The sequence below is a fragment of the Staurois parvus genome, unplaced genomic scaffold (assembly GCF_062004578.1).
Source record: "Staurois parvus isolate SC_StPar_1 unplaced genomic scaffold, SC_StPar_1.0 ptg000133l, whole genome shotgun sequence".
Classification (NCBI taxonomy): Eukaryota; Metazoa; Chordata; class Amphibia; order Anura; family Ranidae; genus Staurois; species Staurois parvus.
Genome location: NW_028317929.1, coordinates 7,739,511 through 7,883,689, shown reverse-complemented (window position 1 = coordinate 7,883,689; position 144,179 = coordinate 7,739,511). Strand labels below are relative to the sequence as shown.

The window sequence follows — 144,179 nt, the reverse complement described above, 5'->3', positions numbered from 1 at the left end:
CGTGGGGGTAAAACCAATGGTTCCCCTAGATTTGTACCTCAAACCCAGCAAGTGAAGGAGGTCCATAACTTTGCACCCCAAAACCAGTGGGTAAGAAAGGATCGACAAAAGCCAGGGAACTACGGTAGTGGAAGTGAGAAGAATAAAAAGTATGGTAAGGGTCAGTACAGTGATGAGAATCAAAGGAGGCAATGGTATCCTCAGAGGTTCTATTATCCTCGCCAAAACCAACATGGGAATTTTTATGGGAACCCCAATTTCAACAGGCCCCATAATTACAATAAGAATCCCAATTTTAATAAAAACTCCGACTTCCAAAGATTTTCTCCACGCCAAGAACACCCTCAGGCTCAAAGGGGGGATACAGTACCCCAGGCTCCCTTTAATAACAGGGAGACCCCAAAACCTCAGAGAGAACAATGGCGTCGGGACCAGAGCAGTAGTTCTGACTCTGAGTCTCATTACCAGTCTCGTCCAAAATACAAGCGCAAGTATAGGAAAAGGGAGAATCAACAGAATGACTCCTCTGAGCGTATTGGACAAATAGAGGCACAGGTCAGCAAAATGGCTGAACAAATGGACAGGCTTGTCACTCAATTTCCATCCAATCCTTTTTTAGGAGCAGCTCCTGTGACCAACCAAGGGTCACAGAATTAACAGGCAACCAAGCCTTAAACCAACAGGGGAGAACACTGAGTCAAATGACAGGAGATGTGTGTACCGTCCCTGACACGCCTACTAATAGAGAATCTAGTTCTCAGGCAAAGGGGGACCAGTTGTTGGGTATTAACGATTCTCCTGTTTTTCAGTGTCCATCTATTGCCCCTAATATAGTCGCGGCATCGGAAGTCGTCGGGATTGACAAGCCAGACGGAGCACCAACTTCTAGTTGTGCTTCTGTCTTGAGACAGTCCAAGAATCCCACCAGGGAGGATAAGGGTGATGTGTCCACCACATGCGGTGAGATAAGAGCTAGTCATATGTTATTGAAGGGCCCACAGATCTTCAACCACACTAATTTCATGTGTGAGCTGACTGAATCTGATGGGAGATATTATGCCACAGTACAGATGCAGGATGCCAGTGATCTTCCTATTGTCGGCCTAATAGACACTGGATCCCAAGCAACCATCATGTCACAGGAACATTTTGATAAAGTGGCGAATGTCATGCCCACCAAGCCGAGACTTAAAAGCTTTGACAGCTCATTGATTGGTGTAGGTGGAGACCCTTTACAAGTCATGGGTACCGCCTGGCTTAAATTGAAACTGGGTAATAAGGAACTGAAACACCCCATCATCATTGCTAGCATCTCCCGGCACCACATGATAATTGGGATGGACTTCCTAAAAAGGCTGAACACGATAGTTGACTGTGTGAACCAAGTACTGTGGTCACAGGTAAATACCCCAATTAAATATGGGAAACTTAAAACTCCCCATTCCCGACCACACTGCCACCTGGTGGAAGAAAGGCCTGGATCATTAGAAATCCATTTCAGGAACAGCCAACTTCCTGATGTAACGGTTATCAAACCTGATGACCATAACCCTATCAGAAGAGATGAGGAACACATTTTTAGAATTCCCCAAGATAAAATAAAAGATATTTCCCTCCAAGATGACATCCTTACGATATCTTTTCATCAGGAGGATAAACCAAGAAAAGGGGGAGATCATACCCAATTCTTGACAGGTATTGAAAGGGTTAACAGCGACTTGTTTATCCCCATCCGGATAAATGGTCTTAATAGGTCAAAATATGCCAAACTAGATTTGAGACAGGAACACAGCTTTGTAAGCCATGGGCTGATAAAACAACTGACCGAAATGGAAATGATCCGTTTCTCCACACCTCAGCGTCATTGGATTTCAGACTCCCTTGATGACTCTGATGATCACAGTTCAATGGCTAGGTGTCTCTTAAACGTCACTGTAGGAAACAAAACAGCCACCCATGTGTTCCTAGTCTTGGATAATCCCCAAACTAAAATTTATTTTGGCAACGATGTATTACATCGCTTTGCAATGCAAGTCGACCTAATTAATGACTGTTTATGGAGTCGACTAAAGGGGGACCCCGAAAAATACCAAAATCTGGACTTAGCTTTAAAATCCCAGCAACAGATGCCTTATGCTGTTGAAGTCCAGGTAGCTCAGAAGATTACAATTCCTAAGGGCATAAATAATTTCATACTCCCCATCCAAGTTAAAAAGGGACATAGACTGAAGGGGTCAGATGCATTAGTATGCCTCTCCCATAAAATGCAGGGGGAAGGACTGAACATTACACACACGCCCCTAGTCAACACACATCAATCCCCGATGTACATTTACATACATAATCTGTCCAATCAGGACATCGTCTTACCCAAAGAGACCCTTATTGGTCTAGCGGTAGAGACTGAATATTACACCTTTGGGGTCACTAACCAGGTGATTGGACTCATCCCCGATGAATATTTGTCGGAGGAACAATTAATTGAACAAACATTCCATTCATTACCAGAGGGTATTTTCACCATAGAGTCCATTTATCCATTCGATTCTAAAGATGGCACCTGTCGAATCGAAGAGACATCAATTGTCTTTGATCACCCAATCAAAGAACAAGAGTACCCCAAAGAACCTGGATGGCAGGAGAACACACACACACATCACATACCCAATGACCTCACCACGAAACTTGAGGAGGCATATGAGATAGGTCAGCCAGAAAGCTTTCCTGGATTCAAGGAGTTAGTGGAAGAGATGGTGGCCCTCGCCGATGCGTGTGCCAGTGATCTCGACCGACAATTGCTCCGAGAGCTTCTCCTTGAATTCCAAGAGATCTTTGCCAAGGATTCTTACGATTGTGGGACTACTGACCTACACATCGCTAGGATCCAAACAGATCCAGATGCCCCACCAGTATTCGTAAGACAGTATAGGTTACCATTAGCTTCCTATGAATCTCTAGCTGAGATTATCAGGAAGTTACATGAAAGGGGTATAATTAGGCCCATCCACAGCTCCTACAACCACCCGATCCTGGGTATTTTAAAACCCAATGGACAATGGCGTTTGTGCGCTGACCTCCGTCAGCTGAACAAACGTGTGTACATGTCAGGATGGCCTGTCCCATACATAGACCAATGTCTCGCCCAGCTCCAAGGATCCCAAGTTTTCACAGCCTTGGATTGTGCACAGGGGTATTGGACCATAAAGGTGAGTGAGGAAGACCAATACAAACTGGCCTTCAGTTTTGGGAATCGACAATATTGTTGGGTAAGAATGCCTTTCGGATTCATAAATTCCGGACATGAATTTGCTGTGTTCATGCACAAGGCCATGCCAGACGCCTTCGAAAGGGGGACGTTGGCATATGTGGACGATATCCTGATCAAAAGTACTGATATGGCCAAACACATTACAGAACTTCGGCATGTCCTGGGCCAATTAAAAGCAGCAGGAGTTAAACTGTCTTTACAAAAAGCCCAGTGGTGTCGCACGAAGGTAAACTTCCTAGGCCATGAAGTTACTGCTGAAGGTTTGAACCCACAAAAGAAGAAAGTTGAGGCGGTTATGAACTGTAAAGTCCCTACTAACCTTAAAGAATTGAGATCATTCCTAGGTATGGTAAACTACTCGCGTAAGTTTATTGATAATTACGCCAAGATAAGCAAGCCACTGCTTCACCTACTGAAGAAGGATGTCGAATGGTCGTGGGGTAAGAAACAGGAGGACGCCATGAAGGAATTAAAGGAACGTCTCACACAAGCCCCGTGTCTCGGATATCCCGAAGGGGGTAAAAATTTCTATCTAGAGACAGGGTTTACGCAGGTAAGTATGAGTTCTGTTCTTTACCAGAAACGTGATGATGTCAGTAAGGTGATTGCCTATGCCAGTAAAACTTTGTCCCCGGTTGAAGTAAAGTTCAGTGACTGTGAAAAAGCTCTATTGTCCACCGTGTGGGCATTACAGAATTTCTGCAGTTACATTCAGGGAGAGAGAATCATTGTTGAAACGGCACACCAGCCTTTACAGTATTTAAAGAGTGAACGTATCAAGGGAGGAAATGTGTCTAATAGCCGCATCACTGCTTGGACTTTGTCTTTGCAAGGGTGGCCTCTTGAAATTCGGTACAAACAGAACAAGGAAAGTCCAGTAGCCCAGGGCCTAGCCGAGCTCCATGATTGTTCCGCAACTACGCCTGCTATGGAGGGCCCGGACACTGACTTTCTGGAAGAACAACTGTTCTCTCCCTACAAGGTTTACGATGAAGAATACTGTAAACAGCTGCCGTGTGTATATGTGGATGGTTGTGCTTTTCATCACAAGGATGGGGAACAGCTCCAACTAGTGGCAGGTATTGGAATCGTTTGGACCCAAGGTGTCACCCCAATCTCTGTGGGATACAAACTTGGACCAAAAAGCAGTCAGGTTGCTGAACTTACTGCAATCCTTAGAGCAGTTGAGATGGCTATAGAGTTCAACATCAGAGAGTGTGCCATCATAACCGATTCCAATTATGTCAGGAATAGTTTTGTGGAGTATTTCCCTAGGTGGAAGCGAAACAACATGAACAAGAGTAATCACAAACCCGTGAAACATGGTAAGCTCTTTTGTCACATCGATGAACTGGTAAGGTCCAATGATCTCACCCTGCACTTCAAGAAGACCAAAGGCCACTCCAAGGTTCTAGGTGCCGAGAAAGAAGGGAACGATCTGGCCGATTCTCTAGCCAAGGAAGGGGCAATCACCGGTGAACTGTTAGACATTGACCAATTTTTAGGTACCGTACAGGTTGAAGCTGTCACCAGGCAACAGGCCAGAACAGCTGGTGATCCGAATGCATTACAGTGGAGTCACGATTCTCCTAGTGAGGATTTAATTACTGCCCAAAAAGAAGACCCAATAATTGGCTTGTTTTATAGTCATATAGAAGATCCCAACCAAAATCCCATAAATAAGGAAGTATGTAGTGGGAAGGAGGATTTACGTATCTTAATGAAATCCAAATCCCAATTCTCTTTATACCAGGGATTGTTGATACGAACCTCAAAGGGTGGCGTACAACAATGGGTCGTCCCACTTAAATTTAGAGGTTTGATGCTACAGCATGCCCATGATGCTCCCACTTCCGGTCATCGTGGAGAAAAGATCACGTATGAGATCCTGCGGGATTATGCCTACTGGCCTCACATGTTACGTGATGTGAAGGAGTACTGCCAAGGTTGCCTAATATGTCCCCAATTTCAACCTACCAAGCCAACTCACAGAGCACCTCTCCAGAAGAGGGGGATATGTATGCCTTGGTCAGACCTTCAAATGGATTTTATTGGGCCCGTAACAAAATCTTCACGAGGAAATCGGTATATGTTAACAGTTACATGTTTATTCACCAAGTATGTCGAATGTATACCAGCACCAAATAACAGCTCCGAGACATGTGCTGCATTGCTAATAAATCATATATTTTCACGTTTTGGTTTACCTCAGAGGATAGAGTCTGATAGAGGATCGCACTTCACTAGCGAAGTGATGGCCAAATTGTGGAAGATTTTGGGGGTTAAAAGGAAATTGCATATCGCCTATCGGCCAGCCTCTAGTGGTGGTGTAGAACGATACAATCAGACCATCGTTAATGTCCTTAAGAAATTTGTTAAGGAAACAGGCAAAGATTGGGATGTCAAACTTCCACTGGTCCTGATGGCGTTGAGGGCTACTCCGAATACAGTTACAAAAATGTCATCTTTTGAACTGATGACAGGTAGACGGATGGTACTGCCCCAGCACTTATTGTATCGCACTACAGATCAAAATTTGATCAATGCCACCACCACACACCAGTACATAGAGGATTTACGTAAACATCTGCAATATGCTTTTGCCTTTGCCCAGCGAAATTTGGAAAGAGCTGCAACTAGTGCTAAGACATACTATGACCTCAAAACCTCCAAGAAGGAATATGAGATTGGTGACAAGGTCTATTTATACAACTTTGCAAGAGACCAGATCAAGGAACGGAAATTCCTTCCATCTTGGAAAGGTCCGTTCTCTATCATTGATAAAATCTCTCCGGTCGCATATAAATTGCAGGTTACCCGGTATGGTGAAATCAGTGATAGATGGGTGCACATCAATCAATTACGTGCTTGCCATCCGAAGTCTCAATTGCAGTTGTTGGAAGACTAACCCACCAGTTCCTATCTGGAGATATTGAGATCATTATTAAATTTCCTTTGAACATATTACTCATCTTTTGCCTTACAGGATCCAGTAATATAATTTTATGTGTATCCAATACTTAAACTGTTCATTTTAATAATTTAGAAAGGAAGGCCCAGACTATGACCAGACCGGCGATCGGAGGTGTCAATGACCGGACCCTAGAAGGAAGCTATAATGTCCTGTGGGAAAGACCAGATGCCAGAGATCGATCCGGAGACGATAACCTGATGTCCCAGGCCACCAAGGGCCAGTCCAGAGGAAAAGACCCGCCTAGGAGACCGTCTAAGAGACCTGTCGTGCGGAGGACCCATGGACCCCAAGGTGGATGTGCCAGGCCGGCCTCATCACAAGACCAGGATCGTCATCAGAAGTGTCCATCTAAAGACGCCGAGTCAAGTTGAGGACCAACCAGCATCACTGCTGCCATTTTATAAAAAAAAAAAAAAAAAAAAAAAAAAAATTTTTTTATTTCATTCACTTCACCGGAAAAGACGAACAATCACTCTAGCCAAAAGCCCCACTCATGTTTTGCGACACAGACACCCCTATACACGTGCCTGTACCCCAAACAAAGGGGGATTTGTTGTGGGCTTTTGAATTATGTCTCAAAAACATGATTTATCAAGACATAATCCTATATAACATCAAGTCAGCATAGCCGGATGTTAAGGGGTTAATTTGTCTTGGTTGGAAAGTCAATGACCATCTAGCTAGAGAAATGTAATGGGTGAAGGGATTGTTTTTCTTTCCTCCTAGAGACAATACTATTTTGAAGTTCTACAGGTGATCAAACACCATTATTCAGACTTCAATAAGCAGGTAAACATATACAAGGTCTGGACATGACAATAGAGGAACCAAACTGATTGTCTGAGAGCTTACCCAAACCTTGTAGAGTGTGATGAACCAACAGACCTCTGAAACTATTACCATATACTATTGTTCACCAAGGGTGAAAGCATTAACAGTTGTTTACCATGAGTCCAATACAAGGGCCAGGCAAACAGAGAGTTTTTTTTCCTACACAGAGAAAATGTTGATTCTGAAACAAAAAGGTGAAATTCAGGACATTTAAGTCTAAAAGTTCACTGTATATAATTACAAAAATATACTACAAAAACAGATTATAAATAAGATGTTATAGATTTTAAACACCACTAAATACTCAGCAATGGGAACTATATATCACTAACTTGAGTATTGAGATGATGGGAAGTAAGATGTATTATAGAATAGCATTAGTTACATGTCTTATCAGGAAACAAACAGGATGGTACTTCAAGAAGGAATAACTAAATATACACCTATATTCCATGGTCCCTATTTAGAATATTATAGGTATGATCACTGCTATATCTGGAAAAAGCCGTATATTTAATTCCTGAAATTACCTTAAGATTCCACCCAAGGTATGAGTCATCTCAAATACTCACATTGTTCTGTGATACATGACCGCCACCTGGCGGGCAGGTGAGAAATAGCTTATGTACACACATTTCTCAACTAGCCAATCAGGAAGCCTGGTGGGAAGGTATCTTAGAACAATGGATTAGTGGATATAAAAGCCTTTGTACCTTTAACAAGAGAAGCTCATCAAGAAAAAAAAAACCCTCATAAAAACCTCATGGAAAGACCTGATCAAGAAGAAGATCTCTGCTGAACAACTACTCTTCCATCTTTTAAAACTTCCTAAAACTTTAACTAAATTCCTAAACCTCTAATCTTATAACTTCCTACATTCTCCCCTACTGAGAATCTTTCACTTGCCCTATATATCAGTCCAAAGGCGTTCCACTGCCAGCTAAATCCACGGGAGAGTTGCCTAGTCTGAATTCCGGGTGTGGTGAGATGTTTATTTGATTTTGTATTAACCTATTTTCTCTGTTGTGTGGAATCATAAAATTATCTTAGTGTATCACAACAATATTGGGTAGTTAGAGATATGTAGAGAAATCCTATTTTACTGTTAAAAATTGTTTATTGCCATATTAAATTTTTTCATATTTCATAATTTATTGAATATTAATAACCAGAGTATCATATATCAAGGGCTTGCTTCTTGCAATCCTATGGCCACGGCTTGCGAGAATATAACCTTTGAGATATTCGAAATTATTAATTATTAATAAATTTAATAAATAATCAGATCATTTAAAAATTGTGATTGATGTAATTAGTTAGAAACTTTATTATTGTGTCTTACATTGGTAGGATATATTCTTGATTGTGTGTACCAATATTCATTTATCACCAGTCTTTTGCGTTTTGTGTTAATATATATATAATTTTTGTACATAAATAAATTTTTATATTTATCTATTATAAGGCAAATTTTGTGTGTATGGTACGAAATCATATTGGCTAAAAGAATTCAAGGTATAATAATAAGTGGTGATCAAATTATCAAGGTGTCCAAATTATTGGTTTACTAAATATTTGCCGTATTTTAACGGCTGGAGGCACTGTAATATTTCATCTAAGGGAAAGGGACACGCCCTTTATAAATAATATATATCCTTACATAAACCACCACAGTACGTTCAAAGAGTTAGATCCATTTACACGCCGGGTGGCGGTAATATTTTTTGGGTGATTAGTGCATTCCAGTGACATAAACGTACAGTTTCCAGCCAACGGCAAGCTGCAATTGACCGATTGTGCTAAATAAACTGACTTTCTGCTTCACAACCACTATTATACGTTCAAAGAGTTAAATCAATTTAGACGCCGGCTGGCGGTAATATTTTTTGGGTGATTAGTGCATTCCAGTGACACAAACGTACAGTTTCCAGCCAACGGCAAGCTGCAATTGACCGATTGTGTACAATAAACTGACTTTCTGCTTCACAACCACTATTGTACGTTCAAAGAGATAGATCCATTTACACGCCGGGTGGCGGTAATATTTTTTGGGTGATTAGTGCATTCCAGTGACATAAACGTACAGTTTCCAGCCAACGGCAAGCTGCAATTGACCGATTGTGCAAAATAAACTGACTTTCTGCTTCACAACCACTATTGTACATTCAAAGAGTTAAATCAATTTAGACGCCGGCTGGCGGTAATATTTTTTGGGTGATTAGTGCATTCCAGTGACACAAACGTACAGTTTCCAGCCAACGGCAAGCTGCAATTGACCGATTGTGTACAATAAACTGACTTTCTGCTTCACAACCACTATTGTACGTTCAAAGAGATAGATCCATTTACACGCCGGGTGGCGGTAATATTTTTTGGGTGATTAGTGCATTCCAGTGACATAAACGTACAGTTTCCAGCCAACGGCAAGCTGCAATTGACCGATTGTGCAAAATAAACTGACTTTCTGCTTCACAACCACTATTGTACATTCAAAGAGTTAAATCCATTTACACGCCGGCTGGCGGTAATATTTTTTGGGTGATTAGTGCATTCCAGTGACACAAACGTACAGTTTCCAGCCAACGGCAAGCTGCAATTGACCGATTGTGCTAAATAAACTGACTTTCTGCTTCACAACCACTATTGTACGTTCAAAGAGTTAAATCCATTTAGACGCCGGCTGGCGGTAATATTTTTTGGGTGATTAGTGCATTCCAGTGACAGAAACGTACAGTTTCCAGCCAACGGCAAGCTGCAATTGACCGATTGTGTACAATAAACTGACTTTCTGCTTCACAACCACTATTGTACGTTCAAAGAGTTAAATCCATATACACGCCGGGTGGCGGTAATATTTTTTGGGTGATTAGTGCATTCCAGTGACATAAACGTACAGTTTCCAGCCAACGGCAAGCTGCAATTGACCGATTGTGCTAAATAAACTGACTTTCTGCTTCACAACCACTATTGTACGTTCAAAGAGTTAAATCCGGTTTTATTTTTGGGGTGCTTATTGAATTAAAGAGTATGTCAGACAACACGCAGAGGAGTGGCAGAGGAGGCAATGTTTCAGGAGCGAGCAGACGTGGCAGCAGAGGAAGGGGTCGAGGCAGCACTAGTCGCAGCCAGAGGCCAGTGCTCCCGGTGTCATCCAGCGGTCGTGTCTCCACCGACAACCCTGCCGTCATCGATTGGTTGACTCGGTCGTCTTCCTCTTCCCAGGTCACCTCTGACACCTACAGCCAACGGTCGGTGGGTACGTCAGACACAACCGTTAGTTGGCATGTGAAAAATAAACAGCGCAAAATAGATGATATTAAATAACAAGATATCAAAACCCCATATCACTTAGTACATATTTGTGTCAAAAAACTCATTAAAAGTCCCTTGTGGTGCAAAATAAAAACCTCCAAATCAAATTTTTAGCCTTCCACCTTCCACCCGTGCACATCAACATCAAATGCACTCACCAGAAAAAGGTGAATGTAGAGCCTTTGGGATTTTAATAGGGAATCCCACACCCTCTTTCCATCCACTCAAAGTTAGCCTCCCAAAGATAGGATCCTCTTTCAGGTCCTCACCGTGGTATCCTCGCTTCCTCCACCGTGTTCTCAGAGAAAAAGCTTACATAGTGTAATATTGCCAAGATCATTCTGATCCTATTTTAAACAAACTCCAGGCCACTCACATTTCAAATGAATAATAAAAGCACATTTATTGGGCCCAAGACAGCCAGATAATCACAGCCAGCAAATCCTCCAGGGTTCCCACATCAATGCAGCCAGATGAGGCAGAGACTTAACCAATACTCAACACGAATCCCACAAAATGGCCGCTGGAACGCACCGCTCGGCGTGCGCTCCACTCACCGGAAGTGACGTCAGACGTACAGCAAATGGACCGGAATGACGAATTTCCGGTCCATTTGCTGTACGTCTGACGTCACTTCCGGTGAGTGGAGCGCACGCCGAGCGGTGCGTTCCAGCGGCCATTTTGTGGGATTCGTGTTGAGTATTGGTTAAGTCTCTGCCTCATCTGGCTGCATTAATGTGGGAACCCTGGAGGATTTGCTGGCTGTGATTATCTGGCTGTCTTGGGCCCAATAAATGTGCTTTTATTATTCATTTGAAATGTGAGTGGCCTGGAGTTTGTTTAAAATAGGATCAGAATGATCTTGGCAATATTACACTATGTAAGTTTTTTTCTCTGAGAACACGGTGGAGGAAGCGAGGAGACCACGGTGAGGACCTGAAAGAGGATCCTATCTTTGGGAGGCTAACTTTGAGTGGATGGAAAGAGGGTGTGGGATTCCCTATTAAAATCCCAAAGGCTCTACATTCACCTTTTTCTGGTGAGTGCATTTGATGTTGGTGTGCACGGGTGGAAGGTGGAAGGCTAAGAATTTGATTTGGAGGTTTTTATTTTGCACCACAAGGGACTTTTAATGAGTTTTTTGACACAAATATGTACTAAGTGATATGGGGTTTTGATATCTTGTTATTTAATATCATCTATTTTGCGCTGTTTATTTTTCACATTTTACTTGTTTGTGTATTCACAATTTTTGTACAGCAGCAATTTAGAAGAGTGATTTATTTATTCATTTATTTGATCTTGATTGGCGCAGGGATAATTTTTTCTTTTAACGTTAGTTGGCATGGCCCGGGAGCAAGCCCACTGAAATCACGTGTCCTCGACCTGCCCCTGTCCTTTGGTGTTCCCTCACCAAGCGAAGTATCGCATGCTGTGGGCTCAGCCCCACTGTACAGTGAGGAAGAGCTAACAGAGGGCGGTCAGGAACGGGGGGAGACATCCGCCTCTTCAGCAGCCAGGCGAAGAAGTACTGGCGAGGAGAGTGGCTCGGTAGCCGGTCTAGAGACAGGTCTGTCTCCTGACCCACATGCAGCCGAGGGGGCTAGTAGTGACGCGGAGACCCTAATTGATGATGATGAGGCTGATCGCACTTGGCAGCCTCGTCGTCATCAGGCTATTGCTTCCGCATCATCAGGAGAAGAGTGTGCCAGCTTGCCAGCGAGCAAAACAGTCGGTGGGTTGCCCAGGAGGCAGCAGGGTTGCAGCAGTGTCAGTGGAGCCAAACGGCCACGGAGTAGAGCACCAGCTCCACTGCAGCCTACCACCATGGCCAGTAGTGGTGCCGGTGTGCACGGAGGAAGTAGCAGTCAGCCAGTGAGGAGTAGCGGGGGCAAAGTTTCCTACTCGGCGGTGTGGCAATTTTTCGTCAAGCCGCCCGAGGAAGTAAACGTAGCCGTATGTCGACTATGTGGCCAGAAAGTCAAGCGTGGCCAGGGGGCCCATGTTGGGACTACAGCGTTGCGTCAGCATATGCAGCGTCGCCATTCGGTGGCCTGGGAAAACCGTGATAAAGATACGGCGGTTCTGCCTGCCCCAGCCCCCGCTCCATCACCCGCTCCGTTACTTGCTCCGTCACCCGACGTCAATCGCCCTCTATCAGCCAGTCAAGGCTCCAACACCTCTGCTGAGGGGAGTTGTCGCTCGTTGGCATCTTCCGCTTGTTCAGATACTCCTTCTCCTGCTACTCCTCTTCACGGATTCCGTCAGCAGTCTTTCTTGGAATCCGTTTCCAAGAGACAACAGTTTGCGAGCACGCACCCGACGGTGCAAAAGCTGAACGTCCTCCTGTCCAAGTTGCTGGTGCTGCAGTCCCTCCCTTTCCAAGTGGTGGACTCAGCACCTTTCCGAGAAATGATGGCTTGTGCCGAGCCGCGGTGGAGAGTGCCAAGCCGGCATTTCTTCGCCAAAAAGGCAGTGCCAGCCCTGCATTCACATGTAGAGGAGATGGTGGGCCAGTCTTTGAGCATGTCGGTCTCTGCCAAAGTGCACGGCAGCGCCGACGTGTGGAGCTGTAACTACGGTCAGGGACAGTACATGTCATTTACGGCCCACTGGGTGAACGTGGTGCCGGCACAGCCGCACCAGCAACTTGGACAGGTCACGCCGCTTTTGCCTCCACGTTTGCACGTCCTTGGTCCAGCAAAGATGTCCGCCTCTACCACCTCTTCTTCCGCCGTGTCCTCAGCCGCCACCCCCGTGCCAAGTCCCATTACCCGACCGGCATATCACATGTGCAGGACGCAACGGTGTCACGCTGTGCTGCACCTGGTATGCCTTGGCGAACGTAGTCACACAGGGGAGGAACTTCTCAGTGTAATGAACAGAGAAATCGACAGATGGCTGTCTCCGCGCAAACTGAAAATCGGAACCATGTTGACCGACAACGGAAAGAACATGGTGTCTGCTCTGCGCCAAGGAAGGTTGTGCCATGCGCCATGCATGGCTCACGTGTTCAATCTGGTTGTCAAGCGGTTCCTAAAATCCACCATCCCACTGCAAGACATCCTTAAAATGTCACGTAAACTTTGCATGCATTTCAGCCATTCCTACACTGCAAAGCACACCCTCCTTGAGCTGCAGCGGCAGAACGGAATTCCACAGCATCGCCTGATCTGCGACGTTGCAACAAGGTGGAATTCAACCCTACATATGTTAGACCGCCTTTACGAACAGCGAAAGGCCATCACCGATTTCCTGATGTTACAAGCGGATAAAGGTACTCCCCTGTGTAACTTAGATGTCAGCCATTGGCAGCTCATGCGTGACACCTGCCGCTTGCTCAGGCCCTTTGAGGAGGCCACGCTATTCGTGAGTCGGCAGGACTATGGGATGAACGACGTCATTCCTCTGTTGCACGTCCTGGAACAAATGCTGTTAACAATGGCTGGTCAGGGTGCGGTAGACGTGGCGCACAGATCTCAACGCCACATGACCCCTGTGGGGGCAGGACATGAAGAAGACGAGGAGGTAGAGGAGGACATTGGTGCTCAGGAATTATTGAGTGAAATGGGTGGTTTTTCCACTCAGCGGACAGGAGTGGAGGAGCAGGAGCATCTGGTAGAGGAGGAGGAGGAGACAGAGGACCCAGACGCACCGTGGCAGTATGCTGTGGAGATGGAGGCAGGGAGTCCCTCGCATTCCTTGGCACAAATGGCCCATAGCATGCTCGCTTGCTTGCGTAGCGACAGCCGAATAATAACCATCAGACAGAGGGATGACTTTTGGCTGTCCACCTTGTTGGACCCTCGCTACCGTTCAAAAATGGTGGCCTTTTTCACACCTGCTGAGAGGGAGGCCAAAATAAAGTACTATAAAAACCACCTATGTAGTCAGTTGGTCTCTGCCTTTCTGCGCCAACGTCCATCCTCAGACACTGTGGGCCCTGTGCGCTCGCGTTCCGCTGCCATGGCAGCAGGGGAGGGGTGGGGTGGTAGGAGCAGTGGCAGCTCCACCAGCAGCGGCTGCCTCAGTCTGTAGTCGATGATGAGTAGCTTTCTTCACCAGCGCAGTGAGGAAACTACTAACCAGCCGCAGCAGCAGCAGCATCAGGTGGACCTGGAGCAGGACCTCAAACAACAGGCTTGGGCCTACTTGGACAGCACCCTGCCAACCGAGGTAGACAATCCCCTTGACTACTGGGCAACGAAACTTGACCTTTGGCCCCAACTAGCTGAATTTGCCCTTGAAAGGCTGTCATGCCCGGCCAGTAGCGTGGCATCGGAGCGCGTGTTTAGTGCGGCAGGAGGTATTGTAACTCTGCGGAGGACACGACTGTCCACCCAAAGTGTGGAGAGACTCACGTTTGTGAAAATGAATCAGGCGTGGATTAGTCTGGATTTAAAACCACCAGTTCCTGACACAACTGACTAAATCGGCCATGAATCATGCCCCAAACATGTTATTAGGGACAAATAGGCCGCTGTCTTTACAACTTTATAATTCCATGCAGTATATAGCCCTATCGGCCACTTTCTGGCATCCAGTTGCTGTAGCCCCCATCACCACACTGTGCCACGGGCCCCTGTACCGCCTTCTCATACTGCTGCCAGATCCATCCTCTGCCATGTGCGTCTTTGTCGTCTGCTCACGCTGCTGGGTTCCAGTTTTAAACCTAGGCCTGTGTATGGCTTCCGAATACTGCTGCATCCACCGCCACCCTGCGCCATGTGTCTCTGTCGTCTGCTCACGCTGCTGACGGCTTCCGCTTTTTAACCGAGGCCTGTGTTTGGCTTCCGAATACTGCTGCATCCACCGCCACCCTGCGCCATGTGTCTCTGTCGTCTGCTCACGCTGCTGACGGCTTCCGCTTTTTAACCGAGGCCTGTGTTTGGCTTCCGAATACTGCTGCATCCACCGCCACCCTGCGCCATGTGTCTCTGTCGTCTGCTCACGCTGCTGACGGCTTCCGCTTTTTAACCGAGGCCTGTGTTTGGCTTCCGAATACTGCTGCCTTCACCGCCACCCTGCGCCATGTGCCACTTTCAGGTCTCCTTATACTGTTGGTGGGTTCCATTTTATGATAGGGTGCTGTATGGCCTTCCATTGCTGCTGCCTCCACCGCCACCCTGCGCCATGTGCCTCTGTCGTCTGCTCACGCTGCTGACGGCTTCCGCTTTTTAACCGAGGCCTGTGTTTGGCTTCCGAATACTGCTGCATCCACCGCCACCCTGCGCCATGTGCCTCTGTCATCTGCTCACGCTGCTGACGGCTTCCGCTTTTTAACCGAGGCCTGTGTTTGGCTTCCGAATACTGCTGCATCCACCGCCACCCTGCACCATGTGTCTCTGTCGTCTGCTCACGCTGCTGACGGCTTCCGCTTTTTAACCGAGGCCTGTGTTTGCCTTCCGAATACTGCTGCCTCCACCGCCACCCTGCGCCATGTGCCACTTTCAGGTCTCCTTACACTGTTGGTGGGTTCCATTTTGTGATAGGGTGCTGTATGGCCTTCCATTGCTGCTGCCTCCACCGCCACCCTGCGCCATGTGCCTCTGTCGTCTGCTCACGCTGCTGACGGCTTCCGCTTTTTAACCGAGGCCTGTGTTTGGCTTCCGAATACTGCTGCATCCACCGCCACCCTGCGCCATGTGTCTCTGTCGTCTGCTCACGCTGCTGACAGCTTCCGCTTTTTAACCGAGGCCTGTGTTTGGCTTCCGAATACTGCTGCCTCCACCGCCACCCTGCGCCATGTGCCACTTTCAGGTCTCCTTACACTGTTGGTGGGTTCCATTTTGTGATAGGGTGCTGTATGGCCTTCCATTGCTGCTGCCTCCACCGCCACCCTGCGCCATGTGCCACTTTCAGGTCTCCTTACACTGTTGGTGGGTTCCATTTTGTGATAGGGTGCTGTATGGCCTTCCATTGCTGCTGCCTCCACCGCCACCCTGTGCCATGTGCCTCTGTCGTCTGCTCACGCTGCTGACGGCTTCCGCTTTTTAACCGAGGCCTGTGTTTGGCTTCCGAATACTGCTGCATCCACCGCCACCCTGCGCCATGTGTCTCTGTCGTCTGCTCACGCTGCTGACGGCTTCCGCTTTTTAACCGAGGCCTGTGTTTGGCTTTCGAATACTGCTGCATCCACCGCCACCCTGCGCCATGTGTCTCTGTCGTCTGCTCACGCTGCTGACGGCTTCCGCTTTTTAACCGAGGCCTGTGTTTGGCTTCCGAATACTGCTGCCTCCACCGCCACCCTGCGCCATGTGCCACTTTCAGGTCTCCTTACACTGTTGGTGGGTTCCATTTTGTGATAGGGTGCTGTATGGCCTTCCATTGCTGCTGCCTCCACTGCCACCCTGCGCCATGTGCCTCTGTCGTCTGCTCACGCTGCTGACGGCTTCCGCTTTTTAACCGAGGCCTGTGTTTGGCTTCCGAATACTGCTGCATCCACCGCCACCCTGCGCCATGTGTCTCTGTCGTCTGCTCATGCTGCTGACAGCTTCCGCTTTTTAACCGAGGCCTGTGTTTGGCTTCCGAATACTGCTGCCTCCACCGCCACCCTGCGCCATGTGCCACTTTCAGGTCTCCTTACACTGTTGGTGGGTTCCATTTTGTGATAGGGTGCTGTATGGCCTTCCATTGCTGGTGTTTGGCTTCCGAATACTGCTGCCTCCACCGCCACCCTGCGCCATGTGCCACTTTCAGGTCTCCTTACACTGTTGGTGGGTTCCATTTTGTGATAGGGTGCTGTATGGCCTTCCATTGCTGCTGCCTCCACCGCCACCCTGCGCCATGTGTCTCTGTCGTCTGCTCACGCTGCTGACAGCTTCCGCTTTTTAACCGAGGCTTGTGTTTGGCTTCGGAATACTGCTGCCTCCACCGCCACCCTGCGCCATATGTCTCTGTCGTCTGCTCACGCTGCTGACGGCTTCTGCTTTTTAACCGAGGCCTGTGTTTGGCTTCCGAATACTGCTGCATCCACCGCCACCCTGCGCCATGTGTCTCTGTCGTCTGCTCACGCTGCTGACAGCTTTCGCTTTTTAACCGAGGCCTGTGTTTGGCTTCCGAATACTGCTGCCTCCACCGCCACCCTGCGCCATGTGCCACTTTCAGGTCTCCTTACACTGTTGGTGGGTTCCATTTTGTGATAGGGTGCTGTATGGCCTTCCATTGCTGCTGCCTCCACCGCCACCCTGCGCCATGTGTCTCTGTCGTCTGCTCACGCTGTTGACAGCTTCCGCTTTTTAACCGAGGCCTGTGTTTGGCTTCGGAATACTGCTGCCTCCACCGCCACCCTGCGCCATGTGTCTCTGTCGTCTGCTCACGCTGCTGACGGCTTCCGCTTTTTAACCGAGGCCTGTGTTTGGCTTCCGAATACTGCTGCATCCACCGCCACCCTGCGCCATGTGTCTCTGTCGTCTGCTCACGCTGCTGACAGCTTCCGCTTTTTAACCTAGGCCTGTGTATGGCTTCCGAATACTGCTGCCTCCACCCCGCGCCATGTGCCTCTGTCGTCTGCTCACGCTGCTGACGGCTTCCGCTTTTTAAACTAGTCCTGTGTATGTCTTCCGAATACTGCTGCCTCCACCGCCACCCTGCGCCATGTGCCACTTTCAGGTCTCCTTACACTGTTGGTGGGTTCCATTTTGTGATAGGGTGCTGTATGGCCTTCCATTGCTGCTGCCTCCACCGCCACCCTGAGCCATGTGCCTCTGTCGTCTGCTCACGCTGCTGACGGCTTCCGCTTTTTAACCGAGGCCTGTGTTTGGCTTCCGAATACTGCTGCATCCACCGCCACCCTGCGCCATGTGTCTCTGTCGTCTGCTCACACTGCTGACAGGTTCCGCTTTTTAACCTAGGCCTGTGTATGGCCTTCAATTGAAGCTGCTTCTGCTCCACCACTCTGCCATTGGACTCTTGATAGTCGTCTCCCCACGCTGCTGCTGGGGGGACTTTTTAACATAGGCCTCTGTATGGCCTTCAATTTTAGCTGCTTACGCTCCGCCACTCTGCCATGGGCCCCTGTTCCGCCTCCTCATGCTGCTGCCAGGCCCGTAATCTGCCATGGGCCCCCGTACCGACTCCTCATGCTGCTGCCAGGCCCGTAATCTGTCATGGGCCCCTGTACCGCCTCCTCATGCTGCTGCCAGGTCCAGAGTGTGTCATGGGTCCCTGTACGGCCTCCCATTGCTGCTGTCTCCATCGCCACACTCTGCCATGTGCCACTTTCAGGTCTCCTCACACTGCTGGTGGGTTCCATTTTGTCATAGGGTGCTGTATGGCCTCCCATTGCTGCTGCCTCCACCGCCACACTGTGGCTCCACACTCTGGTTTTGGCCCCGTGACTGCCCAAATGAGTGAAGTGTGCGGTGATTCTAAGATCGACGGCACTCATCTGCATGTCATACTGACTGACAGTATTATTTCTCTTCCCCGGCAGACTCCAAGGGCATTTAAATTAAAGGTACAGTGTTCTGCACTAATATAAAGGCTCTCTGAAGCCTAGAAACACCCTTTTTATAAGTTAAATTCGCAGCGAATATATTCGCCTCGAATCGAATTTATTCCGCGAATTCGGCGAATCAGCCGAATCAAATTTTTGAATAATTCGCTCATCTCTAATTGCCACCATATGTGAAACACCGTGCCCTCTTCCCCACATCCTCTCCAACACATTTTTGAATTCTCCCCCCTCATCCTGTGCTCAGTGCTCGGTGTAATATGCCATCGTGTCAAACATTTATAGTTAATCTCAACGTCTCTCATACTAACACTCTCGTGAACTAATCTGAATATCTTATTCTGTTGATCCTCATCTATCACCACCTCCATATCTCTTTCCCAATTTGTTACAAAAATTAACTTTGTGTCTGAGTCTAATTCTGTGAGTATTCTATACATTTTTGTAACTCCATGTTTCCCATCTCTACGTGTTTCTAATAGCCTTTCAAACATATTCCACTCCTTTTTTAATCTCAAGGGTTTTGGGAGAGTTCCTATAAAACATTTTAATTGATGATATTTCCACTCGTCTATTTTAGTAAACATATCTCCTCCCATCTCTTTTAATTCTTTAAATGTTCTCAATTCCCCCTCTACCAATACGTCTTTCAATTGGATATCTTCCTTTTTAAACCATCTCCCTGATATCTCATCTTTTCCTGGAGGGAAAAATTCTGTGTTTGCAAGTGGCATTAATATAGAGTTAAAATCCCATTTCATGTGTTTGTGTAAATTATCCCATATCCTTAAGACAATTAAAGTGTAAGTGCTTGTGCTCTCTTTAATTCTTCTATAATGTTCTGGAACCCATATCATCTTACTCAAATTGATTCCACTCAGATCATTCTCTATTTTTACCCAACTTTTCCCCTTATGATTAAAAGTCCAGTCATAAATTCTTGCTAACATTACTGCTTTGTAATATCTCTTGACATCTGGTAGTCCCATCCCCCCTTTCTCTTTAGTCCTACTTAGTGTTTCATATGATACTCTTGGTTTTTTATTCCTCCATATATATCTTGTTAGCATTTTTCTCATTATCTTAAAAAACACATCTGGGAGTTTGATCGGGATCATTTGAAATCTATAGAGTATTTTAGGTATAATTACCATTTTAATTAGGTTCATACGTCCTAACCATGATGGGTTTCCTCCTTCTAATCTTTTTAGTTCTTCCTTAATCTCATTTATCAGACAGATATAGTTTAATCTATACAGTTGTTTATATGAGATAGCGAGTTTTATTCCTAGGTATTTTATATCTTTTTCTCTCTAAATAAAGGGGAATTCTTTTTGTAGCCTTTCTTTTTCGCTCTTTGGTATATTAATGTTCAAAATCTCAGTTTTTGTTGGGTTAATTTTTAGATTAGATAGTTCACCATATTCCTTCAGGATCTTCATTATATTTGGTAGTGTTATTCGGGGGTTGCCTACATAAAACAGTAGGTCGTCCGCAAAGGCCGCTACTTTATGTTCTATATTTTCTATCTGGATTCCCTTTACCGCTCCACTATTCCTTATTATTGATAGCAGGGGTTCCAATGTCAATACATACAGCAAGGGGGACAATGGGCATCCTTGCCTTGTTCCATTGGACATCTCAATGGATTCCGACCTCTCCCCATTTACCGTGATGATTGCTGTGGGTTCCTTATATAGTTTACCTATCCATTCACGCATTCTCTCTCCAATCCCCAACACTTCCAAGTTGTCCATCATAAAGCCCCAGTCCACTCTATCAAACGCCTTTTCAGCGTCAATTGACAAGAGCACCACCGGGGCTTTCCCTTTTCTACTTTTCTGGATAAGCATCAGAGTTCTCAAGCCATTATCTCTACCCTCTCTCCCCTGGACAAAACCCACCTGGTCTCCATGGATCCATTCGGTGCCCGAATGCAGAATTCCCCTTTAGATCAGGGTCTGCAAAGTTTTCACTTGCACTGTAAGATAAACCCTGCAAACTTTGATGTACTGTAAAGGGGAACTCTGATGTAAAGGGGGCTCTGGGAACTCTGGGAATTCTGATGTAAGGGGGATTCTAATGTAGGGGCAAGAAGAGGGCCCGCTGCCAGGCTCAGAGGAAAGGGCCCCGAGCTCGGTCAGGGGGCCCCTTCATTTTTTTTTGCACCAGGGCCCTAAAGGTTTTAGTTACGTTTCTGGTCCCACTCTATGCTGCATGCTGATGTCTTTGTAGACAAAGACCCTGAACAGCTACTCCTCCCAGCCTATAAAGGAAAAGAAGCACCACATGCCCTAAGGTGGGGATGCAACCATACAAACTCTTGCACACCTCACTAGCAAGGGAGCATTCAAGGCCAAAGAGAGTGATCCTAGAGGTAAGTGGAAGCCTCTCCATGGGATTCTGATGATGGCAATATGTCACCATGTTAGATGTTATGGATTATTGAATTTAGCTGCCTATAATGTGTCTTACGCAGTCTTTACTGAAACGTATATAATTAAGCCCTGTCTCCAGTTGTGATTGTGTTAAAATTCCACTATAAGTACATTTCAGTGCAATTATTTGTTTTATGGAATAATTTACTGTAGCACATGTAAAAGCATTTTTATCATTTGGCAGTAATTTGGATTATGTTTCCATGGCAACTTGAACTAGTGGGCGCCTGTCACTCAGAGCTAGTACAGTGCATGCAGGGTCATCATTGTGAATAAGGCTTTAGCCGAGCTTGTCCTGCCCTTTGTTTAATCAAATGGTATTCTTCACTACAGATAGTCTACAGATGTTTTCAGTAGCTTTCAATTGAAGCTGAGGAACACAAGAGCATGGCCTCAAAGTAGCAGGGGGATAGTTCAAAACTAGCCTTACAAAGTATAATTTTACAAAAAGAGTAGTTGATGCTTGGAACAAACTTCCAGCAAAGATAGAGAGTCAGTCAACAGTAAATTTAAACATGTTTTGAATAAATATAAGACTATTCTGTAGACAAAAAGGTAAAGAAAAATGTTTAAAAAAAATGTCAGACTCTATGTAAAACTTAATGGTGTATTTACAGTATAAAACATTCACAGAGCTATTTGTCCTGTGAAACTGTGTATACTGTACATTTATTTTGTGCACATTGGACAAAAGTGAATGTTATTAGGTTAGTTTTCTCGTCAGGTCAAATGTTATTCATTCATACAAAATATAGTGAATCAGAAAAATACCACATTATGGTCACTAGATTGAGCTGATGATCATAAGAATTAAATATTTTACTTACTACGATTGTCAGCTCCAGCTGGTGGCTATTATGCAGTATTTTCCTGATTCACTATATTCTGTATGAAAATTATGGTCTCATGCACACTGAGTGTTTTCTCAGCTTCTTTAAACACCCTTTCTTCTAGCAGAAGAAAATCTGTTGTAAAAAACGCGGTAAAAGCCATGTATTGCACACACATTAATGCATTCTTTTGGCCAGAATTCTAATTTATTCTGGTCAATAGAATGCATTAATGTACATACGCTCAAATGTACACAAACACGCTTAGCATTCAAGCATGTTAATTCTTGTTTATGTGCATTTGTGTGCGTTTTTGCTTTTGTTCTGCTCAAATACTTCTCGCCTAAATGATCTGGTAATGGTCTTCTCTTTAGCTGCTTGTACTTCTGTGAAAAAAGGAATCCTCAAAGTACAGAACACAGGCACCAAAATTTGGTTTTAGTCTATTTCTACAAATATCTGTTTCTTTTTTAGTTTTTATTTATGTGGGAAAAGGGAAAGTCAGATTCTCAAGAGGCAATAATAATTTCCATAATAACCCCCCATCCCCAGAAGGAGGGGAGGATACCATGGAAAAATGGGGACTTGTGTGGTTCACCCAGACACAAAAAGTAGAAATATAATATAAATACGTTTTATTCTAAAAATTAAAAGTATTTGTTTTGTTTGTATAAAAATATTCAACACCAGCTACAGTACAATCAGTAGATACATATGCTTGAAACTGAGAAAAACACGAAGAGCAGATGGATCAAAATGTTTCCCCCAGAGAGAGCTTTCTCAGGATCCACTTTGTTTCGTGCATTTTATAATAATGTAGCCAAAGTAGGGTTATGTGAAAGATAGCAAGAGTATGCAGCCAACCAATAAGTTATGTTGCCACCATGCAAATAATATCAAAGGTATCACGACCAGACAAATAATCAAAGGTATTATGACCAGAAGAATAATATTGAATGAATCAAAAACTGGATGACCTACAAAGGCACAGAGCCTCAGAAAAGAGCCAGCCAAGTGTCCAACCCATGAAAGCAAAAGAATCCATAAGCAGAACGACAGAGGAGAACCTCTCTTAAGTGTACCCAATGAGGTGTGAGATGAAAAGGGAACCATTCAACTGCTTGAAATGAGGGAATTCCCCGAAACAGTCTTTTAACATGTCTAGCAAGAACACACAAGATGGCTTCCATGGTCTCCTTCCCTCCTTCTGGGGGGGTGCTTATTATGGACATTATTATATAGTATTTCTGAGGATGGTGCCATTGTGTTATAAATTACAAGATCTCCCACCCACCTTTTGAGGGCTTGACAAAGGGAGTGGAGCCCCTGAAACATGTTGCCATGTGTTCACCACTGACACTGTTCAGGATCTGGCCTGTGTGGAGTGCATTGACAGCAGCTTGGACCCTACCAGTAATCAACCCTCTTGGCTGTTCCAGTGCTCTGTTTGGTGGCACGTAATGGAAGAATGAGATTTTGAGGTGGGCCAAAACATAAAATCAAATTTAGATGTGAAACTCATGCTGCTGCAGTTTGCATGGTGATATACAGTAAGTAGCCAGCAAGTAAACTCCACTTACAATCAAAATATCACTTTGGATTGGAATAATTCTTCCACTGTCTTCTTGTTCAATGAGTGTTTAACAAAAAGTATTCATATTCCCAGAATACATGTCAAGCAAGATGGCCAGTGTCTTTGATGACTGATGCAATGTAGTATATATAAATAAACCTAAACTGAATAGAAACAATCTGAAACAACATTATCAGTTTATTGTATGCTTGGTGTTGATCGAATCATTTTTTTACATTCACTTGCCAAGTACAATCTGTAGGAGGAAGGAAGAAGTATTTTCTTTTTAAATGGCTCTGAATATTCTACGAACTGACAAAAGCTGTATGCTGGGAAGTGGAACATCCTGACTTTCTGTCATTCCGATTATTTCACAGACAGTCACCTGTGGATGCCTCTCCATGGACTAAGTGCTTCAATGTTCAGAGATACAGTAATAACAAAAGACTGTGAGCATAAGAACAGAGAAATTGAACACCACACTTGTTTACACAAGAAGAAAACCCAGGCGTATTACTGCTTAAAATAGACCATTTACATTCCAAAAAATGAACGTAACAGATGCTGGGATTTCACATATCTAGTACATACTCCAGACAGCAGAGATAAGATTCCAGATTTTACAGAATGGTGGGTTTCCTTTGAGAAGGGGTCTCTATTATCATCACAGGGAATTTTTTAACGGTTTTGGGGTTTGTGGTGGAGTAATAAATCAATGAAGTAGAAGTGATTTTACATCGTAATGTGTGGGATCTATGACTTTTCCCTTGCTTACAAGTTTACAGTTGTATTGCTCTGAGCTGTATTAAGGTGACAAAGCTGTGTGTCCTACAGACCATGCTGTTCATCACACTCCAATGTGTGTCTGTTCTTTGATTTATGGTGACTGTGGCTGCTTCTGTCATTGGAAAATAAGTAAACAAGCATTACAAAAAAATTTCCCAGTTCTGGATGACTGGGAGATAAAGGGAGTTATCTATAGAAATATATCCATAGAAAAAAGGACATATCTATAGAAATATATCCATATAAAAGGGACATATCTATATAACTATATTTGTATAAAAGAGTCTGTGTATGTGTGAGCATATGCACTCACCGGACTCTTTATTAGGTACACCTGTTCAACAGCTTGGTAACACAAATTACTAATCAGCCAATCACGTGGCAGCAACTCAATGCATATAGGCATCTAGACGTGGTGAGGATGACTTGCTCACGTTCAAACCGCGCATCAGAAAGGGTAAGTAAGGGGATTTAAGTGACTTTGAACGTGGCATGGTGGTTGGTGCTGGGGGGGCTTGTCTGAATATTTCAAAAACTGCTGTTTTCAGAAAAAGAAATGCAGACTTTAAAAAAAAAAATACAGTCTCCACAGTCAAACATGTTGGGGATTCACTGTTGTTTTGGGATTGCTTTGCTGCTTCAGGCACTGGATGTCTTGACCGTATGTATGGCATTATGAAATCTGAAAACTACCAAAGAATGTTGGGGTGTAATGTAGGGCCCAGTGTCAGAATGTTGGGTCTCTGTCAGAGGTCATGGGTCTTACATCAGGACGATGACCCAAAGCACACATCAAAAAGCACCCAGAAATGGTTTAAGACAAAGTGCTGGATAGTACTGAACTGGCCAGCAATGAGCCCAGATCTCATTCACATAGAGCACCTGTGCAAAGATCTCATAACAGCAGTTGGGAAAAGGAAACCTTCCAATCTGAGAGACCTGGAGCAGTGGAGAAAAAAGAGTGGTCCAAAATTCCAGTAGAGAGGTGGAAGAAACTCATTGATGGTTACAGGAAGAGATTTATTTCAGTTATTTTTAAGGGGTGTGCTGCAAAATATTACTTTGAGGAGGCCGAGCATTTTGTCCAGTCCATTTTGGGGGTTTTGCATGTAATGTATCAGATTTGGCTTTTTGTTTCTCCACTTTTTTGTGTCATACCAATACAAACAAAAGAAATAAACATAAGAATGCGTAAACATTTGGAATTTTCTGGGTGAAGTGGTGCATTAGATGACAGAAATGCAGGGGTGCCAATATTTTTGGCCATGACTATACAATCATACGTACTATCAGGGGCGGACTGACAACTCATGGGGCCCCCGGGCAATAGGGGATCATGGGGCCCCTGTGTCCTTGCCCAAACTCAAAAAAGCCTCTGAAAAAGGTACCAGGGGCATCTCACGGGGCACCCTACTGACCCCAGGCCCTCGTTTTCAAATGGTCAGTCCTATACTATATATATATATATATATATATATATATATAGTATTTATTTATATATACATACATATACAGAGTAGCGGTACCACCACTTAATCCAAACGATATGGCTTGGTGCCCTGCACGAATATGTCATCACAAGACTTCATTATTATTATTTTAATTATTTTATTATATATTTGATATTTTAATTATTATTATTTTTTAATACATGACAAGAGAGAGAACACAGCAAAGCTGCTTGCTTTGACGGCAAACGTCTCTGATTGAAATTTAGGATTAAGCATCCAATTAGAAATGAGTCACTGCTGATAAGTCACAAAGCCATGTAAACAAAGCAGCACATTTAGAGCCTTTAAAATAATGCCTGATACACACTGTAAGCCTGTCTGAAAAAAAAAAAAAAAACTTGAGGCGCATGCAAGGAGCTCACTGTACTGACTATGCAATGTTAGTGTAGTGATCTCCCTTCTGAGCTATTGTGTTCTGATCGAGATACTGCCCCCCGAGCCAGAACACTCCGGTCAGCGCTCGCAGCCATTGGCTGCGGGTGCTGATTGAATGCAGGTCAGCTGCTGGTTTTCAAGCACGCCTGTTTGTCAGGAGCTGGATGTTTGCCCAGCTTCTGTCAGACAAGCTGTTTTACACACTGGCCGAATATCAGCCAGTTTCTGTTGAACTGGCCAATACTGGCCGATATGTGACCCATGTGTATCAGCCTGAACTGTCACTTAAAAAAGTGCAGATACCTGTCAGAGCTTGCTTGTTCCCCGCCCCCCCAAGGGTTGGAAGAGAACAGGTCACCTGTTACAGGAAGGAAGTTACAGATCCTTTGCTGGTTGGAAGAATGGACGACCCTTTGGACTTGTAGGAAGCAATTAAGGCTGCTGCAGGTATGTGAAGGCATCTCTATGGGCCTGTAATTCATACCAGCCTATTTATATATTTATTGATTTATATTAATTGATTGAGAAAGTCACTTTAAGACCAGGTTCACATATATGCGGGTTGGTTTTGACAGCACGATTTCAGCCCCCTACAATGTGAGTTTTTTCAGCAGTTCAGGTGTGATTCAGGTACGAATTGTCAAAGTGTAGGACAATGGAAATCGCACCTGAACCGGGCAGAAAATCAGACCAGACACTTTTTGAAAATGCACTGCAGCCGGCCAGCCCGCCACTATGTAAACTGGCTGTAGGCTCATGTGGCTCAATGTGAAAAGGTGCCTAAAGCCCCATCTGCTGGCCAATACGCAGGAAGTAAAATAATCATTTGCTATAAGCGATTTGAAAAATTATTTCTAGCCCTGACCAAAATAAGGTCATTATGTACATAAACACCATTCTCTTTACATTTACAGTATATACATAGCCTATAGTGCAACTATATACTGCCTGGGGGGTAGGGGTTCTTGCTGTAATGTGCACACATGCATAGCATGCTTTTACATTATTGTACACTTACCTGTCAGTGTGCCTTCCATTAAAGGTGACAGGTCCATGCTGATGCCATCTCCCCAGCTGCTTCATCTGGGTTCCATTACAATCCTTATTGGCCATTGGATGGCCACTGGTCATTTAATTCCTGCACATGTGCACAGGAATTACATCATCCCTGTCACCAAGCTGTGTTCTCAGGGTGCTGAGAATGAGCCAGGATATAAACAGTGTAACTCAATATACATAAAAAGAGAAAGTGAAGGAGCATGTGACAAAGTTTTTTTTGGCAAAATAGACCCTACATGTTTTATTTCCAAAAGACGACAACTGCTTGAAATTTTTCCATAATGCGATTTTACATATGGACATATGGATGATTTCCCATAGCTTGGATGTGGACCCAGTTGTGCTGATACTAGCTTGTATACCATCAGAATGTGGCATATTTATATTTCTCAAAAAGATCATCCCAGGATCAAAGTTTCATTGGCTTTTCCTTCACCTTGAGGGCTGGGGGAGAGCAGTATAAAGATATTCATAGTGCACGTACATGTTTTTTTCAGTTCATTTGGTCATATATAGTTTCATAATAAAAACTGGCCCTTTTTATTTGTGAAACTCATCATAGCACATAGCTGCTCAGTTTGTGAAATGCACATAGTGAGGTTTCCCTTTGAATTGCTAGGGTTTTGTACCATGCTGAAGCCTGTGTGCCTCCAACAAATAAACCCACTCACATTTGATATATTCTCCAATATGTACATTGAATGCTTTAGTTATCAATCGTTATTAGGCAGGCATTTAGATGGCTAGTGAAATAGATATTTTCCAGCACACCATATTGTGGAATATTGAGATTTTACTGATTCCCTAGGTTTGTGCACTTTATTGGAAAATGTTCAGAATCACTCATCATGTGTTTATTATATGTGAGAAATATGCCATACAATGGTAAGATAGTTCCAGAAGCACCCTTATATAAAAATGAGTTAAATGAATTTCGGTTTTTCTTTTTTTTCCCCCTTTTTTGGTTTTTGTTTTTAGTCCTGTGCTGCCACCTTGTGGTCACATATTACTGTTACTAATTCATAAACTTCAAGGACTAAAAATGGAAACTACCTGCAGAGATTTCTTATCTTTAGTGCACTTTCTGATTACTGTATTTAGGCTACATTTTTGTATTCACTAGTCCTTGCAGGATAGCCTGCTACAGCTTTATATGAGCGGTTTTGTTCTATTAACAGTAAGAGAAGGGTAGTCACAAACGGTTATACCATGAAGCACACAGGATGTGGACATCTTAAAGTGGAACTCCAGATAATGTTGCCTAGCTCAATGTTTTCGATCCATGTACTCTCCACCTTATTTTTGGAAAGGACCTTGTCACTTCATATGGCAAACTCATATTCCTGTTGCTGAAAAGAACGCATTAGGCCTGTCAAGTGTTTGGGCTGCATTCATTAATTCCACTGGCCAGAATATTAAATTATTCTGGCCACTGAAAAGAATAAACGCTCAAGTGCTATACGTATCTCTACATATTTAGATGCGTCTTTAATTTTTGCTGCCAAAACACTCCTTTCTTGTACGCACAAGTGATGTTGTTTTTTTCTGTCTCTAAATGCTCCTGCCTATAAATACCTGCAAATGTCTACACTCACTGGCCACTTTATTAGCTACACCTGGTCAATAGCTTGGTAACACAAATTGCTAATTAGCCAATCACATGGCATCAACTCATGCATTTAGGCATCTAGACGTGGTGAAGACGACTTGTTGAAGTACAAACTGTACATCACAATGCGAAAGAAAGGGGATTTAACTGACTTTGAACATGGCATTGCATGGTTGTTGGTGCCAGGAGGGCTGATCTACTGCGATCTACAACCATCTCTAGGGTTTACAGAGAATGGTCCGAAAAAAAGAAAATATCCAGTGAGTGGCAGATGTGTGGACAAAAATGCCTTGTTGATGTCAGAGGTCTGAGGGGAATGGGAAAACTGGTTTGATATGATAGAAAGGCACCAATAACTGAAATAGCCACTCGTTACAACCAAGGTATGCAGAATACCATCTCTGAATGCTCAGCACTTTGAATCTTGAAGCAGATGGGCTGCAGAAGCAGAAGTCAAACAACAAAAAAATTAAAATTCCCAGCTCTAATTTGCCAGCCAGCCTGCAAACAAACAGAATTAACCTGTCCAGCAGTATGCTTTAAAAATCAGGGGTTTAGTTAGCACACATTTGCAAATACATGCGTAAGCTACAGAGCCTTGTCACAGCACCCCGTAGTTCCTAACTCTCCAATTTTAAGAGCCCCCATAGTAGAGGCACATGTATATAATGGAAAGACCAAGGGCAGATGGACCTGAGGGAGCCCACCCCTCCTTAAAGGTACAGGAGCACACTGGACACCCAGCATATACAGTAGCACAATGGCAGCTAAGGTGTCTAGTGCACCCCCTCGACCAACAATTCAACATACAAAAAATGGCCACTGCCCCAGTCTATAACTGGTCTTCACAGCAAGAAGCACATGGAAGGGCGACGCATGTCAAACAACAAAACAGAAAAAAATTCCCAGCTATAACTTGCCAGCCAGTCTGCCAACAAACAGAATTAACCTGTCTAATAGTATGCATTAAAAACAGGGGTTTAGTTAGCACACATTTGCAAATACATGCGTAAGATACAGAGCCTCTTCATGGCACCCCGATATTCTGTAGTTCCTAACTCTCCAATTTTAGGAGCTCCCATAGTAGAGGCACAGGTATTTAATGGATACACCAAGGGCAGATGGACCTGAGGGAGCCCACCCTTCCTTAAAGGTACAGGAGCTCACTGGATACCCAGCATATAGTACAATGGCAGCTAAGGTGTCCAGTGTGCCCCCTCGACCAACAATTCAACAGTACAAAAAATGGCCACTGCCCCAGTCTATAACTGGCATTCCATGTGCTCCTTGCTGTGAAGGCCAGTTATAGACTAGGGCAGTGGCCATTTTTTGTACAGCAGCAGAAGACCGCACTGTGTGCCACTCCTGTCAGTTAAGAATAAGAATCTGAGGCTACAAATCACACAGGCTCACCAAAATTGGACAATAGAAGATTGGAAAGATGTTGTCTGGTCTGAAAGTCTCAATTTCCCTAGAGATGATTGTGCGTGAAAATCCCAGTAGATCAACAGTTTTTGAAATACTCAGACCAGTCCTTCTGGCACCAACAACCGTGCCACTTTCAAAGTCACCTTTATCAATTTTAAAAAATGTGCATTCATTAGTTTTTGCATAGGCGTGTGATAAGAATTGCAAGAGTGATCAGTGGATTGTGAGTGCAATGCTCTGGCTCCTGCAGACTCTCTATGCAGCTGCTGGTTCGTACCAAGGTGTGGACCTTTAGTTATGGGGCTGGAGGGAGTAAACAGTGAACTACAACACACTTGTGCTCCACTGAGAACTACAAGTCCTTCTGCTGCAATGACATAGTTTTTTTCATTCATCAATTTGTGTGAATGAATAAGGTAACTGGGTGGGATGAGCCAGCAGGCAAAAGAACCCCCAGCTTCTGTAAGAGGGGGTGGGGGTGTGAGGGTGGGGGGTTGCAGACTGACTATTCTTCACGTTACACCTTAAATGTGGGTGTAACATGAAACCTGTTCAGAAAGGTGGACATAGCCTTTAAATGAAACCTTTATTTAAACAAATATGTAGATCACCCTCAAATATGCCAGGGTGGCAAGAAAATTACCACTTGTCAGACAAGGCGAGTCTGACATTTCTCACATACATGTTAAAATCAGCATTTGTTTTCTAAAAACATACTTAGAACCCCAAAGCATTATATCGTTTCTGAAAACAGAGACCCTGGATAATAAAATGGTTCTTGTTTAATTGTTTTAATGTTGTAGAGTTATTTAATAAATGCAAATTTTCAGGAAAAATTACACTTCAATGAATTTTAGTGCACACAAACACATAATACCCAATTTTTTGGTCAAATATAAAAGATGTTGTTTCAAGTAAATAGATACCAAATATGTGAAGATTTAAAATTGCGCGTTGTGAAATGACAACAAACTATGGTACCTAAAATTACCCACAGGCAACACATTAGTCCTTTCCAGGTTACCAGCTTAGAGTTACACAGGTCTGGTGCTAGAATTATCGCTCGCACTCTGATGCTTGCAGCAATACCCCACATACTGTATGTGGTATGCTAGTGTTTACATATGTGTGCGGGACCTACGTGTGTGTTTGGATTTGGACATGAGCAACGGGGGACAAGGGTGCTTTAAAAAAAAAAAAAAATTATTTAAATTTATTTTATACACTTTTTCATTCAACTTTATTGCTATCACGAGGGGTGAACAACACCTATTGTCACAGCTTGGGCAGTGACAGGTACTCTTTGTTGAGAGATCAGAGGTCTGTTAGATCTTCAATCCCTCCTCTGCCCTCCAAGGCAACTAATCAGAGATCTGTTTGATCAACTGCTTTCCTGGCTTGGAGAACACCAAATTGAACCCGTAAGTAATGAAATCTTCATCACTTCTGTCATATTTGTGACAGAGAAGATGGAGGAACAGATGTTTCTCTATTTCCTTTGTGCACAGCTGACCCGACCGCTTACAGTGGATTCCTTGGGGAAATGGAGACAGGCAGGTGGCAGTCAGCAGTGTGGTGGGAACCTTTCTGTGTGCTGTAAAAGTGATAGGGTGGCTATAGATGCTCGGATCACTTTTTCCAGCTAAGCCAGTTCATAGTTACAAAAAATTTAAACTATAGGATTGATCCCTGCCCTATCCTAGACAAACAACAATCCAACACTGCTCCAGGAAAGTCTGGATGTCAGCTTAAGCTTGCCCCAGGTGCAGGTCTTACCTGCCCGCAGCCAACATTTGAAGGATGACTGTGTGAGATGGGGAAACAGCTCTCATTGTTTGAACACTGTTTGTGTGCAGTAAATTATGGTGTGGAGTAAATTGATATTTTGACTGACATTCTGTGGTTTAGCCACAAGATGTCACTGTTTTTCTAACACAGGCTCAGACTGCATAGATATTTGTATATTCATGAAGAGGTGGGGTTTTTTAGTGAACAGGTAGAGGAGGCTGCAGCCATGTTTTGGATGATGCTGAATGCAGGAGCCATGTTCTTGAGAATGCTGAATGAAGGGGCCGTGTGAGCTGCAGCTGGGTAAAGCTGATGAGATTGCTGCCAGGAAGCTGATGAGAGCCGAGGAACAACGTAGCATACACTACAATATTGCAGGCCTGTTGGAGAGACATTTGTTCTGTTCAGAGTCACCAGAGGATGCAAAGCAGACCCGGGTCAGTAAGATCGTGCATGCACCTCATTTCAGTGTTGGCGCCTTGAGACTCCAGTGCGCAGGATAGGGCTGGGACGGTGTCCAAGTGCAGGGACAAGGGTCTTATTCACAGGAGTGACTTCATCCCCCCACTGACTCTGCTTATAGTGCTGGGACGCTCTCCAAGTGCAGGGATAAGGGCCCCATTCACAGGAGTGACGTCATCCCCCCACTGACTCAGCTTACAGTGCTGGGACGGTCTCCAAGTGCCGGGATAAGGGCCCATTCATAGGAGTGACGTCATCCCCCCACTGACTCTGCTTACAGTGCTGGGACGGTCTCCAAGTGCCGGGATAACAGCCTCATGTACAGGAGTGATATCAACCCCCACCGACTCAGCTTAGTGTTGGGATGGTCTCCAAGTGCGGGGATAAGGGCCCCATTCACAGGAGTGCCGTCATTCCCCACCGACTCAGCTTACAGTGTTGGGATGGTCTCCAAGTGCGGGGATAAGGGCCCCGTTCACAGGAGTGACGTCATCCCCCCACTGACTCTGCTTATAGTGCTGGGACGGTCTCCAAGTGCGGGGATAAGGGTCCCATTCACAGGAATGACTTCATCCCCCCACTGACTCTGCTTATAGTGCTGGGACGGTCTCCAAGTGCGGGGATAAGGGCCCCATTCACAGGAGTGACGTCATCCCCCCACTGACTCAGCTTACAGTGTTGGGACGGTCTCCAAGTGCGGGGATAAGGGCCCCATTCACAGAAGTGACGTCACCCCCCACTAACTAATGAAGAGGCCTGAAGACTGGCAATCAGATGAAGATGGTGGTGCTAGTGCAGGGCCTTTGGACAGGTAATTATTGAGACTTTAGTTCCACTTTCATAAACACTGTATTGAGAGAGACGTAGGGTCCTATTTACATCTGTGAGGTGCATTAGGCTTCATTCACAGAGTCGTAACAATTGTACCGGTGTTATTACACATGTAGAATCAGTAAAATACTTGCGTATAAATGTGTAAAGATGCATATGTGTATATCATTTGTTTTTATAATTTTTTCCCCTTTGTTTAGACTTAATTTACACTCTCACAAACATGTATACATGCATTTATATGCGTAAACGTATAAAGCACATTTTATTTAGAAGCGGATTTTTGGATTCTGTGTTACAGATGTGAAAGCAGCTCATGTTTACATAACTGTGTGAATAGCTCCATTAAAAATGATGCAGCTGCATTCAGATCCATAAGTATCCCAACCACGACACCACCTGCCTGGAGTTTGCATGTTTTCCCTGTGCCTGTGTGGGTTTCCTCCGGGTACTTCGGTTTCCTCCCACACTCCAAAGACATGCTTGTAGGTGAATTGGCTCCTGTCTATATTGGCCCTAGTATGTGTATGTATGAATGTGAGTTAGGGACTTTAGATTGTACGCCCCTTGAGGGCAGGGACTGATGTGAATGTACAATATATATGTAAAGTGCTGCGTACATTGACAGCACTATATAAGTATATGGTACTATAAGTACCAGAAATAAATAAGTAAAAAAACTTCTATATGCGTTTTATTATTGCTGTGTGAATGAAACCTTAAAGTGTTACTAAACCCACAACAGTAAAATCAGTCTGTATATGCAGTAAAGTATACTTGTTATACTCACTATGGAACCTAAGGTGTAATCCTCCGCATTGTGTAAAAAGGATTTTTGATCCTGTCTTCTCTGATCCTCCCCTTCTTCCAGTCCCCAATCCATCTGCTGATAGAACAGAGCCTTGGGGCCAAGCTGCACATGCTGTTTCGTATGTACTGCTAGAGCGGCTTTTTTTTTTTTTCGTTTTCTTGGGAGAGTGCATGTAATCAGCACAGCGCCAATCAGGACTGTCTGGACAGAGGGTTATGCAGCCTCATAGGAGAATCAGGGAAGAATGAAAACTCCTACAAGATTTAACCACTTGCTGTCTGGCTGCTGTATATAAACGGCCGGACGGTGGCAGTCCAGGGGCGGGTTGCCGTTCATAAACTATTCACAACAGCCTTGTACCATGTGACAAGCTGTGACCAATCACAGCTCACACAGTAGTTCTCAATGGCTGCAAGAATGCAACCAGAGAGGGGAAATGATTGCTTTTACAGCCTTTATGGGTGTTAAAGCAATTAGTGTAAAAAAAAAAAAAAAATCTTCATCATCCCCCACAAGTAGTACAGTGTCACCATGGTGACAATGTACTGCTAGGGTGACAGTATGTAGGAAAAAAAAAACATAACGAAAATAAAAAAATACAATAAAAATGTAAAAAAAAATTTTAAAACTTATAATTTTTGGTTATAAACTAAGTTGGGTTATTTTTTTTTTTTTACTAAAAAGATAACTGAATACATTTTGGCCAAGATTTATGATGAAATACTTATTTGCTAAATTTTATAAGAAAAACGCTTTTTTTCAAAATGTTTGGACTTTTTCATTTATATAGCAAAAAAAATAAAAATACCAGTGGTGAATAAATACCACCATGTCATTCAAAGTGTGATAGCGCTGAAAGCTGAAAAGTGGCTTGGACAGGAAGGGGGTGAAAGTGTCCGGACTTGAAGTGGTTAACCAGTGCTCAGCTGGACACTGAAAGAAGTCACAAGACTGCTCTAACTGCTAATAAAAGGTATTTAGCAGTTTATATTTACGAAAATAATTGTATTTCCCTGTTGTGTGTACAGAGGGGGACCAGATATAGTGAATGCAGGGTCCTGGGTTTAGTAATACTTTAAAGGGGCAGGTTTCTTTCAGTACAGATTTCTTTCATGTTTTTGCTGGTCCTTTAAGCTGGACCCTTACAATAGTACATTTTCGTAACATACAATGGGTAAAAAATAAAAAGCAAATTTCTGTCAAACTGGTGCATAAGTAGAGGCATGAAATAGGCCAAGTCTCCATTCCCCTCAGGTCTGCACGCCGTGAGTCACAGCTGAGGTACTCTGGCCTGTTCTGCCTGGCTGCTTTACCACAGGCATTACCGGCTGTTCAGGCCATCTGTGAGGCCCAGAGAGCAACATCTGTTTTTAAGCAATGGATACCTTCCATGCAGCGAAGGTGTACTTTTATCATAAAACTAAAGGGTTTATTATGCTATAAATGATAGTATGGCATTCATTTAGGAGACAGAACACTTTTTATTCATCTCGGATTTGGCTTCTGTGGTCATTAGGGCAGCTGCGGTTATGCGACAGTGACTAAACTGGATGGATTTGTGTCACTAGTTGGTTTTCTGGCATGTTTAGATGAAAGCTAAAAATAACTGGTAGCTCAAATTGCCTCATAGCACCCCTCATATAAAACACGGTTCGAAAAAGCTGTACCCACTTTGTTTTCACAAAACACTGCTTTTCATATCTTTAAACTAATACTGTAGGGGTTTCTTTTATAATATGTATAGAAAATATTGAATTTACGCATTATCAATTAACCACTTGCCCTCCTGAGGATTTACTCCCCTTCCTGACCAGGTCATTTTTTGCGTTACGGCGCTGCGTTTTTTAACTGACATTTGCGCAGTCATGCAACGCTGCACCCAAATGAAAGTTCCTTCCTTTTTTTCCATAAATACAGTGGTATTTGATCGGCTGTGCAGTTTTTATTTTTTTCGTTATGAAAAAAACCCAACAATTTTGAGAAAAAAAAACAATATTTTTGGCTTTTTGCTATTAAATATATCCAGTAAAAAAATGTTAAAAATCAAATGTAGGGCAAAATGTATTCTGCTACAAGTCTTTGCTAAAAAAAAAAAAATCCCAATACGTGTAAATTAATTCAGTATATGTAAGTTAGTGAGCGCACTCTGAAAAGCGACCAATGCACTAAAAGGAACCACAAAACCTTCCTACTAAAATCATAAAACAGGGAGTGCAGCGCTAAATCAAAATAAGACAAATAAATTAATTGGTTTACGTAAAAGTTATAGTGTTTACAAATGGTGGAATATATACTGGGATTTTTATTATTACTAGTAATGGCGGTGAAAAAAAAAAAAGCACAGGCACTGGGCAGGAAGGGGTTAACATGAGGGGTGATCAATTGGTTAACTGTGGGCTGTGTCAGTGTGCTTCACTGTAAGCACACTGTTTTGGATGGCTGTGTTAGGCACGGCCATCCAAAGCAGTGCGCAGGAGTTGACAGGGAGGAGAACTGTTTTGTTTACACTACAGAGATGCTCATGAATCACCAGACGCCAGCCAGTAGTCACCAACCTGGACCCGGCTATTGACAGCCGTGGGCACAAATGGCAGCGCGCATGCGCCTCATGCCCGCCCCCTACCCAGAAATGCTAAATCACGTGTATATACACACACACATTATTTTGCGCACCCCTGCTGCCCTGTAGCAGTACTATAGGGTGGGTGGGAAGCGGTTAACCACTTGCCTACCAGGCACTTTTACCCCCTTTCTGCCCAGACCAATTTCAGCTTTCGGCGCTCTCATACTTTGACAACTGCGCAGTTATGCAACAATGTACCCAAACTAAATTTGTATCTTTTTGAGACAAATAGAGCTTTCTTTTGGTGGTATTTAATCAACACTGGAGTTTTTATTTTTTGCTACACAAAAAAAAAGACCAAACATTTAAAAAAAAAAATACTTTTTTTATAAAGTTTTGTAAATAAGTAATTTTTCTCCACTGATGTGCACTGTTACGTGGCACTGATGGGCAGCACTGATTCAACTGATGGGCATTGATTGCCAGCACACATGGGTACTGATGGGCACTATTGGCTGCACTGATGAAGCTACACTGATTATCAGGGCACTGATGATCAGTGTAGATGTCCCCCTGTGAAATGCCGCTTACTGGCTCTCCTCTCCTCACATGCTGTCAACGTCAGGAGAGGACTACCGATAACCGACATTTCCTACTTACCCTGTTATTGGACACCGATAGTCACATGGTAAAAGCAGCTGTGATTGGCCCGTTCCTTAGTCATGTGATCAGCTGTGTTCAATCATGACACAGCCATTACAGATGGTTGAAGGTCGGGTTCTGGGAGGACGTCCATGGATACCCTCCCAGAACTAGCCAACCGCGCTATGTCGGGAAATATCTTCCATCCCGCTCCTTCGGTTTTTATTTTTTATCTTTCATCACTACGGTTGAAAACGATAGCTGATTTGATTTAATCCCTATTTGAAATGGAACAGAAGTTCTAAAATGAATTTTCTTTCTACTGAAATTGTACTTGTGTCCAGCTTAAAGTGATTCTCAAGCCTAAACATTATTTACCTTAATGCATTTCTTGCAATACGGTAAAAAATGTTTAGGCATAGCTTTTGGTCCCTCACTTTCCCCTCTCATATACTTACCTGAGCCCTCATTCAATCCAGCACTGTGCACATCTGCAGCTATTCTATCCCCTCACTTCTATGCCTCACTGGCTTTGCTGGGACACTGGCAGCCATTGACTCCCACTGCGGTCAAAGACAGTGATGAAGGAGCAGGGCCAAGTCTGAGTCAATGGACAAAGCAGCGGGGCTCAGGAGCGAGCACACACAGGTGCCATCGGCACCTGGGCAGTATCTGAGGTTACCAAGCAATTCTTCTGGCAGTTATGGCTGCAATCTTTGTCTACCTGACCTTGGTATCTCTTCTTAATAAGTGATTAAACAGGCATATCCAAGGCTTTTGATATCTTTTTATATCCTTTTCCATCTTTGTAAAGTTCAATTACCTTGTTACACAGGTCTTTTGAAAGTTCTTTTCTGCTCCCCATGGCTTAGTGTCTAGCCTGCTCAGTGCATCCACATGAGAGCTAACAAACTCATTGACTATTTATACACACTAATTGCAATTTAAAAAGCCACAGATGTGGGAAATTAACCTTTATTGACATTTTAACCTGTGGGTGCCACCTTGTGTGTCTGTACCAAGGCCAAACATTCTAGGATATGTGACCTTTTCATCAGGACCATTTGGGTAATTTTGGTTATCCGTATGATTTAAAAAGGAGCCAAACAACGAAGTGATAATAAATGTCTTTGCATGATCAGTCATATTTAATATCAATTCCAAAATTTCACGATTTCTGCCAGGGTATACAAACTTTTGTGCACAAATGTATTTGATTAAAGCAAACAAACCATGTTAATGTCCTCTGCACCCTTCCTGTGTTATCTCAAAAAGCCTATTTAGCCCTCCTAGTTATTATATTGGCCTGCAAAATCATTAGCCTTTAGAGCAGTGGTTCTTAACCTTGTTGGAGGTACTGAACCCCACCAGTTTCATATGCGCATTCACCGAACCCTTCTTAATTGGAAAAATAAAATATGATTTTTAAAATTCAAAACATAGGTATATATTTATACATAGGTGCACAAAATGAACAAAACCGTTAAGAACAAAGAACAAAACCATTAAAACATGATTTTCACACAAAAACAAAAACATAATAATGAATATTTACTGCACGAATCATATGAGTCGGGTGTGGGTCTTCACCTCTGCCGAACCCGCGAGACTGACTCACTGAACCCCTGGGGTTCGATCGAACCCAGGTTAAGAACCACTGCCTTAGAGTATAGAAGAGTGAGAGTGCTTAAGTTACCTGATCCTCCCCTATGCTCTAGCAGTGAACTGTTCATCAGGTCTAGTGCAGGGCTATGGTGCCTGCATCAGCCTTTATGACATTAGATGATACTAGACCATCAGAGCCCTGGGGAGAAGAGGCTGTGGGGACCAGTCTTGTAGTGAGGAGTCGCAGGAGCAGAGGGTTCCCACAGATGGAAATAAGCATTTAACTTGCAGTGCAATGATAGGCAGGTACTATCTCTAATTTTTGTATATATTTCATGCAATATTACTAAAAAAAATGTATGTTTGCTTAAAAAATGAAGTACAAAATATAAAGGTAGAATTTGTAGTAGCACATGAGTTCCATGAATGATATGGATAATGGTATTTTCAATTGTTACATTCCTCCAGCTTGCATCAATAAATGCAAAGCACTGACTGAACAAGGTGAAGATTGTGACCTCAGTCACTCCTCTGCCTCTCCACCCGCTTTAAGGAGGCCCATATACTGTGAATGGGCCATTTTTGCAGCATATTGAGACTCCAGGTACTGTATGCAGGCGACCCATTGAAGTCTATTGGAACACAGCGGAGGCCTGGACATGTCCTAATGTGGGTGAGAGTGAGCGGCCTTGAACACAGAAAGTGTGTGTTTGTGTCCAAAGTTGAATATAGGAGTGAAACCTCTGTGCTACCTCAATAATGAGAGAGAGGAAGAAAAAAAAAAAGAAAACAAAAAAAAAAAATGCACACAAGCAGAACGGAAAATAAAAATAGTGTGATGATAGTGGCTGCTTCTAACCTCAAATTGTGTTCCCACAATAGTAAAGCAAATTATAAATAAATGAGTGATGTATTGCTGCTAAATAATAACTACAAAAAGTAAGAGTGACCTAGCTGAATAAAACGTCCATAATGAGTCCATGTACAGCTGTGTTCAGAATAATAGCAGTGTGTTGAAAAAAGTGAATAAAGCTCCAAATCCTTCTAATAGCTTTTATTTCCATACACACAAATGCATTGGGAACACTACACATTCTATTCCAAATCAAAACATGAAGAAAAATATATCAAATTTGTGTTGTTCCTCTAAAACAAAATTGAAGAAAAGTGAATATTAGACTGTTCAAAAAATAGCAGTGTTTGTATTCTTCTTTACAAACTCAAACATTCACTATATACACTGAAAAATGTTTGAAGATTTTGCTTTCCTTTGAATCACTTAATGAATATTTAGTTGTATAAGCACTGTTTCTGAGAACTGCTGTACATCTGTGTTGCATGGAGTCAACCAACTTCTGGCACCTGTGAACAGGTATTCCAGCCCAGAATGATTGGACTACATTCCACAGTTCTTCTCTATTTCTTGGTTTTGCCTCAGAAACTGCATTTTTGATGTCACCCCACAAGTTTTCTATTGGATTAAGATCTGGGGATTGGGCTGGCTACTCCATAACGTCAATCTTGTTGGTCTGGAACCAAGATGATGCACGTTCACTGGTGTGTTTGGGGTCGTTGTCTTGTTGGAACACCCATTTCAAGGGCATTTCCTCTTCAGCATAAGGCAGCATGACCTCTTCAAGTATTCTGATGTATTCAAACTGATCCATGAACCCTGGTATGCGATAAATAGGCCCAACACCGTAGTATGAGAAACATCCCCATATCATGATGCTTGCGCAACCATGCTTCACTGTCTTCACAGTGTACTGTGGCTTGAATTCAGTGTTTGGGGGTCGTCTGACAAACTGTCTCCGGCCACTAGACCCAAAAAGAACAATCTTACTTTCATCAGTCCACAAAATGTTGCGCCATTTCTCTTTAGGCCAGTCAATGTGCTCTTTGACAAATTGTAACCTCTTCAGCACGTCTTTTTTTCAACAGTGGGACTTTGCAGGGGCTTCTAGCAGATAGCTTGGCTTCACATAGGCGTCTTCTAATTGTAACAGTACTCACAGGTAACTTTAGACCTTCTTTGATCTTCCTGGAGCTGATTGTTGGCTGAGTCCTTGCCATTTTGGCTATTCTATCTGTTCGAATAGTAGTTTTTTGCTTTCTTCCACGTCTTTCAGGTTTTGGTTTCCATTTTAAAGCATTTGTGATCATTTTAGCTGAGCAGCCTATCATTTTCTGCACTTCTTTATATGTTTTGCCCTCTACAATCAACTTTTTAATCAAGGTACGCTGTTCTGAACAATGTCTGGAACGACCCATTTTCCTCAGAATTTCAGAGAGAAATGCACTGTAACCAGCATGTACAACATTTGCTGCCTTCCTTCCTTAAATAAGGGCAATAATTGCCACCTGTTTTTCAAAGAATGAATGACCTCACTAATAGAACTCCACACTGCTATTATTTTGAACATGCCCCTTTCAATTAGTGATTCAATTACACAGAATCAGCAGCATGCATGTCATGACTGTTGGGTCTGTTGGATTTCTATTACTCTACTACACCTGCTAGTAAATTATTTGCCATGTAGAAATATCATTTCTACCAAAAACAGTGATTGATCAGGTTAGTGATGTCTGACTGCTATTATTTTGAACACAACTGTATGTAAAATTAAATTGATTTTACATATATTGACTCATTATCGACGTTTTATTCTGCTATGTCACTCTTTTAATTTTTGTAGCGATTATTTATCAGCACTACATCATTTATTTATTTTTGTTTGTGACCACTGACCTCCACCCACATGCCTGTCACCTTAGGATGAAAACGAAGAAGAAACCAGCCTGTTCACAGTATATGGGCCTCAGTACCCATGTGAATGTGGCTCTAAGGATTCAGTAGCACAGTTTAAAGGAAGTATAACCAAAGCTTTTTCAGCCATACTTCTCTTCTGGATCAGAACAGTACGCTTACTTGTGTTCACCTGTGTCTCAGAATCAGCTGCCAGCAAAATAAAGTCCACTGTTAGCTGTCAGCACTGAGCAGCTCCAGGGTCTGGAAGGATCCCAACAATGTCATAATCCACATAGATGACTGGCAGTTGGCTCAGCCTCTCAGTGCACCACTGAGAGCTTGAGCCAGCTACTCCTGACCCCTCTAGAGCAGAGCACAGAGCAGTGACCGGCAGTCCGGGAAGACCAAGAACTGAGCGATCAGTGGTATGTGATTGCTCAGTTCTCAGGCTTAGAGCTGGCAGGGACAGACCAATGCCGCAGCCATAGAGGTGAGTATGTATGTTTGTGTTTGTTTTCTCATCTTATCCTTTAATGTTACTTATAACCCTTTAATTGAGAGAGCAGAGTAAAGGACAACAAAACAAATAGCAGGGATAAAGGACCTCGACTATGAGGATCTATTACAAAGATAATAGTTATTCACTCTGGAGAAAAGGCGCTTAGGAGGAGATATGATCACATGTACAAATATATCAAAGATGATTATAGTAACTGTAATAAACTTCTTCAAGCTCCCTGAAGAGGACACACAGCCACAATTGAAGAATTGACGAAAGTAGGTTTAATCTTAAACTGAGTAAGGATTCTTCACTGTTAACATGATAAAAATGTGGAACTCTCTTCCCCAGGTAGCTGTATTAGCTGAATGTAATGATATATTGATTTTTTTCTTCCTTGTTCAATAAAATACAGTATACAGGTCTATTGGAATTCCAAGAGACTCAATAACATGCATAGGTTGAACCTGTCTTTTTTTCTCCAGCCTTATTAACTATGTACAAGATGCATACAAGAAATCACTATTGCTAAAGGGAGCAAAAATATTGTGTTTTTATTCAAATATATTACCTTTATCTGTAGGCACGGTTTGATCACGTTTGTCTGTTCAAAAAGCCTTCCACAATCCTGCACCAGGTTCTCTCAACTCAGACTGGACCAAAAAAATCCTCAGTATGTACAGTGAAGGAAATAAGTATTTGAACCCCTGCTGATTTTGAATGTTTGCCCACTCACAAAGAAATGATCAGTCTAAAATCGAATGGTAGGTGTATTGTAACACAGAGACAGAATAGCAACAAAAAATTCAAAAGAAATGCATGTATAACAAATTATGCCCTGATTTGCATGTTTGAGGGAAATAAGTATTTGATCCCCTATCATTCAGCAGGATTTCTGGCTACCAGGTGTCATTCATGCAGATAACAAGCTGAGATTAGAAGCAGTCTCTTAAAGGGAGTGCTGCTAATCTCATTTTGTTACCTGTATAAAAGACAGCTGTCCACAGGAGCATTCAAACAATCAGATTCCAAACTCTCCACCATGGCAAAGACCAAAGAGCTGTCCAAGGATGTCAGGGACAACTCAACTCGCCGTGTTTGGAGGAGGAGGAATGCTGCCTATGACCCCAAGAACACAATCCCAACTGGGTGGTGGAAACATTCTGCTTTGGGGGTGTTTTTTTGCTAAGGGGACAGGGCACCTGCACCACATCAAAGGGACGATGGACGGGGCAATGTACCGTCAAATCTTAGGTGAGAACCTTCTTCTCTCAGCCAGGGCATTGAAAATGGATCATGGATGGGTGTTCCAGCATGACAATGACCCAAAACACATGGCCAAGGCAACAAAGGAGTGGCTCAAGAAGAAGCACATTAAAGTCCTGGAGTGGCCTAACCAGTCTCCAGACCTTAATCCGATTGCAAATCTGTGGAGGGAGCTGAAAGTTCAAGTTGCCAAACATCAGCCACCAAACCTTAATGACTTGGAGAGGATCTGCCAAGAAGAGTGGGACAAATCCCTCCTGAGATGTGTGCAAACCTAGCTGCCAACTACAGGAAACGTCTGACCTCTGTGAGTGCCAACAAGGGATTTGACACCAAGTACTAAGTCATGTTTTGTTAAGGGGATCAAATGCTTATTTCCCTCATGAACATGCAAATCAGTGCATACTTTGTTAGACATGCATTTCTTTTTAATTTTTTGTTGCTATTCTGTCTCTCAGTGTTACAATACACCTACCATTTGATTTTTAGACTGATTATTTCTTTGTGAGTAGGCAAACATTTAAAATCAGTAGGGGATCAAATACCTATTTCCTTCACTGTATAGATGAAGCACTCCAACATTTATTTCAAAATCTATAAATCCAAAAGCATACTTGTAGCAATTGTGCACACAGATATAGATGCGGTCATCCATCTTGCTCAAGATTCCCCATCTTGTATCATTCTCTCTCCCTCCAATCACCCTCCCTCAGGAATGTGGTGTGTGTGCTGGGTTCACAAGGCCATCAGGCACAGCTGGATACACTTCATGGTTGTAATCCCAATTAGCTGGTGCCCGGGTGTCTGTTAGCTTCTCGATCTGAGATTGTAAAGCTATAAACCAGTCCTTCACTGGACATGAAACACATTCCAGAATAGCCGTAAAACATACATCCCATTTAAAAACCACCTTTCATAACTTAAAATACGGAATACATACAATCGAACAAAGCACATATTCGGATAGCTCAGTTTAATGCGAGTCGCCTGATAATACACCCCTAGATTACGTCTACCAGAGAGCAGAAAGCAATATCTCTTTAACCGTCACAGGTAGATATGTCATATCTGATATCTAGACGTTCGGCAGATGATTCTGCATATTATCCTACCAGTGGATAGGATGCTTCATGTACCTATGGAAGATTATTGACCATGGTATAAACGTGTGAGGGATTTGGTCATAGCAGAGTTCCCCGCCTAAATACCCTCCCCAAATGAGGCAATTGGTTCTCTGCTTTAAAGAGACACCCTGCTGGTGGACTAGAAAATAGGCTGTCAGGCCTGAGAGGGATAAGTTGAAGAATTCTCCCTTTTTAACATCAGGAACTAACTTGGGAGAATGGCACCCTTTTGTTCAGGACCTTGATCTTCTTAAACCAAGGCTGACGGCAAGTATTCTACCTCTCTAAACTTCTGTTATCTCTCTGTTGTGTTATTGCTCTCTCTCTCTCTCTCTATATATATATATATATATATGCTACATCTTTTTCTGTAAATATTTTTATTGCATCATTTTGACCTTTTTAGTAATAAATCCTATTATCTGAAAAGTGTTGAACTGTTTCTAAAGCTCTTTAATGAAAACTAAGAATCCCTGTCTCTGAAGGGCACTACTGTGTGTTTTTAAAAACTTCTGCAGACATCTGCCTGCGGTGACAGTGTGTATACAGACACTTATTCAAACATCATAGTATTACTGCTAAGATTGGCGAGTTTCCTCCTCCGTACAAAAAGGTGGTGGTGGCAGTGTGAAGGGTTAATTGCGTAATTAACCTGACCCAGTAACAATCGCTCTCAGGCTGTGGTACAAAGATTGTGGTCCATTAGCTGGAAAATCTTTGTGCAGGGTGCAGCTGAGTGTGGTATTGTTACGCATGTGACAGCGCGGTTTTAGATTGGCTAGTCTTTTGATCACGAGTTGGTGAGAAGGGCAGGGGGTCCAACGCTGCGTCCGTCACAATACTCATAATACTTCGGCGTAGTGATTTAAAGCATGTGGCCACTTAATCGATTTCTATTTAAATATACAGAGAAATGGATACAATTTTAACCTATAACACCGATACGATCATCTTACAGTAAATATCTTTTACTCTTACCTACAGTTACTGTTTTTTGTTTTCTGCATATGGCACAAATTCTTACCAATCTCCACTTACAGATGTGAATCTTGAGTCAAGTGTTAACCTCCCTAGTGGTATGATTATGTCCATATTTCTGTGCTGAAAGCGGTACATTTTTTTACATGGAAATATGTGTTTTTTTTTTATTGTAGGCCTGTAATTTTTAGGAATAACTCACTGAAATCTGTCCGAACAAGAGTCTAGTAAACATTCCGGGTATGATAAAACTTGAAACACAAAATCATAAATTATAATATAATAATCATTAAAAAAAATACATTTAATTCAATAATGTAATCAAGCCAAAAACACTGAAATTTGAAATATAGCGGCAAGTTCGCACATCACTGAGCTCAGTCGCAGAATTGTTTTCTGTGTCTGATGATGAATTTCCCCACGAATCATTATCACTCAATTCTGCAAGTGGTTCTGATTTACTATCGCTGTATTCTAGCTGATCTAAAACCGTTTTTGACATAAAGGGATGCTTTTTGGACGTCATGGACTTTTCTAAGTTTCCAGGAGAACAGTAAAAATGCAGGCAGGGCACAGGACAAAGCACTAGGGACAAAATGTATGTGAAATGCTTTGAAACAGTAATGTTTTACTATGTGATTTTAGTGTATTAGTGAATGTCAATTTTTAAAATTTTCAAATTTCCCGCTGGTTCCGGGCCCCCGTACGTCCCGACGCTCGCAGGGACCGGAACATGGATGCTGGCATCGACCAGAGGAGATGGCTGGGGATGCTGCAGGGGACACATCGCGGGAGCGCAGGACAAGGTAAGTGATCCAGGGATCCCAGAGCAATGCTGCATGGTATTCCCGAGTGTAGCTCAGGGTTACCATTTTTGGCACTGATAATTAACCCCGTGCGACACTCAGGAATACCGCCAGGGAGGTTAACTAGACTGACTCCACGTGTGTCAGGTTGGATGGGGGTGAGCTCTAATAAAGTAAGTGATTTTGGCTCCTTGTGACACATTGCACTATAGCTATACTGTTTTATATTGGTCTCATTATTTTTCAATGACATGTCTCCTGTGTGCTTTTATGAAAAAACTACTATCGCTGTTATCCACAGTAGTGATGTAGCAGCGAGTGTAAGGAAGGTGTAGGGAACTTGACATTCTTCAGTAAATCAGATTTAGAAGATTCTTCCAGTAGCAAATTCTCTTCAAAGCAGCAGTGAACAGTAGTACAGTCAGCAGGAGAGGCGAGTATTAAAAAGCTTCTTTGAACATTACTCTTTTAGTAAAAGAGTTGCTTTTAAAGAATATACAATGGTACGTCTTTGTTATAATTTTTAATATAGAAATGTGTTATTAGCTACTAGAGGAGGTTCTTAAAGTGGACTTTTCCCCCTTTCACTAAAAATCACGTCAAGCATACAACTCAGCATGCTGCTATGAAATGCTCCATGTACACGGGACAATTCTGAACGATGGAAACTGACTGCTGGAAAACGTAGGTTAAAAAAAGTCTGTTTAACCGCGTTTGCAAACCGCGTTTATGCGCGTTTGCATTTAGAATGCACTGAAAAATAGTAAATATTTATTTCAGACATTTTGAGAGAAATAGAGAGCAGAAGTAGAGAGAGCAGTATTTGTTGAGATTAGCTGTCTTTTTTTTATTTTGTGGCGTTTGGATGTGTTCCATCTCATTTCTGTGCAGAAATTATTGCAACAGTGTCTAACTTTTTTTTTTTTTTTAGCGAAACCTCAAAGTATGGTGTACCAGGTTCATTTGAGTGCATGTATTTTTCATGATGACAAAAGGCTCTGGACAGCATCTGGAAATGGAAGAGTTAAAAAAGTTTTCCATACGCAAATGCTTATAAACGCAGTTAGCCGCGTTTACACACGTTCACAAGCGTTTGGCGTTTGAAACGCTGATAAAATCTACTCCTGAACGCAAGTTTGGTGCATTAAAAAAAAAATGACTGTAAACTCAACTGCCTGTAAATGACATAGTGTACATGGACACATAGGAAAACATTAGGGAGAGTTCAGGGGCTGCTGAAAAAAAATGCAGAAAAGCTCCTAAACATGAGTTTATCAGCTGCAGTGTACAAGGAGCCTTACATGTTACTGTTTTTCCATTTCCTGGCTGAGTGAGGCACTGGTGAAGTCACCCTGACCTTACATATGCATCCTGGGAAGTCCCTGTCACTTGTTCCAGGAGGCAGACCCAGGGTTCTGGGCAGAATTCCAGGAAGTAAAGGGAGATGGATTCTTCTGCCCTTAGTAAAAATGGAAAGGAAAAGAAACGTAAGGTATGAAAACAGCCAGCAATTACAGTATCTGTAAGTATCTGTTTGTAGAGTGCCATTAGGAAACATTTCTAACCATTTCCCGCTAGGAAAAACTGTCACAAAAAGCTCCCGTTGTATTTTTGCGATCAGGAGCTTTCGACCATGTGATCGCCAATCACAGAAGTTACATGATCAGAATGCCCACCTCTGCCTTCCAGCATTTTGGCCCTCTTAAAGGGCCAGGAGGCGGCGGTGGGAAGGAGTTAAAATATAGCTTTTTGAAATTTTTATGATAAGGAAAAAACTCCTCTTTATGCAATTACTTGTCTATTGATGCTGAAATAAAATATTGACCACCTAGGTAGGGCATTTTCAGTGAGTTTTGCCAAATCATACACCTGCATTGTGAGAGAGTAATAAAGCAAAATCAATGCATAGCATGTAAAGCACAGATCTCTTATTTAATAAGCAAATAATGCTTCTCCCAATGCATATAATTGCAAATATTACACAAAAAGTTATGCAAAAAAATTACAGAAAAAATTAACACTTTGGCCCATGTAAATATTTTCCAGCGGCTACAGAAACAATTGAGTACCATCCACGATACTTTATTTGCACTAACATACAATTTTTCAGGACAAGCTTTTAGGGTGTACACCCTTCTTCAAGGTCAAAGAGTACTGCTCGGACTATGTGGAAGGGGGTACACCTTGAAAGCTTGTGCTAAAAAATTGTATATTAGTGCAAATTAAAAAAAGTATCAAGGATGGTACCCAATTGTTTCTGTCACAATTGCACTTATACGGCTACAATCACCTCAAGCAGCGGCTACAGAATCGCTCTACTTAGGCTGATGACAAGCAATTTATTAGCTGCAACTGCTTCTTGCTAAGAAATTTAGTTATTTTTAATGGAAAATTTCCAGTGAATCGTTGTTCAGCGACTGCGTTAGTCACTGACATTAAAAATGTTTACATTTTAATATATTTATAAATTTTTTTCTGAAGAAAAAAAAAACCACAACATGGAATCTAAGCATGTTTAGTTCAACGCACATGGTACAAAGGGTTCAGTAGCGTACCGTAAAAAAAAAAAAAAACTCAAAAGAATAAACTAATGTTGAGCATAGTAAAGGTGTGTAAACATATATAGAGGAGTTTAGATGTGTAAAATTCTTCTTCGTTGGAAATATTGCGCCCCCATACACACGAGCATCTCAAGTTCCTGAGTAAATTATGATGTTGGTATGCAAGGGGCCTAAAGCAATTAAATTACTGCAGTCAAATAAAAAATTTTCTATTTTTGTTTTATTGCTCTGTATTCATTGCTATATTACTAATCTTTACTCAGCTGTGTGCATTGTCCCATAGACAACAACGCATCTCATTTCAGATCAATAAAAAAAGCTTTTTTTACTCCCGTGTGCAACAGCCCTAAGAAAAAAAGGGGGAGGGAATGTTCCAAAAGCAATATATCATAAAGGACAAAAGTATATCATGCAGACAGAATGGTACAAGGCCTTCTTAGTGGTGGGGGGATTCACAGAGAAATATAAAATAAATTAATTAAAATTCAAAAAGTGAGAGGAAAAAAATGTGGGGAAGATAGGGAAGAAGAGGGTGACGTGTACATTCACAGATCTGTATATCATGTATCAAAGTTTTCATTTGTAAAAGGGTATGATTAAAGTCTGCCAGCGTATAATCAGAGATCCACAATTCCCATATTTTTAGGAATTTGGGTATCTTGTCATCTAACATAGCTGCCATTTTCTCAATATGTCATGCAAAGATTAATACAGGTTTAAACGTTCTTCAGAAGGGATAGTAGGTTTTTTTCCCCAGGCATTTGCAATGATTTGCTTTGCTGCAGTAAAAAATAAAGGAGAGCAAGCAAAATTCTGTCTTAGAACAATCAGCTGTTTTTTACCCAACACAGCATTAAAATATTTTTTAACAGTTAATAATTTCTGCTACAAAAGCTGTCCATTTAAAAACTGCATTAGTACTTTTTCTACCTGGGGAAACAAAAATAATTGTGGTCAATTAAAGGTCTGTCACAGAAATTCTGAAATTCTTGTAGCTCTGTTGCTGAGTGATTGACTTTTTGCAAGGTTTGGCGTTAGTGACAGAATTGACATCTTCAATAGCTATTCATGTTACCTAAGGCAGCGGATGACGATTGTGACACACCAGCAATTTGTAGTCAGTTACAGCAGAAACTAAGTATTCAGCTACAAGTCACCAGAGAAATAAATAAACAGAAGGATTAAGTGTTGCTACAAAGTTATGAGTGTAACATAGCCCTTATTAGCCACTTGTCCTCCAGAGGATTTACCCCCCTTCCTGACCAGGCCATTTTTTGCGATATGGCACTGCGTTACTATAACTGATAATTATGGAGTCATGCAATACTGCACTCAAATGAAAATTAGGTTCTTTTTTTCTCCCACAAAGAGAGCTTTCTTTTGGTGGTATTTGATCGCCCCTGCGTTTAATTTTTTTCCTTATAAAGAAAAAAAAAAAAAAAATACCGACAATTTTGAGAAACAAAAACAATATTTTTTACTTTTTGCTATTAAACATGTCCAGTAAAAAAAAATTTAAAAATCAAATTTAGGCCAAAATGTATTCTGCTACATGCCCTTGCTAAAAAAAAAAAATCCCAATACATGTAAATTAATTGGATAACATGAAAGTTGAGTAGAGTCTACAAATGCCGGTATATATACTGGAATTTTTTTTTTTTCTACACTACTAATGGCGGCGATCAGCAACTTCTAGGACTGCAGCGTGCATTCTGACACTGGGGGGAAACTGACTATCACTGACATCCCCAGTGACACCAATACAGCGATCAGTGCTAATAAAAAAGCAATGACACTGTACTAATGACACTGGGCAGAAAGGAGTTATCATCTTGGGCAATCAAAGGGTTAACTGTGTGCTTTAGACTGTAAGCACACTGCTTAGCAGAGCCATACAAAGCAGTGTGCAGGAGCAGATGGGAGAGATCGGTATTGTTTACATACAGGTCTCTCCCCTGTCCGTGATACACTGTGATCATTGGGGGCCAACGGGGAATCACTGGCCAGGACCCAGTGATTGCCAACCAAGGCTGCCAATTGCGGCACAGGTAGAGCGCGCAACCCCTACGTGGAAATGCAAAATCATGTATATACGTGATTTTGCGCACCCCTGCAGCAGTATTTTTGCTAAAGGGTGGCGGAAAAGCAGTTAATAAGATCACATACATCAAGTTGTCTCTTTATTTTTATAAAATAAAACTATACATTCCCTTTAAAGTGGAACTTTAGTCAGAAAATTAAGTCCTGCTAGATCATTTTTTGCTTGCCTCTTAAGCAGGTATAGCTATGCAGAAACAATAAAATAAAGCATCTATCCTGTTTAAAATCCAGTAATACACTGTCTAACCCTGCTCTGCATATGCTCAGTTGCTCTCTATTTTTTGGCACTGTACTGAATTTGTAGGAGCCAATCTTCTGACAGCCTAAAGATTTACTGCTGCTCAGGGGCTCTGGGCTTCAGCAAAATGGCAGCCTCCAGAAGAAACAGGAACAATGCTAGAGACAATTTACAGCGCACAATAATTTTGGTAGCATAGTTATTCACGTGGAATGTATGTTCCATGCTAAAGAATATTTTTTTTTATCAAGTTATTGGTTGTATGTTCCACTATAAAGATTACATTAACTTTCTTTTTAGAAAACCACCACAAACACCAGCACTTTCCTTCAGGTATCATCCAAGGGCAGCATTTACTTCCTGAACTAAGATGCCAGATTGTACACAGCGGGTGACTGTCAGCAGCAAGTCTCGGCCAATGATTCACGGCTGGAACCTGCTGATTGGCTATTTACAATCACAGTCCAGAGCCCTGTGTTGACAATGAACACAGAGCTCTGTACACAAGAAATGATCTGTCAGTTTCTCATCCCTGCAAAGCAAGGATGAGAAACTGATAGATCTCCTAGTAAAAGCAGCACACTTTATACACAGGCACACATTTAACCCCCAATAACCCTAGATATTAACCCCTTTCCAACCAGTATCATTAGTACAGTGACAGTGTATAGTATCACTGTATTAATGTCACTGGTGATGTCAGTGACAGTCAGTGTCAGGTTGCCCACCACTCTCCTGCAGCTGATCACCGCCATTAGTAGTATTAAAAATAAAAAAAAATCCATTATATACTGCATAGTTTGCAGGCATTATAACTTTCACACAAACCAATCAATATACACTTATTGGAATTTTTCATCAAAGACATGTAGCAGAATACAATTTTCCCAAAATGTATGAAGAAAATTGAATATTTTTTTTTTGTTACTGGATCTGTTTTATAGCAGAAAGTAAAAACTTTTAAAGTAAAAAACCCAGTAGTGATCAAATACTACCAGAAGAAAGCTCTATTTGTGTGAAAAAAATGATAGAAATTTAATTTGGATACAGCGTTGCACGACCGTGCAATTACCACTTAAAGTAGTGCAGTGCGGTAAAGTAAAAAATTGCCTGGTCATGAAGGGGGTAAAATCTTCCAGAGCTCAAGTGGTTAAAGCATAGCTCACCTTTTAAAAAAACAGCCTATGCAAATAAAGGAGGTCTGTGGATAAAAACAAATTAAGCAGCTTTGACCAAAGTTGAATACTACCCTTTCTATAGGTGTAGACCACTTATACACATCATGAAGTCTGACTGGAAAACTCTCACGATGTTGCCAAGACTCGCCCCCCTATTACTGCTCAGATTCACCATCACAGAAGTGAGCTCTCTCTGATTCCAACCCACTGACATGCACCTTCTTTCCCCTAATACAGTAGCTTTGAGCTGAGTGTTTGAGAGCTCACTCCTGTAATAGTGAAGACAAACAGTAACAACTAGGACTCTCTTGGCAATGTCCTGGGAGTTTAGCTTAAACGGTTACTAAACCCACAACAGTGAAATTGGTCTGTATATGCAGTAAAGCATACTTGTTATACTCACTGTGAAACCTAAGGGGTTAATCTTCCGTATTGTGTGAAAAGACTGTTTGATTTTGACTTCTCTGATCCTCCCCTTCTTCTACTGTCCGCAAACTATCTGCTGACAGAACAGAGCCTTGGGGGCAAGCTGCACATGCTCAGTTTAGTGTGTATTGCTAGAGAATTGTTTGGGTTTTTTTCTTGTGGTCAGCACAGAGCCAATCAGTGCTGTCCAGACAGAGGGTCAGGTATGCTGCAGCCTCAGTGGAAAATCAGAGAATGGAAACTCCTACTACAAGCTTTAACTAGTGCTGTGCTGGACACTGCTCTAACAGTCACAAGACTGCTCTAACTGCTGATGAGAAAAGGTATTTAGCATTTACTAGCATTTAAAGGTATTTATATTTACTAAAATTATTGCATTTCCATGTTCTGTGTATTGTGGGAGACTGAATATAGAGAATGAAGGGTTTAGTAACACTTTAATGAGGTACCTACCTTTAAATAGCTACGCCACCGCTAGACCCGAAAAGCGTCGACGCGTTGCGCCACGATCACGTGGCTTCCTCAGGATCGTGGCGCAATGCGTCGACGCATTTCGGGTCTAGTGGTGACGTACTTCTGCTTCTGGGTTCATACGCCATTTTGGTACACCTATTCCTTAGTACACCCATATCACATGGGAAACTGTGTCTATCCATTGGAATACATGTGAGTGTTCATTTGTTTGGAGCTTTTAAAGTGCATTAAAACAGTGTTGCACTATGGAGGTCTGTCTTTGTCTCTACATATACGTCCTGTATTTATGAGTCCATATTGCGAGGAGAGTGGTCTGAGAAGAATTTATTGCTCGGAGGGGGACCTTAATTGAGTTGGTGGAGTCAGTGGATTAAAAAAACCAGGCTGAGATTATTTACACTTAAGGCTTTATGACCCGCAAGGGTCGAATTTGGAAGACGAGGAGGCATTTTGGCTAAATCCAGGGGAGTCACATCAGAGTGTCAGTAGGAGCACGTTTGCAGCATGGAGTGAAGTTGTGAATCACTGTGTACTGAATGCTTATTATTTGCACAGTTTGGTATCACATGTTATTTGGACTGTTTTTTGATTTATTTTATTTAATTGGATACACCCGTCACTTTGCACAGAACAAGTGTTACTACTTCATTATATATTTCACTTGGTTTTGTTGACCACTAGGTGGCTTAATAGGAGTGAGAATTGGCACTAGTTATTCATAAATGGTTTTTGTATAATTTATGTGTATGTGAGCACTTATCCATTATTGTTGTCACGATATTTATTATTATTTTAGAAGGGATTTTATGTATTAATTGTTTTTTATACACTGTATAAGCTGAGCACTTCATCACAATATATATTTTTTGTTATTTGTACATAACCTTTGGTATAGGGAAAAGGTGATAGCAGCTGGCTTTGATTAAAGATTCCGTGGAGCGCAGGGGGACCTTTTCTATATATATCTACTAATTAGATGACTTCTGAATGCAATTTGTTCTGCTAGATTTTAGTTAGGGGGTATCAGAGTAAAGGGGGGCAGAATACAAATGCAGGCCACACTTTTCACATATTTATTTGTAAAAAATTTGGAAAACCATTTATCACTTTCCTTCCACTTGACTATTATGTGCCATGTTTTTGGTTGTAACATGACAAAATGTGGAAAATTTCAAGGGGTATGAATACTTTTTCCAAGGCACTGTACACATACCTGAAAACCACTAGTCTGCAAGTGTTTGGCCTGTAAACAAAAATATAAAACCTCAGCTTCACATACTTCCTTGCTCATTTAGCCAATAGACTTTGATGGGTTTTTTTTTTTCACCTGTGATTGACGAAGTTCACCTTTTGAGGGGAAAAAAAAAAAAAGAAAAAAAAAAAAAAAGGAAATGCACGTTTCTCTATAGTTTTAATACATTACAGGTGAGCCCCAGGCAAACATATAAAGATTTACATATAAAGGCAACTTCTATCAATGGGGTCCTGGTGCCAGAAGCCAGAATGCTGGTGAGTTGCAAGTAGGAGCCTGTATCAGGCTATAGTAAGGAGACGGTGTGAAATGCTGATGAGTTAAACTTCCACTGAATGTCCAGGTTAGCATCTTCCAAAGACAAAGTGGTAAAGATAATGCTGTAGCACATACTTTAACGTCCATATTAAATTAATTAAAAAACAAAGACAGGCATATTACATGATCCGGTTTTATTTTAAACATTTGAGAAACTAGACAACAGAGCTTAATACATAGGATGGAGAACGCTGAATGCTTTATGGTATAACTTTGGTGTTTACCAGTACATTCAGTATAGAGTTCCCCATTTCTGGAACCTAATGGTGGTTCTAATGTAAATGACTGAACTATTGTACCAAAAAATGACCTTGTTAAAGAGTCCATCCATAGTCAAGATTATAGTCATGCATAGATGGCTAACATCCCCTGGCTTCCAATATCTTTCTTACACTCTAGCTGCAAGATCTTCTTGCTAGAGTTCCAGGTTCACCCCCTCCCAACCTCGGAGTCTCACTCCTTCTGCTGTACTTTTAATAGTGTAAAATTAAAGTCTGACATGCAAGAGAAGACTCCTGATAACAGTTACAGTGGGTGGTTAGACCTGGGGACTTGAGTTTACAAAATATCACCAAAGTCTCTGAGAAATATGAGACGTTAGTGTGTGATGCATTCTACTGACATGTAAAAGGACCCTCTAACACATTTTGATGGGTGGGTTTAGTGGGTTTAATGAAAAACCAGGTGAAAAATATATTTATTTTACTATGATAAAACATCTCTGCATTGAGCGTGCTTTGTAAACCTCATTTCCAATTAATCAACCAGGTACACCAAGGTATCTCCAATGTCCGTCTTTAGACCATTATCTGCTATGTGCACTCTTTTTTCATTAAGGTCAATGTGGAAGGTAGCTTGTGGGGAAATGACCGTTTTACCAGCTTCTTCTTTTCCCAGTACTGGAACACGACGAGGACCAAGCACTGGGTCATCATATCGCATAAGCTTCACCTTTGCAACATCTATAAAGAATTAGAGTTAGAACACTTGTTTAAATCCTTGTAACATACTGAAATTTTCACCAAAATTACACACCCCAAATAGTAACGTTCGTGGTTTGCACTCATCCAGTCATTGAAGCACTGTGTTACAGAAGTCTCATTAACATTCGTAAACTACACAGAACCTAATTATAAATGGCTACAGTATAGGTGGGAGGGCAACGCATAGGTTGACTTAAAGGGCAACTGTACCACTGGTGAGACCCTCTGAGGAATCAAGGATAGAAAAAGATATGAAGGTCTTAGAAGACCACAAGCTCGGCAATATCATTCTATGCTAAACTGCAGAAAGCAAGGCTAGTAAAATATTAGCACACATTTAAAAAAAAAAGGTATTTACCCATGAGATATAACTATAAAACTTTACCACTTTACAAAAACCTGGTTCAGCCACATCTTGTGCATGCTATCCAGTTTTGCTCACCAATCCGAAGGAAAGATGCCCTTGAACTGGTGAGAGGGCAACGAAGCTAATAAAGGAGCTAGAGTACCTCTTAAGAGGGGATTGATCGCAATATACAATCTTTATTCTTTCAATGATGACTCTAGCATTGTGAGGAAACTATGTAACCTAAGGTCTCTTAAAAAAAGACGACACACAATGAAGTTGGAGAAGATGCAGTTCAATCTTCTTTACTGTGTTCTTTACTTTACTGTTCGAATGGTAAGGATGTGGAACACCCTTCCACATTTGGTGGTGGCAGCGGGGAGTGTAGATAAATGATAAAAAAAAAAAAAAAACACTGGTGTAATTTTTTTAAACTTACCAACTACATAAAACTATGATAGAGGTTGCCCTTAATAAAATGCAGCCCCTACATTAGTCTTCAACCTTCACTGTGCGGTCTCACACAGCTCTACTTCTGAGAACATCCTCGCCGGGTCTTCTTTAGACTACACATGCATGTCACAGCCCTATTCCTTTCTATGGTGAGTTGTACATATGGCGGTCTCCAATGTTCCTGCAAGGTATGCATTGGAATAAATAAGTCCACAATACACATTTGCAGGCTAAAGGGGATCCGTCAAGGAAATTTAAGACTGTATGGCACCTGGGAGGGGTCACACAGTGGAAAATCGGTAGATTGTGGAAGGTGGCGAGTATACGACTAGGTGGGATGCACTCAGCAAGGGAAGGGGTTGCATTCCTTAAAGGGTGACTTATAGTAGAGGTACAGTTATAGTTTAAAAAGAAACTTCAGTCCCCTCTTTATTGGCTCTGCCCCTCCCACTGGCCATCGTTATGGCACATGCGCAGATGTTCTGAAGGGCTCTGTCCTGCCTTCCAGTCCTGACACAGCTCTTTAGCAGAATTGTGCACATGAAGCAGCTTTCCTACGCATGAGGAAATGTGGCAAAGGTTTGGGACTTTTTAAGATTGTCATCTTTGCACATGCACGGGGCAACCTGTGCATGCACAGATTTTTGGGGAAACCTGAATGTGTACAGATGTGCTGCAGGGCTCACTTCAGAATTAAAGCCCTGTGGCACATTTGCTCACACGCAAGGGGCTGGCAGAAAAAAAAAAAGAAACATCATTCTCACCTATTTAAAGAGGTGGTAAAGGTAGCACAGGCTACTCTGTGCAAAACCACTGCATGGAGCTGGTAAGAATTACAGGTTTTTTTGTTTTTTTTTGTAAATTGCCTTTAATATCACTTTAAAGCGGAGCTCCAGGCCCCATAAGCATTTTTTTTTATAAAGTTCCCCCGCAATTGTTAGGACAGTATCGAAATTTTAGAGTACAAGTAATAACTTGTCTTCTTGTTTGTTACTTTTAAGTTTGTAATATCTTACCATAGAGGATGTGGGAATTTGAAGCCCGCTCCTGTGTATTTCCGGGATTAGGTGCAGCTGGCTACCCAGCATACACCTCCAGATCTTGTGTCTGCGCAGTAATGACACTGCCCAGCTTATTGATTATAGGTTGCCACAGCAATGGCGCCCCATTGTTATGTCAACCTGTCAATCAATAGAGAACCCAGGAGTCCTTGGGAATCGCCTAATGACAACATCGCCTAGGAAACTAAATGCAGCACAGATATATTAAAGAAAGGTATTTAGAAACACTAAAAAATACCCATTTAGAAGTGTACACCATGGAAAGGGGGGGACTGAGATCAGAGAAGCTTGTAAAAAGGGTGGAACCCTTCTTTAAGAAATGCAGAAGAGCTGCTGTGCAACATGAATAAATGTCGAGAAAGAGAGAGACATATGTCATAATAATAAATAGTCTAAAATGTTTAAGGGATCATATGCTTCTTTATAGCAGCATAGTGTTTTCTCCAAAACTACAGCTGCCCTTTAAGTCAATCTGACTTTGCCTTTTTCCTTGCATAGGATTAATTGTAGATGCTGCACTAAAATTCTTTTTAGCATGTTACAAATGCACGTCATTAAATCCCAAGAAAAAGTATCTATTGCTGCAGGAGGGTTACAATGTAATTGTGAGCCAGTCTATCTTAAAATTAAAAAAAAAATGTAATAATGTGCAGAGAATTAAACGCATTCTGTATGATCTTTGCAAATCACCAGGCCTCATATTAAGCACTACACAGAGCTTTCCCAAGCTCTCAGGGGTGTTTGGTCATTATGCATGGTAATAAGATGGTTACGGAAAGTCGTTGTCTTCTGCCTTTGCAATTCTGATCATAAAAACTGTATTCCACTCAGGCTGTAATAATTGCTCATTAAATCTATCCTTACTGCTAGTGATTTGTAGAGATCCTCCGAGACTCATAAAGAACACTCTTCCCAGCTCATCACTCTACTGCCCCCTTTCTGTCTGGAAGTTACCTTTGATCCCCCGATCAGTCTTCATTAGGCGTCTTATTACAGAGTCTCTGCTGTCTCCCTGCCGGATCTCAATCTTCATGGAAAAGTGGCCATTTGAGGGCTGTGGGTTCACTAGATATACAGGCACTCCAGGCTACAAAAGATAATGAGCATCTGATGTGTTGTACACAGTACAATTTAAAACATAGAAGAAGCAAGTAATAAGCAACAATAAAAAAATGTTTTTTTCTTTTATACATTACCTAATACAGTACAACACAACAATAATGCCTTGAGTAGTACTCATTTGCAAATATAAAAAACTTATAGAAAATGATACATGTAACTACATCCAGATGTTCAGTAACTTAAATTCAAACCCTTGATGCATTGTAGGCATGCTCTTGCATAAAATGCTCCCGCTAGGGTTCCTATCCACAATGATTATCTGCACTGCAAGTCCCACAAAGATCTCATGCAAATATTGATTGCCGCAACAGAAGGACCCACCAAGGGGTCAGGTCCCTCCAGCAGAGTTGATGCAGCTGATCCCATCATACTCTGATGGCTTGATGGCAATCCTAGGGAGACTATCTGAATCTACTTGTATCCTGCGTGTCATCTAACACTAAAGTTGATGGAAGAGAAAAAAATTCATCAACTCAAACCAAATCTGCTCGGATCACTTTTTACTGGAAAGCCAGTTGCTGGCTGAAAGAGGATAATGATACCAGGATCACGGCTGCAACTACCAAGGACTCCTCCCCAACCTGACACACTGGCATCTGTCGCAAGGATCATCTAAATGAAAGGAAAGAGATGTCCCATTTTTCAGGCTAGTGACAACCTGGTCCTTGGTGCCAAACAAATCGGCCTTTCTAGGGATCAGATTAGAATGTTGTGTCGTTGAGGTCTGGAGTGGAACTAGGCAAATGTCCTGCCTCAAAAGGAGACTACTATCAGACCCAAGACTCTCATGCAAAAGTGGCAAGTCCCACAATTCCTGAACTGAACTGAAGAATCTGAAGTTTCTCTAGTGGAAGAAACACTCTGGCCTGAGCTGTGTCCAGGCCTAGACCAAGACACTCCACAGTCTATTCCATCAGTCAGTAAATCACTACTGAAAGTGACTTTTGAAATAATTTGTACTTTGTGCAATACATGAGAACATTTGATATGAAAATGTTTGAGCAGCTTGTGATATGTTTTGTGAAAAAAAGAAACAAGTGGGAAAATGTAGGTATTGAGCTGAGCATTTGACTTTGCAGCAAAGATGTCCTGAAAGACATCTAAATATGGCTGTATCTGTACAAAGGACTATATCCAATATCAGGGACAGACAATAGAATCAACTTCTGTGCTGGACAAATACAACATAAGCATTCGATATGTTGTACTATAAATATAAATATGGCTCTCTATGTACAACTAATACCACAAACTATACACTCAAACATGTTTAAAACACATTTAAAATATGATCTTGTATATTCCCTTTAAGCAGACTTTGAGGCCTACTGAGAATACGCAGGCAGCATAAAAAGACCAAACAGCTGTGGCTAATAATTTCATAAGGGCCTTACAATAACTGCTCAAAAACGAAAACCCACAACAGTGCGCATCCCACATAAATTTTGAAAACTAGGTTAAAAAAAAAAAAGTCAATACTCCTAGATGAAATCTCTTGAAAGCCACTCTAATGGAATTTATATGAGAAAACTGGGTATAACAAAATTAACAAGACAAGCCTGCAAGCAGCCAAATTAAGCACAGAAGTTTATGATAACCTTTAGGATAGATCCCTCTTTTACACACCTCTGTTCTGAAGACAGAATATGGTTTCCCAGGGCAACACTCTTCTCTAATTTTATCATCTGCTTCGGAAGCAAATTTCACTTCAATCTGGTCCAGCTGGGGAAATAAAAGGCATGCACAAATCATGTTTAGGTCTTTCCAAATGACTAATCCGTTAATACTGTAGAGAACAATTGTGGTTAATGAAGAGACAGAAGATATACAAGGAGGCTGAAATGTTTTAGTGCAAAGTAAAAAATAAAACAGTTTTTTTTTGTTTATTGAATTATGAAACACAGTGCTACAGTATACATTCAACCTATGAATTGAATATTAGGATTTTCATACCCAGCATAAAATCTTTTTCTTGGAATCAACAGAAAGTCTTTTAACATTTGGGGTATGCTGACGTCTACAGGAAGATCAAACACTTGCAAAAAGAAAGTCTAGGATAACCCTCCCTACTACCAGCATGCCTCAGCTTTATAGTTTTGCAATACCCAGTGCATGTTCAAAAACACAGAGGGGTGGGACATGTGTCCCCCAATAGATTCCAAGAAATGTAAGACACAAAAAGGATCCCTATTCACATCAGTCACTGTGTTACAACGCAGCGGCTGGTGTGTGGCGCAGTCTGGCTGTATCAACACAATGTCTATCCTGGCTCACTGCACTGTTCACTTTTTTTTTTTTTTTTTTTTTTTTAAGAATTTTATTGAAATGTCACAGAATGACATTTCAGAAAGCTCTACTCCCTGGCATACAGTGGCCGCACTGTGCTGGATAAAAGTATTGCATCCAATACTTTTGTTCAGTACACACCACCCACACACCACTGCAGTACGATGGCATAAACTGGCCACACCGTAGTCAAAGCATCTTGCCTTGCCTAACAGTGGGGGTGTGGTGGAACTGCGCTGGAATAGCCACCCAATGAAGTCCCACTCTACCCCGGTGTGAATGGACCCCAAGTCTACCTTTCAGGAAGTACAAGAGCAGACTGAGATGTGGGCAACACAGTAAATAAATGCTAAGAGGCCCATGAATACAGGGAAGTGGGTACTGCCTGCAGTTCAAAGTGCTGCCTGAAGGACCTTACGCCTGAAGCTGGCATCAAATGAGGTGGAATTGTCCCCCTGTTAAACTAAGATAGCCTTTGACAGAAGACCATGTGGCAGCCTTGTAAATCTGGAAAAGGGTTGCTTGAAGCCAAAAAGCCAATAAAAAGCTTGCAGATCTAGTAAAGTACACGATGACAGGAAAGCACCCAAGAGAAAAAAAAAACAACAGCGAATACTGAAGACAAAGACAGATCACTCAAAGTTCCAAGATGTTGATTGGGAGGAAGAGACTACTCAGTAGGCCAAATCTCCTGCATTGGCAGGGTGCATGGCATTCCATCCTAGCACAACATTTTGACAACCATTGTGAAGATCTTGTGGAAGATGGGAAGTTCTCATCCTAATGAGGAACTTCAGTTCAGTTTGGTATCAACGGGGCAATCAATGTGTAAAATTCAGCTGGCTGCAGATTTAAACCTCATGGTATGAAGGAAGGGGGGGGATGTATATGATCGGGGATGTATATGATCAGGTCTGTTAGTACACAAAGTGCACTGGCAGTGTGGTCAACTATAGTGCCTATACAACAAAGATGTATCTATAGATGTGAAATTCTATGAACAGAGTAGCACAGTGTCTTTCAATCCTCACTGACTGATATTAGTAGAAATGGCATTAGGCAGTGTATTACTTTCAGCCAATGCTAGTTGTAATTGGGATTTCTCTTCTGTTCAATACCCAAAAGAACAATTTCTCTGTACCCACAGACTAAACAGCAGATCGAGCAAACTGACCATTTGTGTGCATCTGTTTCATAGAGATAAACCAGACAGGAAAAAGAAAATTCCAAGGATACTAACATCTAGTGAATTGGTCAAGTAGACAAGGTTTTCTAAAATAACAGCCTGCTCGTCAAATTCCAGCTCTAGGTCCAGAATACGAGGTCCTTTCTTTTCAAGGTTTTCCTATATTGATATACAAAAAGTGAATGGTTAGTAAAAACACTGGCACCCTTAGTAAACATAGGGGTTAATTTGCTAAAACTGGAGCATGCAAAATCTGCTGCAGCTCTGCATAGGAACCCATAAGCTTCCAGGATTTTTTGTCAAAGCCTAACTGAACAAGCTGAAGTTAGAAGCGAATTGGCTACCATACACAACTGCATCAGATTCTGAGTGCTCCAGTTTTAGTAAATCTCCTGCATTATGCTTTTGTGCTGTATATTAAAATTCTTCTACCAGGTTTACTTTTTTAGGCAGCAAGAATTATGCCATTTCTTTGATCAGATATCTGAAAGTCTTTCAACAACATCTATCTCACACATTTTGAAAAACAAAAAAAAGCCAAAATAAAATTCCCTTACTGTTAGTTATATACATATGTTACCCCTAATGTCTGTCCTAAAACTTAGCAAATACCTGGGCTATACAGACTCCCCCCAAACAGTCTCATCTGCCAATGGGGATTCTGGAAGACTGCAAGAAAACATTTAGGGCACCTTCATTGTCTGAATATGCATGTTCTTTCTGAACTAGCTATAGGTGTATCCATCATTCTAACTACCTCTTCAGTTTCATGATGGACTATAAGATCCATGGGTTCTTTGCTAAGAATAAACCTGATAGCTTTCTGCTGCCTGGAGATTCCTTCTTGCGTAAGTGAGTTGCCAGAATCTCCTAGGTCTGTTATGTTCCCCATTCTGCTGCACCTATTGCTTAGCCACCTCCTTCCTACACGGTACCACCTGCCTCTCATTGGGCTATGAACTGCAATCTCTAAACACAAGTGGTTAGAAGTGCATTAAAAAAAAAAAAAAAAAAAACCTAAGATCTGTGTTACCCAAAAGACCTTCCAATTCGTGACTGAGGTCATATTGAACACAAATGAATACATGATTACCTTGATCATGGCAACAAATGGCATTACTCTCTTCATGTATTTCTTCAGCTCTGGCAGGCTGTTTAGCTCTGTGGCTATAACTTTATTGTCCGGCAGACTACCAGAATTTGCCTAATTAAAGACAAAGCAGAACATATAATATAAACCATGATACACTCAAGAACAATTACTGCAATCAAAGCTATCAAGAATGTCGAATATCTTCATATGTACACAGGCAGTAGAACTTTTCATTACATATTAGTGGATGGCATTTATAGCTACTGTAAGTATGATGTAGCTTTGATCACTATCAAAGTAACATACAATCATACTGACATACTCATGTTTTGGAAGTTTAAAAACACCTCTACGGTAATTGAACCAGAAAAATCACCCTTCCATTCTGCTTTGCAGTGGAACACCAGGTCAAACACCACCCCTGCACGGGAGGACTAATCAAAGAGACATCACATGACATACAGTCAGGTCCATAAATATTGGGACATCGACACAATTCTAACATTTTTGGCTCTATACACCACCACAATGGATTTGAAATGAAACAAACAAGATGTGCTTTACCTGCAGACTGTCAGCTTTAATTTGAGAGTATTTACATCCAAATCAGGTGAACGGTGTAGGAATTACAACAGTTTGCATATGCCTCCTACTTGTTAAGGGACAGAATAATAATCATAAATCAAACTTTCACTTTTTAATACTTGGTTGCAAATCCTTTGCAGTTAATTACAGCCTGAAGTCTGGAACGCATAGACATCACCAGACGCTGGGTTTCTTCCCTGGTGATGCTCTGCCAGGCCTCTACTGCAACTGTCTTCAGTTCCTGCTTGTTCTTGGGGCATTTTCCTTACAGTTTTGTCTTCAGCAAGTGAAAGGCATGCTCAATCGGATTCAGGTCAGGTGATTGACTTGGCCATTGCATAACATTACACCTCTTTCCCTTAAAAAACTCTTTGGTTGCTTTTGCAGTATGCTTTGGGTCATTGTCCATCTGCACTGTGAAGCGGCGTCCAATGAGTTCTGAAGCATTTGGCTGAATATGAGCAGATAATATTGCCCGAAACACTTCAGAATTCATCCTGCTGCTTTTGTCAGCAGTCACATCATCAATAAATACAAGAGAACCAATTCCATTGGCATCCATACATGCCAACGCCATGACACTACCACCACCATGCTTCACTGAGGAGGTGGTATGCTTAGGATCATGAGCAGTTCCTTTCCTTCTCCATACTCTTCTCTTCCCATCACTCTGGTACAAGTTGATCTTGGTCTTATCTGTCCATAGGATGTTGTTCCAGAACTGTGCAGGCTTTTTTAGATGTCGTTTGGCAAATTCTAATCTGGCCTTCCTGTTTTTGAGGCTCACCAATGGTTTACATCTTGTGGTGAACCCTCTGTATTCACTCTGGTGAAGTCTTCTCTTGATTGTTGACTTTGACAGACATACACCGACCTCCTGGAGAGTATTCTTGATCTGGCCAACTGTTGTGAAGGGTGTTTTCTTCACCAGGGAAAGAATTCTTCGGTCATCCACCACAGTTGTTTTTCGTGGTCTTCCGGGTCTTTTGGTGTTGCTGAGCTCACCGGTGCATTCCTTCTTTTTAAGAATGTTCCAAACAGTTGTTTTGGCCACGCCTAATGTTTTTGCTATCTCTCTGATGGGTTTGTTTTGTTTTTTCAGCCTAATGATGGCTTGCTTCACTGATAGTGACAGCTCTTTGGATCTCATCTTGAGAATTGACAGCAACAGATTCCAAATGCAAATAGCACACTTGAAATGAACTCTGGACCTTTTATCTGCTCATTGTAATTGGGATAATGAGGGAATAACACACACCTGGCCATGGAACAGCTGATAAGCCAATTGTCCCGTTACTTTTGGTCCCTTAACAAGTGGGAAGCACATATGCAAACTGTTGTAATTCCTACACCGTTCACCTGATTTAGATGTAAATACCCTCAAATTAAAGCTGACAGTCTGCACTTAAAGCACATCTTGTTCGTTTCATTTCAAATCCATTGTGGTGGTGTATAGAGCCAAAAATGTTAGAATTGTGTCGATGTCTCAATATTTATGGACATGACTCTAGCCATACAAGTACACTACATTTCCTCATTTCCATGGTTGCATGGGTGGGGAGTTTTATCCATATCCCAAATAAAGCAGGTTATGTCTATAGGTACACATAGCTCTTAACCTAATATTTCACTTGATAAAAAGAATAACAGTGCCAAATAGAGGATATTAGCAACTGTATTTGTATAGAGAAGTAAATATTTGAAACTGCAGAGTGAAGCTACCAATTATCCTGCAAGACCACCATTGGGTATATAGAGGGTGAAAGATCAGGGCCATTCCCACTTACAATCCCTCCTGCAACATGATTATACTAAATGTTTTCCATTGTCTAGTAGTGCAATCCTTTTTATTTGTGGCATGCAATCTAAATTGAGATGAGTGCAAGGCAAATATATATCTATTGCTGTGGCTGAAGTTCAGCCCTAAAGTCCTTTACAACCTTTGGATTTAATTAATACAGCCTACCAGACAATAGCTTAATATACAATAATAATTATAAAACTACTTCATTTTAAATAAGGTATTACATTTTACTGTACAACAGAACATGGGAAATGTAGTTCATTCTACACATCTACGAGACACCAAAGCTTACCTGGTAATGCTTGCGAAGAGTTGATAATGTAATGTGCTGCCATGTTGGGTATGTCTTGGCCACATAGATTGTGCAATGAGATGGCTTCTGAGGTGGCTGTTTATCTCCTTTCTAAAAGGAAGAAAAGAACTGAACTAAATCACCTTAACAGCAATTAAAAAATGTGTAGGCTGCCTTTTATTATTATTATTATTATTACTACGAGTTTATATAGCGCCAAAGGGTTTGCTCAGCGCTGTACAATAGGGGGGACAATACATGGCACAGTACAACAACAAACAATGTACAAGGGGTAAGAGGGCCCTACTCTTACGAGCTTACAATCTAGGAGGGAGGGGGTAAAAGGTACAGTAGGAAGTGGCTGAGGGGGATGAAGTGGTGGGAGGAATGAGGGAGGATGGCCGTTAGGTGAGGGTGGGGTAGGCTTCCCTGAAGAGATGGGTTTTGAGGGAGCGCCTGAATGTGAATAGGGAAGGCGACAGTCTGATGGATTGGGGCAGTGAGTTCCAGAGGATGGGGGAGGACCTGGAGAAGTCCTGCAGTCGTGCATGGGAGGAGGAGACCAGGGAGCAGGATAGAAGGAGGTCCTGTGAGGAGCGAAGGGTACGGGTAGGGTGGTACTTGGTGATAAGGTTGGTGAGGTAGTCAGGGGCAGTGTTGTGAACGGCTTTGTAGGTCAGGGTTAGGAGTTTAAATTTGATGCGTTGGGCAATCGGGAGCCAGTGGAGGGAGAGGCAGAGGGGGGTGGCAGAGGTGGAGCGGGTGGTGAGGTGGATGAGTCTGGCAGCTGAGTTCAGGATGGTCTGGAGCGGGGAGAGCCTGCAGTTGGGTAGGCCAGTGAGGAGAGAGTTGCAGTAGTCAAGGCGTGAGATGATGAGGGAGTGTACTAGAAGTTTGGTGGTGTCTGGGGTGAGGAAGGAGCGTATCTTGGCAATGTTGCGAAGATGGAGCCTGCATGTGTTTGTGAGTGATTTGACATGCGGTTGGAGGGAGAGGTTCGCGTCAAGAATGACGCCAAGGACTTTGGCTTGCGGGGCGGAAGTGATAGTGGAGTTGTTGGTGATGATGGATAGGATAGGGGGGGGGGTGTTGGCAGGGGGAAAGACGAGAAGCTCGGTTTTGGAGAGGTTGAGCTTGAGGAAGTGTAGCGACATCCAGTCTGAGATGTCATTTAGGAGGTGAGTGATGCGGGCGGAGATAGTGGGGGTGAGGTGAGGGGTGGAGAGGTAGATTTGGGTGTCGTCAGCATAGAGGTGATAGTTGAAGCCGTGAGATTGTATGAGTTTGCCCAGGGAGGAGGTGTAGATGGAGAAGAGAAGGGGTCCAAGGACAGAGCCTTGGGGGACCCCAACAGAGAGGGGGAGGGAGGGGGAGGTGGCACCATTGTAGGTGACACTGAAGGAGCGTCGGGATAGGTAGGATGAGAACCAAGAGAGAGCAGTATCTCCGATGCCAAGGGAGAGTAGTTTATTAAGGAGGAGGGGGTGGTCAACTGTGTCGAAGGCCGCAGAGAGGTCCAGGAGAAGGAGGACAGAGTAGTCGCCCTTGGCTTTGGCGTTGAGTAGGTCGTTAGTGATTTTGAGGAGGGCAGTTTCAGTGGAGTGTAGGGGACGGAAGCCGGACTGTAGAGGGTCAAGGAGGTTATTGTCTGTAAGGTGGGAGCTTAGGCGATCGTAGACTAAGCGTTCAAGGAGCTTGGAGGTGAGTGGCAGCGGGGAGATGGGTCTGAGGTTGTTGGGGTCCGCGGGATCCAGGGAGGGCTTTTTGAGGATGGGGGTGATATGCGCATGCTTTAGGGGGGAGGGGAATACGCCAGTAGAGAGGGAGAGATTGAAGATGTGGGTGAGGGAGCGGATGAGGGAAGAGGGGGGTGACCGGAGGAGTTGAGAGGGGATAGGGTCCAGGGGGCAGGTAGTGAGGCGGGCTTTTGAGAGGACTTTGGCGACTTCCTCAGTAGTGACAGGGCTGAGGGAGTGCAGTGCGAGGGGGGTTATGGTGGGCGGGGCATTGGGAGAGGAGGGGGGCAGTGCGGTTGTGAGGGCAGAGGAGGGGGGAGATGAAGGGGTGACGGGGGCGAGGAGGCTAGGTGGGGAGGTAGATTGCAAGTTGACGATGTCCTTACGGATAGCGTCAATCTTGTTGTGGAAATGGGTGGCAATCTCGTGGGCGGTGAGAGAGGTACTGAGTGGAGGAGGGGGGGGGGAGAGCAGGGAGTTGAAGGTGGAGAAGAGTCGGCGGGGGCAGGAGGAGAGGGTGTTTATTAGGTTAACAAAGTAGGCCTGCTTGGCGGCGTGGAGGGAGGAGGTGTAGATAAGAAATGCAGATTTGTAGAGGGAGAAAGTATGAGGGGACCTGGTTTTGCGCCACAGTCTCTCCAGTGCGCGACTGCGACGTTTGAGGCGTTTAGTGCTGTCGGTCTGCCACGGTTGAAGCGGTCTGGGTTTGATGATGCGTGTGGTTAGGGGTGCCAGAGAGTCTAGGGCAGCTGACAGTGAGTCATTGTACAAGGTGGTGGCTATGTCAGGACATGACAGTGGGAGGATGCTGTCGTGTAGGCGGTCGGCGGCAGAGTGGAGGGGGGCCGGGTTCAGGTTGCGGAGGTTGCGGCTGGTGATGGTTTGGCGTTTTTGAGGGGGGGAGTTGGGGGAAGGGGAGATGGAGAAGGTGATGAGGTGGTGGTCGGAGAGAGGGAAGGGGGTGTGCGAGAACTGGTTGAGGGTACAGAGGTGGGAAAAGACAAGGTCCAGGGTGTTCCCTCCGAGGTGGGTGGAGGATTGAGTGTGCTGTGTGAGCGCGAAAGAGGAGGTTAGGTGGAGGAATTGGGAAGTAGCCGGGGTGTTGTCGTTGATGGGGATGTTGAAGTCCCCGAGGGTGATGGTCGGTAGCTCAGAGGAGAGGAAGAAGGGGAGCCAGGCGGCGAAGTCATCCAGGAAGCGGGCTATGGATCCGGGAGGCCTGTAGATCACTGCGATCCTTAGGGGGGTGGGTGAGAAGAGTCGGATGCAGTGCGCCTCAAAGGAGGGGAAGGAAAGAGAGGGTGGGTTAGGGAGGACCTGGAAGGTGCTAAGCGGTGACAGGAGCAAGCCGACACCACCACCTCTGCGATCGCTCAGTCTTGGTGAATGGGTCCAGATGAGACCTCCATGGGTGTTGTGAATTGATAATTGCCTGGCTATGTCTGACTTCTATACTTCTGAGGTATGGCAGAAGATATATTGGGAGTGCTGGGCCCAAACGGTTAGATCATTTTTGATATCCAGGTAGCGAGAGGCAGTTCTCCTTTTCATGGAGTGTTTTTGAAGATCCCCAGAGTTGTCTGAGCACAGCGTGAAAGGAGACAGCACATTACATTTGTGCTCTCAGCTGGCGACTACACTGCTGATGAAATTACTTCCACTTTCTTGCAAGAGAGTGTCCTGTATAATCATCTATTAAATAAATATATAACACATACAAAACCTCTGTATTGCCTTCAAAACATCATAATTGCCTACCTTCCCCTTAGCTGGAGCCAAGTAATTCTTGAGACGTAGTCGAAGATCATGAGCAGTTTCTGTCAGGTACTGAGATGAACGGATAAGCACTTCATCTGCTGGACCTGCCACAGGCCAGGAAGCGTTCATGATGGAATCAGTCTGGGGAAAAAAGCACACAGGACTATACTGTAGAGGATCATCCTCTCCTTCAAATTGTATCAAACCATGGCTTCTCTTGTGTGGTTACCCAGCATAGTTTTAAGCACCTTTTTTAATTACTTTCTAAAAGCATAACATGAAAATACAGCTGGAATGCCTATGAAATGTGTTGGCCTTGGACCCTTTGTTTCTTGGGTAATTTTTACAATAAAGCATTGCTGCCCAAATGACAGGGGCATGAGAGGTGACTTGATGTCATTTCTCTAGGCCAAAGGAACAGTCACAAGATATTCTGCTGAGAGCAAGATAAAAACTTGTTTATGGACACTGAATGTGTTTATGACATCTAGTATGTCACATTAGAAGATAAAAACATCTACTTGCTTGAGAAGTCCTTACGTTTGGAGTAGATGAGTAGACGTTTAGTGTAGATAAGAATCAAAAGTGTGACTTTTCAGGTAACGAATATGGTGGTTGAACGTAACCCTTTTGCTAGCTCATCATATGGTGGGTGTTGCGCCCACCCACTATTGGACAGCTTCCAGAAAAATGATTTAAATGCCGGTGGTCCAGGTAAGACCAGTAGGATGCCCCCCTCCCCCTAGTTGCCAGAGGACGCTCTGACACTGGGATTTTTGCAAAGGCTGTATGGACCTCCTGGGCAGTATGGTTCCGATGGGATTTGTTCCTTCCAGCTTCTAACATAGCTTTGGTAAAGTATTAATTATATACGGTGATGCTGTCAAATGATATGTCTATTTCATGCTGTAATGCTCACATTATTATTGGTGTGTGTTATTATGCAGATTGTGATGACTATAAGATATATCCTCCTGTGTGTCGTGTAATAATAAAAGTAGAGGTTTTGACAGTGCAAAAATATTGCAGTTGGATTTTGTTATTTCTTGGAGTGCTGGGTGAATACAATGATGTGCCAGGGCAGATGTTCATTTGGTAGATGGTCTTTCACATGCGTAGAATATGTACTGGTTTAATTGGTGATTAAAAGGTATCTGCATGACTACATGTTGATTGTGTGCGTGTATATGACTTGCTTTTAGTTATTGCACCCAGCATTTGTATTACATTGGCAAAACAGAAAACATTAAAAACAAGCTTGAATAAAAACACAATTTGCGTGTGTTGGAACATGGAAGAAGTGTAAAAATTCAGGACATACTCAGAAGGTACAGTTTAGAAAAGAAAGTGATAAGGTGAGAAGAAAAAAAAAATAATAATGACATAAAGTTAGCTTTTAACTAAGTTTGAAGTGACACTGAACAGGAAACCAGAATGCACCTTGAGTTAGAAATTGTGCACCAAATGCATGGTAACAAAATACAATAAAAAAAGAGCACTTCACTTCTTTGGTACAATTTAGATGCAGTAGGCAGCTCATTCAAATGAGCATGCGTGAAATAAGAGGCATTAAAATACTTAAGATTTCTGAATAAGAATACCATGCATAGTGTACATAATAGGAGATCCATTCACACATTAGGTGCAAATACTTAAATAGGAACTTCACTTAAAAAATGAAAAGTCAGCAGCTACAGACATTGTAATGGAAGTATCAAGCTGTTAGAGAAGCCAGTATAATTACATACCTTCCCCAGTAATGACCATATATATTCACACAAATGTGGGCAGATAGGAGTCAGCAGGAGCGTCTGGATTTCAATAAACCGGAACACAAGGTCACGGTGCATGCCTTCAATAGCCAATTCTCTGTATTTATCTTTGGCAGCCTGTAACAAAATAATGGATCCAGCAAACCATAAAGACGCTCAAAATCCCAAATGACTTTTGGTATATAGCCTTTTAAAAACAACATGTTGTAATGCTATAGTAAAAATATTACTGCTAACTGCATCCTGTTTGGGTATAAGGATAATTATCACTAGTAATAGCTCTAGAACAGATATGACATATATAAACTACAATGGAGGTTCTAACTCTTTCCCATTCCATCCAAAATAAAATTAGCCAGAGCGCAAAGTTATTTGATCTCGTGGGAAACACCCTAGGGTGAATTAAACAATAAATTATTACCACGTTTCTGAAATGTGCATGAAAAGTTTGGATAAATCCAAAAAACTACAGAGTTTAGTCCCTGGTTATGAACAGAACTCCAAACGCCAACACCACAGACAAAAAAAGTACCTGCTATGCTACTTACATTGGGGGAGGATTACCGTATTTTCCGGCGTATAAGACGACTGGGCGTATAAGACGACCCCCTACTTTTCCTGCTAAAATATAGGGTTTGAGCTATACTTGCCGTATAAGACTACCCCTCTTCCAATGCACACCAAATAAAAATGAAAAAACATCAGATTTGATTTCAATATGGTATGCTATTTCAGTATGGTATTCCAATGATGGGGTGCTATTCCTCCCACTGACACCAATGATGAGGCACTACTCCTCCCACTGACACCAATGATGGGGCACTATTTCATCCACTGACACCAATGATGGGGCACTATTCCTCCCACTGATACCAATGATGGGACACTATTCCTCCCACTGACACCAATGATGGTGCCCCATCATTAGTGTCAGTGTGTGAGGAATAGTGCCCCATCATTAGTCAGTGGGAAGAATCGTGCCCCATCATTGGTGTCAGTGGGAAGAATCGTGCCCCATCATTGGTGTCAGTGGGAGGAATAGTGTCCCATCATTGGTGTCAGTGGGAGGAATAGTGCTCCATCATTGGTGTCAGTGGGAGGAATAGCGGCCCATCATTGGTATCAGTGGGAGGAATAGCACCCCATCATTGGTATCAGTGGGAGGAATAGCACCTCATCATTGGTGTCAGTGGGAGGAATAGCGCCTCATCATTGGTGTCAGTGGGAGGAATAGCGCCCCATCATTGGTGTCAGTGGGAGGAATAGCGCCCCATCATTGGTATCAGTGGCAGGAATTGCGCCCCATCATTGGTGTCAGTGGGAGGAATAGTGCCCCATCATTGGAATCAGTGGCAGGAATTGCGCCCCATCATTGGTGTCAGTGGGAGGAATTGCGCCCCATCATTGGTGTCAGTGGGGAGAATAGTGCCCCATCACTGGTGTCAGTGGGGAAAATAGTGCCCCATCATTGGTGTCAGTGGGGAGGAGGAATAGTGCCCCATCATTGGTATCAGTGGGGAGAATAGTGCCCCATCGTTGGTGTCAGTGGGGAGGAGGAATAGTGCCCCATCATTGGTATCAGTGGGGAGAACAGTGCCTCATCGTTGGTGTCAGTGGGGGAGGAACAGTGCTCATCGTTGGTGTCAGTGGGGGAGGAACAGTGCCTCATCGTTGGTGTCAGTGGGAGAGGAACAGTGCCTCATCGTTGGTGTCAGTGTGGAGGAGGAATAGTGCCCCATCGTTGGTGTCAGTGGGGGAGAGGAGCAGCTGCTCCTTCTTCCAGTTCGGCCGCTCGATTTTCGCGGGGCCGCTCGGCTCCGCCTCCTCGCCGGTGATTGGTCGCCTGTGTGCCTTTCCAGTGCTGGCGCCCAATCACCGGTGAGGAGGCGGAGCCGAGCGACCGCGTGACCCTCGAGCGGCCGAGCTGAAAGAAGGAGCAGCCGCGCTTCCTGGACCGGATCGTCGTGGGACCGGAGCCAGGTAAGGTACAGCAGCCCCTCTGCCCACCCCTGTACTTAGTGTCCGTTGGAGGAGGAGGGGGGGCGGTGCCGCGCCGCCCCTCGAAAAAGTGCCGCCCTGACACCGGCTCGCACCGGCGTATAAGACGACCCCCGACTTTTCAGAAGATTTTCAGGGGTTGAAAAGTCGTCTTATACACCGGAAAATACGGTACTAAAACTGGTGCATACAGATTCTAATGCAGCTGTGCATGGTAACCAATCAGCTTCTAACTTCAGCTTGTTAAATTAAGCTTTGACAATAAAAAGTGGAAGCCGATTGGTTACTATGCAGAGGTACACCAGATTCTGTGTGCACCAATTTTGGTAAATTTCCTCAAATGTGTACTATTCACAAATATATGTATACATGTTTCGAACCAGGATAGTTTAGGCTAATAAAAAGGTACACTTTAGGTTTTAGAAACTGTACAATTATCTATATTTTATTTAAGTTTTTTTTCCCGCAACAAACATATACACTAAAAAAAAAAAAAAATCACAATGCAGAACAAACCCCATCCACAAAACAAATTACCAAACAAAACCCACCTTACATAGTTTAAAAAAAAACAAAAAAAAAAAAACACATTATGCATCCTAGGCTTATAGCATCTTTCATATTCCCACCAAATCAGTACCAGACCAGATACTTTTTTCTCCATAAATATTTGTATTAGTAACACTTCACCGAGTACAAGGCCAGACCAGAAACTTGAATACATTTTGCCCAAATCATTTGAAATATGTTTACAGCTCCCCTATGCTTAAAAGTTAACAATTCTAATTTCAAGTTCAAGCTGACTGCTGTCACTTCAGTTAATGCAGAGAAATAAGAAACAATGCTCTGCTTCTCCCCAATCTCAGACTAACTTGTTTTTTTCTGGAACCTCCAGAATTCCCAAAATACAAATATCTGTACTCCTTGATGGCAAAAACATTTCTTTAGAAGTCTTATTATCTTCAACAAGAACTTACAGTTTGAAATTAAAAAAAAAAGGTAAATTCCCATTAATCTACTTTATCTTTTATTAGAAATTCCTTGCTAAAAGCTGGCCATACATTGGGGGTTGATCCAAAAAAAAACAAAACCTCACAGATATCCACACGAGTTGTGCTTTTCCAGCATGTCCGAACATTTTCCAACATGACCAAGTGATCAATTTCTGTTGAGTGGAGACAGCCACACACTGATTGAAAGTCAGCCAGTCCCTGCTGAACCTGCCAAATGTCAATTAGTATATAGCTAGCTTAATTCTCCATTCCCTTATATCTAAAAAGAATGCTTTATAGAAAATCCTTTTACCCAAAACCATATTATTTTCTGAGAACAACTACACAGCTTGGCTTTGTAATATTCTGACCATTCAATATATGCTGTAAAATTATCAGGCCAAAGAAAACAAACGGTCAAAATATATTTTTACAAAACAGAAGAGGAATTGTTTATATGGAGTTAAATTATTAACACTAAGGTCACCAACTCAATATTAAATAGTCTGCCAAACTCACCTGAAATTCAAAGAATCCAGTTTTCAGAGCCTCTTTGAACATCATTTTTTCATAATTTTGCTCAGTTTTAAAAATTCCTGCATTGATCTCACTGCAAATATGTAAAAATTTAAAAAATATAGTTCTATAAAAGATTCATATAAAATACTTTCATAAGTAAACATCAGTTCTATATGGGGTCAAAATGTACAGTATATGAGCCAGATGCTATAATGGTGCGAAATGACAATTATCATAACCATGATTAGCTCTTTCTGTTCTCCTGATTAGTTAAAATCCCAAAACATTATATATTTTCTGAAAGCAGAGACCCTACAGAATAAAATAATGAAAGTTCCATTTTTGTTATGTCACACCATATTTGCATAATAGTTTAACAAGCACAAGATATTAGTGAAAAATACAATTACATTGGGCACAAAAATGCAATGTATTACACAAATTTTGGTAAAATAAAAAGGTTTGGTTGTGCTATGTAAATAGATAACCAACATGTCAAGCTCTAAAATTGTGCATGTCCATAAAATAATGACGAACTTCAGTCTCCTAAATTTTTCTATAGGCAACACTTAAAAAGCCCCTACAGGTCATCAGTTTAGTGTTAACAGTAAATAGTGGTGTTAGAATTATTGTTCTCACTACAGCATGCAAGATGATATGTAACATATGTTTTCATATGAAGGTGCCCCTTACGGGTGCATTCACGTTTGTATGCGCATGCACATATATCATGCAGGGGACAAAAAGTCCCCTATGTGATATATTCATTTTAAGACATGCTCTCCCTTTTGAGATGAAAGGGGTCTTTTTAGAACCCTTATAGGTGAATCAGAGTGACTTGCGAGCCACAGGTGTGATAATTACTAGAGGATCGCAAACATGAAACACATAACTACAACTGTGTTGGAAATATCTGCAAATATATGTTGCGCTCCTAAATACTTCAATAAATAATAATTCAATTATTAACATTAAATATATTCAAATTATGATACAAATAACTAATAAAAGTGTATACATACCAAAGAATATTTAAATAGATAATTTCAGCTAATCAATCTCCTCCAAATAAATATCAAAATAATTCCACATGAAATACTCCTCTAAAAAAATTTTTTGCCAAGTGCTCATAAATCATCTATTAGTGACATGATGTACTTACTAATACCCTCAATTTCATTTATATTCATAATAACCTCATTTAATATAATAAAAATAGTGAACCAACTAGTAACCCTCAACTAAAACGCATTTAAATGATCCCCCATATATAAACATAACCAAATGCTCATAAATAATTAATAGTGATTAGTATAAATCCAAATATCATCAAAATAATAGTCCCATTGAATAAACAATTGTTTATATATAGTGACTTGGTGCTTGTTGTTCTTCAATTTGTGACTTTTGTGAATCCTTCAAATAGTGAAGATGTGCGCTCACCTCTTTTGATGCCTGCAATTAGGCTATATACGCTTTCGGTTCACTATCCCTGGAACCTGCTGGACATATACTTTTGCTGGTAAAATTGGGAGATCCTTCCTTTAGGAGTAATGGATGTATCCTCTGGTGGCTGATTATCCCCTCAGGGATTACACACTCCTTTTGTTATCCCAGACCTCTTAATTTCCTCTCCTTGTATTACTCCGCATGCAGGAAGAAATAGAGGACATAGTGCTTTACCTTTTAAAACTTTTTATTCCCACCATCCAAGTATTAAACTCACATTAGACAGGTTTAAATAACGCAATATCCCATTGGAAATCCTCTGCTGGCCTCTGAGTCATACACCTACCGTCTATCGTGTTGTGCAGCTCCTCTCCGAGTGATGACGTAGCCCCTCCCCTACGCGTTACGCCTCCAATCACGTGGCTTCATCAGGGGGTTGTGATAGGTCAATCACTCATCCATTGCCAGCTTATATATATCCCGTCCTCCATTTTCCCGTAGATGTACTGGAGGCGGCCATGTTTTTGGGGTCAATTGGAAGCACAAACTCTCCTTCCTTTTGACACATTTGTTTCAATTACTACGCTACTATCTCGGAAAGATACTTTGCATATGACTCATCGGACTGCCTGGATTTAAACAACCTCTTCTTTTACTATGCATTACAGTCTTTTTAATAATACATATAACGATTTAAAATAAGTGTGCCAATTAAAAAATGGCATAAATAACAAATAATGATACCATTAAACAAATTACATAAAATCAACAAATAATTTAAAAAAAAAAAAATTAATTTAATAAAAAATAATAAATAAATTTTTTTTTAAAAAATTAAAAAAAAAAAAAAAATTTCTTCCTGCATGCGGAGTAATACAAGGAGAGGAAATTAAGAGGTCTGGGATAACAAAAGGAGTGTGTAATCCCTGAGGGGATAATCAGCCACCAGAGGATACATCCTTTTTAGAACCCTGATGTCTCACCTGCCTTCCACTGAAGCCAGTATTCATAGAAAGCAATCGAGCAGCTGTGTAGCAGCTATATTCCTACCAGTGTCACCCTCCCCTCATACCCTATTTTAAAAGGGACCATGAGCTGGATTTTCTACTGGTGCATTGCAGCTCCTCAAGACAGATATAATGAGCTACAAAACAGAAGGGTGGGGCATGTGTTTATGTTTAGGAGAGGGCTAGGGCTCTATATATCTTTTCTTTTTAAAGCATACCTTTCAAACACGCGGTCATTAAATGTATAGTTGGGACCACTTCTCAGACTGTCGAAGTTGGCTAACATTTCTTTGACCCACTCCACCCATGTGTACAGCCGCAGAATACTAGCCTCCGCCATGGCTTCAACAAAGTTGGCATCTTCCACAGTATCTCCAGCGTCAGCAAGTGCAAGACGCATGCCTGAAGGACAACAAGCAAAAAAGGTATATTCACAATGCACCTAATATTTGCAACATAGTAACAATAGATATACAAATGGTGGAGGTGTATTATTCTAGTCTTCAGTAGCCAAAAAGGCAAAGAGATAATATTCAAGTGTCAAACTTCAACACTTATAAAGTAATAAAATGGCATCAAAGGAAATGTGACTGACTTTCATTAGCCGTCCATGTAAAGATGGTGCTCTAAAAAACAATACAGAAGCATACTGCAAGATTGACAAATCTATGGATTGCTGCCTTGGTTAAGCAACAATTTGGAAATTCTGACCCACACTGTATTGTTTTTATAGTTCAATTTTACAAAAGTGCAATCCAGAAATATGGCAAAGAGGGCGAATTCCACTGTAGTATTTTTAAACGTAACTTAAACAAAAATGCACAACAATGCATGCTGCAGCATGACTTTAACCTTAAGGCTAGATTCACGCTACTGCAATTTCCCTGCGGTCGCCTTTACGCAGGCACAGCAGCTCATTCATTTGAATGGGTTATTGTACCTATAGAAAACGCAGGGAAAAGGACCCTGCACCTTTTCCAAAACCGCAGCTGCAGGGAAATCGCATAGTGCTATGCGATTCCCAGCATGAGAACATGTGCTACGGTTTCCAGTGTGTGGGGGTGCCATTGATGTGAACAGTACGTTTTTGCTGCAGTCCCGTACCCGCAGAAGTGTGAACCTAGTCTTAAGCTGCAAGATAACACATATTTATATTCTTACTTCAATCTTGGTGTGCTTTGTGTATTTATTCCACAACGGTGTAGTAATCCGTTGTGAAACTTTTCCTCTGTGTAGGAGCTTCCTGTAATAAAGACCAGTCACTGTTGTTCTCTTTCCTTGTGAAGGTAGACTGTTCTTGTCTCCACCCCCTCCTGTAGTTCTTTGCAGGCAGCCTGTAGAGGGAGGGCCTGCTGGGTCCCTTTCCACAGCTCTGCTCTCTGCACAGGCTACGTGCAGAGAGTGATGATGTCACTACTATTTTTTAGAAGGTTTGCAATGGCAGTTAGAGCTCACAAATTGGATTTATATCCTTTGTGGCACATATTTAAATGAACGTTTTTGTGCCACGAGCTAAACTTTAAAGTAGTTGAGCTCCTATCAAATTTCTACATATAAGCTCAAACACGGTGGTCCATTAACCAGAGTTATGTATACTGAAAAGTTGAAAGGCCAAGCACCATCCACCACCATATAAGAAAATTGTCTCTGTGCTGATACTTACCTTCCATGCTCCCCTCGCTGCTCTGTTTGCTTGCCAATGCCTGGAATCTAGTCCCTGCCCATGTAAGGGTTTACACAGGGTTAATAACTGTACTAGTTCTCTACAGTACATTTGAACTGAAGTCTATAGTGCCTTCCTCCTAGAAATACTGAAACAAACCAGTTAGTGCTACTCGCTACTTTTGAATGTACTGCTTAGAAAGGTGAACCAGCTTTTGTTAGTGGCAATCCTCCTACAAGCAGAGCATAGAACATGTGGTACTGTGTCTGTCAATGAGCAACAAGAGAAAAAAAATACTGCATTTGTATACATTTAACTAGAGGCAAAAAATATTAAAATGCACAAACCATCTGCTGAAAACTTGTCAATTGCCTGGCTTAATGTGAGAAAATTTCCTGTAGACTTGGACATCTGGAAAAGCAATAAAGAGCAAACTAAGTGATTAATGGTGCAACTAGGTCCACCATATAAGATCCAGCAAAACTACCATCATACCTTTTCTGAATTCAGTAGAAGGTGTCCATTTGCTCTGACAGCTACAGGCCATTTACCACTGAATTTGGGAAAAGAATAAAAAAATTTAATGTTTTAAATTAGACTGCAGAAAAACAAACATTCAGTCAAAAACAGAAATACATGTCTTAAATCGTGTAATAAAATTGTAAAAGAATTTCCCAGCTGAATTCAAATGAAAAATGATTATTTTTAGATAAGTGCTGTAAAAAAATTGATGCCTGTGAACATTTTCTAACCAATTCCAAGATCAATTTAATAGTAGATGGCAACAAAACCTACAAAAGAAAACTTTCTCAAAAGGGAATAAAAATACGCCAACATAATGAAAATCATATTTTTTAGATAAGTGCAGTAAAAAAAAAAAAATGATGCCTGTGAAAATTTCCTAACCAATTTCAAGATCAATTTAATAGTAGATGCCAATAAAATCTACAAAAGACTTCCTCAAAGGGAATAAAGTACTCCAACGTAATTATACGGATATCCAAAAATATCTGCATTGTGCAGTTGAAGTTTAAAAAAATCTTGACCACGATTATATTTCAATGTAAAAGGCTTCAGGGCCTTCATCAATACCATTGCTTGACATCATAAAGAGTTACGGACCCAGAGCAAGCAAGCTGCTAGTAAAGTCTTCAGACACCAGATATGCACATACTTGTTCCAAGTTAGTAATTTACTAAGTACTGAAGCAAAAAAAAAAAAAAAAAAAAGTCAGCAACTGCAGTCCTAATTTTTCTACCTCAATATGTTCCATTTAAGTCAATTGGTTAGTAATGAGATAGACAAAGATGCTAGGTTTTATTTTCCACAACACCCCTTTTCTCACTGGCCACCAATAATTTAGTAATACTGTAGTAGCCACACTGTCAGGGACCATCGCGACGCATGGGTCTACACATGCATAGGCGTCTGTCAAGACGTGCAGGTAGCAGGGCACTAGGACCCAGGCGCACCCGTCGTCTTGACAGTACTAGGCAGGCACTGGGACCTAGGCGGCGCCTGTCAGGTGCAGGGTGGGCTACTTAAACCAGCCCTGCACAGACGCTTGTTGCCGAATGGTCTTTTGTATCCTGTTGCCTGTGTTGTGAGTACTCTGATCTGGATTGTCTGACCTTGTTGCCTTCTCCTGTCCTGACCCCTTGGCTTGCCTGACTCTGCTCCTGGATGTTCCCTTATAGATCTGATCTTTTGGTATTGACCCTGCGTGTGACCCGACTATCCTTTGCCTATCGTCTTGTACCTCACCGACCCGCTAGTTACCGACCCGGCTTGTTTGACTCTGACTTTGCTCATCCGTCCATCCATCCCTCAGGGATCCCTGGGCTCCCTCACATCAGACTCTTAACCCGCTGGAGCCCTTGGCAGACTCCTCTACCTCTGGTAGAGATACCTAGCAGCTGCGACCTGGTCCCGGAGCGCTCCAAGTCCATCGCCACCATCAGGGGCCCTGGTGAACAAGTACTCCGGTACTTAGACTCCGCACTCTGGGGAGGCTCTATCAGGGGACTGATAGAGGTACTGTCAGGCGGTCCGTTAAACACCCACCTGTCTTCAGGCCACATAGCCACGTGGTTGTATAGATAATAGGTTAAGTGATTTGGGACAAGGTCTTTTCCAGACGCTCTCAGGTCTACTGGATACCAGAACTCAAATTCATTCTTTAACTTGTTTAGTTTCTCCTTGGGGATGGTAGTTTTTGGAAATGGAGCACTCTTGAAAAAGATGTAATCCCATACTTCCCTGGTCATCTGTTCTGGCCTGTGGATTAAACACAAGCAGTAAGTAATGGTTCAACAATCCATTTTTAAAAAAGTTCTATAGCAATGGCCACCAATATGTCGTGCAATGTATGATGTAGATAGAGCAAGCCAAGTAATTAATTGGTAGCTATGATTTATCCAACACCTTCACTCAGTGCTCAGAAATTAGAAATGTTTCTTAGTCTCCAACCTCCCAAAGACAACACATAGGACTCATCAGTACAAATGTGCCTTCAAGTGAATAAGGGAAACTCTATAGTATCTGACTGACTGAAACCTGCACTAAATAATGAACAGGAGAATCTGATTAGATATAATTAAGCTAATTTTTTTTATCAAGCACGGGAGATGCTAAGTTATTAATGGGTCAGTTTAACCAAAAGTGATATATTAGTTACAGGTAAAGTCTAGTGGGATGCCCCTAGCTTCTTATATGTGTTGAGATACTCCTATAGCAAGAGCTCACTAGTGTAATTGCTGGCTTCCCACCCACCAGCTTTTCTTGGGATACTCCTATAGCAAGATCTCACTAGTGTAATTGCTGGCTTCCCACCTACTAGCTTTTCTTGGGATACTCCTATAGCAAGATCTCACTAGTGTAATTGCTGGCTTCCCACCCACCAGCTTTTCTTAAAGTATTCTCCATAATAAATAAAAACCCTACAGGGAGAGAAGGGCCTGCTCAAATGGCCACAAGTATGAACACCCAGAAACAAAAGAAAGCAGTGGTTTTAGCAAGAGTTCCTAATAGACACAAAAACAGGCAGGCAGTTTAACTCTTAAAGTCAATCCAAAATTGAAGTGCCAGCTATGGATGAACTGAGAATTTAAAAAGGTATTTGTACCCTACACCCGCACTTTAGTTAAATCAAAAAATTGGGCTCATGTCTGCATATTTAAACCAGCAGGATAAGCTTTTACAATTCTCTGTGTTTAGTTTCTTTGTGTAAATATTATATAAACAAAAAAAAAAAAAAAAACTATGTGGGATGCAGAACTGTGTAGGTACCTCAAAAATAAAATCTATTTTGGGCAGACTGGCCTATACAACAACTTCAACAAGGGAAAAAGTTAATACAAATTACCTGATGCCAATAGGAGATTCTCCTTGGCCACTAACATTGTTTCCTTGCAAGAGATGACAAACAGTGTAGTAAGCCATGTATATTGTGGAGTCAGAAAGAGACTCAATCAGCCACTGCTCATCCCACGGCAGGCGAGATCCTACAATATCAACGTGTGTAACAAATTAACACAAAAAGCCGTATAAAATTAAAACACAATTGCTATTATTTATTACAGGAAAGCATTATAAAATATCACGTGTTATGTTCCTAATTATAATCCTCTTATCTGCTGTAAAATGGTGCCCGTCTGAACACTGTCTTGGCATGTAATGAGCTCCTCTTAGCATAAAACGGCTTCAGATTAGTCTCCTACCCATGGGAGAACCCCCTCTAACATGTTTCACTCAAAAAGGGATTGATTAATCGTAGAGGCCAAGCTGAAGCCATTTTTTACTATGTGGAAGTCACTACATGTCCTCGAGATATCTGACCGGCCAGCACATGCAAACATTGTGGACAGTCGACTAGGACAAAGGTCTCCAAAGACTGTAGCCAGTGCGAGTAGAAAATGCCCTGGCGTCAATGGGAGTAAACAATGCCCCAACATTGGTATCAGGAGGAGGAAAAGTGCCCCATTGCTGGTATCAAGGGAAGGAATAGTGTCCCATCATTGGTGCAGTGGGAGTATCCTGACCTTGGTGTCAGTGGGAGGAATAGTACCCCATTGTTGGGGTCATTGGTAGGAATCGTGCCTTCTTGTTGGTATGAGTGACAGGATTTATACCCCACTGATGGTGTCAGTTGGAGGAAAAGTGCCCCAAGGACTGGATAAATGCAAGCAAAGGGCAACATCCAGCCTTAGGGACGCAGTTTGGAGACCCAATAGGCTAGGATACCAGACTGGGGCATTCCAGCGGTATACATTTTATTTGGTTTTTGGTCCCCTTAGCTGTTGGACACTCGATATCCCCCTGGATATCCAAAAATAACAACAATAGTAGTGCAGTGCTATACCATACAATGAATATAGAACAATAAAGCAATACTAAAAAATAAATGGTGCTAAAGTGATAAAGTTAATAAATCAATATAGGATGCTATAGCCCCCCCCTTCAATATTCATGCCTTTTTGTTGTAGTTATGTATGATATTGTGCACACACTTGTATATCAAACAATGTGTATGTTCCCCATTGTACTCGAATACATCTCTCCTTAAAGCAGAGCTCAACCCAAAAGGGGAAGTTCCACTTTAAAGGACTGGTTCCCCGATCTCTGTTAAGGACTGGCACCTCTGGGTAGCGGGGGTGGGGGCGGGTACCCAAAAACTGACCGGTTCCTGCTCCCACATCTGTTGCGATCACCTAAGCGATCGGAAGCGGAAATTGTTCCCCACCCCGTAGTATTCTGGGACACATGATAGGTCCCAGAAGACTACGGGACCATTCAGAATGCACAGCGCTACTTGGCTATCCCAGCCGGATGCCCACATTGAGGATGCTGGCGCCGGGAACACAGAAAAGGACACCACAAGATTGAAGGACAGGTGAGTGGCTGTTATTTAAAAGTCAGCAGCTACAGTTTTTGTAACTCCTGACTTTTATTTTTTTTTAGTTTGACTAGAACTCAGCTTTAAAAAAAAAAATATATAATTGTCCAAAGTCCAATGAGGGGCATGATTAAGCACTTAGGTTAGCACGATACACCTGAACTTTTTTCCCCCCACTGGCATACAGTATGGTGTTTTTAGGCTGATTTTCTATACAATAAAGTGGATAGTGCGGCCTTCCGGACATTCCCTTGATCTAGAGCACAGGTGTGCGAACTGGGTCAACACACATGCTGAAGGATTGTGGCGTTTGGGAATGGTGAGCCTACCTGGAGCAGCGCTATCTTTTCTTGCTATATTAACTGCTTCAATTTTTAGTGCCGTTTCCACAGTTGTGCTCTTCCCCTCAAAATAAATAAATGCGTCAACCAGCGCTTGTTCTCCTTATCCCAGGACTCCTTTTGTAGTTATTCTCCAAGCATAGATAAACCAAATAATAGCCGTCTATCCACACCTTCACAAATCAATATCCTCCTCTCCACCTTCTCTCCAACAGGCAAGCCACCATAAATTAAAAACAGGGAAACCCCAAGAAATAGTGTAATCCTGATTTATTATTTCACAATTAATAATAATAATCCATATGCTCTTACAATGTGCTATAAAATGTCAATCAAAAACAAAAGGAAGCATCGTCCCCTCCCTCTAGTGACATCCGTGGAACGCAAATGTGGGTTACGAGGGGACATTAATGCATTTCATCAGTCATACGGACGTCATCAGGAACAGGAGAACAATTGTTGGTGGGTCCTCTTTTGTGAGAGTTTGAGACATGGGGAAAAACACAAGTGTGGATATGGCACTAAAAGTGGAAGAAGTTAATAAAGCACATTGGACTTTGAACAATCATATATTTGTTTCACGAGAAGTATATTATAGTACAATGGGGAGCACACTTATTGTTTGATATAGAAGTGTGTGCACAATATTGTTCATAATTGTTATAAAATGGGTTAGTGTTCGATTTGTCTTATCACAGCATGAATATTAAGAGAGGAGGTGCTATATAGCACCCTCCACTGATTTATTACACTTAGCACTTTAGCACCACGTATTGTATATTATTGCTTTATTGTTATATAGTCATCGTATGTTATAGTGCTTCACTACTATTGTTTTTGCTATTACATCAATTTGTTTGAGGTAGTGCTACATACCAAGACCATACGTTCTAGAACAGGCATGCTCTTTTAGCCAGCCAAGAGTGGCTTCAAAGTTTTTTCTGGTCTCATCACAGAACCTTCAGGAAAGATGAGGACAATCAAACTTTTGAGAATGAAAAAGCATCACTTTAGGAAAGCTATATAAAATTAGCTTACGTTTCCATGTTCTGCAAACACAGATCAGCCTGAGTCCTCCAATTCTCTTCGCCATAATCCAGGTACCTTTACACAATAACAGACAATTTCACTATAGTCAGACATTTGTATTGTTCTGTAATAATGATGTGTTATAGAGTTCTGGTTATTTCTCATTTTGCGAATACTGCCCATTTAAAACAGAAATGTCAAAATATATAAAAAAAATGAAAAAATGAGGGTCCTCCTCTGTAGTAAATAATTTTCTATAAAACTAAGAGTACATTCAAGAAATCCTATGACAGAACGAAAAAAAAATAGTCTGCATTGCTGACTGCTTTCTGAAAAGACTAATTGCCTTGTTAGGATGCTGATACTGACTTGGAACAAGTATGGGAATCAGAAGATCTGAAATGCTCTGTGGTTCTGAACACAAAGAATAAGCATGAAAGCAACTAGGTAACTAACATTTCCAGAGAAAGGTCAGCAATAGCACAGCAAATATTTCTCTAATAAACAGTTCCCCTAATGAATGTAAAATATAATGGAGAAGAATTACAAACAGCTGTAAAGCTTCAACAATGTACTCACCACTGGTCACACAGTGCTACCACACACTCATCAGCAGAACGGGACATCACCTGCTTCTCTGGCTCCATGTAAATCATAGCCTCCCCCTACAAGAGACGATGAAAGCATATATAAAAGAATGTAGTAGAGATGTAGTGTCAAATCAAACATGACTGTGTATTCCCAAATGTTTCAAAGAGATTTCAGATTCACAATTAGATGTACAAAACAGGCTAAACTTACCTTTTCAACCATTTTCTTCTGGATAGGTTTTTTCACCTCTTGCACTTTCTGGCCTTCATATCCAGGAACCAACATGATCTAAGGAGAGCAACCCCCCAGGTAGGCATTAATTCACATTATGTTAATGTATTAAATATATACATGGATAGAAGCAGTGGGGTATTTAGGTTTTGTGCTGCCCTAGGCAACACAAAAATTGGTGACCCCCAGTCCCCCCCCTCCGCAGAAAAAGTCTTACATTGACCAAGAGTACCACTGCCCTCCACCCGAGCCTTCCACTACCACTGCCCCCCACACCATCCCCCATGGTGAGAGAGAGAAAGACACTCACCTTCACAGCCCCGGACATCCCCAGGAACGAGAGTCGGGCTGTGCATACATCGTCATGAAACCCACAGCATCTTTTGGAACCCACCAGGTCCCCATGCCGCATGTGTCTCTTCTTCCGGCCCTTCTTCCAAGGGGCAATGCTGCCCCCCCCCCCCCCCCCCTGATAAATGCCGCCCTAGGCAAATGCCTTGTTTGCCTTGTGGTAAATACACCCCTGGATATAAGAATTGCATCCTGTAAGTGTACATACACCTTCATAGAATCCTTTCAGATAGACCTTTTCCTTGGCTTCAGCCAGCTTTTCCCGGTCATTTTGGCTTTGGATTTTCAGTTCATCACAGACCTGAAGAGCAGACAGGTTTCCATAGCCAGGGATCTCAATGATTGGCACCTATAAAGACAGAAGATCGGTCACCATACAGCTTAAAGTGAAACTTTATGTACAAAAAAACAAAAATGGGCGAATAGGCAGGGTTTTTAATGCAGAAGAGACATGCTTTATCTCTTCTGCATTAAAGCAACCTACCTGCCTGTCCACCCCTTTACAGTGAGCTGCACACAGCAGCTCATTGCAGAATTTCAGCAATGCCGAAGCAGACTACGCTCTTGTGCGCACACAAACGTTATATCAGCCCGGCCAATGAAAGTGTCCGTCACTCGATACCCAGAAGCCGGCCGCTAGATGTCAGCAGCTTGCGGGGAGCTCCAGGTGAGAATAGTGCCGCTTTAAGGTGCATTTTAAAGAAGAACTTCACTCTCTCAATCAACATTGACTATTTTGAATAATTATTAAATGGATAGGAAAGTATGTCATAGTTACTTGTTTTAAACTTTTGTTTTACATTTCTTCAGTCACTTCCTGTTTTCCAGGCCTAGGCAAATGATGTCATACATCCCAGAAGTCTTCAGGAGGGAAGTAGGTGTTTTCTCAGCTAAGCACACCCTCCTGCCTGCATGCCTGAGCTAAGGGCAGCTGGAATCCAGGAAGTAAATGCTACATGAATAATTTGCCCTTACTCAAGATGGCCACGGCCGGAATGCTAGGGGATGTTTTTCAAAGTGATTTCTCAGCAAAATAAAGCATGGAGACATGGATGGATGGGGTAGTTTGCTTTCAATGTTAAAAATGAATGAAACAGTGTTTTTAGTTTGTGGTGCTCAGATGCAGTATAGTTCCACTTTAAAGAATCACTGGAAAAAAATTGAAGGCAATATGTTGAAACCATTCAGGTCAACCTGCCACCACGGCACCCTTAACATTTTATTGGAAATACAGTCTGAAAGCAGACCCCTCATGTAACAATGCTCAAATTTAGCTGCTCAGTTACTCACCTTTTTATAGGCCATCAGTTGAGACTGAACCAGATGATATTAATTTGCACTGACAAGGGGCAGAATCGCTTTCTAATTACTGATAGATTTCAGCTGGTGTCTTGGCGTTCCATGCCTTTTTGCACCACCCTTTCTTCGTGTGTTCAATACTTTTTCCCTGTGTCATTCCATTTTATTACACAGGCGTTGATAAGGCGTGTGTGCAGCTGTGTCTCATGTCTGGAGTTGTGTTTTACATTAGGGACCTGGCTGCAGATCAGTGAGGTCTACTTTACACTACCATAGTATTTTCTGTAATGCAGAGGTCTGGCCAGCCTGTCACTTTTGTTATATTAACTGCATTATTTGCATTTTTTTCCTTATACAATAGTTAAGTGTTTGTGCAGCACCAAAATAAAGAAACAAAAATGTGTTGCTAGAAATGGGTATGTATAGCTATTACTTAAAAATAGAAAAACTAAATGTTCTATACTCACAGGTTCAAAAGGTAATACCATTTCATCCTTTATTCCATATTTTACTCTGAGTGCCTGCAAAAAGGGACAGGAATAAACTGGAAATACATGTAAAACAATTACCTTGAATTTACCTGAAGCAAAATTGTATTGCAATTACACATTCATTTAAAATGTTAGCCTGGGCCTTTAAAACCTAGAAAAGCATGAAGTGAAGGTGTATTGGACCCCCGGCACCCAATCAGATCCCTGCTGCAAATTAAAATGAATACCTGTTCAAATATCAAAAGGCAAAAGGCAAAGCCTTCCACGGTTCTTTCCTCCAGCATTAAAGGAGACCAAATCATCCTTGTGTCAATAAATAAGTGCACTTGATATCTGACAAGCTACCATAGGAACATAAAATGATTAGAAACTAACCTGTTTCTTCTTCAGATCTCTTAAGGCTGCTATGTCATCTGGAGCATCAGAAGGGACACTGGTTACCACCCCTGTGCCTGGAAGATAAAACAAACCTCTTCTTAAATAAGAGCAGCTTGAAGTCATCACTTACTTAGATAATTATTCCATGGTGGATCTAATAAAATTACCTTTGTCTTCTTTGATGGTAAGCATTGGAAGGGCATAAATTACTTTATAGGAAGTCAGTGGAGCTGACAAAGCAGCACCCAGAAGGTCCTGCAAGAACAGTAAAATGTATTAGAGGAAGCACCTACAACTGGTTCAGTTTGATTTGAACTAAAATTATATTTCAGTTTCTGATCAGTTAGCGAATAAAGGTAAAGGTATACAGAGAAAATGCAGTGTGCAGCGAGTAACATAAGTATTGAACACGTCACCATTTTTCTCAGTAAAATATATTTCCGAAGGTGCTATTGACATGAAATTTTCACCACATGTTGGTAACAACCCATGCAGTCCATATATATGAAGAAACAAAAATAAAGAAGTTCAAAAATTAAGTTATGTGTAATAAAATTTAATGACAGAGGGAAAGGTATTGAACACAAAGAAAGGGAGGTGGAAAAAAAGCATGGAAAGCAAAGACACCAGCTGAACTCTATCAGTAATTAGAAAGCAATTTTGTGCCTCGTCAGTACAAATTAATATCATCTGGTTCAGTCTTAGCTGATGGCCTATAAAAAGGTGCCCTATTACCAGGGTGACATCCCATGATGGGTAAAAGCATAGCGATCTCTCAAGACCTTCGGAACCTTTTTGTTGCAAGACATACTGATGGCATTAGTTACAGAAGGATTTCTAAACTTCTGAATATTCCAGTGAGCACTGTTCATCTGGAAGTGACAAGAACATAATTTCACCATAAACCGGCAACGACCTGATGCTCCTCACAAGATTTCTGACAGAGGAGTGAAAAGAATTATCAGAAGAGCTGTCCAAGAGCCAAGGACCACTTGTGGAGAGCTTCAGAAAGCTCCTGGAACTATCAGGCACAATTGTCTTAAAGAAAACCATAAGTAATGCCCTCAACCGCCATTACCTGTATGCACGCTCACCATGCAAGACTTCATTGCTGAAGAAAAAGCATGCTGAAGCTCATTGAAATTTTGCTGCACAACATTTAGACAATCCTGTGAAATACTGTGAGAATATAGTCTGGTCAGATGAGACCAAAAATGTAACTCTTTAGATGCCATAATACACACCATGTTTGGAAGTCAAATGGCACTGCACATCACCCCAAAAACACCGTACCAACAGTGAAGATTGGAGGTGGGAACATCATGGTGTGGGGCTGTTTTGCAGAATAGGTACATGTGGTACTGGCAAACCTCATGTCATTGAAGGATGAATGTAAAAATGTACCAAGACATTCTTGATAAAATTTTACTGCCATCTACCAGGATGATGAAGATAAAACAAGGGTGGACATTTCAGCAAGACAAATGATCCCAAACACAAAGCCAAGGAAATTCTCAACTGGTTTGAAAGAAAGAAAACATAGCTGCTAGAATCGACCCGATTTGAATCCAATAAAAAATATATAGAAAAAAATAAAGATCAGAGTTCATAGAAGAGGTCCACAGAACCTTCAAGATTTGAAGACTGTGTGGAAGAAAGGGCCAAAATCACACCTGAGCAATGCATGCGACTAGTTTCTCCATACAGGAGTCTTGAAGTTGTCATTACCAACAAAGGATTTTGTACGAAGTATTAAATGAATTTCAGTTAACTTGTTCAATACTTTTTCCTTGTGTCATTCTATTTTATTACACATAAAAATTTCTGAACTTAGTTGTTTTGGTTTCTTTGTATGTATGGATTGCATGGGTTGTTACCGACATGTGGTGAAAATTTCATCCCAATAGCACCTTCAGAAATAGATTTACTGAGAAGAATGGTGGCGTGTTCAATATTTTTTCTTGCCGCTGTACCTAGCATGCTTCGTAAAGTTTACTTCTAAAGTTTAAATAGAATGAATGTTAGTTTTCAATTAGTGCTTACAACACACAGGGAAATACGATTCACACTTAAAGCATTCTTTCACCGGAAAGTATAGTGAGAAGATGTCACTATAAATACAATATCTGCACTACCATTATAAGGAGGAAGTTCAGGGGTAGCAACAGTAACAGGGAGACCACTGAATCCTGTCAGTGGAATATCTGTGGTTGCTGCAGATAACAGAGAAAACTATAATTGTGAAGTCGCTTAGAGGAAATATCAAGAAGGTGTGGAGTAGTCAGCTAAGTCGCTTATAGAGAAGCGCATTAGGGGAGATTTACTCACACTGGTGCTCACACAATCTGGTGCAGCTGTGCATAGTAACTAATCAGATTCTAACTTCAGCTTGTTCAATTATGTTTTGACAATAAAACCTGAAAGCAGACTGATTACTGTGCACAGCTGCACCACATTCTGTGTGCACCAGTTTTAGTAAATCTCCCCCACGAGGAGACTGAGGCAAAAGTGGAAGGTTGGAAAAGTACACCAAAAGGTCAAATCATGCACATTTGAAGAGATGGATTTTTTTTTCAGATTTCATTAAAAAAAGAAGAAAAGAAGAAAAGAATCTCTAACATAGGAGTGTGAATGTAGGTAGAAGTTTGTCAAAAAACAAAATAAGATTTCTATCTTTTTGCCCTAAGCACTCACCTCTCCCATGAGCTCTTTGACTACTGGAACAACCCCATTGTCTTTGGTAAAACCCTGGTAAGACATGTTCCTTGCTGCCCTCTGAGCACACACAAATATATCACCAGTGGCAGTCTCAAATGCAATGTAGGGCATGTCGGGCCGCAGCCAACAGTTTGTCTGTCCAAACATAGTTTCTGGGCGCAGTGTAGCAGCTACTAGGTAAACATTCTTTCCTTTCAACCCACTGGAAAATTAAGCAGAAAGATTTAATATATCTATATATAAATATACAGTCTCTCTCTCTCTCTATATATATATATCGCAGTGTAATACAAAAGCAATACAACAGATTTATTTTAACCACAAAACAAAACAGAGGGTGCACTGGCCTAGTGCATTATCCTTAACACATTTTTATTTAATCAAAGGTGGCAAGTAATATACTCACAATGTAATAAATACGTCAGAAGCTCATCATAAAAACAGCATCAAGTCCATGATTCGCTATGACAAATGGCAGGACAAGGGAACTTCCAACAGGCTAATGTGTTTCGACGACATGCCTCTTCCTCAGAGCTAACCTAAGGGTGAAGAGGCAAGTCCTCAAAACACATTAGCCTGTTGGAAGATCCCTTGTTCTGCCATTTGTCATGGCGAATCGTGGACTGGACGTTGTTTTTATGACAACCTTTTGAAGCATTTGTCACTTTCTGAGTATATTACTTAGTACCTTTGATGAAATAAAAATGTTTTAAGGATAATACACCAGGCCAGTGCACCCTGTTTTGTGGTTACAGTGTTTCCAGACTTCCCCAGTCTTGTGAAGGCAGCAATGTGAGAGCTATCCAAGAAAGCCAGTATGAGAAAGTAGCCAACCATTACCTTTGGGCGCAGGAGATTTTATGTTTGTTATTACTTTGACAGATTTATTTTATTCTGAGCACATGACAGCCCTTAAATGGCCAATCCACTCAAACACTATTTTAATTATAGATGGAATATAGTATACCGAGTCAGGCCCAGACTTCTTGCATGCCTTGGATGCTTTAACAGTGAAATCTGCCCACCATAATTCCTGCCAAACAATGGTCCTGCCAAACTAAGTGTTCCAGCTACTACCACTGCATTCTCCGCAACATAAAATACATAAAATAATAATTCAACGGGTAGGGTGGGGAAACCTCATAATAGACAATAGAGGTATTCAGACCCAGGAACTCAAACACATAGATACTACTTATAGAGTCCCATAGAGGCGAGAACCTCACATGTGGGTTAACTCTTCAGCATCTACTAAATCCCTAAATAATTACTTAACAGTTTTCCCATTACAAATCCCTCCTGATTTGCTAGTGGTAGTTTTCCTGCTGCTGTTCATTGGAACACAACAAAGAAAAGTATTAGTATTTAACTTACGCTGTACTGCTCAGATAAAACATAGAAAGCAGATGGATTGGTCTGCATTACATGGAAGAAAGCCCAGCACCATTGAATGGTGGATGCCTCAGACGTTAATGACGGTTAAAAAGGCTGATTGAAGAGGATGAAGGTATACTTCCATCCCCAAAGCAGTAGCATATTGTGTATTCTGTCCAAAACCAAAAACAGAGAACTACTTTAAGTTCGTCATTAAGGGGTTTTACATATCAGAAGGAAAATGGACCCCAATTTCTGACTTCTCAATGTAATAAACTACTGCATTGAACAATATGGGGAAATTCTACTCGAACAGCCATACCTCTGCCTCAGGGTGTTTTATGCTGTAATGGCATGCCAATTCTGTCCAAACAAATTTAAAGTGTCTGAAACATGATCCTAAAGCCCCAAATCTACCATTCCACTACAAACCTAGGCTACTTATACAGGAGTATATTAATCAGACCTACCTCAGTTTTGATGGATAAGGGTCAAGGACCTTCATTTTAATAAGTGTATATTCTTGGGGACCAACACCCTAAACAAAATATACCACAGCTAAATTAGATGACAGCTTAAAATATATATGCACGATCTACAAAGAACTGGCACTGATCATTTATTTTTGCTATGCCTATTGTATGCAACGTTTTATTTCAGGGATCAAAATAAAATTACATACTGTACACCCTGAAACATTTTTACCGGTTATGACCACCTTCAGTAATGCATGTAAGAATAAAGTAGCACCTACAGTTTGACGTCACATAGTGGGGTATAGTAGTTATATCTCAAGGATTCAATGTTCAGTGGGGTTAGTCCAGCAATGGGCAAACTACGGCCCGCCGGACCTTTTAATCCGGCCCGCGGAGAACGTGAGGGGAGCTAGGCTCCTCTCACAGTCCGCCCTGAAGACCGGTGTAGCATGAAAATCTGTCTCCTATGAGGATCTGTCCCCCTCGACGTATCTGCGCATGTGCCGGAGATCGCCGATCGGCTGCTAATGCCTGAAACTGGCACATGCACAGATACGTCCAGGGGGACAGATCCTCATAGGAGACAGATTTTCATGCTACACCGGAACGGCACGGGAACACGGCGAGAGGAACGCGGGGAGCAAAGGTAAGTGAATTGACACAGGGGGGACTTGGGGACTTAATATGGGGGATGAATTAATATGGGGAATGAATTACTATATGGGGGATGAATTACTATATGGGGGATGAGTTACTATATGGGGGATGAGTTACTATATGGGGGATGAATTACTATATGGGGGATGAATTACTATGGGGGATGAATTACTATGGGGGATGAATTACTATATGGGGGATTAATTACTATGCTTACTATGGGGGAATATTACTATATTTACTATGGATGACACATACACATCATTCATCTACTCTTGGTCCGGCCCCCAGGTCCAATATATGAACCCACTGCGGCCCTCAAGTCAAAATGTTTGCCCACCCCTGGGTTAGTCCCATTGAATGTGATTGAAAAATTCTCCAATGGTAACAAAGACAGCAAATTTGACCGTTCCTTCTGCTATCCAAAACAAAGTTCAGGATGGAGTTATACTTTACCTACCATTACAAACTGAACTCCATCTTGTTTTAGGAAAGCTGCAAGAAGGATATTGAACAAAAACAAAAAAGCAAAAAAAATAATTGGTGTACATTCCCTGCATTAAGGTAAAATAGGTTTGCCATTTGCTGTGCACCTAGGGGTCTCTATCAACCAAGGTCTGTGCCATCTGCTGGTCTTCTCTCCCTCTCGCAAGTTTAGCTGGGAACAGCAGGAACTATTGTCAGTCAAATCCTGCGAGCAGGAAGCAGAACCGAGCCACACTGTGTTTATCAATCGATGCACACCGCCCGGCTCGGGATCGAGCCACACATCTGCCACAAGTGCTTGATATGGGGAAGACACAGAAGAAGTGCCAAGATCGCCAGCGGAAGACCTCAGAAGAGTAGGTTCAGGGCCACTCTGTGGGCAGGCGAGTATAATTTGAGTTTATTATTTTAATTTAAAAAAAAAAAAGTTCCTTTAAAATCGCTTTAAGTAGCTTTGAGTAAGGTTCAAGGTTTAGGAAAATAGGATGCTGACTAGAAGATGCAGATGAGCTTTAGTGGAGATCATAGTTCTATAAATTATTCAGCCTTCCTCTAGCAGTTTTCTGACCAAAGACCAGGAACATCTGGCTAAACTAAACCAGTACTGCACATTAGCATTTAGGAAAATCAATTTCTAATTCTTTGCAAAATAATGACTGAAAAAGCATTGAAAAAAAAATAACCTCTCCCGTCTGTCTATCATGATCCATGCATGGCTGGCCATCTCTTGGTGAATAAATGGTGTACCTGAGGAAAAGAAAAGTATAGGTTATAAAAAGTATACACCAAAAAAATCACTCTAAAGGCTTGTGTCAGCCACATCAAATATCCCATCAAAACAAATAGTTAACAGAAAGAGACATGAAAATGATGGCATGATGCACAAATACGACTGGTAGCAGAAAATACCTTGATGATGTCATATGCAGCTGTTCATTAATTGTACGTGTTCCTTGATTGGTTAGCCTATATTTACATGTTGTAAGTAGAAGCACCAACTTTAGCCATATAATTAAGAATAAAACTGCATGTAAACACGTCAAAGCATTTCTGCTAACCACTGTATTTGTGGGGGGGGGATCTACAGATTTCTATGCATCTACTAAAAAAAAAAAAAGCAAAGAAAAAAAAAAAAATCTGTGCATAAGACACATGACTCTTCGAAGGAAACCTCTCTCTACAAAGAAAAGGAAACCAAGCTTAAAAAAAATAAAATAAAAAAATGTTAGTATCCATCCACCTCTAGGTATGGTTTATACTTGCTACACTGTATTGTTGCTCCACAGAATGAACAGTTTAACCACTTGACCACCAGAAAGTTTAACCCCCTTCATGACCAGAGCATTATTTTGCTATTCAGCACTGTACTACTTTAACTGGCAGTTGTGCGGTCATGTAACACTGTACACAAATGAAATTTAGATCTTTTTTTTTGTACACACAAATAGAGTTTTCTTTTGGTGATATTTTATCAGCACTGGGTTTTTTTTATTCTTTATTATATAATCGAAAAAAGACCAAAAATGTTTGAAAAAAAAAAAAAAACAAAAACACACATTTTCTGCTTTTTGTTATAAAGCATATCTAATAAAAAAAAATCCAAAAATTTAATTTCTTCATAAATCTAGGCCAAATGTATTCTTTTACATATCTTTGGTAAAAAAAATAAATAAATATCCCACTAAGGCTGCCCATACACTATACAATTTTCTGTCCAATTTCCTTTAGATTTACCTTCAACTATGTAGTGCAAGAGCCTGCCTAATTGGATACAATTGAAAGTGTTGTTAGTTTTGATCTCCTATTATATGGTTTTTGGTAAATCTAAACCAAAAATCTCAAGAAAATTGTATAATGTATGGCCAGGCTAAGTGTATATTAACTGCTTCATGGGAACGGTATAGCGCCTACAAACAATGGTATGTATATAGTGGAATTTGTGCAGCTACGATGCTACTGGTAAATTTTTATTTGTGTGTGATTGGACGCAGCCAAACAGCTGCCTTCAGCCCAAATTATTGGTTGAACTCAGCTGCCAAACTCGTGCTGTGTCCATTCACAGCATGGGTTGACAGAGGGCACCCATGGGCATGCCCAAGCCTGGAAGAAGGCCAACCATGTACATATACGTGACTGTGACTGCACCTGCCACCTGCTCACAGTACATTTACTGTGACCAGTTGGCAAGTGGTTGAAAAAAAAAAAGAAAAAACCCACAAAATAAAAAACAAAGAAAGAAAAGAACATATACCTTTTTCCAAATTTGATTTTATTCCTTTCTAGTAGGGTTACAAACTGCCATCTTACAAAGGAGTCATAATAAGGGTTTACATCTGTGGTGATAAACGAACGACGCCAATCCACCTAAAAAAAATGACAAGTTATAGTTCAGAAGCAACTGCTACTCTCAAAAGGACACTAACCGCAGGCAATCATCATTGTGCTATTGATAAAATACAGGTTTATAATCTGTTATAATTAAAGATTTCAGCAGCTGGATTCACTTTGGCACCCAAACATGCCAATAGACTATAATTAGTTTATTACTGTATCGATAATTTATGTCAGTTTCAAATATAAGTCCACCAGCTGAACAAAAAAAAAAGAAAAAAACAAAAACATTCTTATAAAAGAAGTGCGGTAAAAAAAAAAAAAAAGTGTATGGCCAACTTTAGAAATTCAAATGACAAAAGACATGGAACACTACAACACCCAAAAGGGGATTTTCTGCTTCAAGGCCTTGTCCTCCGCTCCCCATTAAGGAATGGCACCTTTGGGGAGCGGGTACATGCTCCAATGTCCGCTGCGATCGCCTAGGAGATTGGAAGTGGAGGTTTTCCTCTCCCCTCCATCCCCGAAGTCTTCATGACAGGTCCCAGAAGACTACAGGACATTTCTCAAGGTGCAGCGCTGCTCGTGCATGCACAGTGGGCACCCGGCTGTGAAGCTGCAAGCTGTCACAGCCAGGTGCCCACATTTAAGATGCCGGCACTGGGGAGAGAGGGGACGGCTGGTGAAACTGACTGCGGTGAGTACATTGCTGAATATAGGGACAGGTGAGTGTCCGGTTTTTGAAAGTCAGCAGCTACAGTTTTTTTAGCTGCTGACTTTTTTTTTTTTTTTTTTTTTTTACTGGTTATGAATACTTTTTTTTTGTTATTTTTTTTAATATATCAAAAAGGTGATGGCTATATTGCACCTGTACTGGCTGTTTACAACGTAATTAAAAAAGCAACACAGCAGATCTGATGAGCTTATTACTTTGGGTAAAAGGACAAGTAATAAGAATGCAGCAAATATTGGCTGTTAGAGATTTTTTCCAATTCAACTAGCAAAATAGACCTTAGGAGGAAAACTAAGGCAGAATTTGAACACAAATCATAATGATAATTAAAAAAAACCTGTCAATTCTTGGACCTTTTGTTGCATCTTGTTGAGATAAAGATGGATTCTGCACAGCAACTAGACAGGCTGAAGCACATACAGTAGTGTGAATTGGCCACACAATTACAATGCAGGCATGGCTATGTACCAGTAATGTAGTCCTTCGACCAAGTTTACCAATTTTAGGTTTACTTTAACGCAGCAATCACTATGAGGGCAGTCAGAGATTCCAAAATCATCCAACCAAATTGAGACATCAACAAGGTGTATCCCCAAATAGGAATACTCTGCTTGGCTGAATGTTCTTATTCGTGTGAGCAATGAAGGGAAAAGATAACCATTGCTGGTGACATTGACTTGAGGAAGGTGGGGGGGCCAAATCAACAGCAAATTAGAAAAAAAACTTTTTAACCTGTCCAGTCAGTGTTTTACCTTACAACAATTGGCCAGAAATGAGCATGAGACCATTACCTAAAGCAGTCATCTCATGTCTACAGATACTCTTACACAGCTGACTATTGTAATCCTTACCTTTAACCCCATACTTTTCAGGTCTTCTACTGCTAGAGGTGGGAAATAGCTAAGCCAATGTTCAGCTTCAGAAAACTTTATGATCTCTTCATCTGTGAGTCCTAAGGATTTCATAATTACCCACTGATATTTTGCTGATCCAGACTTTGCAGCTGCTTTACTCTGTTAAACAATAACAACAAATAAAAACATAATTTGAATAACTTTTTAGGTATAAAAAAAATTATACAACAGTCCATTGCCATCCAAGATCTGTAGCAGAATATTTGATTAGCTTTTAAGTAATCAATGATTCTAGTGAAACACAAAATAAACTGATCACATTGTTCTACATGGAAATGAAAAAAAAAAAAAATGGATTGTCGGAAAGCAGAAATAAACTCTTTATGATGTAACTGAAGAGTAAAACAAAGGCTCCGTACTATGATCTTTTAAGTGCCATTTGCTTCTCTGGCTGGCTGGCTGGCTGGTTGAGGACTTATAACAATATACAATATTGTTGGGTATAAGATCATGCATTCTGAAACTAGCCTCCTTTCAGTGCTTACCATACAAGTTATAATCTGACTTACAACATTGGCACGACCAACTTTAGATTTACACAAACTATGTAATACGAGGACCTACCTAAAACTATCCATTCAGACATGCCCTTGCACTACATAGTTGTTGATGGATCTAAAGAAGATTTTACAGTCAGATTGTAAAGTCTGTGGTGAGCTTAACCAGCTCAATATCAGGCACTTTTACCCCTCTCCTGCCCAGGCCAATTTTCAGCTTTCATAACTCTCAAACTTTAAAATGACAATTGCATGGTCATGCAACACTGTACCCAAACAAAATTTTTATAATTTGGTTCACACAACTAGAGCTTTCTTTTGGTGGTATTTAATCACCACTGGGTTATTTTTTGCTAAATAATGAAAAAAGACCAAAACCTTTGAAGATAAAAAAAAAAAACACTTTATTTCTGTTATAACATTTTGAGAATAAATAATTGGTCTAATTTTCACAATTTTATTTTTAACATACTGTCACCAGTGCAGTACAGAGTCATCATATAACTGGTGTGGCGGTGATCAGGGGCACTCACTGGTGACAGTACGAAAAAAACCCAAAAAACAAATCACAATTATGTTTTAATTTTTCATTACTTTTTTCATTCTGTATGATTTATGTTTCATAACACACTGTGACCAGCATAGAATAATGTTACCATTGCACTACTCTAGGGAAGTGATCAGTATTTTTTTTTTTTTTTACACATTAAGATTGCTTATAGTAAAGAATTTCTTTGCTATAGGCAAGAATTTAACTGAATAAAACTGATTTTTTTTTTTGTTGCTGTAATTAGCCACAGTTAATCACATGATACAGAGGGGCTGTGATTGGCACCGTCTGTACGTTATCACTGTGACCAATCACAGCTAGTGACACAATGATATACAATGGATGCAGGGCTGCTGTTAGAAACCACGGGGCCCCATACAGCCAACCTGGCACGGCGCCCCCCCAAAAAAAACCCACAGTTTACTAGACTTCAGTTATGAATGAACACAGTAAGTGATCGGTAATGAGCATTCATTGTGTTCATTCAGGAAGGAAAGGGGCTGGTAAAATGTTACATATTTTCAGAATTTTTCCTCTACTCTGCATCCTGAAGGATCCTATTGTGCACTTGAAGTTGCTGGTAGAAAGAAGGGGAGGGAAGCCAGCAGCAATGCAAGGGTGGGGGCACACAGGGGGAAAGCATGGGGAAGCGTATGATGCACAGGGAGGATGATAAGGTGCCAAGCGGGGGGGGGCAATTACTGGAACCAATTCTCTGTATGGCTCTCTCTGCCGCAGCTGAAAGCCAGGGGGGAGGGAGAGGAGAAGAAGCTGGCTTTTACCTGCGGCAGAGAGAGCCATACAGGGGACTGGTTCCGGTTTTTGCACCCCCTCTGTGCTGATCACCCTCCCTGCCCACATCTGATTCACCCAGCTGCCTAGGCCCCTGCTGGCCTGGGCCCATACAGGACGACTGGTGGTACCCCCTTATCCACAGCCCTGATTGGGTGGCATGAAAGGAAGCCATCCATAGTTTATAACTGTTATGTGACCTGCTGTGACTGGTCACAGCAGGTCACATGGTACTGGCAAAGGGCAGGTTCACAGATCTGTCATCGGCTGTGTCAGAAGTACACAGCAGGTAACAGATTTTGCCACAGTGAGGCCCCGCAGGCACGTGCGAGGTGCAATCCGGGAAAGACATCACATGACACCCAACCGGATCGATGAGAGTCATGCTAGGCTGTTATTTTGCTATTACCCGGGCAGGAACAGGTTAACCACTTGACCTCCAGAGGATTTACCCCCCTTAATGACCAGGCCTCTTTTTGCTACTCGGCACTGCACTAATTCAACTGATAATGCAATGCTGCACCCAAACGAAATTTAGGTCCTTTTTCTCACACAAATAGAGCTTTCTTTCGGTGGTATTTGATCACCTGTGCGCTTTTTATTTTTCACGCTATAAACAAAAAAAGGCCAAAAATTTTGAAGAAGAACAGTATTTTTTACTTTCAGCTATAAAAAATATATAGTAAACTCAAAGTTGGTTATAAATTTAGACCAAAATGTATTCTGCTACATGTTTTTGGTAAAAAAAATCCCAATAAGTGTATATTGATTGCTTTGTGTGAAAGTTATAGTGTCTACAAACTATGGTATAGATACTGCAATTTACGCCATTTTTTTGCTATACAGCGCTGCGCTAGTTTAACGGACAATTGCGCGGTCATGCAATACGGTACATAAATGAAATTTACATCCTTTTTTTCCCACAAATTGAGCTGTCGGCGGTATTTGATCGCTTGTGCGGTTTTTATTTTTTGCGCTTTAAAAGAAAAAAAGACTGACAATTTTGAGGAAAAAAACAATATTTTGGACTTTTTGCTATAAAACATGTCCAGTAAAAAAAAAATTTAAAAATCAAAATTTAGTCAAAAATTTCTGCCAAAATGCATTCTGCGACATGTCTTTGCTAAAAAAAAAAACCCAATGCGTGTAAATTAATTGGTTTACGTGAAAGTTATAGCGTTTACAAATGGCGGGAAAGATACTGGGATTTTTAGTTTTTTTTTATACTAATAATGGCGACGATCAGCGACTTATGGCGGCGATCAGTGACTTATGGTGGGGATCAGCGACTTATGGCGAAACTGCGGGACAGCGGCGGACATTCTGACATTGGAGGGTACTGACTTGGGGTCACTGACATCCCCAGTGACACCAATACAGTGATCAGTGAAAAAAAAAAAAAAAAAAAAAAACACTGACACTGTATTAATGGCACTGGGGAGGAAGGGGTTAAGTTTATTATTCAGGGAAAGGGTTAACTGTGTGAGGGGAGTGTTTTACTAGGGGGCGGGGGTGTGTACTGCAGGGAACACCGCTGATCGGGACAGAGAAACTCTTCTGTCCCGATCAGCGTGTCCTGGAGCGGTCAGGGAACTGACAGAAAGCACAGCTACTGCAGCTGTGCTCTCTGTCAGCGATTGCCGCCAATCGCCGGGACATAGCCGGTAACGACTGGCTGTGACCCGGCGACTGACATCCGCAGCTGTGATCGGCGGGACAGGTAGGGCGGCGGCGTGCCTCGCGCGCGCCCCCTACCTGTTTTCAAAACACACGTTTTAAAACGTGCTTTTGCCCAGCCGTGCCGCCCTGCCGCCGTATTTCTACAGTGGCTGGGCGGCATGTGGTTAAAGAAGAATTCCAGGTGTAGATATTTTACATAGTTACATTGTCCAACTTGATCGACTATAACTATGCATATACCTTACCTGTGAGATCTCTCTGGAAGCAGGAAATCACTGTAACAGACACACTACTCCTGTGATACCCACTAACTTCCAGGTCCTGTGTCGAGCTGCTGTTGCAGGAGATTATCTGCTGGGCACAGGTGAGAATTTCTCAGTGAGTGAACAGCACTACCCTGCCGCCACTCCACCTCTTCCAATCAAAGAACACTTTGCATTAAATATTTAAAATCTCTGAATGGCCCCTGTGCTCAGTGGCCGACCTCCTGCAGCAGCATTTTGGCACAGGACCTGGAAGCTAGCAGAGATCACTATAGTAGTGGTGTCTACTACAGTGATTTCCAGCTACAGGAATGGTAAATGCATAGTTACATTGTTCCAAGCTGGGCCAATGTAACGTATGTTATGTAATGTCAAAATATCCATATCTGAAGTTATTCTTTAAGCGTCCATGACAGATACATGTCATTCTGTTAGAAGATGAATGGATTGCACCACATCTTTACCTTTTTTCCCTTGGATTTGTCTTTCATAACCAGCTCATCCTCTTTTATTGCTGGCATCTCTTCATCCTCCTCCTCCTCATCCTCTTCAGGAAACTGAGGTGGGCAGCCATACAGCTCCATCTCCCTTTTCAGTTTATCCGCACACGCCTGAGAAGAATAAGTTAGCATACATTGGTAAAGGTGCATACACATTTGACCAACATAAAACCTTCATGGAAAAGGTTGGGAACTTACTTTGATAGGCATGCCAGTACAATGCAGACCAAATGGAAAAAGGCATATCTTGCCCTTCAGTCTCTGGAAACCTACAGAAAACTAAACATAAATTACACTAATTAATTTTCAAGCTAAGTTACACTTACAAGGCTGCACATTTTGCAATAATGACAACATTAGTGAAGCATTCTCCATTATAAAATCACAGTACAGTTCCAAAGAAAATATTCTGCATGGGAATAGGATAATAACAAACTGCATGCCACTCAATATACTGTACATACAGCATAGGGCATTTGTACCAAAGCATTATTTTCATCCCAAAATCACAGTAAAGATTACTTACTATTAGGTGATCATTAAAGTGATATTAAAGGTTGGATTTTTTTTTGTTTTTTTTAAATAACAAACATGTCATACTTATCTACTCTGTGCAGTGGTTTTGCACAGAGAGGCCCTGATCCTCTTCTTCTCGGATCCCCCGCTGAAACTCCTGGCTAATCCCCCTTGACCAGTGTCCCTAATAGCAAGCCACTTGCTATGGGGGCACTGGTACATGCTCGCTCACGAGCCCCGTTCTATGCGTCCAAAAGACACATAGCTGTGGCTCGGCCCCACCCCCACTCTCTCTTCATTGGCTCACTGACTGTTATTGATAGCAGTGGGAGCCAATGGCTGCTGTTGCTGTATCAGCTAATGAGGAGGGAGAGACTCAGGAGAGCCAAAGATCCCATGCACAACGCTAGATCGAGAGGTAACTCAAGTAAGTAGTTAGGGGCTTGTGGGAGGAGGAGCGCACAGGTTTTTTACCTAAAATAAAACTCGAGTCAAAAATTTTTTTCCTCATTTGGATGGAGTTGGGAAGAGTTACAAACCTCTGCAAAGTTTTAATTATTGCATATGTCCCCAGTGGGATGTTTTTCCCTTTCCACAGGATAGGCGGGAAAATATTTCCAATGTGGACACAGAAAATAATAGAATCACTTTCTCTGTAATAGATTGGAAAAGGGTTACAACCTCTGAGCATCCATCAATGAGGTCTAGGAGTCAGAAACTGACAGAGTGTAATAGTACGGAGGAAAAGTTTACAAAATTAAATAAAATAAAAATGGGAGAAGAGACCAGAACTTGTCAAAGTCACATTGCCAGCTCTCCTCCAATCACAGACCATTTCTCCGCTGCATTAAAGTGGAATTTATGTGTTTATTGCTTGTTAATCTCAATGTAACTTCATAGTTTAAATTTTGCTTATTCTTTATGATTTTTTATTCCCTGGATATAGATCTGATGATTAACAACATCAGAAGAAGTTGTCACACAATATAAGTCTAGCAGACAACCTGTTATACACTGAACTGACAGTTCAATGGTGGGTTAATGGTTTGAATTACCAAGCGGACGTTTCAAATAAGTGGAGAATGAACGGGCCACCACTACTCTATGAAATATGGCCATCCAGCTCAAGCACCTTTATTATGAGTCGGCAGGCTTTGATCATATAAATATACAGTATAGTCAAAAATCTCAGCTGGATCAAAGGCTTGTGTATGCATCATTTGGACCAATGTAAATGCTATAATTTCTTCACCTCGCAATTCCCAAATTAGAGAAGGAAAGTTTGCAAACATAAAAAGTAAATAACTCCTGCGCTACCAATTAAAATAAATGGCAAGAACTGCGTTTGTGGTTTGTGTAAAAAATAAATGACCAGCCCTCTCTGGTTGCTGCAAAAGCGGACTTGTTTTCCCACAACCCAGTGTAAAATTATATATATGGGCTATAATAAATAAATAATAATACATAATCAATGTGTGCCAGCAGTCAATCAACTCACAGATAAATAGTTATATACATAAATTACAAATTATAACTGGTGCTTATGTAAAATAAAGGACAATAATAAAGTTTGTGATCAGTCTCAAATTACTGTTAACAGTTCATGAATATTTTGTGATGATGTGCAACAGTCTTTAGCTTCATCCATGTGAGTACTTACACCTGCTTATGTCCAGCACTGTGCTCACACCATGCTCACCTCATTAATCAGTTGTTCAGACCTTCATTAGCCATGTGATATGTGACGAAACACTCAGGGCGGAGCCTGTGAATCGCAGACCTCAAGTAGATTACACAGCAGTATCCCAGCTTATTTTATGATCTGTCTTACAAATTTCTTATTATGAGAGTTGGGTTTTATATGAATAAAGTATACGTATTAAATTACTACACAGTTGGAGGCTGCTTCTCCTATCTTAACATGTCACTGGAACAAGTCTATGTCAGCTTGTATATGAGGGAAACTCATAAATGAGCGCAGAGAGGCCACTCCAGGTGGAAACATGTGAACAGTTAATCATGAGCTCACCATTGCTGCCTTGTTAATTATTTGCATGATGCAAAGAACTGAAAAAAATAGCTGTGAAAATGCTCTCAGACAAGCACCTTAATGAAGGTGCATCTTTATTGGGTGAGACAAAGTAGCAAATATAATAAAATTTGACCAGCCTGAAGTGAACAGTGTGACTCCAACTGATGGCCCATCCGCTCTACAGGAGCTGAAATCGGAGAACGCTCCTGTCGGCTTCAAATCACGTGGTGTCAGCGTCCCGGGTGGTGTCACCATGGCAAGCGAAGGCAGTGTCCGGCGTTGGCTTCAGCTGGGAGCGTGTGTAGGTTACCAAGTTGCGCTTTGTCAAGTCCTGGACACCATTGAGACACCATAGAGGACAAGAGGAGTGTACACCATTACTGGGAATATATAGGAGCCACTGTGAGACCTGAGAGCTGCCTACTGAGAGAAACACAAGCGTTTACTGACCTTACACGTATTGTAGGTCAATTTAATGGAGTGAGCACAGTTGTGGATAGGAGCAGGTGTAAATACTCACATGGATGAAGCTAACAATTGTTTCACCATCACAGAATATTCATGAACTGTTAACAGTAATTTGAAATTGACCACAAACTTTATTATTTCCGTTTATTTTGCATAAGCAGCAGTTATATTTTTGTAATATTTGCATATAGCCATCTATGATTTGATTGACTGCTTGCTGGCACACTGAGCCCCAGTTTACGCTGGTGCGACTTGTCGCGTGAATTGACAGTTCCAAATCACATGACAAGTCGCACTCCATTGCCAGCATTGGAACCGTTCACATTACCAAGACACTACTTTTTGCCAATTTCATTGCAACTTACTTCTGTTATATGAAGTTATAAGCCGCAATGAAATCGGCAGTGCAAATTGCATCTTCAAAGCCACACTAGTGCTTATTTTAGGCAGCGCGTGTATATTAATATACATATATATACACACACACATATACACATATATATATATATATATACCATATTTGCCGGCGTATAAGATGACTTTTCAACCCCTGAAAATCTTCTGAAAAGTCGGGGGTCGTCTTAAACGCCGGTATACGGCGAGCCGGTGTGTCAGGGCGGCACTTTTTCCAGGGGCGGTGTCCTCCAACGGACACTAAGTACAGGGGTGGGCAGAGGGGCTGCTGTACCTTACCTGGCTCCGGTCCCGGTCCCACGATGATCCGGTCCAGGAAGCGCGGCTGCTCCTTCTTTCAGTTCGGCCGCTCGATGGTCGCACACAGCGCACACAGGCGACCAATCACCGGCGAGGAGGCGGAGCCGAACGGCCCCGCAAAAATCAAGCTGCCGAACTGAAAGAAGGAGCAGCCGCTCCTCTCCCCCACTGACACCAACGATGGGGCATTATTCCTCCTCCCCACTGACACCTATGATGGGGCACTATTCCTCCTCCCCACTGACACCTATGATGGGGCACTATTCTCCCCACTGACACCAATGATGGGGCACTATTCCTCCCACTGACACCAATGATGGGGCACTATTCCTCCCCCACTGACACCAATGATGGGGCACTATTCCTCCCCCACTGACACCAATGATGGGGCACTATTCCTCCCCCACTGACACCAATGATGGGGCACTATTCCTCCCCCACTGACACCAATGATGGGGCACTATTCTCCCCACTGACACCAATGATGGGGCACTATTCCTCCTCCCCACTGACACCAATGATGGGGCACTATTCCTCCCACTGACACCAATGATGGGGCACTATTCCTCCCCCACTGACACCAACGATGGGGCACTATTCCTCCCCCACTGACACCAATGATGGGGCACTATTCCTCCCCCACTGACACCAATGATGGGGCACTATTCCTCCCCCACTGACACCAATGATGGGGCACTTTTCTCCCCACTGATACCAATGATGGGGCACTTTTCTCCCCACTGATACCAATGATGGGGCACTTTTCTCCCCACTGATACCAATGATGGGGCACTATTCCTCCCCCACTGACACCAACCATGGGGCACTATTCCTCCTCCCCACTGACACCAACCATGGGGCATTATTCCTCCTCCCCACTGACACCAACCATGGGGCACTATTCCTCCCACTGACTAATGATGGGGCACTATTCCTCCCACTGATACCAATGATGGGGTGCTATTCCTCCCACTGACACCAATGATGGGGCATGATTCCTCCCACTGATACAAATGATGAGGCACTATTCCTCCCACTGACACCAATGATGGGGCACTATTTCATCCACTGACACCAATGATGGGGCACTATTCCTCCCACTGACACTAATGATGGGACACTATTCCTCACACACTGACACTACTGATGGGGCACAATTAGTGTCAGTGGGAGGAGTAGTGCCCCATCATTGGTGTCAGTGGGAGGAATAGTGCCCCATCATTGGAATACCATACCGAAATACCATACCATATTGAAATCAAATCTGATGTTTTTTCATTTTTATTTGGTGTGCGTTGGAAGAGGGGTAGTCTTATACGGCGAGTATAGCTCAAACCCTATATTTTAACAGGAAAAGTTGGGGGTCGTCTTATACGCCCAGTCGTCTTATACGCCGGCAAATACGGTAAATATATATACATACACACACACATATACACATTATATATATTTATTTTTATTTATTTATTAATTTTTTAATTTTGCAAACAATTGACCTCCTCCAACTGCAAAAACAACTGCATCAACTATTCAGATAAAACTGCAGAGGACCAATTCCTTTAATTTTCTTACCTCACACTTAGAGAGGGAGAATGTGTGACCAAGATGAAGACGGCCATTCATGTAAGGGTAAGGGAACGTCACAAGGTACTTGCTTTTCCTGTAAGGAAAAGAAATGTTACCTCTCCTTCCATCCCACAAAAAAAAACCAAAAAAACATATATATTATATTAAAAGAAATTGTAGTATACAGAGTGATTTTATGGATCAGACTAATGTATTGATTAATAGATTCATAGAAAAGGGTTTTGATAGGCCTGTTTTGGAATCAGAAAGGGAGCTGATTAATAATAAGGATAGGAACTCTCTTTTATCATATGAAAAAGATAAGAAAAGTTTGTAACATACAGCTTTTATTACTGATTACAATACGCAATATAAAGATATTGAAGTTATTTTTAAAAAATATTGGCCAATTTTCTTGAAAGATGAAACCCTTAAAAAAATTATTCCTTCTAGACCAAAATTTATCTATAGGAAGAATAGATCGCTGTGGACGAAATTAGCCCATAATGTTATTGACCCGCCTAAGGAAATTAACGTTTTTCCTGGTTTACAAGGATTCTTCCATTGTATTAAATGTAAGGCTTGTAAAACAGTAAAGAGATTCGAATATAAAAAGAAAAGAATTTTATTCAATGACAACGAATAAAAAAATATAAGATCGACACACTGATTTCTTGTAATTCATCCCATGTGGTATATGTTCCAAAGTGTCCATGTCACTTCCAGTATGTGGGACGGACAGGGAGATTATTAAGAACAAGAATAGGAGAACATCTAAATAATATAAAGAAGGGCTATGACAAGCATAGTGTCTCCAGGCATTTTAAACTTAAACATAATAGTGATCCCAGTTTATTGACCTTTTATGGAATAGATAAAATCAAAAGACATTGGAGGGGTACTGACATGATCAATGAGACCTCCAGAAGGGAGACGTTTTGGATATATGAATTAAATTCTTTAGAACCGAACGGTTTGAATATCAACATTGATTTAAATTGTTTTCTGACCAATTTTTGATCAAATTTTTTGATCAAATTTTTTTGATCAAATCTTCTTCCTTTGTTTATGGTAAATTTGTAGACCATCCTGTACATACATACATACCATACAATAATGATTTATTTCAATTGGAAGATTAAGATTGATTTTTTGGTCTTCCATACAAATTTACATTATTTAGGGTGCATGTGGTCACCTAGTTGATTATTACAGACTGATATAATATCATTTAATTATTTTTCTATATTTTTTTTTTTGGAATATGCATCAGCAGATATTTATTATATGTTTATTGGTTGTTTATATTATTTGACATTATTAATTATACTGGCCCTTTAAATAATAGGGGGCCATATAGTGATTATATATGTTTTAATATTTTTTGAAGTTTTTTTAGATTATTTTATATTGTTTATATTTTGTTTTATTTTTTTATGTGAATATTATTTTCATTTTTATTTAATATTTTTTATCGGCTATTTAATATGTTATTTGTCTCAATAATGGATATATCTGCAGAGATCGAACGGTATTGGTGTCACCAGAATGCTGCTTATTGATTGGTTGCAGCGTTGCTGCAATGCAGATTTAGTGTGTATATATGTTGGTATTTGACGTCTGTCATCCATGCCACCCCTTGAAGACGTCGGATGACGAAACACGTAGGGCGGGGCTAAGTGGATGGACATCAAGATGCTCCTCGAGACTGTCGGCTGTGATTGCGGTGAGTGATGCTTGTCCTTGCTTTAGCTTTTTGAGACTGATATTGTTGATATTGCTGGTGTTGGTTGGACACCTTTCTTGTGAGTGCATATTTAAGGCTACAACAAAAATTATCTTTGTTTTAACAACTTGCCTACCAGGCACTTATACCCCCTTATTTACCAGGCCAATTTTCAGCTTTCAGCGCTGCCGCACTTTGATTGACAATTGCGCGGTCATGCAACATTGTACCCATATGAAATTTTGATCATTTTTTTCTCACAAATAGAGCTTTCTTTTGGTGGTATTTAATCGCCACTGGGCGCTTTACTTTTTGCGCTATAAATAAAAAAATTGCAAAAAATTTGAAAAAAAAAAAGTTTCTTTGTTTCTATTATAAAATTTTTCAAACAGGCATTTTTTCTCCTTCACTGATGTGCATTGATGAGGCAGCACTGATGGGCACTGATAGGTGGCATTGATGGGCACTGATAGGCAGCACTAAAGGGCACTGATAGGCAGTACTAATGATGTGGCACGGATAGGCGGCACTAATATGCAGCACTGATAGGCGGCACTGATAGGTGACACTGATGATGGGTACTGATAAACGGCACTGACTGGCATCACTGCTGGGCATTGACTGGCGGCACTGACTGGCACAACCCCTGGGCACTGACTGGTGGCACTGACTGGCAGCACTGGTGGGCGGCACTGGTGGGCAGCACTGGTGGGCGGGCACAGGTGGGTGGGCACAGGATGGTGGCACTGCTGGGCACAGGTAGGTGGCACTTCTGGGCACAGGTGTGTGACACTGCAGAGTGGCACAGGTGGGTGCACTGCTGGGCACAGGTGGGTGCACTGCTGGGCACAGGTGGGTGATCTGCTGGGCACAGGTGGGCGGAGCTAGTGGGCGCACTGCTGGGCACAGGTGGGCGGAACTTGCGGGTGGCACTGCTGGGCACCGATCATCAGGGCACTGATCATCAGTGCCCTGATGATCGGTGCCGATCCCCGCTCTGACAACTGCCGGTTCTCGGCAGTACTTTCCTCACGATCTGACAGCGTGAGGAAAGTGCAGCCGAGAACGGGCACTTGCATTTCCCTCTGATCAGCGTGTCATTGGACACCGCTGATCACGTGGTAAAAGGCCGCTGTGATTGGCCTTTTACCACATCACGTGATCAGCTGTGTCCGTAGGACACAGCGATCACGGAGATCGCCGGGTGTGCGCCCCCTGGGGCGCGCAGGAGAGCGCGTTCTGGGAGGACGTCATATGACGTCCACTCAGAACTGGCCGGCCGCAGTGCAGCCGTCATTCGGCTATCTGCGGTCGGCAGGTAGTTAATATACTGCACCATGATACTCTTCTTTGATTCCCCGAGCATTTCCAAAGTTATGAAGGCATCATGACCACTTGCAGTTAAGGCTGATCCATGTGTGCTGATTTGGCTGATTGCAGTCCATTGCTCCTGGATACTCCAACAGATCATCGCTCCCAGAGCAATTGCTATTTTTGCTGATTTATAAATATATTAGCAAATAGCTCTGGTGAGTTTACCCATTTCATTCGGTGGTGGATGTTTTTTCTTGTTTAAGAGATTTTTTAATCACTTATATTGGTGTTTGGACTTATATATGAATAACGGACATTTATAAATATATTTTTTATTTCATTTATGTATTTATCTGCATTTTCATGTGATTTGGTATTTAGCGCATTCCTTTATATATTTGTTATAATATTATATTGAACAGCACTGTACAGATACATTACAAAAAACACATTTTTCCCTTCAGTTTTGTCTTCAGCAAGTGAAATGCATGCTCAGTCGGATTCAGGTCAGGTGATTGACTTGGCCATTGCATAACATTCCACTTCTTTCCCTTAAAAAACTCTTTGGTTGCTTTTGCAGTACGCTTTGGGTCATTGTGAAAAAGCTGAAGTTAAAGAGAGGATGGCTTCTACAAATGGATAATGATCCTAAACACACCTCGAAATCCACGGAGGATTACATCAAGAGGCGTAAACTGAAGGTTTTGCCATGGCCTTCACAATCTCCTGACCTCAACATATTTGAAAATCTATGGCTAGGCCTTAAAAGAGCAGTGCGTGACAGACAGCCCAGAAATCTCAAAGAACTGGAAGACTTTTGTAAAGGAAGAATGGGCAAAGATACCTCAAACAAGAATTGAAAGACTCTTGGCTGGCTACAAAAAGCGTTTACAAGCTGTGATACTTGCCAAAGGGGGCAGTACAAGATATTAACTCTGCAGGGTGCCCAAACTTTTGCAGATGCCATTTTTTTTGTTTTCTGTTATTTTGAAAGTGTAAATGATGGAAATAAAATCTAACTTTTGTTGACATATAAGAATGTCTGTAATTTGATGCCTTTTGGAGATTTTTCCATCTTTCCTTGGCTTCTTTATGCACATTAATACAAATTTTTAGCTGGGGTGCCCAAACTTTCGATCCCCACTGTATAGTCCACTTGCAAAACTTTTTTTGTATCCAAGGATAATGTATATGTATTGCATTATACGCTACATGGGCTCATTTTTACAAACGTTTCAGTTACAGTTTCCAACTCAGAATCCTGCTATTAAGCCTGGTTCACACTCGTGTGATATAAGATGTGACTCGAGTCACACAGAATCACATGACATTGGAAATCACTATGTTTTCAACGGAGCCCGTTCACATCAATGCAGCACAGCATGGCTCGACTTACCACTTTGGTGCAATTCCGGTGTGATTTTGACCCCATAGTCTTCAACAGAAATGCACCAAAAACACAACTAAATATGATTTTGATGCATTTTTTTTACCAAGTCCCACGATATAACTGCACTGAAAATTTGATCAAATTGCAAACGCAGTAGTGTGAACTACTACTACTATGAATTTTAAAGCCAAAAGATTAAAAAAAAAAAATAATAATAAAACAAATTTACATATCGCATATACAGCATATACGCATTGCTTACATTAACCACTTAAAGTCCGGACACTTTCACCCCCTTCCTGTCCAGGCCGATTTTCAGCTTTCAGTGCAATCACACTTTGAATGACAATTGCGTGGTCATGCAACACTGTACCCGTATGAATTTTTTAGCATTTTTTTTGAGACAGATAAAACTTTATTTTGGTGGTATTTATTCACCACTGTGATTTTTATTTTTTTTGCTAAATAAATGAAAAAGTCCAAACATTTTGAAAAAAAGTGGTTGATGAAGATTTTTTTTTTTTTTTTACACCGATTGCTTTTACACCCATAAAGGCTGTAAAAACAATAATTTCTCCTTCTCTCTGACAGCATTCTTGCAGCCATAAATAAATACTGTGAGAGCTGTGATTAGTCACAGCTTATCACATAGTACAAGGCTGTTGTGTATAGCCTTGTACCATGTGACCTCTGTGATCATTCACAGATTTCACTAGTAGTAAGCAATGATGTCAGAAGTAACATCTTGCTTACTACTATTCATGTGATCACTGATTGGCTAATTAGTGATCACATGATTGGGACCTCATACAGAGGTCCCGTACAGCAATCGGACACAGCGGGCGCCGTTTACAAACGGCAACCCGCTGCTGCACTGCTCCCGTCCAGCCGTTTATATACATGGGCCAGACGGGAAGTGGTTAAGTGTGATGTGTCCCTTGTCTAACTGAAATCTTCCTACAAAACACAGGCTTCAAATTTTAAATTTGAGGCTCTATTTTTGGGACTTCTTCCACATTATACATTTTTCAAGGAACTTTATTTACAAACATATTATGTACAGATGTTGTGTAACTTTTTAGTATCAATTTATTTTAGTGGTGTACTATATAAGCTCTCAATTATAGAAGGTTTTTGATATATGTAGATTTTTATTGCTCGATATTTCTGTTGGAGAGATTTCTTCACTTTTGGTTTGGTTGCCAAGCAATCTGTGTACAGACACAAACAGGAAGTGAGGAGATATGTTCTATGGAGACACAGACAGCAGTAAGAAACTGACTGAGGTCCTTAAATGTTTCCAATTATCCAAAGCAAAGCAAAACTTTTTGGATAGAGCTTCACTTTATGGCGATTCCTTTATACAAGTCTGATTTTTATACAAGGCAATTTGGTATAGAAGTAAACTATCACAAGGCTCATTAGATTTCACCATAGAGAACAAAACGTTGCATAAATACCAATTCAAACAATGAGCTAAGAAGATGGTGAGTACAGCAATTTAACAACACAAGCTAGGCACACCTTAAATACAGTAGAGACCCACCCGCTCTGATTCTGATGATCCGATACGTTGACCTCGAACACTTTTTGCTTTTCCCATTTTAATTGGATTTCCTTTTCGATTTTCTTTAGGAAGTCAACTTTCGCAGTTCCCTTTCTTTCCTATACAAAAACACAGAAGAATTATAAGGTTTATTGTATTTGTTTAACATTCTCCTAATGAATTTAGGCTCTATGCACACTAGTGTTGTTTTTTAAGCTCAAAAAACACTGGAAATAAACAAGTTGGTAATAGCGTTTTTTAGTAGCGTTAGCAGTTTATTTGCATTTTTACAGTACATGAAGAGGGAAAAAAAAAAAAAGCTAGAAAAAAGCTGTTAGGAGCATATTAATAGCGTTTAGCAGTGCGTAGGAGCATTTAGCGTTTTTTTTTTTCTGCTGAAAAAACGCTCAAAAAACATTTTTTTTTTTGCTCCTAGATGCTGAAGCGCAAAAAATGCTAATGGATTAAAATAGTGTGCACAGGATAACACTATTTCGCTTCTAGGAGCAGAAACAAATGGAAAAAACAGCTTCCAGAAGCTTAAAAGAACGCCAGTGTACACGGTGCCTTAACCCTGTGAGGACCGTAAGGTTTTGGAACGCCAAAAGAATAAATTTTTTTGTTTTTAAAGTTCGTACACTTCAGTTGCTGTAACTAAGCCATTTCATGAAATAATTGGCAAAAAGCTAGATCCATTTGTTGTTTGTTGATAAAAACTAATATTTTGACTCAAACCAAAAAAAAAGAGTTTTAAATTCTTAATCAGATGATACACGCAATTAAAAACATGGGACAAATACGTCCCTTGGTCCTCAAAGGGTTAAAGTATATGTAAACCCTCACCTTGTAAGAACAACCCATTCAGTTTAAAACATAAAAAAAAGGCAAAACATTTGAGTATCAGTATAAAAACATTTTTTTTTAATAGGGGATTACATTATTTGTTGCTCTCAGCTGCACAAGAGCTAGGGAAGGAGAAACGGGAGAACACTAATCTTCCCAGTGAATAACTGTGCAGGAAGAGAGGGGTGTCAGGACAAGTCTGACCATTGGAGGAGAGCAGGCTGAGTTCCCAGCACAGGAAGAACATCAACCATGCTTTGCTCTCATACCTAGTGTGGCCAGTTTTTAATAGGAAAGCAGATGGACTGGCAGGAACACCAGGGAAATCACACAAAGAACAGGATACGTTTTCATACAAGTACATAATACAGCAGGCACATATCAGGATTATGAAATGTTGGGTTCACAAATCCTTTAAGGTTTGTTGTTGCTCACGAAACAGTAAGCAGTGAAATTTGCAGACATTCTCTATTGCTGCATGATCATGCAGCAACCACCATGAGTGGTTCACACTACTGTGTTGCAGCTCCGGGCTCTTGGCTTGAATCCCATCAGCGACACTACCATTGGGTTTGAATGTTGGCGCCAGACTTTAGGGAGAACTTGAGACAGTGGGGTAGATTTACTCAAGAAGTAGATGTTTACTTAGCATAATGAATTTTCACTTCAGCTTAAATGAATGTGGTAAAGTGAAATTTCACTCAGCACAAAACACCCAATTAAAAACAGCATTTTTGGTTGCAAATGATTGGATGACTGAAGTCAGCGCAGCTTCACAAAGTGAATTTAGAAAGTTAACTCCATCACTTGAAATTGTAAGTACATTAGGTGACAGTTTCATTCTTTAAATGGCTTACAAATGACTAAAACATATTGTAAGGGTCATGTCACATAAGCAATTCTGGATCAGGGATTCTTAAAGTGTTACTAAACCCAGTACCCTGCATTCACTATATCTGGCCTCCCACAGTACACACAACATGAAAATGCAATTATTTCAGTAAATATAAACTGCTAAATACCTTTTCTCCTCAGCAGCATATAGCAGTATCCAGCTGATTAATAGTTACAGTGTGTAGGAGGAGTTTTCATTCTCCCCTGACTGTCCTATGAGGCTGCATAACCATGACCCCGTCTGGACAGCATTGATTAGCCCTGTGCCAATCACATGCACCCCCTCCCCCCCAAAGAAAAACTCACTAGCAATACACACTAAACTGAGCATGTGCAGAGTAACTCCTAGTGCTCTGTACCATCAGCAGATGGATTGGGGACAGTAGAAGAAGGGGAGGATCAGACAGGAACTAACAGACTTTTTTTTTTTTTACACAATTCAGATGATTAACCCCTTAAGTTCTACAGTGAGTATAACAAGCATGCTTTACTGCATATACAGACTGATTTTACTGTTGTGGGTTAAGTAACACTTTAACAGCTGCATAATCTTTTATCATTCCTGTTGCAAGGAACTACAGAAGATATTTCCACTGATCTGTAGCCAAGTTTCATGAACATTTTGGACCAAATCAAAATCACTGGCTTCAGTGGCTACTCATATTATCCAACACAGCTGTTGACAACCATGGAATCAAAGAGCATTGCATCCAATTTCAAAGACATCTCTGTATCCAGCTACAAACTACCACCGAAAATGATCAGATTTGTACAACCCCTGGCAAAAAGTATGGAATCACCACTCTTGGAAAATGTTCATTCAATTGTTTAATTGTGTAGAAAAAAAAAAACTAATCACACACATGCCTCAAAACTATTTTCATCTAACATTCCTACCTTCTGGCTTTAAAAAAACACTTAAAAAAAAAAAGAAAAAAGAAAGAAAACTGAGGCTTAGCCACCTGTTTTCACTGGCCCCAGTTGTTTGTGGTTGTTTTTGACCTTAGTGTTCCAGTGTCACATGTTTTTGTTGGAAAAAAATAACTTTTTTCACCACAAAATGATATGCTTATCAATGCCAACAAATATGCCACACCAGGAAACAAAACCCAACAAAACAGGCCCAGACTGACCCTAAAACCCAGTCTAAGACCTAAAGCAGCCCTCTGGCGTGACGCTGTCAGTGAGGTCAGCCCGGATATGGCGGCCTTCACTTCCTGAAGACGACGCCAGGCAAAATGCAGAAGCGTGATTCCGTCACTTCCAGGTTGCGGTGACGTCACATCTGGCTCAGCGCAAGCGAAGCTTGGAATGCACGTCGGCCATTTTCGGATCACATAGGCTATACATACCGGTGCACCTATACATGTGAGTGCATACTTGTATGTTTACTTATTTTAGGCCAATAAATAAATACGGCACTTAGAATGCATAAAATCTATTTATTTGAGCTCCTTGGAACATTTCCTCAACATTAAGGAGAGCCTGATATAGAGTATCCATCCATTGTTGGTCCATCTGGAATCCTTTGACTATTCCCCTGAGGCCATTATCTGTGCTGGTGACTGGGAGGAACATCTTGGGACAACCAGAGGCAGATCTTCCTGCATGTATTACAATTAAGCGCCTCTGACCACCTTACCCGGGGTCAAATATGTCTGGTGAGTGCGCAATTCACTTATTTTTACCTGCACGTGGTGAGGGCACACAGGCTTTGGGTTTCCAGCATTGCATTATAAAAGGACTGTCACTACATCAATGTGATATCACGTTCCTTATGAGTTTCTATGGATAAGACATCATTGGGAGAACTTAAAACTACACTCATTGTGATTGGCTGAAAAATATAGAGAGTTAATATGTTGTGATCACATGTTTTTTGTTGCACAGCGCCATCCTAATCACGTTTGTAATCTGTATGGGTGTTGATTCACTTTTTGGGGGCTGCTCGTTCACACAGCTGTCACAGTGTTGGCACAATATGATTTTATAGCACAGATAACACTAGACGCCATAATAGTAAAATGTAATCCCCCACAGCAAGCAGCTTGCTATAGGGGCACCAGAACAGGCGTGTTCCTAAGCTGCTGCTCCGTGTGTCCATTTACACACTGAGCTGCGGCTTGGCCCCACCCCCTCTTTCTCCTCATTGGCTGACTGGCTGTGATAGACAGCAGTGGGAGGCTAGACTATCATGCACATTGCTAGATTGCGATGGGGCTCAGGTAAGTATTGAGGGGGCTGGGGGCACTGCTGCACACAGGTTTTTTACCTTCATACATAAAATGCATGAAGGTAAAAAACCTTGAGCCTTTACAACCGCTTTAATAATTTAAACATGTTCTGTGAAACTTGAGCTTTCACAAATTTGTGACAAATAAAAATGTTTTGTTTCAAACTGTCTTTTGAGTTAGTTCATCATAATTCAAAATAGATCGTAATCATTTTTCATTAGTCTAAGAAAACTGTCACATGACATTAAAAATAGGTATCGGTAATTGTTATTGGCGAGTACTTGCGGGAAAAGTATCGGTACTCGTATTCGACTTTGAAAAACTGGTTTTGGTGCATCCTTAGTATGCAGGATATATACAGTTGCAAGAAAAAGTATGTGAACCCCTTGGGATTACATGGAGTTTGGCATGAATTGGGCATAAAATGTGCTCTGAACATCATCTAAGTCACAACAATAGAAGAACATAGTCTGCTAAACATAATACTACACAAATATTGTTGTAATGGTTTAATTGCACATAAAATGTAAACATTCACAGTGTAGGGAGGAAAAAGTATGTGAGGCCCTAGCTTAATGACTTCTCCCAGAGCTAATTGGAGCCAGGAGTGAGCCAACCTTGACTCCAATCAGTGTGATGATATTGGATGTGTTGCTGACAGCTGTCCTGCCCTTAAAAAACACACACCTGTTTTGGGTTTACTGGTTTCAAGAAGCACTGTCTGATGTGAACCATGCCTCACAGAAAAGAGCTCTCAGAAGACCTACGATCAAGAATTGTTGACTTGCATGAAGCTGGAAAGGGTTACAAAAGTATCTCCAAAAGCCTTAAAGTTCATGTGTCCATGGTAAGACAGACTGTCTACAAATGGAGAAAGTTTAGCACTGTTGCTACTCTCCCTAGGCCTGGTCGTCCTGTAAAAATGACTGCAAGAGCACAGCGCAGAATGCTGCATGAGGTAAAGAAGAATCCCAGAGTGTCAGCTAAAGACCTACAGAAATCTATGGCACATGCTAACATTTTTGTTGACACATCTACAATAAGGAAAACATTAAACAAGAATGGAGTACATGGGAAGACACAACGGAGGAAGCCATTGCTGTCCAAAAAGAATATTGCAGCACGTTTGAAGTTTGCAAAAGAGCATCTGGATGTTCCACAGCACTACTGGCAAAATATACTGTGGACAGATGAAACCAAGATTGAGTTGTTTGGGAAGTACACACAACACTATGTGTGGAGAAAAAAAGGCACAGCACACCAACATCAAAACCTCATCCCCACTGTAAAACATGGCGGAGGGAGCATCATGGTTTGGGGCTGCTTTGCTGCCTCAGGGCCTGGACGGATTGTTGTCATTGATGGGAAAATGAATTCCAGAGTTCATCAAGACATTTTGCAGGAAAATGTACGACCATCTGTCCGCCAACTGAAGCTCCGCAGAGGATGGGTGATGCAACAGGACAATGACCCAAAGCATACAAGTAATTCAACAAAACAATGGCTGCAACAGCACAGAATACGCCTTCTGGAGTGGCCCAGTCAGAGTCCTGACCTCAACCCGATTGAAATACTGTGGAATGACCTTAAGAGAGCGATTCACACCATACATCCCAAGAATATTGCTACACTGAAACAGTTTTATGAAGAGGAGTGGTCCAAAATTACTCCAGATCGTTGTGCAGGTCTGATCTGCAACTACAGGAAACGTTTGGTTGAGGTTATTGCTGCCAAAAGGAGGGTCAAGCAGTTATTAAGTCCAAAGGTTCACATACTTTCCTCCCTGCACTGTAAATGTTTACATGTTATGTGCAATTAAACCATGGCAACATCTAATGTTTGTGTAGTATTATGTTCAGCAGACTGTGTTCTTCTATTGTTGTGACTTAGATGATGTTCAGAGCACATTTTATGCTCAATTCATGCAAAACTCCACGTAATCCCAAGGGGTTCACATACTTTTTCTTGCAACTGTAGAAGGAACTAGTGTTGCAGCGAAATGAAAATTCTGGGGCCGAAACCAAAAACAAAAATTTAAAATGCACTTGGCCGAAAACCAAAATGTGCAGTTTTTAAAAATGAATATATATTTTTTGGAAAAAAATACACTTTGATTAAAAAAAAAAACAAACAATATATACCCCATTTTTTTTTAAACATGAAAAGATGTTACGGCGAGTAGATACCCAACATGTCACGCTTTAATATTGCGCACGCTTGTGGAATGGCGTAAAAATGCAGTACTTAAAAATCTCCATGGGTGATGCATTAAAAATTTCTACAGGTTAGCAGTGTAAAGTTACAAAGGAGGTCTATTGCGAGAATTATTGCTCTTGCTCTGATGTTCATGGCGATACCTCACATGTGTGGTTTGAACACCATTTACATATGTGGGCATGGCCTACTTATGGGTTCACCATTACGCACGAGCACAGGGGGATGGGGAAACTTTACAAAAACATTTTTTAATTTAATTTTTTTTGCACTCTCCCTTTGAAAACAATGTAATCACTTTTATTCCTATCACAAGAAATGCATGCATCCCTTGTGATAGAAATAATTAGTGACAGGTCCTCTTTATGGAGAGATATGGGGTCAATAAGACCCCACATCTCTCCTCTGCAATGTAAAGCATTGGATCAAAAAATGCATTTATCTAGCGCTTAAAAAAAGAAATGTCCGGAACTGTAAGTGATATCGCTCCGGTCCTCCAAGGGCATAGAGATGAGTGGAGGCCATCTTTCCGTCACTCATCTCTATGCCCAGCTCCGGGATCGCTCGATGGTTTCTAAGGTTAAGGCTGAGAATTACCGAGCGACGGCTGGTGGCAGCAGCGGTAGGCGGGCAGAGGCGAGGGGCGGGGTTTTTTCAGCACCTGTATTGGTGCTTTTTTCATTTCAGCCGACTACCGAAAGGGGCGTTTTCAGCCGAAACGTTTTGGGCCACCGAAATTTCGGTGCATCCCTAGAAGGAACATTTTTTAGATAGTTTGTGTTAGGTTTTACTATTATTTTAACTCTTTACTGTGAAAACCATAAATTCAGGGAAGCAGCACTGAGAGAACAGAAGCCAACAGCATTAAGGGTTAATTTACACTTGGGAGGAGGTAAAAGGCTGCAGTCAAGCCACATTTTACAGTTCCTCAACTGCTCCCCCTTTAGCAGGGAAGACAGTAGCCAGGGATGTGCACATGCTTTGATTCTTGGCCGTAGTCGTAATTTTACCCCCCCATCTTGCTCGGAGGCACTACCACTCAAAGAACACAACTCATTTAAGTAAATGGTGCCATGCTGCACCCTGCCCACAGCGCCTCCTCACTGCCTGTCAAATGCTCTCTGAAGAACAAACCCATTCGCTTTTCAGACAGCACAGCAAGTGTAAACAAGGCCTAAAAGTTGTAAACTGCACTTGCTGGGGTAAGAATTATAACAAATAATTTGCTTAAGAAATTTTATTTTATTGTGCTTAATGTGTTAAGGGTTAATTCTACTTTAAAGTGGTGTTAAACCCAAAAGCCAACATTTATTATATTGCAGTTTATCGATTCTTAGATGTGATGGCTGTATTCTTTTATTTTCATCTGGAGATTTTGCCAGTAAGTCAGTGGCTTTTAAACAGAACAGATGCCCTGCAGATGTAGCAGTTAAAGTATTGAGGGAAACCATTTCCCACTGACAGGAGTGCTTACAATAGTCAGCTTTTATTTGTCAAACTTTTATCTCAAAAAGGAGCAAAACTGTTTGTTGTAATTGCTTATAAAGTGTAACCTGGAGTTTGGCTTAGTTTGTTAGTTTATGTAAATCTGCTAGTCCATCTAACACTCCCCAATCTGCAAACTGACAATTGCTGTTTTCCAAAGGTGCCCCCTGTGCTCCTTCATTATGGGGGCACTCTAATACAGGAGGTGTATTACTGGCCAGATCACCAGGTGAAAACAGAGGGGGAAAAAGCCCAAAAATAGAAAATGAATGCAACCACCACATCTAATGATTGATAAGCTGCAATATATGACATTTTTTTTTGTTTTCAGTTTATTACTACTTTAAAGACTTACCATTATGTGCCATATGATCAAAATAATTTGATAATGCCATCATGTGTCTTAGGGTTTGTTTATTCTAGCGGCTGAGGTGTGGTAATACCCTGTGGTTGAGAGGTTTTTTTTATCACCCCTCAGTTGCTCCCCCTTCAGCTGAGAGGGCAGTGGCTGGAAAGGTACACATGCCATGGCTGCAAAGCAAGAACCCCTGTTGCATTTGGTGGGCACTACTACTTGTCGAATGCAGCCAGTTCAAGTGAATGGAGCTGCCCCACAACTGGCTGTTGTACTGCAGTCTGGCATATAGGGGGTTAAACAGGCAGTAAGAAGGTGATACAATGCCTCATCACCTGTCAAATGCTCTCTGAACAGCAGTCCAAATGTAAGGGAGTCCTTACTGACTAAGGTGACATTGGAACCCAAAACACCATTCTTCTGCACAGTGCAATAGAGAATCTTGTTAGAACCCAATTCACAATGTGTGTACCTCTCAAATGGCATCCTTATTCGGTTTTAGCCGATCTGTGGGTGAGGCAGTGCACCAAATCTTGGGGGGCAGAGACCTAACATCTCACTCTATGTATTCTTCGATGTCTCCATCCATCTCTCTCTGTATGCTCTGCTGTCTCTCACTGAATTCCATGATGTCTCTCGCTCTCTCTATTTGTTGTCTTGCTCTCTCTGAATTCCATGATGTGTCTCTCTTTTTCTCACTTTACTCTCTCCTGTCTCTTCCTCTCTTATGTATCTCCCTCTCTAAATTCTCTAATGTTTCTCTCTCTGTATTCTCCGATGTCTCTCTCTGTCCCTTCTGATGTCTCTCTAGTCTCTGATGTCTCGCTCTCCCTGAATTCTATGATGCGTCTCTCTTTTTTTCACTTTACTCTCTCCTGTCTCTCCCTCTCTGAAGTCTCTCTCTCGGATGTCTCTTTATGTATTATCTGATGTCTCTCTCTCCTCTGTTGTGTGTGTCTCTCTCTCTCTGTCTATGTGTGTGTGTGTGTCTCTCTCTCCTAATGTCTCTCTCCTGGTGTCTCTCTGTCTCTCCTGATGTCTCTCTCTCTCCGTCTCTCATGATGTCTCTCTCTCTCCGTCTCTCCTGATGTCTCTCTCTCTCCGTCTCTCCTGATGTCTCTCTCTCCGTCTCTCCTGATGTCTCTCTCTCCGTCTCTCCTGATGTCTCCCTCTCCCGGTTTCTCCTGATGTCTCCCTCTCCCGGTTTCTCCTGATGTCTCCCTCTCCCGGTTTCTCCTGATGTCTCCCTCTCCCGGTTTCTCCTGATGTCTCCGTCTCCCTCTCCCTCTCTCGGTCTCTCCTGATGTCTCCCTCTCCCTCTCTCCTGATGTCTCCCTCTCCCTCTCTCGGTCTCTCCTGATGTCTCCCTGTCCCTCTCTCGGTCTCTCCTGATGTCTCCCTCTCCCTCTCTCGGTCTCTCCTGATGTCTCCCTCTCCCGGTCTCTCCTGATGTCTCCCTCTCCCTCTCCCGGTCTCTCCTGATGTCTCCATCTCCCTCTCTCATTCTCTCCTGATGTCTCCCTCTCCCGTTCTCTCCTGATGTCTCCCTCTCTCTGTCTCTCCTGATGTCTCCCTCTCCCATTCTCTCCTGATGTCTCCCTCTCTCTCCTGATGTCTCCCTCTCCCTCCTGATGTCTCCCTCTCCCTCCTGATGTCTCCCTCTCCCTCCTGATGTCTCCCTCTCCCTCCTGATGTCTCCCTCTCTCGGTCTCTCCTGATGTCTCTCTCTCCCTCTCTCGGTCTCTCCTGATGTCTCTCCCTCCCTTTCTCCGTCTCTCCTGATGTCTCTCCCTCCCTCTCTCCTGATGTCTCTCTCTCCCTCTCTCGGTCTCTCCTGATGTCTCTCTCTCCCTCTCTCCTGATGTCTCTCTCTCCCTCTCTCGGTCTCTCCTGATGTCTCTCTCTCGGTCTCTCCTGATGTCTCTCTCTCCCTCTCTCGGTCTCTCCTGATGTCTCTCTCTCCCTCTCTCGGTCTCTCCTGATGTCTCTCTCTCCCTCTCTCGGTCTCTCCTGATGTCTCTCTCTCCCTCTCTCGGTCTCTCCTGATGTCTCTCTCTCCCTCTCTCGGTCTCTCCCGATGTCTCTCTCTCCCTCTCTCGGTCTCTCCCGATGTCTCTCTCTCCCTCTCTCGGTCTCTCCTGATGTCTCTCTCTCCCTCTCTCGGTCTCTCCTGATGTCTCTCTCTCCCTCTCTCGGTCTCTCCTGATGTCTCTCTCTCCCTCTCTCGGTCTCTCCTGATGTCTCTCTCTCCCTCTCTCGGTCTCTCCTGATGTCTCTCTCTCCCTCTCTCGGTCTCTCCTGATGTCTCTCTCTCCCTCTCTCGGTCTCTCCTGATGTCTCTCTCTCCCTCTCTCGGTCTCTCCTGATGTCTCTCTCTCCCTCTCTCGGTCTCTCCTGATGTCTCTCTCTCCCTTTCTCGGTCTCTCCTGATGTCTCTCTCTCCCTTTCTCGGTCTCTCCTGATGTCTCTCTCTCTCCCTTTCTCGGTCTCTCCTGATGTCTCTCTCTCTCTTCTGAATGACTCTCTCTCTGTCCCCTGATGTCTCTCGATGTCTCTCTCTCTGTTTTCTTTGAGGAGAGGGGAAAGTGAAATTAAATTCGGCTCCAATCTCAGTCCCAGCTCACAGTGAGGTACAGAGCAGCAGCAGACACGCCCCCTTCACACAGGCTTAGGCTCCTGTCTGGTTACACAGGCTGTCAATCAAAGGAGTAGGTGAATGGACCCACCATTTTTTCATGGTATAGGGGTTTAAAAAAAAAAAAAAAAAAAACATAAAACAAGCTGTTCTTCTACCTGCCATACTATGCCCAAATGATTTGTGCTTGTTTTTTATTAGATTTAGTGTTCTGTTTGTATTTGACTTTCTAGGTTTAGAAGCACTTTAACCATTTTTTTATTGCTGTATTACGAACTAAAAGAAAAAAGGTAAGATCCATGGATAAATCAGAAACAGTTGTATACTAGAGTGAGAATCAATACTAAACTGCCAGGATCTACAACTGCCAGCACTTGGGCAAACATAACAGCTCTTGCACTTATATATACTAGATTTCTAATCACCTTGACAGTCATCTGATAAACTGTACTGATTTTAAGGGGGGAAAAGTGACACAGATTTCACAGAACACATTTTGAACACTTCTGGTACATCCCAAAGTCCATATTCCAACTGCTATTTTCACCATGAATAGGAAATCTGTTAGGACTTGTTCACACTATGTCCATTGAACTGTGTTGATCTGTATGGCTCAATGCAAGGGCACAGACAATTGTTTTCTCTGTGCCCTGTTCACGCCACACAAGTGCATTGGCATACATTGTGTAAATATGAAGTTTGTATGTATTTTTATGAAGTGTAACATGCTCTGGTGAGTAGAGTTGAATAAAGTGTCATTTGATACTTTAATAGAGTTTTAAAGTGTGATGGTTTGTAACTGAACATTCCACTGCCCCTGTACAATGCACACCAGTGTCCATGTTTTAGATATGGTTTTAGCTGAAGTGAGAACATCCTTAAAGCACCCGCCTCTTCCCAATTCTCAAAGTCAGCAGCTACAGTATTCGTAACTGTTGAGTTAAAAAAAAAAGAACATATAAAACACTCTTTGGATAAGAATGTTGAAGAGTTAAAGTAAAAGCAAGCACACCACTCTAAATTGCAGTGGCTACACACACATATTTATACATACACACAAACATTGTACCAATTCTCGCAGAGATGCCAGAGGCAGAAAACAAGCCGGACCTTGTTTTCCATAATTGACCATAGTGGCTCTACGAGGTCCAACAACTACGGCGCTCAGGGAAGATGCGAGACTTCGTCTGTATGCTTGTCAAACCTCAGTTTGACACCAGCTATGTGAATCAGAGCATTATCATTTTGGTAAATGGAGCTGTCATCAGAAAACAAGGTCTCACCATGGATACAAGGTTGGCCAAAGCCATTCATTGTTTACAATTATCATATGATCTGCTGTGATTGGTCACAACAATCACATGGTACACAGCTGGTAAAAGATTCCACCTGCATGCGAGGCTCATTCTGGGAGGACGTTATATGACGAAAGTTCCACCCAGCCGTCAATTAGCTATAAGATGTGGTTAACATCGATCACTAGTGGTTTAGCAATTGCAGCTTGCCCATGAATGTTTTGCTTATGGAGTTCCCTTTGAACAGTTTTTGTGGACACGAGCTTTGGAAGACTGAGATTAAGCTCTGTAGTGGCTTTTGCAGCAGTTGTTTTCTTATTCCGGTTCACAATCCTGCGCAATGTCCTTTTTGTCTCTTTTGGTCAGTTGACTATGTGGACCACACTTAAGCCTATCAGACAGCATTTTCCTGGAAACTGTACTGTATATACAGTCATAACCTTTGATACTGTATCTCGCGACAATGCAAATAAATTGGCAACTTCAGTCACAGAGGCACCAGCTAAGTAGGCACCAACAATTTGCCTTCTTTAATACTCAGCTCTGACATTACTCAGTAATGATAGCAGCACACGCAATAAATGACTAAAGTGAGGCTTCTCACCTGTTAGGTAGGTGTCTCGTCACACAGCAGAAGCAAATGAATGTTATATTACTGCCACTTTTAACGCAAAACATGTTGTCACTTTCACACCTGTAAATCATGTAGTGTTTCCGTATTTTTGTCTAACCCCTGTACATAAGGTTTAAACACCATATCAGCTAATCACTGGAATCCTCTACTACAGCCTGGATCCCCGCACGCAACCCTGATCTTTGCACATGCTACACACAGTACTGAACACTGAACACATTACACGCAGCCCGGATCATGGAACACACTGCACACAGCCCGTATCCCCACACGCAGCCCGGATCTCCGCGCGCACTACACGCAGCCCGGATCTCCGCACAAAGTACACGCAGCCCTGATCACTGAACACACTACCCGCAGCCCGGATCACTGAACACACTACACACAGCCCGGATCTCCGCACAAAGTACACGCAGCCCGGATCATGGAACACACTGCACACAGCCCGTATCCCCACACGCAGCCCGGATCTCCGCGAGCACTACACGCAGCCCGGATCTCCGCACAAAGTACACGCAGCCCTGATCACTGAACACACTACCCGCAGCCCAGATCACTGAACACACTACACACAGCCCGGATCTCCGCACAAAGTACACGCAGCCCGGATCATGGAACACACTGCACACAGCCCGTATCCCCACACGCAGCCCGGATCTCCGCGAGCACTACACGCAGCCCGGATCTCCGCACAAAGTACACGCAGCCCTGATCATGGAACACACTGCACACAGCCCGTATCCCCACACGCAGCCCGGATCTCCGTGCGCACTACACGCAGCCCGGATCTCCGCACAAAGTACACGCAGCCCTGATCACTGAACACACTACCCGCAGCCCGGATCACTGAACACACTACACACAGCCCGGATCTCCGCACAAAGTACACGCAGCCCGGATCATGGAACACACTGCACACAGCCCGTATCCCCACACGCAGCCCGGATCTCCGCGAGCACTACACGCAGCCCGGATCTCCGCGAGCACTACACGCAGCCCGGATCTCCGCGAGCACTACACGCAGCCCGGATCTCCGCGAGCACTACACGCAGCCCGGATCTCCGCACAAAGTACACGCAGCCCTGATCATGGAACACACTGCACACAGCTCGTATCCCCACACGCACTACACGCAGCCCAGATCTCCGCGCGCACTGCACGCAGCCCAGATCTCCGCATGCACTACACACAGCCCGGATCACTGAACACACTACATGCAGGCCTGATCTCTACACGCAGCCCGGATCTCCGCACGCACTACACACAGCCCGGATCACTGAAGACACTACACGCAGCTCGGATCCCCGAGCACTAATCACTAACCGTCATGCTGACACTCCCGACACACAGCTGCGCTCCCTCTCCGATCACACGTTGCCGGCTAGTAAGCGGAAAGCCGTCTCCTTCCCGCACAGCATGCCGGTCGTTGTAGTTTTCCTTTCTTGCAGTGTCCTGTACTCACACCACAGTCACACTACAATTCCCGGCATGACCGTGTCCGGATATTGCATCAGTTCTATTGACAGGTGAAAGCCGCCTTGTCAGGCATGGCATAGGAGGGAGACCACATCGCCGTCACGTGACGGAGTGTCAGCTGTCAGCCGGCAAAGCGTTTGGCTACAACATGGAGATCTCATGGATGTCGATCCAGTCGATGGGGCGGATGGAGATGCTGACCAGAGCAAACAACCCCCTTGTGACTGATATGTGCACGGTGTAAATTGTATCCCAGGTATATTGGTCATAAGTCCGCACCAAGCATTACACCTTACTGTGTCCTCTGGGGGAGGGGCTAATACTGCACACAGCTGTGTACCCTAAAGAACTATTTCATTTCAAATATATCTAAATGTATTTTATTGTAGTCTTGGACAAAGTAGAGAGAAATTATTGGCTATCAGTTATTATTGCTGCCTGTCCCCCCCCCCCCCCTCCTTAGAGAAATGCACCCTCTCTATTTACTGTTGTCACCGAGTGAAAGAAAATGTCACATTGGGTTGTCACCAGAACAGGAATGGAGGGGAATTCTTCCAATGGGGACATTAGTTCTGGTGACAACCAGGGATTCTGTCACTTTGGAGGAATTTCTGCTCACTTCCTGTTATGGCTATGAGACAGGCAGAGAATGGAAATCTCCCCATAGGGACAGAGATGACAAAAAAGTCTGATTGAGGCTAATACCCTCCCTTACTCTTTCCAAAATGGAAGAAAAAGTTGTGCCTTTGGTTCTGCTGTAAAGTAGAGATAGCAAAAAGAGGGGAGGGGTTTTAAGGGCACTCAACACTAATGAGGACAAGGTTAAAAATTGAAAAGTTTATTACAGTTGGTACTTAATGTAGTGTATATACACTGCTCAACAAATTAAAGGAACGATTTTTAATCATAGCATCAAGTCAATGAAACTCCTGAGATATTGATCTGGTCAGTTAAGTAGCAGGGGGGGGTTGTTAACCAGTTTCAGATGCTTTGGTGTTAATTAAATTAGCAACAGGTGCACTAGATGGGCAAAAATGAAACCACCCCCAAAACAGGAATGGTTTTACAGGTTGACATTTTTTTTCTCTACTCAACTCTCCTGACTGTTTTTCACTAGTTTTCCATTTGGCTAGGGTCAGTGTCATTACTGGTAGCATAAGGCCATATCTGGACCCTACAGAGCTTTCACAGGCAATCCAGGTTTTATTCCATTCTATTTTTTTTGAAATTCGAAAGACGGCTAAATTCTTTCTATTTTATTTTATTCTATTGGAATTTCGGAAGACAGCTATATTCTATTTGATAGTTTTTAATTAGAAATCAGAATTTCAAAAGACAGCTATATTCAATTTTTTTTATTATTTTTTTTAATTTTTCTTTTCTATTCTATTCCTTTCTATTCTATCCTTTTATTTTCTATTCTATTCTGTTTTTTCCTATTCTATTTTTTTTTTTTCAAAATTTGAATTTTGGAAGATAGCTATTTTCTAACACTAATACACACAGGCTTTGAAGGAATTCTGCAATATGTTTACATTTCAAATTTGTTTTCAAATTCAATTTAGTTTTCAAATTCAGATCATTTATTATTTTGGATGAAAATTTGGATTCGTTATTTTGGATTAGTTTAAATTCATTGCTATTGTAATTTGGAAATTCAGATAGATCTGAATCTCCAAATAACAAAGATTTTGTCTGAATTTCGATTCAGAATGAAAGGAACTGCACATGTCTACACCGTAGTACACCCATGTGAGCGAGGTCCTAAAATCCAAATGACTCTCTATCCTTAAAGTGATATTAAATCCAAAATCAAAATTAATCAAAACTGTAATATATTGCAACTTACCAGTCCTTAGATGTGGTGGCTGCATTAGTTTTTTTTTCTTTTTTTTTAGGATTTTCTCCCTTTGTTTTCACCTGATGATCTGGCCAGGAACACACCTCCAATACTAGAGCGCCCTCACTCTGTATGAAGGAGCAAGGGGGCACCTTTGGACAGCAGCATTGTCAGTCTGGTAGGCGCGGGAGTGTCAGATGTGCTAGAAGATATAGAAGCACTAACAAATTGAAGCCAAACTCCAGCTCACACTGCAGTTACACAAGGAATTACAGCAACAGTTTTTTTTATTCCTTTTGGTACAAAGGTTTTACATGAATAAATAAAAGCTAATCATTGTAAGCACCCCTGTCAGTGAAAAATGGTTTGTCTCAACACTCTAACTGCTACATCTGCAAGAGAGCTTGTTTTGTTGAAAAACAACACACTTACTGGCTGGATCAACAGATGAAAATATAAGAAGGAAAGCCTAAAAAAGAAAACTAATGCAGCCACTACATCTAAGACTTGGTAAGCTGTAATACATTACATTTTTGTTTTTCGGGCTATATATATATATATATATATATATATATATATATATATACACATATATATACAGGAAAAATAATTTGACTTAAAAGTGTAAGTATCTGAACTTTAACTGGTATCAAACTCTAGCAGTCCCTGTACAACAGACCTAAACTGTGGGTGGGAGAAGCAGAATAAAGAGCAAATCAGTTCATGTGCTAACAAGAAACATGCTGATAGGAGGGGACAGCAAAATGACAGAGAAGTGGGCTCATCACTGTGCTACTTCTCTTTTCACTGCCCAGTCACAGGCTAAGGAAGGTACGGGACGATCTGGGCTCTAGAAGTGGTTTAAATGATGCTGTCAGGTTGAGGATATCATCTCTTCAAAGAAGCCTATCACACCTCCAACTAACTGAACTTTTATCACTTCCATCAGCTCATTCCCCACAGTTCTAGCCTTTTGTACCACCTGCCCAACCCTATTAGATTGTAAGCTCCTTCGAGCAGGGCCCTCTTAAACCTCGTGTATTTTATTGTATTTTAACTGTACTGTTTCCTTTTATATTGTAAAGTGCTGTGCAAACTGTTGGTGCTACTTAAATCCTGTATAATAATAATAATACTAATCCAGTGGTAGAAGAAAAGTACTGCAGAGAAAATCTCTGGAATGAAGTTTAATACTGCAGCATACATTGTTTTTGCTGTTTTATTATTATTATGTATGAATGCCGCTATTCCTGCAGCCAGCGTGTGTTCCAGCAGCCGGATATGATGTCAGCGAAAACCAGAAGTGACGTGTGTGCCTCAATGGGAAGCTTCCTGAGGACGCACGCAGCACAAAATGCACGCCGGTCATGGGAATAGCTGCGGTGTGAGAGAGTACCCTCTAGTGAGCTGTTTGGGTTGGTCCTCCTTGTGGTACCAGTAATATGTGAGTGCATAATATTTATTCCTCTTTGTATTGATTTTTAACCACTTGCCTACTGGGCAATTTACCCCCTTCCTGCCCAGGCCAATTTTCAGCTTTCAGTACTGTCACACTTTGAATGACAATTGCGCGTTCATGCAACACTGTACCTATATGACATTTTTTGCATTTTTTTCACACAAATAAAGCTTTCTTTTGGTGGTATTTATCCCCTTGATGCCGACCACATGCAAATTAGTGGCCTCAGTGTACTGGGTTTTTTTTCATGGGACTGCTAATTTGTATAACTGCTGGGAGCACGCCACATGGCGCGTTCCCAGAACAAAGACCAGGGTGTAATTGAGAACCCCGGGTCCCACTCTAAAGATCGGGACCCAGAACTTCCGATTCCGGGTCACTTGATCGCTGTGATAGCCTCTGACTGGCTATCACAGTGATCAGTCATTGTGAAGCCCACCCCCCTCCCCTTGTTTTCCCTATCTGAATGGAGGAGAAAGATACATTGTATCTCTCTCTGTCCTTTCAGAGAGAAAACAAAATCAAGTTTGTTGAAAAAATAAATAAATGAATATGGATAATAAAATAAACAAAAATACCTAGATCAAGGTTTGACTTAGGTCTGTGCAAGGGTTAGTGTTTGGGTCAAGGTTAGGGTCAAAGGTCAGGGTCAGTTTTTTTTGGTCAGGGTTTTTTTTTCCAATTTTTAAATAAGTATCAGTGGCAGGATAAAAAAAAAAATAAAAAAGCAATTTGTACACTATTGTTTCTGGGCTGTACTACGGGTACAAACAACAACTAACATACACATGTGGTATTGCTGTGATCATCAGGAGCAGGAGAAATCATTTTGGGTTGGTCTTTGGTGGTAGGTTATGGTAGTAGCAAGAAATATATACAGATAAATTTAAAGAAATGTTTTGTTACTATTTTGGGACAGTTTTTCTTTGGTAATAAAAAAAAATCAGGAGATATCCATTACCATTTAACACCAAATTTTTTTTTAGGACACCAATTTGTCCTAAAAAAAAAACAAGGTATAATTCACCTGGATGCACAAAGTAGTTGTGATAATATGTATGGTTTTGCTAACACATGTCAAAGTTGCAAAATTGTGCTTAGGCATTAAGATTTGTTTTACCCTTAGGCATGAGTGGTTAATCGTCACTGGGTTTTTTATTTTTTGCACTATAAATGAAAAAAAGGGTGAAAATTTTGGGAAAAAAAAGTTTTTCTTTGTTTCTATTATAACATTTTGCAAATAGGTAGTTTTTCTCCTTCACCGATGTGCATTGATGAGGCTGCACTGATAGGCAGCAGTGATGGGCATTGATGATGCTGAACTGATATGCGGCAATTATGGGCACTAATAGGAAGCACTGAAGGGCACTGACTGGCAGCACTCTTGGGCGGCACTATTGGGGCTGCACTGATAATCAGTTCCCCGCTGACAACTGAATGTAAAAAGAATTGCCAGCACTGCCTGGCAGTTAACAAATGTAAAATGCGTGACCCCCCCATCCATACCAAGCCCTTTGGGTCTGGTATGGATTTTGAGGGGAACCCCCATGACAATTTTTTTTTTTTAAATGGCGTGGGAGTCCCCCCAAAATCAATACCAGACCCTTATCCGAACATGCAGCCTGGCAGATCAGGAAAGGGGGGACAAGCGAGTGCCCCCCCTCCTGAACCATACCATGCCAAATGCGCTTAACATGCACCCCCCCCCCCCCCCGAAGTACTATGGGAACTCTGCCAAATTGAGGTCTTTATCTATCAAACCCAGCTCTGATGAAGAAGGGAACACCCTTCGAAACGTGTTAGCTTTTATCTCCCCTTTGGATTGACCTGTAACCCTGTGTGGACTATGGTTATTTTATGCCTGTCTTACGCTTGTGAGTATATTTCTTAAATACAATTATTCATTGTTTACTGAGGTAATGCACAAGGTTGGTGCGCTCTTTCTTTTATCCCCTTCTAAAGTTTTATTAAGCTTCCCCAGTTTCATGATAGAGCTGCACAACCTTTGATCAGCAGTGGATGAACACACTGTTCATTAATAATCCTCTTTTGGTCTGAGTCCTTGAGCGCAGGAGATAGTGGATGTTTGGTAGCTGCTATGGAATGACAGTTCTTAAATAGTGTGATGACATCACAAGGGGGCCAAGTCACCCCACCCCCTTGTGACTTCATCATGCGCTGTGATTGGCCAAACCATTGCACCTGACCTGTGGTCACGTGCATTACTTTGGCCAATCACAATGCACTGTTAGGGCACAGTGCATTGTGGGACGTGGTGGGCGAATAGCCTGCTGAGCACCCTTGCTGATGTTTGAGTCGAACTAACATTCGACTTGAACATACAGCCCATCCCTAGTTGTGTGTATACAGTATGTACATACTGTATATTCTGAGAGCAAGTTCCTGTTGCTGTCAGAATAAACAGGTCGGTGCTGCAGCTGAATGGCATTCTTGCAAATAAAACAGTAATTGCATGTATATTTATTATTGTATATGAGAATATTTTGCATACAAAGTCATACTGTGGTAGATTTGGTTAGCACCTACTTTCACCTACCTTAAGTACTGTAGTCTGAGTGAAGGTGGTGATTGCAGCATCTGCTTTCACTTGTACTGTACAGTGAAGGAAATAAGTATTTGATCCCCTGCTGATTTTGAATGTTTGCCCACTCACAAATAAATGATCAGTCTAATAATCGAATGGTAAGTGTATTGTAACACTGAGAGACAGAATAGCAACAAAAAATTCAAAAGAAATGTGTATCTAACAAATTATGCACTGATTTGCATGTTCATGAGGGAAATAAGTATTTGATCCCCTTCACAAACCATGACTTAGTACTTGGTGGCAAATTCCTTGTTGGCAATCACAGAGGTCAGACGTTTCCTGTAGTTGGCCACCAGATGCACACATCTCAGGAGGGATTTTGGCCCACTCCTCTTGGCAGATCCTCTCCAAGTCATTAAGGTTTGGTGGCTGACGTTTGGCAACTCGAACTTTCAGCTCTTCTTGAGCCACTTCTTTGTTGCCTTGGCCATGTGTTTTTGGTCATTGTCATGCTGGAACACCCATCCACAACCCATTTTCAATGCCCTGACTGAGGGAAGAAGGTTCTCACCCAAGATTTGACAGTACATTGCCCCGTCCATCGTCTCTTTAATGCGGTGCAGTTGTCCTGTCTCCTTAGCAGAAAAATACCCCCAACGCAGAATGTTTCCACCACCATGTTTGACAGTTGGGATGGTGTTCTTGGGGTCATAGGCAGCATTCCTCCTCCTCCAAACACGGCGAGTTGAGTTGATGCCAAAGAGCTTGATTTTGGTCTCATCTGACCACAACACTTTCAACCAGTCCTCCTCTGCATCATTCAGATGTTCAGTGGCAAACTTCAGACGGGCCTGGACATGTGCTTTCTTGTGCAGTGGGACCTTGCAGGCACTGCAGGATTTCAATCCTTGTCGGTGTAGTGTGTTACCAATCGTTTTCTTGGTGACTGTGGTCCCAGCTGCCTGGAGATCATTGACAAGATCCTCACATGTAGTTCTAGGAAGATTCCTCACTGTTCTCATGATCATTGACACTCCACGAGGTGAGATCTTGCATGGTGCACCAGACCTAGGGAGACTGATGGTTGTTTCGTGTTTCTTCTATTTGTGAATGATTGCACAAACTGTTGTCACCTTCTCACCAAGCTGCTTGGTGATAGTTTTGTAACCCAGTCCAGCCTTGTGTAGGTCTACAATCTTGTCCCTGACATCCTTGGACAGTTTTTTGATCTTTGCCATGGTAGAGAGTTTGGAATCTGATTGTTTGATTGCTCCTGTGGATAGGTGTCTTTTATACAGATAACAAAATGAGATTAGCAGCACTCCCTTTAAGAGACTGTTTCTAATCTCAGCTTATTATCTGTATAAAAGACACCTGGTAGCCAGAAATCCTGCTGAATGATAGGGGGTCAAATACTTATTTCCCTCATGAACATGCAAATCAGTGCATAATTTGTTAGACATGCATTTCTTTTGAATTTGTTGTTGTTGCTATTCTGTCTCTCAGTGTTACAATACACCTACCATTCAATTTTTGGACTGATCATTTTTTTGTGAGTGGGCAAACATTCAAAATCAGCAAGGGATCAAATACATATTTCCTTCACTGTATGTAGAGCTGTGTAGCGAGAGTCAGTGTATGTAGAGATGAGATTGTCTTTTTTCAGAGAGATGGCGCTATCCTCTTCCCTTCTGGCTGCTACTGGTGGAGCGGCAATTGCTACCTGGAGCTACATCAGTGCCAAGAGGAGAAAGAAAGCAGGGCAGCTCTGCAACCCAGAACGGGAGGATAGGATAGCCAAACTGATCCACAAGACAGAGGAACTATCAACAGTGCCTCATTCCAGCCCAGGCTCTATGACAATTTTAGTTTAGAAAGAGCAGAACTAAACATTTACTTATTACAGATACAAAGCACCGTCAATTTACGCAGCACTTTACATATATACAGTATATTGTACATTTACATCAGTCTCTAACCCTCAAGGGACGTACAATCTAAGGTCCCTAACTAACATTCATACATTCACATACAGTTCCTTGTAAAAGTATTCATACCCCTTGACATTTTCCACATTTTGTCATGGTACAACCAAAAATGAAAATGAATTTTATTGGGATTTTATGTGATAGACCAACACAAAGTGGCACATAATTGCAAAGTGGAAAGAAAAATTATAAATGGTTTGCAAAATGTTTTACAAATAAATATCTGAAAAGTGTGGTGTGCATTTGTATTCAGCCCCCCTGAGTAAATACTTTGTAAAGCCACCTTTTTCTGCAATTACAGCTGCAAGTCTTTTTGGGGATGTCTCTACCAGCTTTGCACATCTAGAGAGTGACATTTTTTCACATTCTTCTTTGCAAAATGGCTCAAGCTCCGTCAGATTGGATGGAGAGCGTCTGTAAACAGCAATTTTCAAGTCTTGCCACAGATTCTCAATTGTATTTAGTCCTGGACTTTGTCTGGGCCTTTCTAAGACATGAATATGCTTTGATCTAAACCATTCCATTGTAGCTCTGGCTGTATGTTTAGGGTCATTGTCCTGCTGGAAGGTGAATCTCCACCCCAGTCTCAATTCCTTTGCAGACTAACAGGTTTTCTTTTAAGATTGCCCTGTATTTGGTTCCATCAACTTCCCATCAACTCTGACCAGCTTCCCTGTTCCTGCTGAAGAAAAGAATCCCCACAGCATGATGCTTCCACCACCATGTTTCACAGCGGGGATGGAGTGTTCAGGGTGATGTGCAGTGTTAGTTTTCTGCCACACATAGCATTTTGCTTTTAGTCCAAAAAGTTCACTTTTGGTCTCATCTGACCAGAGCACCTTCTTCCACATGTTTGCTGTGTCCCCCACATGGCTTCTCGCAAACTACAAACGGGACTTCTTATGGCTTTCTTTCAACAATGGCTTTCTTCTTGCCACTCTTCCATAAAGGCCAGATTTGTGGAGTGCACGACTAATAGTTGTCCTGTGGACAGATTCTCCCACCTGAGCTGTGGATCTCTGCAGCTCCTCCAGAGTTACCATGGGCCTCTTGGCTGCTTCTCTGATTAAAGCTCTCCTTGACCAGCCTGTCAGTTAAGGTGGACGGTCATGTCTTGGTAGGTTTGCAGTTTTGCATTTTCAGATGATGGATTGAACAGTGCTCTGTGAATGTTCAAAGTTTGGGATATTTTTATATTTAACCTAACCATGCCTTAAATGGAGTTGGTCCTTAGGGCCAGTTCACACTGCATGCGTTTCAGTTGCTTTTTTCTGCATCCAAATGCACAGAAAGATTATATGGTTATCAATGTCATAGTTCACATCAGCGCTTGCAGTGCCAGTGCATTCCAGTTGCAGAAAAAAAGTAGAACATGCTGCATTTTTTCCACACAGAACTGTACTGGAATGCAGTAAAACGCATAAAAAACGCACTGGAACACACCAAAACGCACATCCCTATTTAAATTGAAGAAAAAGAGAGGGGGGGGGGAATTAACTGGAATGCATAAAAAATGCACATGCAAAAATGCATCCAGATGCATCTGGACTGCGTTTCTATAGTGTGAACCAGCCCTCATAGTAGAAGGAAAGGTTACACAATAACACACCTGTTTAAGCCAAACCAATGTATGCAATACTTACCTTAGCTCCGAGGTCCGCAAGATACTTTACAGGCCCCAACACCTTCTCCCCAGCTTCCTCTGGGTGCTAATCTTTGGCCATCTTGATTAGCATGGTCTGAGGTGACATAGTTCCAGCACATACGCAGTTCAGTCATTCCGACACACAGGCACAATGCCAGAATGTATAATAAGCTGTGCATGCTCAGCTCAGTGTACATTTTTTTCAAATCAGATCTTATTTATATGGTTTTTGAACATTTAATTTTTTTAACAAACAAAATGCACAACTTGTGGGCAACACACTAAAACAAATCAAATGACATTGGTCATACAGTGATAAAACAGCAATCAGTAAATTGCACACATACAAAAGAAAAAAAGGGGGTAACTTTGTATACACCATATGAACATACAGTCAGGTCCATAAATATTGGGACATCGACACAATTCTAACATTTTTGGCTCTATACACCACCACAATGGATTTGAAATGAAACGAACAAGATGTGCTTTAACTGCAGACTGTCCGCTTTAATTTGAGGGTATTTACATGCAAATCAGGTGAACGGTGTAGGAATTACAACAGTTTGCATATGTGCCTCCCACTTGTTAAGGGACCAAAAGTAATGGGACAATTGACTTCTCAGCTGTTCCATGGCCAGGTGTGTGTTATTCCCTCATTATCCCAATTACAATGAGCAGATAAAAGGTCCAGAGTTCATTTCAAGTGTGCTATTTGCATTTGGAATCTGTTGCTGTCAACTCTCAAGATGAGATCCAAAGAGCTGTCACTATCAGTGAAGCAAGCCATCATTAGGCTGAAAAAACAAAACAAACCCATCAGAGAGATAGCAAAAACATTAGGCGTGGCCAAAACAACTGTTTGGAACATTCTTAAAAAGAAGGAAAGCACCGGTGAGCTCAGCAACACCAAAAGACCCGGAAGACCACGGAAAACAACTGTGATGGATGACCGAAGAATTCTTCCCCTGGTGAAGAAAACACCCTTCACAACAGTTGGCCAGATCAAGAACACTCTCCAGGAGGTAGGTGTATGTGTGTCAAAGTCAACAATCAAGAGAAGACTTCACCAGAGTGAATACAGAGGGTTCACCACAAGATGTAAACCATTGGTGAGCCTCAAAAACAGGAAGGCCAGATTAGAGTTTGCCAAATGACATCTAAAAAAGCCTTCACAGTTCTGGAACAACATCCTATGGACAGATGAGACCAAGATCAACTTGTACCAGAGTGATGGGAAGAGAAGAGTATGGAGAAGGAAAGGAACTGCTCATGATCCTAAGCATACAATCTCATCAGTGAAGCATGGTGGTGGTAGTGTCATGGCGTTGGCATGTATGGCTGCCAATGGAACTGGTTCTCTTGTATTTATTGATGATGTGACTGCTGACAAAAGCAGCAGGATGAATTCTGAAGTGTTTCGGGCAATATTGTCTGTTCATATTCAGCCAAATGCTTCAGAACTCATTGGACGCCGCTTCACAGTGCAGATGGACAATGACCCAAAGCATACTGCAAAAGCAACCAAAGAGTTTTTTAAGGGAAAGAAGTGTAATGTTATGCAGTGGCCAAGTCAATCACCTGACCTGAATCTGATTGAGCATGCATTTCACTTGCTGAAGACAAAACTGAAGGGAAAATGCCCCAAGAACAAGCAGGAACTGAAGACAGTTGCAGTAGAGGCCTGGCAGAGCATCACCAGGTATGAAACCCAGTGTCTGGTGATGTCTATGCGTTCCAGACTTCAGGCTGTAATTGACTGCAAAGGATTTGCAACCAAGTATTAAAAAGTGAAAGTTTGATTTATGATTATTATTCTGTCCCATTACTTTTGGTCCCTTAACAAGTGGGAGGCACATATGCAAACTGTTGTAATTCCTACACCGTTCACCTGATTTGTATGTAAATACCCTCAAATTAAAGCTGACAGTCTGCAGTTAAAGCACATCTTGTTTGTTTCATTTCAAATCCATTGTGGTGGTGTATAGAGCCAAAAATGTTAGAATTGTGTCGATGTCCCAATAAATATGGACCTGACTGTATATCCTACGACAATAAAACTATTAAACCAGCAAGTTGACCCAAGTCTGTTACTCCTTCCAATAGTAGTTAGCTGCACATATCTTTCCGCACACTTGTAAATTCCAGCTGTTATACTATACAACTAAGAGCCCCACATATTTATAGAGAGAACAATCTATTTGCTATCATATGGAGTGGAGCCAAACCTGGTGTTGCCAGCCAAGGACCCATATAATTTCAAATTTTCTAATACAGTTTCTGTGTTGAAATATTTATTTTTTTCTGGAAATTACATCGTTAACCTGAGTTTTCCACTCATGCTGGGAGATATCCATTTTTATGCTATCAATTTCCGTGCTATATAGAGTAAACTAGTGACAGAAGGCATCAGCTCAGTGGGTACAATAGACTCATCAACATATTAAGAAGACATATTTTAGGTTCTGCTGACAAGGTAACCTGATAAATGGAGGATATGAGAGAGACAATATCTTGCCAATATCTATGAAGTTTCGGTCATCTCCATAGCATATGAATAAGATCCGCCGGACCTCTGTCACATCTAGGACACAAATCTTTGCCGCTATGATTCCATCTATACAATTTAACTGGAGTATGATAAAACCTATGAAGTATGAAGAGTTGGGTGAGTCTCTGCGTTGGTGACAAAGACACCATAGGGAGGGAATGAAAGGCCTGTTCCCATAGTTCCTCCGCCAGTCGTCCTAAATCTTCCTCCCATCCCTTTCTATCTGGGATAGATGTGCATGAGTGTATCTCCATCATGAGTCCCATATGATTGAGAACTGAGACCTTTTTTAGAATCGGTTCACTTAAGTAACCGCAAGATTGGGTGTTTTTTTTCTGCTGTTATATGTATGAGCCTGGGTAGTTAGGACATGGCTCAACTGTAAGTATTGAAAAAACATCTGTGTCCGGAGATTAAATTCCATCTGAAAGGCCTGGAATGTCTTCAAGGCATGGCCATCATACAATTGAGATAGATATCTCATCAGTGTATATTTTTAAGAAGACAATGAGCAGGCAGGTGGATTTTTTAATTATGTCTCTTCTGCAATACTTAGCTTGGCTGCTTGCTGTTTTTTAACCACTTGCCCTCCTGAGGATTTACCCCCCTTCCTGACCAGGCCATTTCTTGCGTTACGGTGCTGCATTGCTTTAACTGACAATTGTGTGGATATACAACAATGCACCCAAATTAAATTGACGGCCTTTTTTTCCCCGTGAATAGAGATTTCTTTCAGTGGCATTTGATCGCCTGTGCGGTTTTTATTTTTTGCGCTATAAAAAAAAAAAGACAATTTTGAGAAAAAAAAAAATATTTTTGACTTTTTGCTATTAACCACTTGCCAACCACAGATAGCTGAATGATGACTTCACCACGGCCGGCCAGTTCTGGGAGGGCGTCATATGATGTCCTCCCAGAACATGCCTTCCCGCGCGCCCCCGGCGATCTCCATGATTGCTGTGTCCTACGGACACAGCTGATCATATGATATGGTAAAAGACCAATCACAGCGGCCTTTTACCACATGACTTTTACTGTGTCCAATGACACAGCAGATCACCAGTAAATGCAGTTGCCATCTGTCACAGCGTGAGGACAGTACTGCCGATAACCGGCAATTGTCAAAGCATGGATTGGCACCGATCATCAGGGCACTGATGATCAGTGCCTAGCAGTGCCACACACCAGTGCCGCCCACCTGTGCCCAGCAGTGCTGCCAGTCAGTGCCCAGCAGTGCCACCTATCAGTGCCCATCATTGTTGCATATCAGTGCTATCTCATCAGTGCTTCCTATCAGTGCAGCCTCATCGACTCACATCAGTAAAGGAGAAAAATTACCTATTTGCAAAATTTTATAATCGAACCAAAAACTTTATTTTTAATTTATGCTCTTTTTCCGTTTATAGTGCAAAAAATAAAACACCCAGAGGCGATTAAATACCACCAAAAGAAATTAAGAGATTAAATACCACCAAAATACCACCAAAAGAAAGCTCTATTTGTCTGAAAAAATTATAAAAATTTCATATGGGTGCAGTGTTGCATGACCACGCAATTGTCATTCAAAGTGCAATAGCGCTGAAAGCTGAAAATTGGCCTGGGCACAAAGGGGAGTATAAGTGCCTGGTAGGCAAGTGGTTAAACATGTCCAGTAAAAAAATTTTAAAATCAAATTTTGTCATAAATTTAAGCCAAAATGTATTCTGATACGTCTTTGCTAAAATAAAAAAAAATATGTGTAAATTAATTGGTTTACGTGAAAGTTATAGCGTTTACAAATGGTGGTATATATACCATATTTTTTTTTTATATTTTTACTAGTAATGACGGCGATCAGGGACTTATAGCAGGACTGCGGCGGGCATTCTGACACCAGGGGGAACTGACTTGGTGTCATTGACATTCCCAGTGATACCAATACAGTGATCAGTGCTAAAAACAAAAGTATCAACTGGACTGGCCCATGAACGGATTTGCATCTCTGGGTATCCTGGAGTTTCTCCATCTCTGAGTTACTAGCCGACCGTAGCTCCTATTGCCTTATTAGCCATTCGTAGCTCACTTGATAGTGGGTTCATTAGCCTAAGGTGTTTGCTAACCATTTCTCTGTTTTAACTAAGCTGAGTGGTTTCAGTGGACTACTGTGTCCCTCTTCGAGCTGGTGTGTAGACTGGACTGTTGTCCCGCCTACTACTCAGCTTTTTTGTGGGTTTATCTCCCACAGTTAGTTTTTCCGATATTCGTACTAATCTCATTGTTTTCAATGTATATTGCTTGTATACCAGATGATTTCTTGTCTTCTTCCTCCTTTCTTACTTTTTTCTTCTTTTCCTGGCTTTTTGTTACGTGCTCTTTGTGTTTTTACCAACTTTTTTTCAGGGTTCCCGGGGATCGGAGGTGATTTTCTTCCTTTTCGGTTGCCATGTCGCTGAACTAATTATCCTTGAATGTTCAGGGAATGAACTCCCCTCAAAAACGGGTGAATATATTTAAGTTTCTCCAGGCTCGCCATGTGGATCTCGCTTGTCTGCAGGAAACGCACTTCTCAACTACCTCTAGCCCAAAATACTTTGATGCACGCTATGCTCAGGTTTTTCAGGCTACTGGCCCTACTAAACAAAGGGGAGTTCTTGTTGCTTTCCACAGAAAAACCCCATTTGTTTGTGTGAAGCGTATTCCTGACCCAAATGGCAGGTATCTTTTATTACAGGGCACGATTCAGGATATAGATGTCACAATTTTGACCTATTATGCTCCTAGACCCTTTTTATCACATATTTGCTCCCTTCTGGCAGTCCATCAACGGAGTACTCTCTTGGAGGCGGGGGATTCCAATTTAGTGTTAAATCCTACCATTGATAAGTACCCCCCGGAGGACTCTAATCCTTCTGCTTCAGCTAAGTCCTTTACCCATACTTTAGGAACCCATGACATGGTAGATTTATGGCGTGAGCTCCATCCCCGGGGGGAAAGATTATACTTATTATTCTCACCCTCATCATTCCCACTCTAGAATTGACCATGCTTTTGTGTTACATAAACATCTCCCGCCTGAGCATTCCATCTCTAGTCTCACGGTCCCGTGGTCTGATCATGACCCCATTTTGGTGGTTTGTCGATCTCTCCTCTATAAGCGATCCTACTCCTCTTGGATTATGATTGACTCCCTACTTTCGCTGAAGGAGGTTCAGGTGGAACTTTTGCACAAATCCCAAGACTATTTTCAGCTTAACTCAGGTTCTGTCTCTTCTTTGGTGACGCTGTGGAAGGCTTATAAGGCTGTCCTTAGGGGCCATATTATTCAGGTAGCTTCAAGGCGTAAGAGGGATAGACAACGTAAACAGCGTCAGCTTGAATCAAAGCTAGCTTCTATATCAGCTCAATTTAAGCAAGCACCGACCCCTTCCAACTGTAGGTTTTTAGATCAGGCCCGCCTGGAATTAGATCTCTGACAGATAATGCAGAGCGCTCCTTGTGTTGGACGCGTCAGAAGTGGTACAGTAAAGCAAACAAACCAGATTCCATGTTAGCACGTAGACTGCGTTCCTTTACGCACTACCCTAAGCCGATTTCTCTACGCACTTGTCATAACATTTTAACTAGTATTCCAGTAGCGGTGTTGAAAGAATTCCGGCATCGCCTTGCTAAACTTTATACGGACCCCACACAGGCTGATCCCCAGACTATCTCTGATTTCTTGTCCCGCCGGTCTTTGCCTACTTTGACTCAGGCCCATAAAGATTTGATGGACCGTGATATTCAAACATCGGAAGTCTTGCATTGCATTGCAGATCTGAAGATGAGCAAACGCCCAGGCGGATACAAGGCTTTATATTACAAGAAACTAGCTGATGTGCTTGCACCTCACCTCACCGCTGTGTTCAACGCGGTGAAGGGAGGTTCAACTTTTTTCCCTGACTCTCTGACTGCCAACATGTTTATGATCCCAAAACCTGATCGAGACCTTTCCTCTTGGGCAAATTACAGGCCAATTTCTCTTATTAACATCG

At 42.0% G+C, this 144,179-nt stretch overlaps 1 protein-coding gene and 1 long non-coding RNA gene across 2 annotated transcripts; one reads left to right on the top strand and one right to left on the bottom strand.

Annotated features, from left to right (window-relative positions):
• Positions 1 to 55,239: 55,239 nt before the first annotated feature.
• Positions 55,240 to 128,138, bottom strand: LARS1 (leucyl-tRNA synthetase 1). The gene is made up of 32 exons (XM_089673019.1): positions 127,986 to 128,138; positions 114,074 to 114,192; positions 108,104 to 108,191; positions 103,000 to 103,080; positions 102,766 to 102,912; positions 98,457 to 98,618; positions 96,793 to 96,905; positions 95,225 to 95,288; positions 93,393 to 93,460; positions 91,525 to 91,750; positions 88,998 to 89,085; positions 88,828 to 88,904; positions 88,429 to 88,482; positions 86,871 to 87,011; positions 86,291 to 86,368; positions 86,069 to 86,154; positions 85,499 to 85,564; positions 85,337 to 85,419; positions 82,590 to 82,728; positions 81,290 to 81,502; positions 79,721 to 79,778; positions 79,573 to 79,636; positions 77,781 to 77,964; positions 75,107 to 75,197; positions 71,574 to 71,714; positions 69,826 to 69,966; positions 66,332 to 66,442; positions 63,651 to 63,761; positions 62,612 to 62,716; positions 60,712 to 60,807; positions 58,918 to 59,050; positions 55,240 to 56,082 (listed from the first exon to the last, which is right to left on the bottom strand). The coding sequence occupies exons 1-32, from the start codon at positions 127,989 to 127,991 to the stop codon at positions 55,877 to 55,879; spliced, it is 3,540 nt and encodes a 1,179-aa protein (XP_089529145.1). The 5' UTR covers positions 127,992 to 128,138; the 3' UTR covers positions 55,240 to 55,876.
• Positions 128,139 to 128,200: 62 nt separating this feature from the next.
• LOC149466051 (uncharacterized) lies at positions 128,201 to 130,323 on the top strand. Its single transcript, XR_016312175.1, has 2 exons — positions 128,201 to 128,394; positions 130,037 to 130,323. It is a non-coding gene; the product is annotated as an uncharacterized LOC149466051 (long non-coding RNA).
• Positions 130,324 to 144,179: the final 13,856 nt, after the last annotated feature.

Excerpts from the sequence above, each read along its gene's own strand:
- LARS1 (XM_089673019.1), bottom strand. Across the intron at positions 79,637-79,720 it reads TTCTACTGAATTCAGAAAAG|ATGTCCAAGTCTACAGGAAA; the intron begins GTATGATGGTAG and ends TTGCTTTTCCAG. Across the intron at positions 56,083-58,917 it reads GACTGATCGGGGGATCAAAG|ATGTTGCAAAGGTGAAGCTT; the intron begins GTAACTTCCAGA and ends AATTCTTTATAG.